The 139639-nt window shown below is 37.4% G+C and overlaps 13 protein-coding genes and 1 pseudogene across 26 annotated transcripts; 5 read left to right on the plus strand and 9 right to left on the minus strand.

Annotated features, from left to right (window-relative positions):
• Positions 1-1490: 1490 nt before the first annotated feature.
• Positions 1491-3851, plus strand: LOC102612741 (1-aminocyclopropane-1-carboxylate synthase 8). Its single transcript, XM_006472280.4, has 4 exons — positions 1491-1717; positions 1900-2031; positions 2142-2302; positions 2416-3851. Exons 1-4 carry the CDS (start codon positions 1577-1579, stop codon positions 3374-3376), a joined length of 1395 nt encoding a protein of 464 aa, XP_006472343.2. The 5' UTR covers positions 1491-1576; the 3' UTR covers positions 3377-3851.
• Positions 3852-5918: 2067 nt separating this feature from the next.
• LOC102613639 (CSC1-like protein RXW8) lies at positions 5919-13315 on the plus strand. Of its 2 annotated transcripts, none has more exons than XM_006472283.4 (13): positions 5919-6065; positions 6141-6246; positions 6436-6719; positions 6813-6959; positions 7322-7385; positions 7499-7708; positions 8254-8430; positions 9666-9964; positions 10349-10625; positions 11014-11292; positions 12230-12463; positions 12546-12723; positions 12809-13315. In XM_006472283.4, the coding sequence occupies exons 3-13, from the start codon at positions 6439-6441 to the stop codon at positions 12889-12891; spliced, it is 2229 nt and encodes a 742-aa protein (XP_006472346.2). In that variant the 5' UTR covers positions 5919-6065; positions 6141-6246; positions 6436-6438; the 3' UTR covers positions 12892-13315. The 2 variants fall into 2 exon arrangements, with proteins under 2 accessions (XP_006472346.2, XP_006472347.2); XM_006472284.4 differs by having other exon boundaries at positions 5972-6023.
• On the minus strand, positions 13200-14558 carry LOC102613051 (uncharacterized). Of its 3 annotated transcripts, XR_008054766.1 has the most exons (4): positions 14391-14558; positions 13882-14256; positions 13507-13792; positions 13200-13388 (listed from the first exon to the last, which is right to left on the minus strand). XR_008054766.1 is itself a non-coding variant. In XM_052441528.1 (3 exons), exons 1-3 carry the CDS (start codon positions 14463-14465, stop codon positions 13565-13567), a joined length of 672 nt encoding a protein of 223 aa, XP_052297488.1. In that variant the 5' UTR covers positions 14466-14558; the 3' UTR covers positions 13390-13564. The 3 variants fall into 3 exon arrangements, 2 of the variants coding, with proteins under 2 accessions (XP_052297488.1, XP_006472345.2); XM_052441528.1 differs by lacking the exon at positions 13200-13388 and having other exon boundaries at positions 13390-13786; XM_006472282.4 differs by lacking the exon at positions 13200-13388 and having other exon boundaries at positions 13390-13792.
• A 5108-nt stretch (positions 14559-19666) lies between these two features.
• LOC102614136 (branched-chain-amino-acid aminotransferase 2, chloroplastic-like) lies at positions 19667-22351 on the minus strand. 2 transcript variants are annotated; one of them, XM_006472286.4, is made up of 10 exons: positions 22182-22351; positions 21820-21890; positions 21499-21670; positions 21139-21315; positions 20893-21024; positions 20711-20809; positions 20437-20553; positions 20247-20342; positions 20035-20147; positions 19667-19937 (listed from the first exon to the last, which is right to left on the minus strand). In XM_006472286.4, exons 1-10 carry the CDS (start codon positions 22260-22262, stop codon positions 19826-19828), a joined length of 1170 nt encoding a protein of 389 aa, XP_006472349.2. In that variant the 5' UTR covers positions 22263-22351; the 3' UTR covers positions 19667-19825. The 2 variants fall into 2 exon arrangements, with proteins under 2 accessions (XP_006472349.2, XP_006472348.2); XM_006472285.4 differs by having other exon boundaries at positions 21499-21673.
• Positions 22352-24526: 2175 nt separating this feature from the next.
• LOC102614611 (branched-chain-amino-acid aminotransferase 2, chloroplastic) lies at positions 24527-27608 on the minus strand. Of its 3 annotated transcripts, none has more exons than XM_052442613.1 (10): positions 27448-27608; positions 27185-27258; positions 26708-26879; positions 26319-26495; positions 26098-26229; positions 25918-26016; positions 25602-25718; positions 25414-25509; positions 25088-25200; positions 24527-24950 (listed from the first exon to the last, which is right to left on the minus strand). In XM_052442613.1, exons 1-10 carry the CDS (start codon positions 27508-27510, stop codon positions 24836-24838), a joined length of 1158 nt encoding a protein of 385 aa, XP_052298573.1. In that variant the 5' UTR covers positions 27511-27608; the 3' UTR covers positions 24527-24835. The 3 variants fall into 3 exon arrangements, with proteins under 3 accessions (XP_052298573.1, XP_006472350.2, XP_006472351.2); XM_006472287.4 differs by having other exon boundaries at positions 27427-27607; XM_006472288.4 differs by lacking the exons at positions 27185-27258; positions 27448-27608 and adding an exon at positions 26981-27165.
• Positions 27609-29899: 2291 nt separating this feature from the next.
• On the minus strand, positions 29900-31680 carry LOC102615117 (homeobox-leucine zipper protein HAT9-like). The gene is made up of 3 exons (XM_006472289.4): positions 30741-31680; positions 30549-30628; positions 29900-30448 (listed from the first exon to the last, which is right to left on the minus strand). The coding sequence occupies exons 1-3, from the start codon at positions 31116-31118 to the stop codon at positions 30124-30126; spliced, it is 783 nt and encodes a 260-aa protein (XP_006472352.2). The 5' UTR covers positions 31119-31680; the 3' UTR covers positions 29900-30123.
• Positions 31681-42655: 10975 nt separating this feature from the next.
• LOC127902440 (MYB-like transcription factor 4) lies at positions 42656-43653 on the minus strand (annotated as a pseudogene).
• Positions 43654-44373: 720 nt separating this feature from the next.
• LOC102615394 (homeotic protein knotted-1) lies at positions 44374-50064 on the minus strand. Its single transcript, XM_006472290.3, has 5 exons — positions 49056-50064; positions 48836-48961; positions 48601-48739; positions 44992-45248; positions 44374-44900 (listed from the first exon to the last, which is right to left on the minus strand). The coding sequence occupies exons 1-5, from the start codon at positions 49464-49466 to the stop codon at positions 44694-44696; spliced, it is 1140 nt and encodes a 379-aa protein (XP_006472353.2). The 5' UTR covers positions 49467-50064; the 3' UTR covers positions 44374-44693.
• Positions 50065-63086: 13022 nt separating this feature from the next.
• LOC102615693 (endo-1,4-beta-xylanase 1-like) lies at positions 63087-68804 on the minus strand. Of its 2 annotated transcripts, none has more exons than XM_006472292.4 (9): positions 68580-68804; positions 67813-67992; positions 67674-67736; positions 66578-66945; positions 66333-66492; positions 65671-66023; positions 65217-65394; positions 64532-65068; positions 63087-64411 (listed from the first exon to the last, which is right to left on the minus strand). In XM_006472292.4, exons 2-9 carry the CDS (start codon positions 67906-67908, stop codon positions 63290-63292), a joined length of 2877 nt encoding a protein of 958 aa, XP_006472355.2. In that variant the 5' UTR covers positions 67909-67992; positions 68580-68804; the 3' UTR covers positions 63087-63289. The 2 variants fall into 2 exon arrangements, with proteins under 2 accessions (XP_006472355.2, XP_006472354.2); XM_006472291.4 differs by having other exon boundaries at positions 68122-68804.
• A 1386-nt stretch (positions 68805-70190) lies between these two features.
• On the plus strand, positions 70191-75763 carry LOC102616182 (putative lipase ROG1). Of its 2 annotated transcripts, XR_008055087.1 has the most exons (12): positions 70191-70561; positions 70683-70750; positions 70935-71005; positions 71095-71367; positions 71507-71667; positions 71755-71810; positions 71995-72047; positions 72121-72250; positions 73473-73570; positions 73735-73972; positions 74749-75345; positions 75455-75763. XR_008055087.1 is itself a non-coding variant. In XM_006472293.4 (10 exons), exons 1-10 carry the CDS (start codon positions 70323-70325, stop codon positions 73804-73806), a joined length of 1221 nt encoding a protein of 406 aa, XP_006472356.2. In that variant the 5' UTR covers positions 70191-70322; the 3' UTR covers positions 73807-74130. The 2 variants fall into 2 exon arrangements, 1 of the variants encoding a protein (XP_006472356.2); XM_006472293.4 differs by lacking the exons at positions 74749-75345; positions 75455-75763 and having other exon boundaries at positions 73735-74130.
• Positions 75764-116412: 40649 nt separating this feature from the next.
• LOC102617168 (uncharacterized) lies at positions 116413-119441 on the plus strand. Of its 4 annotated transcripts, XM_025097067.2 has the most exons (3): positions 116413-116645; positions 116904-117234; positions 118523-119441. In XM_025097067.2, the coding sequence occupies exon 3, from the start codon at positions 118585-118587 to the stop codon at positions 119164-119166; it is 582 nt and encodes a 193-aa protein (XP_024952835.2). In that variant the 5' UTR covers positions 116413-116645; positions 116904-117234; positions 118523-118584; the 3' UTR covers positions 119167-119441. The 4 variants fall into 4 exon arrangements, with proteins under 4 accessions (XP_024952835.2, XP_052298388.1, XP_006472359.2 ...); XM_052442428.1 differs by lacking the exons at positions 116413-116645; positions 116904-117234 and adding an exon at positions 117751-117966 and having other exon boundaries at positions 118455-119441; XM_006472296.4 differs by lacking the exons at positions 116413-116645; positions 116904-117234 and adding an exon at positions 117755-117966.
• A 230-nt stretch (positions 119442-119671) lies between these two features.
• Positions 119672-121969, minus strand: LOC102617461 (ergosterol biosynthetic protein 28). Its single transcript, XM_006472297.4, has 3 exons — positions 121755-121969; positions 120521-120727; positions 119672-119978 (listed from the first exon to the last, which is right to left on the minus strand). Exons 1-3 carry the CDS (start codon positions 121867-121869, stop codon positions 119911-119913), a joined length of 390 nt encoding a protein of 129 aa, XP_006472360.2. The 5' UTR covers positions 121870-121969; the 3' UTR covers positions 119672-119910.
• Positions 121970-123479: 1510 nt separating this feature from the next.
• Positions 123480-124040, plus strand: LOC102617747 (50S ribosomal protein 6, chloroplastic). The gene has a single exon (XM_006472298.4). The coding sequence runs from the start codon at positions 123583-123585 to the stop codon at positions 123916-123918; it is 336 nt and encodes a 111-aa protein (XP_006472361.2). The 5' UTR covers positions 123480-123582; the 3' UTR covers positions 123919-124040.
• Positions 124041-125662: 1622 nt separating this feature from the next.
• On the minus strand, positions 125663-130117 carry LOC102618028 (inositol-tetrakisphosphate 1-kinase 3). Of its 3 annotated transcripts, XM_006472303.4 has the most exons (11): positions 129669-129688; positions 129088-129169; positions 128927-128959; positions 128620-128734; positions 127707-127827; positions 127529-127621; positions 127231-127350; positions 126951-127127; positions 126651-126706; positions 126460-126544; positions 125663-126337 (listed from the first exon to the last, which is right to left on the minus strand). In XM_006472303.4, exons 5-11 carry the CDS (start codon positions 127747-127749, stop codon positions 126249-126251), a joined length of 663 nt encoding a protein of 220 aa, XP_006472366.2. In that variant the 5' UTR covers positions 127750-127827; positions 128620-128734; positions 128927-128959; positions 129088-129169; positions 129669-129688; the 3' UTR covers positions 125663-126248. The 3 variants fall into 3 exon arrangements, 2 of the variants coding, with proteins under 2 accessions (XP_006472366.2, XP_006472362.2); XM_006472299.4 differs by lacking the exon at positions 128620-128734 and having other exon boundaries at positions 129669-130116; XR_008054780.1 differs by lacking the exons at positions 125663-126337; positions 128620-128734 and having other exon boundaries at positions 126454-126544; positions 126651-126850; positions 129669-130117.
• Between the last annotated feature and the right edge of the window lie 9522 nt (positions 130118-139639).

Genomic DNA, 139639 nt, shown 5'->3' on the forward strand with positions numbered 1-139639 from the left:
TTATTAATGAGGAGCGCGTGCGTTTCCATTAGTTAGGAACTGGCTTTCTTAGAACTTGGTTTATAAGTCAATGGGCTCATTAATTGGATTGTCATGCACTCATGCTCTCTGTCTAGAAAAAGCCTGTGACGTTAGCTTGTCGGTGTGCTCTGCTCCCTTCATATTTCCACAGTTCCACTCTCGATATTTGCATATCTATATATATTACATCATTCTTACAGCATTCCAACCCATGAATTATATGACATACAATTACTTTTATTTGACAATTAATTGACTGCCGATTAATCATAAATTGAGTACTTAAACTCAAAAAAAAAAAAAAAACAACATTAGTTAAAATTTATTATTGCTTGATTAAATCCGAGTAATCTTCATTTCACATAGACTATTTGACGTCTATTATTGCTACATGTTTTTGTAAGAATCCGTCCAATTCAGAAAGTAGGTTTCTACTGTGCGCAGATCATTGATTACGTGCGTCATAATATCCATCTAGTTAGCCAGTTAAAGTAAAGGAAACAATAATCATGTAATTAATCTATTGACCTAAATAACAATTTAACAAATGAGTGTTTATTTACAATCCTAAATCAGCAAAAATAAGTGGTGTCAACTAATTTAATTAAAAAGCAAAGTATATGTGTTCCATAAGTTTTATTATAAAAGTTTTGTTTTATTATATATTGATCAAAATTAATATAATTTTCTTTTATTTATATGTTAGGATCTATGGAAAAAAAGGTGCTTGTTAATTAGCTGCTTATAAAAAAATAATTATCTACATACTTTTAAAAGCTGTTATTAAAATCAGCTATTATAAATTTACTAAATATTATTTTTATCAAAACTTATGAAATTAGTCGTTTATAGCGTTTCGACCTTACTATTAGGGAAGTCAAAAATACTCATCCAACCCAAGGGATGAGGTCAAGTCGGACCTAAACTTCACTTATTAAGTCTATGGTCTAACCCCAAACTTGAATTTCATGAAAAATATTATAAAATACATATTATTTTAAATAATTATATTTATTTGACTCTCCTATTACATATATGTAAAATTTTAAATATTAAAATTCATATTTTCAAGCCTAATTTTATTAAAATAAATTTAGTAATCATAAAATTTTAAAATAAATTTAAAAAATATACACATATAATGTTATAAAATATAAAATCTGAATTTTAAGAAAAAAAAAATCCAGCTCAACGTCGGGCTTTTTAAACCTGATCTGGGTGTTCATAAAATATATCCAGACTAGATCCCGACATTATCATACCCAGGTCTGACCTAAACTTTTATATCCCTTCTTAATCTCAAATGAGACGTAAGAGAAAAAGTAATAATTAATTAAGAAAATTGAAAATGGAGTCGCTTTACGGTCAAAAGAATCATCACCGTCAAATTCACCTATCTCACCATGTCGGGTTGGTCTCTGCTCAATCAAATTTTTTTTTTCTATATAAGTGGGCATGCTATAGTCTTTGCACATCTCTCCCTAAAGCAAACTAAAACTTCCCATCTCTCTTTCGACTTTCAATCATCTAACACTGATCGCTTCTTTCAATCAACATGCTGTCCAGGATAGCTAGCTGCGACTCTCATGGGCAAGATTCTTCCTACTTTCTTGGTTGGGAAGCTTACGAAAATAATCCTTATGATCAACTTCATAATCCCTCCGGAATCATTCAAATGGGACTCGCTGAGAATCAGGTCCGTAACTTTATTTATTTATTTACAAACCAAATATAAACATATATTACAAAAATAATAAGAAGAAGAAGTATATATTTCTGTCACATGTGATAGCAATAGCATCAGCATGTAGGTGGCTAGAATAAATTTATCGTGGAATATAATTGGTCTTCCCACTAACGCTGTGATATTTCTTGCAGCTTTCGTTTGACCTCCTTGAGTCGTGGCTTGCAAGCAACCAAGAGGCAGTGGAGCTGAAGAGAAATGGAGAATCTCTATTCAGAGAGCTGGCTCTTTTCCAGGACTATCACGGCTTTCCAGACGCTAAGAAAGTAAATTTCTATCTCAGCCACTAATAATTAATCAATCGTAATTTTACTAGCAACGTCAATATCGCTATAGCCTGTGTTAGTACCCGAACTTTAACATGACTTGTATACAGGAGCTCGTAAAGTTAATGGCGAGAATAAGAGGCAACAAGGTCAAATTTGATCTTAACAAGCTGGTACTCACAGCTGGTTCAACTGCAGCCAACGAGACTCTAATGTTTTGCCTTGCAGACCCCGGCGATGCTTTCCTTCTTCCCACACCCTACTACCCCGGGTATGTATATATACATGTATAACACTTTAATAATCAAGTGCACATTACTTTCATTTCACATAAATTAAGTTGTTGAAATTAATGTTAAACAGTTAATTTTCTTTCTTTGCCAGATTCGATAGAGATCTTAAATGGCGTCCCGGAATTGAAATTGTTCCAATTCATTGCTCAAGTTCAAATGGTTTCAGAATAACCATTTCTGCCCTGGAAAATGCCTATCAACAAGCCCAAACACTTAACCTAAAAGTTAAAGGGGTTTTGATAACTAATCCTTCAAACCCCTTAGGCACAGCCATGACTCACCAAGAACTAAACCACCTCATTAATTTCTCCAAGTCCAAAAGAATTCACATAGTGAGTGATGAAATTTACTCAGGCACCGTCTTTGACTCACCCAGCAGCAGCTTTATAAGCATCATGGAGGCTGTAATGGACCGAAACATTGGCGAGTCCGATGATCTGTGGAGTCGCATTCACATTGTTTACAGTCTCTCAAAGGATTTCAGCATGCCTGGATTCCGTGTTGGCATGATCTATTCCAACAATGAAAGAGTTGTTTCGGCGGCGACTAAAATGTCAAGCTTCGGCCTTGTTTCTTCTCAAACACAGTATCTACTCTCACGCATGCTCTCGGACAAGAAGTTCACATGCAATTACATGAAGGAAAATCGGAAGAGGCTTAGGAAAAGAAAGGAAATGCTTGTTTCCGGACTCAAAGTTGCAGGAATCAGATGCTTAAAGAGTAACGCAGGATTATTTTGCTGGGTAGACATGAGGCACCTTTTGGTATCCAACACATTTGAAGCTGAGAAGGAGCTGTGGAAAAAAATAATTTTTGAAGTAGGGTTGAATATCTCTCCAGGCTCTTCTTGCCATTGCAATGAACCAGGGTGGTTCAGGATTTGCTTTGCCAACATCACTGAAGAAACACTACAGGTTGCATTGCAGCGCATCAAGGTATTTGCACAATCCTGCAACCCCCAGATGCTGCTGCTGCAAAGGAGATCAATTATTGGCAAATGGATCTCCAAGTTATCTTCATCATCATCATATGATCAGGAACCAGGCCGTTAATTAATTAACTAGATAATAAACTAATTATTATTTAATTAGTCTACATGTTTAAATATTTCGTGCCACAACATATGTCTTAGTTCCATGCAAAAATTTCCTTTCCTAGCGTACGAAACGCCCACTTTTGGATCATCTGAGTTCTCTAAGCGCTGGCATCTGATCAACCAGACAGTAACAGCACTTTAAAGTTGTTCCACTAATAAGGCCAGGGACTACTGGTTGGTAACAGTATAAGGCCAGGGACTACTGGTTGGCAACAGTCTATGCGATCATGGAACCCACGTATGTTTATCGGTTCAAGTTGAAAACAATTGTGTATTTGTTGTGTCGGGAAGTTAACGAGGACACTAATATTTACGTAAATGTAGTAAATTATTCGCTTTTTTTTTTTCAGTTTAGTAATTAATTAAGTAGTATTGTTTACTGTTATATTACTTTCTCTCTATATATAAAAGTTGAGATAGGTTCCACTCAAGGATCTTGCGTTTAAGTTAAAGTGCAAACCTTGGAGTCAATTGATTCAAATCAAATGATTCTTAAAATTTATATATAGTAAGCCCTACTATGTGCAGATTTTAAAATTAAAAAAAATTGTAATTTATTGAATTCAATAGCCCAAATTAGAATCCCGTATTGTAATTAAAGTGTGGGATCCCTCAATGAAGTATAACTTTACAATTTTTTTTTTTATAAGCAAATAAGTATATTTCCTTGTGATTAGCGTTTCTATCCAGTAAAATTTAGATGGATGATTGGTGGTTAATAAATAAATTTATAAGATACATTATCACCAAAAGTCATGTGACATAAGACATAAAAATTTATGAAAATTTTATCTAGCAAGGATCCTAATTCAATTTTTTTTTTCAGTGTACATATTTGGTATTGTGGATCTATAGCTTTCAAGGTACATATGCTAATATATGAAATAAAAGTTAATAGTATGTAGTAAATATAATATTTAAATAATATTTTGATAAAATTAATAAAGATATAATAAATTTTTTATCATACGAACGTAAAATTATATCAAACTTAACTTCTAAGTTACAATAACTTGTATTTACTGAATAATTTAGCACTGCTTTAACATTGTAACTTGTAAGTTAAAGTTGCACAACCTTAGACCTAATTAGAATCTTATTTACTTTTATATTGATATCCAATAAATGCAAATTACAGTTTTCTAGTTTACTTGGTTGAAGATCAAATCAGTAGTAGATATTTTACAGGGTTGAAGGTCAAATCAGTAGTGGAATCTAAGTGCGAGCTGCTTACCCTACACTCTAGAGATTCTGATCCGCTAAGATCAAAATGAGTAAATGACACTCCCCATTACGCAGGACGGTATGGACAGAGACAACTCTTCTCTTCCGTAAATCCAGTGGGCTTTCCAATACAAAGTAATGTTACTGTCAACTGATCAGGTTTATTTGTCCATATCCAACTGAGGTGACCAAGGGAGGTCAGGCTAGGCCCACTAGCATTTATTGGATCTCATGGTACGGTAGGCCCAATACAGGATACGTGTCGCCACCCTCTTTGTTCGATGCTCGCACAAAGTCGATCAAATACAGGATACGTGTCGCCACCCTCTTTGCTCGATCCTCGCACAAAGTCGATCAAATACAGGGTACGTGTCGCCACCCTCTTTGCTCGATGCTCGCACAGAGTCGATCAAAGATCGTGATCATCAGTCATCACCAACTCATGACTAATTTCTTACGCTAGGTCGCGAAACACTTAAAACAAAATATAAATATATGGTAACTTCTCCTACATGGCTCTCGTTATTATTTTTCAAAAGGGTGAAAAAAATTAAAAAAGCCACAGGTTTTTTCAAAAGCATCACTTTGGTCAATTTTATTAGATTCTGTCATCCAAAAATATGATTAGCTTAAATATTTTCATTCTTAATTTGTTTATGGGGAATATCATTATATTGGATTATGGACATATAGTTTGGATCTTATGCTGCCAAGCCCTTAGCATTTTTCAAAATTGAGTGCAATATTATATTGTCATAGGTAAACTAAATGAAATAATTCGTGAACTATAGAGAGAACTATATGAATATTTAAATAGTTCTCCCTATTTTATTTTATTTATTTATTTTTTACCACAGCGTGGAACTATCATGTAATTTTAGGTTCAATCAAGTTTGAGAAGTGAAATTGTCGTTTAAAATTTCTTCCTAACGGAAGTAAATATCTTTAACAGATAACTGTCTAATAAAAGGGGAATTGGGTGGCAGGAATCTAAAATTCTAATCAATGGACTAAAGTGATATGTTTTCGAACTTCTTGGTTTTTATACCTTTTTGATAAACAAGAAGGACTTGCATCCAAAAAACCCAAACAAAACAAAGGCATTATTAGAGAAAGAAATAACTGTAATTGAGTGACGAGAGAGTCAGTTAATCAGTAAGCGAGTAAGCGACAGGTCGGCGGTTCCTAATTGTTGAGTCTCGCATTATTGGACTCTTCTGTCCTTGTCTTCCACGTGGCGCTCCCGTAGCTTTCGCACAATTGGTATTTTGAATCAGATAGAGCGCACTAAGGTGACAACGTGGCATTCCTGCATTCTCTCTCCGTGTATCAACAAATTACGTGTTCGATGTAATGGCGAACATAAACCTTTCTTTCAAGTAAAACCCAACTTCTTTTAAATTTTAAACGACAAGAAAAAAGTATGCTTGCAATTTCTGGGGCTTTCGTTTTCGGTTTCTCTGGTTTCTAATTTATGCAAACTGCTTTATGTGAAGTGGACGCAAAGCGTGGCAACGGAGTTTAAGTTTTGGTGCAAACTTCACTATTCAATTTCAGCGCTTTCAAAGTCTCTTTGCTTTCGTGGCTCCGGAACTTGCACAGGTGCTCCTTTTTTACTCCCTTTTTGACATTCTTCTGCGGAAATTGAGTTTGATGTTGTTTAATGCGAATTAGAATCTTGTGTGTCGAACATAAACTCAGGATTTTTGCAGAAAGATTTGCTGTTGAGATAGTCATAGATTTTTGTTAGAAAACCTGATGTTTGGTTAATTTGATTTGATAAATTGGAAGGGGATGGAGCTTTCTGCTTTCTTAACTTCTGTTGGAATCAATTCAGCAATAGCCGTTTTGCTGTTTTTGCTGTATTCGGTATTGAGAAAACAACCGGGCAATTTAAATGTGTATTTTGGACCGAGGCTTGCATTGGCCAGTGAAAGAAAAAATTATCCTCCGAGCTTGCTGCGGTATTTGCCCTCCCCAAGTTGGGTGGTCAAGGCTTGGGAAACAACTGAAGATGATATATTGGCTCTTGGTGGCATGGATGCTCTGGTTTTCGTCAGGATTATTGTTTTCAGGTGATTTAAACCTTGCCCAATACTTTACATATGCCAGAAACTTTTCGTGTTGTTGTAGTTTTACTGATCCTCAGTGCTATTTTTTTTCCACAGCATTCGAATCTTCTGCATCGCTGCTGTCATTTGCATGTTTCTAGTGCTTCCGGTGAATTATTATGGGAAAGAAATGATCCATCATGATATTTCTTCAGAAACACTGGAAATATTCACAATTGCAAATGTCAAGGAAAGTTCAGAATGGTAGGAGCTCTATATAATTTTTTGGTGAACCCACAAGCATATGGACTTTTTTTTCTTTTTCTTTTTTTCCAATCCATACCAACAACTTTACATACACTCGCCTAGGTTATGGAATTTCTTGGAAACCTGTTTCTTCTGATTTCCAGTTTTGCAGTAAAAGAGGTTGAGAGAAAATTGACAAAATCAATTTCAGGAAGTCAAAATTTAAAAACCTTGCTACACTTTTCTTTTCTTTTTTTTTTTTTGGTGGGGGGGGAGAGGGTTCATTCTCAACTGTGATGTCAGTGCAATGTTTTGAACCTGTGGTAAAATACATCATAAAAGAGAAGTGGTTACTTATTGTTTGTTTTTCTTTTTGTCAGGCTTTGGACTCATTGTTTTGCTTTATACGTCATAACCTGCTCGGCTTGTGGTCTCCTTTACTTTGTAAGGATTCAAAACCTGTATATCTCATCTTCCTCTCTGTAGTTACATTATATTATAGTGATTTTTCTTAACAAGTCTACTATTTTGAATATTTCCTCAATCAATTGATTTAGGAGCATAAAAGCATCAGTAGAACAAGATTGGCATATATTACCGGATCTCCTCCAAATCCAAGTCACTTTACAGTTCTTGTCCGTGCTGTTCCTTGGTCTGCTGAACAATCATACAGTGAGTCTGTGAAAGAATTCTTCATGAAATATTATGCACCAAGCTACCTATCACACCATATGGTTCATCGATCTAGCAGAGTTCAGAGACTGATGGTGCGCATTTGCTTTGAGTGATTTCTGATGGTGAAGTATTCATCAGAAATTTATTGTTAAATAGCTTTTTGAGATCAGAATTTTCTTTAGCTATTCTGTTGTGTCTCCAAAATCGGTTTTGAAACTAAATGAATTTCATGCATTTTTATTCTCTTGATTAAATGTTACAGTTTAATTGTGTAAATAATTTAGATTGAATAGATGACGTTGGAAGCATTGGATCTCAATATGTTGACTTCGACTTCCTCAAATCAGCATATGATCAAATCGACAGCCATAGAGTTCGGGGTTGATCTATTATATTGATATGTAATGCAGGATTATGAAGACATTGGAATTAGTTTAAGAGTCATTCTAACATTCTTTCTTTTTAATATGCCAATAAGTATGATCGTAGACCATACATTTTTGAATGGTAGCAGAATAGCTGGAGAAAGAGTAACTCAAAAAGTTGTTGGGTCACAGTATTTAGAAAAGCGAATTAATTTAGGAAATATCTGACATTTTCAATTTGGATATCTGACCATGCTTTTTTCTTTTGGTAGAATGATGCGGAGAAGATCTGCCGGGTATTCAAGGGTGTTTCTGCTGAGCAAAAGTCTAAACCATGTTTACTGCCATGTTTTTGTGGAGCTCCAAATTCTTTTGAAATCCTTTCTAATGAACCAGATAATGTTAGGGGGAACATTGGATTAGATATTTCGAATTTAGCAACTGAGAAGGTAAAAACTCTTGGCACAAGTTCAGCTACAATTTGCGTTCTACCGTCGTCATGGTTGTTTCTCAACCTTAATGGTTTTGCTATCAACATGTTAGCTTCTGTTGGATATTCTTACATGTTGAATAGATTTTGTCCCAACTGATTAAACGTCTAAGAAAAGGCCTGATGATGCTACTTAAGACTAACATGCTTCCTTTTCTGCATGGCCAAAATTAAACCTGTACCTGTAGCAATTCTGTGACCCATAATATTCTGTGTTGTTATTTAGTTAATCTGGAGTTTTCAAACATTTCAACATAAAAACTTTCGGTTAAGCTTTGATACCATGTCAAACAACTATTAATTCGAAAAGCTTGAGCTCATAAGGAAAATGGTCAACAATATTATGTACCTAGATTTTTATGCATTTTGAGAAAGCTATTATTTTCACTTGTCACATGGTACACAAGTCATGTGGATCTGTTATGTTGCTGGATCTTCAGTTCCTATGTTGAATGTGCTTATATTTTCCTATATTCTAAATTCCAATCCCCCTTTAGATAACAACATTTTGTAAACGGCAATTCTTGATATGGCATCGCTGTAATGTGGGCTTTAGTTTGGTTGCATGAATGCATTACATTATTAGTAGGTTATTAATTTGTTTATAAATTTTACAGACTGGGATTTTTCTCGTTCTAGATTTACCTGTTTATGCTTTTAAGTATTTTGTTTGTCTACAACTTATATTTGGTAATGTTCTTAGGATTTCACTACCTATTTAGTTTCAGTTTTGGCATAAATGTGGTACAAGCCTTTACTGATCCCCATGTTGTCTACGCATGTCGGAGGTTAAGAGCTACCACAGTTAATAGATGTGTAAATATCATTTATGTGGTATGAACTATTTGATTTTATTTTGACTATGTTGATATTCATGAACGTCATGAATTTTATGTCTTTCTTGTTCTCTTTTTGTTGCTCTTTATAAGTAGTAATTGTGATGCATATTTCTCATAGAGTTGCTCCTGAAAATTTAGTTTTTCATTTCTGTTTTGCTTCCTCTATAACTATGATCAATTCTATTCAATTTACTCTATATATATATATATATAGATGGAGTAATGTAAGTCTTGTATATGCTGCCGTGGTCTGAAATCTTGGACCATATCTTCAAGTAAATGTGAGCTGGTAAGCTTACAGAATCTGGGAACAGGGCAACATTGTGTTCTAATATATATATTGGTCTTTATGCAGGAGAATGCAGTTGCTTTTGTTTGTTTCAAGACTCGCTATGCTGCCGTTGTTGCTGCAGAAATTCTTCACTCGGAGAATCCCATGTTATGGGTAACAGAAATGGCTCCGGAACCAAATGATGTTCTTTGGTCAAACCTTTCTATACCATATAGACAACTGTGGATTCGCAAAATAGCCGTACTCGTGGCTTCTATTGCATTCATGTTTGTTTTTCTTATTCCTGTAACATTTGTGCAAAGCTTGACTCAACTTGAGCAGCTGTCTCATGCTTTTCCATTCCTGAAAGGAATGTTTAAAAAGTAAGTATTATACCAAGACAGTGATTGTGCAAGGATTATTTGTTTTTTATTTGTCATCTGTTACATGCATTCTGGACATGGCACACCTGTTGGTCTAGAACATGGATAGGATATGTCAAGCTAAACATATTGGACATAGCAAACTTGATGCGAAGTTCCGTGCAAACTAACTTGATAATGAGTAATGTATGATTTTAAGGATGTTGGTGGAAAGACTCTAATCAATAAAAAGGTTACATAGGGTTATATGGATCCTACTTCCTGTCCAACACATCATTCATTTTCAGAGAATAGCCTGATGAAGAAAAAGCATACTTGTTTATTTGACAGTCTCTGAACTATAGATGAACTTGTTTTGAACTTTTCTTGTGCTTATATATGCAGGAAATTCATCAGCCATGTGGTAACAGGTTACCTACCAAGTGTCATTTTGATTTTATTTCTGTATGCTGCTCCACCAACAATGATGGTGTTTTCCACAATTGAGGGATCTGTCTCACATAGTGGGAGGAAAAAAAGTGCATGCATCAAAGTTTTGTACTTCACAATTTGGAATGTTTTCTTTGTTAATGTTTTATCGGGTTCCGTTATTGGGCAGTTGACCAAGTTGTCAAGTGTCAAAGATGTACCCAAACATCTCGCTGAAGCGATACCAAATCAGGTGATCTCTCCATGGTTCTTGAAATGAATCAATTCTTTTCATATATCAACCACATTCTATTAATGTTATTCTGATGCAGGCTTTTATGTGAGCGCACCATTTGTTTCTGTTTTGCCTGATTAAAGACTTCCTAAATGATGACTGAGGCATTTACTTACATGGATTATAATTTGAATCTATAGAAGTGTTGTGTTTAACCAGTTTTAATCAGGAAGATATCTAATAAATGATTACAAGTTTCCTGATATCATTAAGGGTTTATTATCTAGCCCTCTGTAATTTGACTGATCTAATGAAAAGAATTTTGTAGTTCCTGTATTTCCTTCACAGTATCTCAAAAACATAAAATATAATTCTAATTAAAACTTTCACGTGTGAATTGCTGCAGGTTGGCTTCTTCATGACTTATGTTTTAACCTCAGGTTGGGCAAGTTTGTCTGTTGAAATCATGCAGCCTTTTTTTCTTCTCCGGAACATTCTGAAAAAGTTTATATGCAGAATAAAAAATAATCCACCGAATGGCACTCTATCTTTCCCATATCAAACAGAAGTTCCAAGACTCCTCCTGTTTGGATTTCTTGGCTTCATCTGTTCAGTTATGGCACCCTTGATATTGCCTTTCTTGCTGATATACTTTGTACTTGCTTACCTCGTGTACAAAAACCAGGTTTGTATTTCCAATCTTAAAATCTAAGTCTATACGTTCTTCCCTCTTCAATTCTTATATGCTTTTCTTCAGATTGTGTGCAAGGAGAGTGCTAATGGTCTTTATCAATGGTCTCTGATAAAGATATAATCATTTTTTTCTCTGTCATCTGGAGTTTTTATCCATTAACAATTGAGCTTAGTGAAATTTTTTATTTGAATCGTGTGTTTTTTTTCCCCCTTTTAAAAAACTCCATAGAGCGCAGCTATGTGGATCTTTATTCTGGGTTCAGTGGACACCTCAAAATTTGTTTCATAGTGTCAGTTTGAAACTCAATTATGTTGTGTTGAACAATCATTTTCTCAGCTTTCTCGTTTCCAGACCATCGAGAAGATATATTAGTAGCCCCCCCCCCCCCCCCCCCCTCTCTTTCTTTTGAAAAAATCTATTAGTAGCTTTGGTTATTTTTACTTCATTATTTTGACATGTTTTTAGTTGCTGCTATCAGAGAGCTATAGATTATCTTCATCTGTCTAGGTTCAAGTTTGCAGATTACAGACAACAGTGAAATTTACTTGTTGCAGGTTTATTTTTTAGGACTATACTTGGTGGCTAATGTCATCATGTCGTATATGTGTTTATTTTTTATCGGTATTTTTCATCCTATGTAAGAAGTTAACCTAGTAACATGTAGACAGATAACCAAATCATTCAGTTCGTTTCACATGAAACGATTGAAAAGGTTTAACGAAAAAGTGCCTCTCTGTTTATTAATCATCACATGAAAGTTTCTTATTGGAAACTCATCTCTATTCTAGTGCTGCATTTACTTTGTGCATCTGTAAAAAGGGAATGGAAAGTATTGCTCAGAACCATTGATGGATAGCTATTTGTTTTTGCTTTTACTCTCTGTGTGTGTATTTTTTGCTAGTGTTGATCTTGCAATTGCTTTTTCCAGATTATAAATGTGTATGAGAAAAGTTATGAAAATGGGGGACAATACTGGCCTATTGCTCACAAGACAATAATTGCTTCATTGGTATTGACACAAATTATAGCTCTTGGAATCTTTGGGATTAAAAAGTCACCAGTTGCATCCGGTTTCACTATTCCACTTATTGTTGGCACTCTTTTATTCAATGAGTACTGTAGACAACGATTTTTTCCTTCATTTCAGAAGATTGCTGCACAGGTACCATGGAAATTTCTTCCTTTCTATTTTTGTACGCTTATGTGTGTCTGTGTTCCAAGTTTGATGGGTTATTTCTTCACAGGTTCTTACGCAAATGGATCAACAAGATGAGCAGGGTGGGAGGATGGAGGAGATTTATCAACAGCTGAAATCTGCTTATTGCCAGTTCAGGTTAATTTCTTTGGATTTATGCAACGTTAGACAAGCAGACCAGCAAAGGGACCAGGATGGCATCCGAGATTCAGAGGCAGAGACAGCAGGTTTGACTGAAAACAAGTGTTGGAATACTCCCTCTGTCCCAGATCAAAAAATAATTATTCAGTTGTCTCTGTCTTACTTTTTCAGAGATTGGAACAGCCGAACAGCAAGTAGATGATACTGGGACTGCTGATTGCTATATGGATAGACAAGGACCCATTTCAAAGTGAATTAGGTCTACCCATCATGAAACATCAAAATTCAGGTTGTCCTTGCTGGTGAAAGGTGCATTGATGCATTATTTGGTTGAATATATTTGTACAGAAACAAGCAATGTACAGAAGGTAGAACCAGGATGCAGAATTCAGTTATTTGTATGCAGATCAGCCTTTAGCTCTTTCTCTGTTGTTTTTTAAATTTTACACCCAGATTTTTTTTGGTATGCATGGGTGTGGAAAGCTGTCGGTTTTGCACAGTTGTATGATTCATTGAAGAGAGTGAAGTAAGAAAGGCATGTACCTTCTTGAATTCTCGAGGATTGAAAGAAGTGAAAAGAAAAAACAAAGTTGTATATAGACGCCTGGTTTTGAACAAGCTTCAGAATTTTGGTTAGAAACTTTTTGGTACATCCGAAATATAGATGAATTTGAGCCTTTTTTTTTTTTTTTTAATTGGGGCCCCGCCCAACATCATTTGGAGAGATATTAACCTCCTCAAGACAAAGTTGCTGCACATAGAAAATTAAAACACTAAAAATATAAGAATTATGGAACAAAAATGTCACGCATTGTCAAGCAACAAAAGTTAGCGTCAATGGTTCAACGATTGAGAGACATGAAGCATACATTTTGATGTACAGGAGCAGCAAAATTGCACTCAATTCAACCTTCCGCATCCTACGGGCTAAGTGGCATTTTGATTCGACGTAGAATTAGAATTCTCTTCACTGGATTTATCATTTTCAATTACTTGCATAACGGGCCACAATGCTTGCAACAATCCACCATTTCCAACGTGCAAGAGGAATACTCGTTGTTTTACCGCAAAACAAGCAGAGACAAACTTGACAAGAACAAAGAAGCAACTGATGCTTAAAAGTTGACGCTCCTGATCCTGTCCCTGTCCCTGTCCCTGTCGTTGAACAACAACAAAACGAAATCAGAAAAAGATCAAGCATACGCAGAGGAACAGGATGAATAAGAAGCTAATTATAATTATACCTCAGTTACAGGAAAAAGTTGGTTTAATGTCTCTCTGGAAAAGTCAGACAACAAGCAGCCAACAAGGAGACCGAATGGAATCATCAGTTCTTGATTTGTAGAGATGGAAAATACAACATCCGATAAGGAGCTGAAGATGAAGAATGTAACAAGAGACCACTTGAGCGCTTTCTTTCCAAGTAAAAGCAACCTCTCAAACAGTGTATTCTCAGCTTTCTTCCATTGAAATTGCTTCACTGGTTTGGGAACAGCATCCCACAGCCTCTTTTTAACAGTTCCCAATTCCAATTTGGCCTTATTTGGTTCGCCACTCTGCGCTGTTATTGAACATTTCGAAAGGATTTGGTGGCGGAAATGGGCTGACAGTTTCTTAATCTGTACGTATGAAATGAACCAACAAATGCTACCCACTTAGAAATTTGAAAAAAAAAAAAAAAGAAGAAAGAAAGAAGGCGATCGATAATCGATCAAAAATACAAATATATATTAAAATAACAGGAGAAGGGTACCTGAAATTTGGCACTGGGAGTGAAAGACACTGCTACTGGTACAGGCACAGAAGTAGAAGACGCCAGAACCGCCATCACTGTTAGCGGCAACACGTCACCTGAGCTTTCTTCTTTCTTCTTTAGGGTTTATCAGGTTGGTTACGGGTATGTAAAATGGTTGTCGGCCCATTAATAAATTTGGATTAAAAAATTTAAAAAAATTATCAGTCATATAGTTTTAAATGACACCCGTATTAAACGTAGGCTCCGTTTGGTACAGCTTATTAAATAGAGCTTATAACAATAGAGCTTATAGTAATAGAGCTTATACCAATAGAGCTTTTGGACAAAAAGTCATTGGGTGTTTGGTGTTGAGTGTTAGAAAATGCATATTTATAAAGGAGAAAACCGTCATTTTACATTTCAAGTTTTACTAACAACCCTTACTTTTATGTATTTAACCTTCTTGTGATTTAATTACATGTGTTTTATTTTAATTAAGTATTTTATGTATTTTAGGGGCATTATAGTCATTTCACAATAAAAGAGAAATCAGACGGCAAAACGGACATCACTTTTGAACTCAGGACGATCAAAAACCTTAGGAGGAGCATAAAAGGAAAAATGGCACTATTCATATGTACGGTACTATTCACGTGTACGGTACTGTCTACGTTACTGTTCACAACACTGTTCACATAGACGGATGATGACGTGGCATTGACCGATGATGTGGCATTGACTGATGAGGTGTCACGATCCTGTTGGACTAAAATTCTTATGTACTGTTGATAGTGACGTGGCAGCATATCAGTGGACGAAAAATCTCGTGTACGGTGCATGCATCACACAGGATTATTTTCAACCAAACCGCGTTACTGTTCATCCGGGTCAAACCGCGTTACTGTTCAAAGTCGGGTCAAACCGTGTTACTGTTCATCCGCATGGTCAAACCGTGGACTGTTGATTGATGACGTGGCGCAATCCTGAGCGTCCAAACTGTTTTTAATCTGATGGCCATGATTTACTCCATGTATCTATAAAAAGGGGGTCTCTCCCCCCTAATTTGATATCTCTGAATCCATTTTTGGACTCTGTTTTCTGTAATTCCCTCTCCATCTTGTATTTTCTTCGTATTTTAATAAATTCCCATTTTGCCCCTAGTTCAATTATGAGTGGCTAATTTTCTTTCAAGCTTGGGTTGAAGGTGAAGTCTCAACATGTGTCATGGGCTTTATTTGGTAAATTTATTTTCTCTTCCCCTCTAGTTTTTGTGGATGTTTTGACTTCTCGTCGACAAATAATACTAATCTTGTCTAGTACCGCCTTGGTTTCACCGGCCCTCTAATACAAGGTTATTATTATTTGGCACGATAAGCCCTTAGCACCATATTGATTAGAGCGTGGTTCATGAGGTGTGGATTCCCCCCTCATGATTTAATTGGCATTAATAAGGAATATTTAGCCCATGATGCATGTTGATGCGGATCCGAATACCCAAGTACGTCATTTCAATAGAATTATCTTCAATCTATTCTCGCAATTGCAAGTCCAATTTTAGAATTTATTATCGTCATTTCAATTCTAATTTTAGAATAATTTAAATCACTTCCACCACAATTCCAACCACCCATTTACAAAATTAATTCTATATATAATTAAAATCCACCTCCTCGTGGGATCGACACTCGTCACCATTAGTCTATACTACAATAGATTCGTGCGCTTGCGAGTACATTAAAATTTGCACAATATTTGGTTGCAATAAAAAAAGTACTTTTGAACCATTAAACTATGTGATATTTTTTATATTATATATTTTTAGAAAAGTTCTATAACCTCTACTCCCAAAAGCTCAAATTTTGAGCTTTTGCTAGTAGAGGTAAATTAGCTTATTTAAGCTAAAAAAACTCTACTAAAAAAATAACCAAACACTTTAAAAATTTTTAAAAAGTGCTTATACGATTAAATAAGCATTTATTCCTCTTAAATAAGCCATACCAAACATGCACGTACTACAATACTTTTTACATATCTTACTCATTTACCTTAAATTGACAAAATACTTATGCGGTTCATCAATTTGTTAACTGCCGTTTGCAAGCGCTGTCATCATAAGGGTAATCTAGTCTTTTAAGATAGAAGAAACTTTGATTAAAAAAAAGATATGTCATCTCATTTAGCTAGTACAAAATGACATGTCATATGATATATATTGATAAAAATGACATGTCATCCCATTAATCGGATAATTGTTAATAATTGCTAAAAAAAACTACTTTACAACATAATCTACCCCTCTAAAATTTAACCTAAATTTTTGAAGATCTACTCCTCCAAACTCTAAATGTAATTTTTTATGATAAAATATGTATAATTGTAAATAATATGTTGTTAATAATTTTTTATAATATAATATGGATATTTTTTTTTACAAATAATCGTTAATAATATGTACCATCATATTTTTTAATAAAAAATTTATTGTTAATAACAAAATTAAAAAAAATTGTGTATTGAAAATTTATGTTAATTTTTTGGGTAAATCTATCTTTTTACCTCATTTTGAGTTTTAAGGGTGAAATAGTCAATTTACCACAATTATGTTAACTTTCTAAATGCAGTTAACGGATTGGTGGACGGCATAAGTATTTTGTAAACTTAGGGTATACGAGTAATATACGTGAAAAGTGTTATAGCATATTTGATATAAGTGTTATTTAAAGATATATAACTGATAATTTTATAAAAATCTACTCATTACAAGGCCCTTTGAATCTTGTTATATTATTGTTATTATTATTATTTGTAGAGTTGGGTCTGGTTGTTGTTGTTATTATTGTTATTGCCGTTGTTATCATTATATATACTATTAAATGAGAATTGAGTGGTATATTTGGATTTGAATTCGAATTCGGATTAATCTAAAGTAATAGACTGCCTTCATTATGTTGTTGTTAGTAAACACCATTACTTTTTGTTTTAGATCTTCCAAATCATTGTCCGAGGAGATCCTTTTTTAATCCTTTGATATATACACTTTACTATAGAAGAAAATTCACCACCACTCAATTTTATAATTAAGGATTGAGTCCCATCTATGGGGACTCTAATCGCTGCCTTCATTAATGTGAAGTCAACCGCTTGGTCAAAATAAACTACTATTAATTGCTCATTTGAAAAGAAAAACACACAAAGTAGAGATTTTGAATTACATTTATTCATTTAATTTGTATTGTTTAATTGTAAAACTAACGTGTCAAATGAAACAACCAATCGGCTAAATTGATGGTTACCATGATTGTTATTTCCTTGAGTTATTCTAAAAGTTACTTGGAATCCCGCTTATTTTCTTAGAGATTTATATAATTTTATAGATCTACGCCACCTCCATTCTGTAAATCTATCGATATTCTACTAGGCTATTTTATAAAATTAAAAAAAAAGGTTTTATGTTTTACCCGAAACTTTAATCATCGTTTTAGGTAAATAACAAAGAATACAGAATAATAGAACCGTTGCATATACAGAGCAAGTTTCAAATATTTTGCCTAATTAAAAAAATAAACAAATATTTTGATGATGTTGTTGATGCAAATTTTTTGCTTAATGTACAGCGATTGTTTTGTGTTTTGGACTTTTTTCAAAATCCAGTTCTGTGGCTTATTTTTTCCTTGAGGCGAGTGTTTCAAATTACATGTCTCCTTGTCGTTAATTATTCTGCAAAAAGAAACAATTATCAAAGGGTGCCGGGGTTGCCGGCAATAACTCTCTGACGCTCAAGTCAACCTTTTAAATTTGATTGTAAAGAGAGAATTTAGAGAGAGAAGGACAACATTTCCTTACCCTTTTTCTCTTACCTTCAAATGGGGAGTCTTGGTCTTTATATAGGCAATTTGATCCATGAGGTGAAGGTGCCATCATGACACGTGGCATTGTCTTAGTGACAAGTGTCTGCAAAACTCATGCATAAAGACACATGTCATTATGTGTCAAGCTTGTTCATAACAAGTAATCTTTGGACATTTGTCATGTTTTTGGGCTATTAACCTTTAATGAACTTTAACTTAAATTCAGCACTTATATTGGTTCATGACAAAGAGGATTGATTTTGCAACATTTTGCCTGTAAGTGCATTCTGTACTTATATTTGTTAAATCATGCCTTTGATATTTTGCCAAAGCCTTGCCCTTTAGGCGTATTAAGAAATATTTTCTAAGTGTCTAGGTCATTTTTTGCGAGGAATGGATCTAGGTCGTTCTTTATAAAGAATAGACATAGGTCATTCTTTGTTAAATCATGTCTTTGGCACTTTGTCGAAGACTCGCCCTTTGGGCATTTTACTTAGAAATATTTTCTAAGTGCTTATGTCGTTCTTTGCGAAGAATGGACCTAGGTCGTTCTTTGTAAAGAATGGACCTAGGTTGTTCTTTGTTGAATCACGTTTTTAGTTTTTTTATCGTGTCTTGCATTTAGACGCTTTAGTCAGAATTGTTAGTATCTTGACCGTTCTTATGGAGAACATATTTGAGTTATTTTATATAAAATAATTTCATTGAGCTTATATTTTTCGTGGGTTTGCATCTTTCATATTTTGATCTAACATATGTCATTCATGATCTCGACACAAAATGATTAGTAGGGCTTGTGCTAGCTGGCCTGTGGTGCTGGGAGAGAGTATTGTTTTATAAAGATAATTATATTTTAATTCACTGATTAATTAAAACAATTCTATTGAGATAAATGGATATAAAAACATTATGATAAAATAAACCCAAGGGTAGTACCGATAATTATATGCATAATCGTCTCAGTCACATTCTTTCAACTATTTTAAGCGCAGAACTTTTATTAAAAGAGGAACAAAATTACAAAATAAAAAGCAGCTAAACAGATATAGAGAATACTATCCAAATTTTTTTTTTTTTTTAAAAAAAACAGATATAGAGGAGAATAAGTACTTCTACTGTAGGGCTCTCTCTTTGAGAATGAGAACAAGAAGAAGTCAAGTCAGTACTAACTTGACTGATGACTCAGTAATAGAATTTCTCGCTCGTCGTTGACCAATTTAATTTAGTTGGTTCTAATTTTGGTTGACCAAATTGGATTGAAGGGGATTCGGATCCGGAATGAATCTTGGAGAATGTTCGGGTGTGAATAAACACATAGTTCGCTATTTTGTATTTTTTTTTTCAAACTTCCATGTTCTATTTACTAATACGACCAATGTATGAACTTATATATATATATATATATATATGTATATATATAAATTGAATCATCTCAAATCACACGAGTTAATGTTCATATTTCTTTCATTTATTAAGAGCAGCTTTGATGGGATTTAAAAATACATGGAAACTTTTTTTTTTACCTTACATAATATGGGGCCAACAGCATTTTGTAACGACATTCTGTAAGTAAGCATAGCATTATTGGTGTTTAAACTTTGATTTTTAAACCTCCACAGTCCATCCTTTCTTATCCTCAATAACACCCGTTTGAATTCCTACGAGAGTTGAGTACAATTCCTGATACACCGAGCGTGACCCTGTTTTAAATTCAACTCTGCGTAGGTTTAAATCGCGTGAGAAAAAACCAGTTAGATAATGGCAAAATTATATAAATTAAGTTGTAACACGTTGTCCCACTTTACGTTTTGTACCTTTTATTTTGATATGTGATACTGCCCACTGGAGCAACAACTACAGCGGTTCCAGTGCAAAATACTTGGTCGGCATTGATCAGTTCGTCCACAGGAATAACACGTTCCTCAACCTGTCACAAAAGGAATATGTTACGAGTTCTAAAATTTTTAAGAGTTAATATGCTCCTTTTTTGAGATTTATAGGCTGAAAAATGAAGATATATCGTCACCTGATAGCCATAATCCCTGGCAATTTCAATTACACTTCTTCTGGTAATCCCTTCAAGAATAGTTCCATTTGTAGCGGGAGTTGAAATTACATTGCCCTGGAATGATTTTAATAAACGCACATCATTCGATCAAGAAAGCAAAGAGACTGCTTGTGATATCATATGTATGTTTCAATTAACAGGACAGTACCTTTACAACAAAAATGTTACAAGAAGAGACTTCCTCCACATTTTTCCTATTGACCGAGTCAAGGTACAAGACATCCGAAAATCCTCTGCTCTTGGCTCGGATTAATGCTTTCAGAACCTGCAGGCAAAGATAACGCGTGAAAACATACAGGATACGCAAAAACCTTAATCCATGACTGAGCTTTAGCTTTCCTGATTCCTGGTGAAATTCAGGTGTTGATGAAATGACAACGACTACAAGCTTCTCTAACGAGTGTTGGAGAGAATTCACTTACAGGAGCATAATTGCTGATTGCTTTTACCCCTCCAGCGCCGCCGGGGGCAGCACGGACAAATTCCTCTTCAATGTACAAATTCAGTGGTGCCGAACCTTCCTGTATTAAAATATTTAAATAATCAAATAATCCCGTCAGTTGATCTGAAATGCGTTGTGTTTAAAATGGTACATAAAATTCACCTTGAAATAGTTTCCGACAGGGGAGGCATATGCGAGGAAAGTGTATTCAGGTGCTGGACCCAAACCCAACACAGGGCCGCTTCCTATGAGCAATGGCCTGATGTACAGTGTGCCTTTTCCTGGAGGAGGAACCTATGGCATGCAGTTGTGTTTTAAATTAAGACAAGTTATTGCAGTAACAAATATGTTTTCGACGACCATATACTGTACACGGAGGATTTAATTGACATAATCATTAGTCATTACCCAACGCTTGTTAGCAAGAGCTATTTGTTTCACAGCGTCGACAAACTGATCAACGGAGGGTGACGGCATGCACATCCTCTCGGCACCTATCTTCATACGGGAAGCATTTAGATCTGGCCGGAAGAGAAGAATACGCCCATCTTCTGTCCTGTATGCTTTTGTTCCTTCGTACACTCCCTGGAATGTTTTTTCAAACACCACGATATTGGTCAATATATTGACTTAAGAAACAATTGTCAATAGACAGCTAGTCTTTAGTTCAATTAATACAAAATTGTTTGTTCCGGTTTACTCATCAGGATCCACAATACAAGTAATTGTCTGATCTAAATGTTTCTGGAGAACTTATTTGGAGCTTGCCTGTCCATAATTTAAGACTGCTGCTGAAGGGCTTAGCTCAATGTTTGCGTACCGACTAAGCTGTCCTTGTTTGAAATTTTCGTGTTTAGAACATTTCATGGTGTACATATAATCAGCGGGCTTGATACTAAATCCAAGATTATCCCAGTCCAAATCAGCGTACTCATCATCACTGCTGGCATCGTCATCCAATAACATAAGGCCAAATTTAAAAGCATTAAAAAGTAAAGACTAAAGAAGAAAGAACGTTTTACAAGTGTGATATTATTAATTATGTTAGCAAAACTATCGAGCTGCATTGTCGATAGTCATATGTGTTACCTGAAAACAGAGGGTTTGCCCGGTTGTTGCAGAGAGGCAACATGAGATGTACAGAAATAGCAAGCTCCAAGCTGCCCAAAAAAAAAAATAATAATAATTTCCTTAAACTTGGGGGCTACATCACCTAACTGGCAGCTCTATCCCGGACCCTTATTTCTCAAAGCATGATACTAAGAATAGAATAACCTACGACTAAACCTCAAAGGCAACTTGACAATAACTTGCGGTACTGAAACTACCATTCTGATTTGGGAACCTTTTATCAAAATCTCTGCCCTACGATGATTTATCAGGCAATATATTATGAACATATATGAAATCAATAAAAGAAAGAGAAAAAAAAAAAGAAAAAAGAAAAAGACCTTGGACGTCAAAGAAGAAGCAGCAGGTCGAAATAAGTGGATCAAATTGCGGAGGCATGCAGCACCATCCTTTAGAATCATGATTCTTGTGTTGTTATTTGCAACAGTGTTCACGACTTTTGGCAGAGTTAATAACCGAGAAGAGAGAAGGATGGAGAATTTGCAAATGCAGAAGCAAAGCGGCAAATATATATACACACATAAGACAGAAGAATTCTACACGCATTAAAAAGTGACCACGTTAGGTTTGCCTGAAAATTGAAATATGGAGTTTGTAGATTGTGTTTAGAGAATTAACATTTTCTCTTGTTAGTTATTAGTTTATTACTAAATATGAGGGATAAGCAAGACTTGGCGAAACGTAAACATATCCATCCAACTTCAATGTTTCATTTTCTGCTCATAATTCCACATCAGACATGTCGTCGATACTGAATTTTGAGAAGTATTTTATTATTTTGTAGAAAATCTTTTGTACGTATGTTATAGGGATGTAAAACTCTCCAATAGGACCAAGACACATTTATGACAGAATTTTTTAAAAAAAATTGCACACCATATTATTTTATTGATTAGTTATATCTTATACGTTACATCACAAAGTATTTTTCATTATTTTGATAAATTCTTAGGGTCATATGATAATGAGACGATCCATTAAATAAAAAAATTTGCAAGTCGCACCTATTTTTTTATATATTAAATTATTTGATATTTAAAAATTATATTAAATCTCGAGTAATTTAGATTTGAACTGGGTGGAACCATTAGAGCGCTAAAAAATTCATAATAAATATTTAACATAATTATATTCTTAAGTCTCGAATTAAAAATTTTAATTAAATTAAAACAACTCCATATCACTTCGCATCCAATTATTTATTAAGAGTAAAAGCAGCATTAATGGGTCCAATACTATTAATGGCCCACGGAAGTCTCTCTCTGACTGGCTGACTTCTATCTTTGAAAAAAAAAAAAAAAAAAAAAGGAGGCGTTGGTAGCTATGAAGTTTGTCCAATTACCTTCCTACTATTGAATAGATGGAACGTATATAAAGAATACACTTGATGTGAAACGAGGGTTAATAATTTATTTGGACTGCTGCGTAATCTTTTATTGACTTGATTTCTCTTGATTTGTTGCTTGACCCGAGGGAGTAGAATCTGCTCTTACAGAATGTATATCTCATTGATTAATTCTTGCCTTTATATATAAAGAGAGAAAGTGGGTTTTCAATAGAAAATTTCTAATTATATTAAAATTAGAAATAAATTAAAAGATAAATAAAAGTATATATTTCATACAGTATAACTATTAATAGATTGTATTAGAATATGTATTTTTTTTATCTTTTATTTAATTTCTAATTTTAATATAATCAAATATTCTTAATTATACATTTTCTCATACGATTATTCGAACATATTATTTATATAGTTTAATAGAATCCGACTTACTATAAAACCAATAATATTTTTATTGGAAATGGAATACTTTCATGGCTACAGCAGCTGCTGCCGTAGCTTTATATTAATAAGCATCAAGGGTGTTGCTGATGAGGACGATGATTGATAATTGATGAACCAGATCATTATCTTTTCTTCGTCAAGAAAGCCAATCCCAAATCCCAGTCTAATCACTCAGGTCGTTATCTTTGCTTTCTCGAAGAGCCAAACCCAGTCTAAGGCAGACATTAATAAAAAAATTCAACTCCATTTATATTTAGAAATTTCCATAACAGAAGATTTAAATAGTCCACTTATGTCTATCAAAAAAAAGAAAAAAAAGAAATAGTCCACTTATGAGATGGATGTTTAATCCTATTTGATATGTTTGTAAATGAGAAGAGTAATGATGTACGTCTTAAATTTTTTAATCTAAATTCTATCATAAATGACATGTTATTCATTAATTGGTAGGTAATTTTTTATAAGATTTAAGAAAATTAATTATGTTTTCTTTATTAACCAATTGATGAATAACAAATCATTCATGATAGTATTTTGGGATAAAAAATTTAAGATATGTAGCACTAATTAAATAATAATGTTTATGTGTTAGATATAAATTTACTTCATTTCTCATTTTTAGAAATTTTTGTTTTGTGACTTTCAAATGCTTATCCGATGACCTTTTTGGATAATACACCTTTGAATTTAAATCGGATGTGAATAATGCTCATCACTTTGCTCAAATTTCCATTGACCTCATTTACACCGCACTTCCCAATTTGTGGATTTTCAGGACTTTTTAATTATCACATATTAACAGAGAAGGAAATCATTTCCGATTCTACTTCTTTACTGGTCCATGTAGGACATGGGCCGACCCGACCCAGGTGGAAGTGACGAAAAACACAAATGTAACTCCATTAAAAATCGAATTTCGATTCTATATGACGTGCGAGCAAGTATACATTTGGGATTGCATTAAATTCTCAAACAATCAGCTATATTACAGATTTTCAGATAGTTTTAGCTTTCAAGATAACAGACTGGATATTATCAGACAAGATCTACACTTGGCTACTCGCAAGTCGCCTGAGCTCTGATATGAACGTCCCGTTTACAACTAGAAGATCCGATGATGCTTCAAGCTGAAGTTAGGCGCATGCTTCTGTTCTGTTCACTGCATACCCGATGAATGTGTACTGCCTAATTAATCTCAAATGTCCAGCCCTTGTTATCTTTAATGAGACCTGTTTGAATTCCGACGAGGGTCGAGTATAGTTCCCGACACACAGATTGAGCTCCCGTTTTGAATTCAATTCTGCAGAAACGTAAGCAGTATGTGATCACACAAGTATTATCCACGCTTTTGCTTGATGTTTGTTCTTTAAATGTCATTAGTTAGTTCTTGTAGTGGCAAGAGAAATTGCAGTCACTGTATGTAATGTAATTGGTTACCTTTTTCCACGATATGTTATGCTGCCTACTGGAGCAACGACTACTGCAGTTCCTGTGCAAAATACTTCATCAGCCTCCAGCAATTCGTCGACTGGAATTGTACGTTCCTCGACCTGACCCAATTTGAATGTTTTTAGAAGGCATGCACCAAGGATACATAAGATACAAGGTGAATCGATAAAATATGACTGTTGATGAGTAAAAGAAAAGAGATTACCAAATCCTGCTATCAAAACTAGAAATCACCAATTGTGTAAAATTTTAGAGGAAATAGATGTACAACACGTCAGTTAACGTATGGTTCCAAATAATAAAGGATATCGTACCTGGAAACCATAATCAGAAGCAATTTCAATTATGCTTTTCCTAGTAATCCCTGCAAGAATGGTTCCACTTGTAGCAGGAGTGGAAATAATATTGCCCTGAAAAGATTTTAGGATAAACAATGGGAAAAGAGTGCAACATAAAGCAAAGATATAAGAAATAAGGTCCAGAATTTTGAATTTAACAGTACCTTTAAAATGAAAATGTTACACGAAGATACTTCCTCAAGATTTTTCTTATTCACTGAGTCTAGGTACAAGACATCAGAAAATCCTCTGTTTTTGGCTCTGCTTATTGCTTTCAGAACCTACATATATAAAAGCTTAGTTAAGCTACAACGTAATTTTTTTTTAAAAAAAGTTCACAATTGGCGGCAAACAAGACATCACAGTTTATAAAAAGAAAAACTAGTTCCATAGAAGTTAAATTAAACTAATGGCTGGTAAGGTAGTGTTGTGATCATTCAACTTCTTTGCAAAGAGCATGAGAGAGAAGTATTCGCTTACTGGAGCATAGTTAGATATGGCTTTAACGCCTCCAGCTCCACCAGGAGTTGCACGGTGAAATTCATCCTCTACGTACAAGTTCAAGGGGGCCAAACCCTCCTAAATCACACAACAGATTAATATTAACTCTCCTGTTTAAAATTCAAAGCCGGAGTAAGTTTCATGAGAAAAAGCAGCCACCTTGAAATAGTTACCAACAGGAGAAGCAAATACAAGGAATGTGTACTCAGGTGCCGGAGCCAAACCTAATATAGGACCACTTCCGACAAGTAGAGGCCTTATGTACAAAGACCCTTTCCCAGGAGGAGGAACCTGTTAATTTCAATTTATTAACTAATCACAAGAAGAAGTGAAACGGGAACCGAAAATCGTTGCAAAGAAAATGTTTTAAAGTTAATTACCCAACGCTTATTGGCAAGAGCAGTTTGTTTAACAGCGTCAATGAATTGATCAATTGAGGGAGAAGGCATGCACATTCTCTCGGCACCAGTTTGCAAGCGGGTGGCATTTTGATCAGGACGGAAGAGAATGAGTTGCCCATCTTCCTTTCTGTATGCTTTCATACCTTCAAAGAGTCCCTGTGTAGATATTGTATGGTTAGCTATGTTCTTCTTTTTAAAGAAAATTACTAGTTCTAGTTTAAACTTGGCTGAAGTTGTGAATCTAATTTGCCAGAAACCAATTTGTGAAAAACTAATCATGTAAAGTTTCCAATTTGAAAACGGCTGCAAACTAATCAATTGGGTCATTAAAGCAGGAAATAATGGATCAAGAAAGATATGGAGCTCGCCTGCCCATAATTTAAGACTCCTGAAGAAGGGCTCAACTCAATCTTTCCATAGCGACTCAGCCGTCCTTTCTCAAAATAGTCGTTAGAACATTTCATGGTGTACATGTAGTCCGCTGGTGTAAGACCAAAGCCAAGGTTATCCCAGTCCATATGATCAGCACTCTCATCGTCGCTAAAGAACAAAAGCAAAAATCATAAGGACATTACAGGGAGGGCAAGAGAACAGATACGTACACAATTTACAAATAATTCCTTCGCTCCTTGATATCTTACCATTGTTACAAACAGTTCAAGCTATAGGAGTTGTTCAAACCAAGGCACAGAATTCATAAATGGAGAGCATTACAGATTGAACTCATTCATTTGCATGGTTCGGACATCGAGTGTACATTATTGCTGTTATTTTATAACCAAAGCATTGAAATAATGCTGTAGAGATGGTTTACATTTATTTGCACTTTTGTAACACACAGTTACCTGTAAGCAGATGGTTCACAAACTTGTTGCAGAGAAGCAGCAGCCTGGGACGTGTATCTACAGAAATCTCCAGACTACAAAAGTTCAAGAAGGTAAATGTGTTAAGTAACTTCAACTTTAAAAGAAATAAAACGTTGATTGGTTAAATGATTCAAACTTGACGCAATTTTGAATTATTGACTATTAAGAAGAAACTCCAAGTCCAAGATATCTTGACTAAAGTGAAAAGCCTAACAGCAAACCTTGAGAAAAGCAGAACCAACCCGCAAAGATTGACTAAAATTTCGTAAGCATGCGCTTCGAATCATTGTTGCTGGCCTCATCATTCTTCTGAGAAAAGGTAGCTAGGTAATTGAGCAATATGAAGTACGGACGGAACAGATTCCCCAATTCCAAAAGAGCTGCTAGCTTGCGTATATGGAAAGTGCACGAAATGAAATCAATTTATAGTGGGCTAGACGTATAGGAAATGACACGTAACTACCCAGGAGCCAGGATTGACTTAAGTAATTAAATGAGAGATGTGCTGTTCATCTTTATAAGGGGCTTTTATGAATGTACGTGGACTTGGTCTTGCCTGGAGATTCAACGTCAGAAATAATCCAAGAAAAATCCTTTCAAAATGTGGCAAGAAAAGTGAAGTCCACACGCAGCTGTCCCCTCGAGCTTATTTTGATTTCTCGCCAACTTGATCGTGGTAGTGAATTATCAAGTGGTGGAAACCCGAACGCAGCCAACTATTTTTAGTCAGCATCGACCACAAGTTCAGGGGAAGAAAAAGAAAATACGAAATGAATTTTATGGCCACGCAGAAGATTTATTTTGAGAAATTTACCAAGATCCCTTGCTAAAAGCTTAAGGGGGGAAAAAATTAAAGAGAAAGGCTACCCGTCCCACAAGTTTATTGGCCATAAGCTGGCAATCAATTACCAATAAAGAGAGAGTAATGCAAGGAAGCCTAAATAGATATAGATTGCACCATGATATTGATCATGATAAGATATCACGTCGACAAGGCAAGTTAGGATACCATCTACATCAATAATTCGTCTTCATGTGCACTGTTGGATCAGTACGAAAAATGATGTGATAATTCTACAGTGACGGTCACCGGCTTTCAATTTTGAGTTTTTTTTTTCCCTTAATTTTATGAACCGTTGTAAATTTTCTAATATAGATCCCATGCAATCATACCTGTTTGTCGACGTTGGTCTGAACTCTGAAGGCCTAAGCACAAATTGGGCCCAGAGATAGGCCCAGTGAGAAAGAGAGTCGTTTTCCTTGGGTCTTCAAGATATTTGCATGTAGCCTAAATGACAATTAATTTGTTGCAAGCATGCATTTGACTCAATAATAGAGAGAGGCTCAATGATAACTTTTTTCTCTCTCTTTCTTTTTTCTTTTGGTTTATATGACTACTAATTTAATAGGTAGGATGTCAATTAATTTGTTCTTCGTGCCAAAGTGCATTGGTCGTCGGTTATTAAATGCCCTGTTCAATAATCAAACTTTACGAAGTATATGCTAATTGATTTGATTGGTAAAATTTTGATTTTGTGAAATTATTTATCAATTAAGAGCACAGATTATAGATATAATGTTTAGAGCAGAATTTTATTTAATCTGAAGTATTTACAAATAAAGAGATAAGTCCTCCTCTTATAGTAACATAACCATACAAATGAAGTAAATGATTAGTAAATGGATACATCATCAGTGATAAGTTCTTATGAGATAGTGGAGAAGAGATGAAGAATTATTCGGTCAAGAGACAAAAGATTATTTTGATGAACATCCATAAAATTATAATTATTTCATAACAAATTTGAAAATCCTCATCCAAAGAATATAATTTTCAGTTATGCTACTTAAAAAAAAAAAAGCAAGGTCATTAATTAAGAAAATTGTTCTAATTTCTTAATTGCGAGCGTGCAATCAAATGGTAGTAGAACTTATCGGAATGAAGATCCGGACATGAATAGTTAGGGACGCTGGGTGTTTGCCAATCCTCCTATCGTTATTGACTTCTTCAGCAATATAGGATTGGATTCTCTTTGGACTTAATTTTGAATTCACATATTTGTAAGTATATAATTAGGGTTTGAATTCATAACTGAGCTAACTTTTTTCTTTTTCTTTTTTAAAAATCATATATTACTATACATGCATGTGTGGCAGAATATTAGAAGAGTTAAGAATACTCAACACTAGATCCATATTAAATATAATTAAAGATTTATGCAATACACCAACAAAGTGTTGGCTCCACTGGCAATGGAGTCCCCTTAAGTGGCTTGATTGGGTTTGCTCCCCAGTTTGAGTCGCAGGGAAGTCGCCTTTGTTGGGAGAACCTGTGCCTCTCGGTTCGAGCGGTGACTTCTAGTCTGGGTTGTGGTACGAGCTTAAAGGTGATTCCCACAGTTGGGGCCCTCCCCAGGATACCTCGTGGTCAAAACCAAAAAAAAAAAAAAAGATTTATGCAATACTCTTTATTCATTCACCGTTAGGCATATGTGTATAACTATTATTAGACATATTTGTATCACTATTATCCTAGTTGATTGAAACATATGTGTGACGAGAAAATCATGTAAATACGAGATTGCTAGATTTTCCGAAATCCAATGTTTTTTTGTTCATCAAATCATAGATTCTTTAATTAGTACAGAAAATAATAACACAATATAGAGGGTAGCTGCTTCCCAGAACCAACAACAATATTAAACTGAATCAACATCAATAACCTTTGAATTTCTTAAAGAAAAAGGATCAAATAATCCATTCACAAACATCTTTTTAAAATTTAGCGGATTACATTTGGACATGAGATAGAGAGTCTATGCGCGAATCAACTAAACTAGTTCAAAACAAATATATGTACATACAAGAGAGAAGCCACGAACAAAAATAACAGTGTTTTGGCCCGTGAATGTATAAAGCTAGCAAAATGCAGATGGGTGGGTGAAAGAATTGTAAAGATGCTTTGATCCAAAAGTGAAAGAACTTCTACTAGTACTGGAGCCATCACCGTCACCATAACCATCACCATAAACATCACGGCCATCGCCACCGTCAAGCTTCTCATCACAAGATGGGCATACGGTAAGAGTGGGAGCAGGAAGCTTCATATAAAGAGGTGCCCCTGATAATTTCATTGATTTAAGCTCTTGCACCTCCCTCTGCAACCTCTTATTTTCGTCCTTAAGTTTCTCACAACATCTCTTCAGTAACTCACATTCTACTTCTGTCTGCTTCAACTTACTCCTACACAATAAGGAGAACAAATTAAGGACATGAGAATATATACGAACCACTTCAAAAGAGCACGCATGTATAATATGATTTGCAAACCAATTTAAGGAACCTGGCTCTTCTGTTCTGGAACCAAACTTCTACTTGCCGCGGCCTTAGATTTAACTTTTCTGCTAGACCTTGCTTTTGCTTCTAAAATACACATGATAAGAAAAATCGGTATATATAAATATAAAATTAATAAAACTTTTAATAATATTAACTAATTAATTAATCAAGAGAAAAGGAAAGATGGTATACTTACGGGGCTGAGAGTGCTGTGCTCTTTGAAGGTATCTTCTAAAGTTGCGAACTGTTGTTTGGTAAGTCTGAGTTTCTTCCTCGGACTGCCGCCTTCGTCTTCATGATGATCCCTAATTCCCTTTGAATTAGAAATTGATGATAATGCACTCATACTCATACTCATACAAGAAGCCTGTTGGAGCACATCGGTGGATTCCTTCTCTTTTGTAGCTGATTTCAACGTATTTTCCGATCGGCGCCCTAACGTAAGAGATGGTAACAATTGATCGTCTTTCAAGATTAGTTTCTTACCATTCTTTTTTTGATGATCATGATCATCAGATTGTGGCAGTGCCCCTTGGATCCCGAGACCAAGACATGTACTATCATCAAACTCCATTAATTGTGCTCAAGAATTAATATTATTGATGACTTGCGATCGATGGTACTGTTGATACGGGGCGAAGAAGAGTGTGAAGAGGCCTTCTTGGGGAAGATAATATGATTAGTCGAAGGAATTAATAAGGATGAGTAGAGTTGGGAAAATTCCCACTTATTTCCCCCTCTTAGGGTTGACTATTTGAAACAGATTCTTTTTTAAGTGTACAAAATACAATGTATAAAAACAGAAATGGTGGCATACTTGGAATTAATTGGAAAATGGATGTCTAGGGCAACATATATAGGAAGAATAATTCGTTCATTTTTACCTTCATTCTACAGGCGCCTTTTTTTTCTTTAAAGTTTGAATGGAGATGAAAGGTTTCACCCATCAAACACCAACTCTCATTCCATATTATCACTCCAGCTATTACGAAACACATTTACATTCAATCGAGCTACCAGCTACGCACAGGTGGAATTTTACATTCATTGTTCCTTCAACAAAGATTGTATTCGCTTTATCTGTGTGTGTTTGTGTTGGCAATAGCAGCATACAGACGACATACACAAACACATATCCAACTTTGTGGGTTTGTTGATCAGATGACATACTTATAGAGTTGATAAGGACGGTGCTGATTAATGATGAATTTAGTCATTTAGAGGGAGGAGACAACATTTCATAAGTGTCAATGAAGACTCATCTATTAGATGCTTGCACATGTACGTTAGTGTAACGCCAAGTCGGAAACCACTCAAACGTCCCCCACTACTAGTTAAATGCATGTGTTGCTTTCAATTAATCTCGAAATATGGACTTTAGTTATATGTTAATAATGCTACTTTGGGGTGTGTGTGTGCACACTCTTGAATTGAAGATTGTGTGTTGTGTCCTTCAATTGATAAAAAATTTTAGAGAATACTGATCTTTTAACTTACAATAACAAGTATTTATAAATATGTTAAAGTTATAACCAACTCTTAAATTACATGCACGACCTTAAAGATCCACATGATTGCATGCATCATGCCCTATATATATACTTCGCAATCAGATTAATGACAAATTTTTAACTACAATAAATTAAGAATCTCAACTTTTATCTAAGTATTTAAATTTTAATAGATGGGATCGCTTACATGTAATTGCCGTAATTGCCATATCTTCTTAGTCATTAATATTTATTAATTTTTCATAAATTATAACTTTTTATATATGAATCATATATAATAATTTCCCTTAAGTTGTTCAGTTATGCTACCAAGCACATATTTTACCTACTCTTAACTATTTAATTGCATCAACTATCTATCTTGGAAGTTTCATTTTTGGATTTTCTTGTGAAAAACATTAGTGATGGGATATGAAAACCAATGTGGTATTATCAATCCACCGACGAATCTATAAATTCATCAATGCTTACCTTATGTGGGTCATGGTCGACAATTTTATAGGGATAAGACATCTAACCGTAATACAAAAAGTTTTTATATATTTAATTTGGTTGATTTTTCATTAACAAACGCATAGAGTTCATTTTAGAGAAAAAAAAAGAAAAGAAAAAAAAAACAGATAGAGATTTAATATGTGAAAATTATTTATCAGATGATTAGGTCATGAAATCTCCAGCATTAAGATAGCATTATCCGAGCCTTCATCGTCAAAGCGGAGAATAGATATTATAAAATACTAAATGATATACGTGATCCAAGGGATGATTAGGAATAATTATGCATGGCAATTCAAAATAATAAACTAATTTTCCTTAACCTAATTAATTAATACTAACTAATACGACAAAGCAAAGATTTTTATTTTTATTTTTTTAAAGAGTTTATAAAAAAGATTCCTAAAATAATGGCATACATGGCGCGTGATTCCAAAACTTAAATTAATTGATCTTTCTTTTAGAACTCTCGTGAAGGAAAGACGAGACAAAGAGTAACATGTATATAGATACTAGGGGTGTTCAGAATCCAATCTGATCGGCTCAATCCATTCGATCCGCTCAATTCGATCCGTATAAATCCGATCCGTGAATTAATTAATTGGATATGGATTGAAAATTTAAAAATCCGCACTCGATGGATTTGATATACATTTACTTCTGTAAATCTATAGAAATCCGTGAATCCGCCAATATATATATATATATATATAAAATTAAAAAAAATATTATAAATTTAATTAAAAAAAATTATAAATGTGACATTACACATTTACATAAGCACTATAATATATCTTAGTCATTACTTAATAATAATATAAAATGAAAAATAATTAAATAATCAAATATACAAATATAACTTGTAAAAATTGTAAAACAAAATAAAAGTAAAGTCACACGCACTAGCAAAAGTAAAGTAACATAATGCCAAGTCACCAACAATTTGCAAAGTCACCCAAAAGCAAAGTAACATGACGCCAAGTCACCAATAATTTGCAAACAAAAAACCCTAAGCTTTCCCGCCGTCACACACAGTAGCAACACGCAATACTGGTTGGATACACTCTCAACACGGATTTGAAGGACGTCGGCCGCGCGATTTCAGCGAGAGCAAGCCATCTTTTTTCCCAAGTCCATCGAGCCACTTCACATTCATTGGTTCCAGTTGAACAATTTCACTATCACAACCTTCAAGATCGCCACCCGTACGGCTTCTCCTGGTTCCCATCGTGGACGGCTCCGTAATCACCACTTTTCGACAGGCTCAACAGCCCTGATGAAGGATCAGACTGTGTTTGGTTTCCGAAACTTCGTCATTTCAATTAATTGTGGCTTTATTTGAACAATTAATTTCGGTGTTATATTAACATATTATTGTAACTTTATTTGAACAATTAAGCTTGGTCTGTTATATTTTGAAACCTTGAACGTATTATTATAGCTTTATTTGAATAATTAGTCTCGATGTGTTATATTTTGAAACTTTAAATGTATTATTTTAGCTTTATTTAAATAATTAATTAATTTAAATTTTATTCAATTTTAAATTTAATTGGTAGCAAATTTATTTTTATATTAGTTTTTTTTATTTCATTAGTTGGAGAGAACTAAAAATTTTTAATTCAAAAACTAATGCGCAAAATGGTGGATTGGATATAGATTGAGTCAAATCCGCATCTGATCCGCAGACGTATGGATTTGATATGGATTGAGTCAAATCCGCATCTGATCCGCAGGATGTATGGATTGGATTTGGATTGAATTTTATCAATCCGTTGATTGAATTGGATTGAAAAATTATAATCCGCAAAATCATGGATCAGATATGAATTGATGTCCAATCCGTAAAATCCGATCCGCGAACACCCCTAATAGATACCGTAAAGTCTCTAATAATTAATACTTATTATCCTCTCTTGTATATTAAATTAATAATTTTGGTAAATTAATAAGATACTACTTTTTTTAAAAGATAAGGTTTAAATGTTAAGTTTTTATCAAGAACTGAACCAATACTTGTTAGATAAGATAAATAAAATAATAAAAATTTAAAATATTTCTATCCATTGATTTAGGGCTCAACAAAAACTTAGCTCAGCACTAGATTCTTTTTTTTTTTTGAAACATTTATACAACTCTATGGTTTCATTCATATTATAAATTAATAATTTGTCAAATTTACAAATATTACTGCTATGATATTTTGTTAAATAAAATATAACTCTATTTTTATTTATTTTTTCTTAAAATTTAAATATAATTGGATCTCAATTCTAATTATTCTTATTGAATCTAAAAGTTATAGGATCGAATTCTGAAATTACAATAATTTTGAATTTATTTTTGGGTTAATTTGATGTTTATTTAGTGGATTAATTCGTGTTTAATTGATTAGATTGGTAAAGTATAATAAATATTTAGTTGATTAAATATATATTCATTGAATTGTATATACAATCTATAAATTAATAAACTATCAATTAATTACTATCTTTTTAAATTAATTGATTTTATATGGTCCCTACACTATTAATTTATAGAAAATCAAAAGCATTTAATTCCTTTAACACTTCCACCATGTGTTTTTTTTGTTTTAAGTTTTTTTTTTCCAATGCTATAGCAAGATATTTTGAACTCACTCGTGGGTTATTCGTTTAGCTCTGATATCATGTAAAAACCTATAAACTTTTATCATACACAAAAGTTCACTAAAAAATTAAGAGTTCCCTTGTGTTTATGAGAAAGTGTAGTACCAGATTAATTCCCTTAGCAGACGTACATTTTATCGAAGCTTAATTCTCAATTCGCAGTCAGGTGGGATAACTGGTAATTCTCTTGACAACGTGGAACCCACAAATGATTTGACATGATGGAGCATTCGATTCTAAAGGGATTATGATTTGGATCAGAGAATTGTAGCAACAAAACAGTGGTAATAATGTTGGGGATAAGGTTTCAGCTGTCTTGCGGCCTTTTTAGGGCTTGGGCGACCAGTGAGAAGGTGAGAAGGTGCCTTTTTGTTTGTTTTTTCCTTTACATATATACCAACCGCCCATATCTACGAAGCCACCACTTTTGTCTGCAGCATCATCATTAATCAAAATCTATATCTTCCGCTAATCAAGAGAGAGAGAGAGAGAGAGAGAGAGAGATTTGTCCATGACGTATATGTGATTTTTTATTCTAATGATCCTCATAATTAAACCTCTGTTAGCAAGAATAATGTACTCTGTAATTTATCACAGAGAAAGAAAGGTAGAAAAATTTACATGTAGCAACAAAATGTCAAACCATGAATATTGAAAAGGGTGTATCTTTTCTCTATTTTCATTAGGCATAGAGTACGCTCGGACAGACAAGTGAAGGTAGAAAAGCTCAATCATGCACCCACTTGGGCTTGTCTCATTGTCTCTCTTGGAGTAAATGTTTAATAAATATATCATATATGTAGGTCCAAATATTGAGATTAATGAAGAATCATGCTTAATAGATCTTATAATGGACGTGGATTAAAAGCTGGTCGATAGTAGTTAGTTAAGAGAAACCGAAGCATGCCAGCCCCCACCTGATCAATCTACATCAACATTACAGCGGGTTTCCTTGTGGATATACGTTACACTGGATCCCAAACTCGTTAGAGACTATAGGATGGAATAGAAAATGTTACCAAATGGATTCTTCCCACATTCCAATGAGTGGGCTTGCCACAAACCTAAACATTGAACATTGAGAGTTTCTGCAACATACGTTAACCAATACAATCTATTGAATTACTATTGATATATTGTCCACTAAAATTTTCTTGAGTGTTGGAATTGTCTTCTTTTTACTTGACAACCGACGAACTAACAAAGTTACACATTATACTATTAAATATATATAATCGTTTTCTAATAAGGACAACGTCATCTTAATAAAGTGATGATGTCAGTATAAAAATAAAAGAAAAAAACAGATTTCAATATATTAAGAGACAAATAAAACATAATTTTTAATGTATTGAAATATGTATTTTTTTAAATTTCAGTGACAGTCTTATTTTAACAAAATGAGGATGTTCTCACTAGAGAAAAACTCTATATATGTATGTATGAAATGGGGGTATTCAGAATCCAATATGCTCAATTCATAAAAATTAGATCTAACTTTATTCAAACTAGTGGGTTGGTAAATTGGATGAGATTGAAGACATTTTGAAATCTGTAGGATAATGTGAATCATAAAATCTCATCGGATCTCCTCCTAGTGCTCAATATGAATCAACACCCTCTTAAATCTTAATATTAAGTTGTTAGGTGATAGATATGTACCTTTCTCAACCTGAAAAACAAGTTTAAGGGATGAGGTTTTTCCTCATACTTGTAAATCGACCACTCTTTCTCATTGGAACATGAGATAAACCCGACAATCTTTTTCTCACATATCACGCCTTAGGTCAAAAGAGCATACAACTCTTTTTTTAATTAAAGTATTAGACTTAGAAATAATTACAAAAAATAAAAAAAATTGTACACGTGATACTGTATAAAATTCTATAATCAGTAAAATAGTTTTTTTTTTTCCTTTTTTTTCACTCGAAAGGTGGGATAGTAGTGGATGATTATTTCAGTCTTGTAAGATAATAATATTCATGGTCAAGTTTTTCTCATAAACTAATTGCTCAAAATAGTATGTGCGCCAAATCAAAGAAATCAGATAGAGATTAATCCTTTTCGGAAAAAAATTGACTAAAACATTTTACGCCGCTTAAAGAAAATCGCAAACTAGAACGAGATGCCACTTTACTTGGCTCTTCCGGTCTCCTTTTACAAAAAGGGGAAAAAAATAAAAGTAAATAATTTAAAACAAAAATTGAAAATATGTAAGCTGTTTCTGTTGGCAAATCGAGTTTAGGGCTAAAATCATCATCAACGGAAGGGCCGAGACTGGGTACATGTAGCTCGTTCTGAGTTGGCCTTATTAGAGTTGCGGGTCCAAATAGTAGCCCAATTTTATAACGTGTACGTATACACACACCTATAGAGAGAAAATATAAATAAGAGCAAATATTTTAACTGATGTATCATTTATGTATTGGATAGTGATTAAATAATTTTACAAACTAAAAAAATTCTATCTTTCAATAAATAATTAACACATAATATTAAAACTAAAGTTGGGAGTTGAATGTTGTAATCCTTAACGATATTACCCAACCAAAGGAGGAAATGGCATGGGGACAAGGACAAGGCAACGAAGTTGTCTCACCTCAAATTCAAAACCTTCTTATAGAAAATACCAAAAAGCTAACGATTTTCTCGTGTTATTACAAAATGATACTTAAAAGTAAATGATTCTATACCAGAAATTTTTCAAGCTCAAATAGACTACTCTCACACACAACTTCAGACCACTCTTATAGGGCAAGGGACAACATTTCATGTGAAAATCATCGTAGATTATACATCTTGTACTCATGGCCCAAACCCACAAAAGCTGCTGCTTCCCATTAACAAAAGACGGCCGGTCAATGTTTGGATTGTGCCAAATCTAGAAAATGAAATTTTGAGGAGTTGAGCTTTCGACACCCCTCAAATTTAACCGCATTCCTAAGGATGCACCCCTCATAAAATTTTTTTAATAAGTTACAAGAAATCTAATTCACACCCTTATAATTCCAAAACCTAATTCACACCTTTATAATTCCAAAATTGCTCTCCACATATATTATTGATGCCAAAATATGGTTGAACTTTGTTGCAACTAGATAATTATCTCAACACCTGAATTTGTTTGATTGGAGACAGATTCTATTCACACTTCCTCACTTTGACACTTGAACCTTTTTCGACAATGTGCACCTTTTAGAAAATCTGCCTGCGTTCACAACAAACTGTTAGGTGGGGTGCCGGATGTTTTTCCAGCGTGATCTCTCTGACGCTCAAGTTAATGTCAGGGCCTTTGCAAAAAACTTTCACTACCACCTTTGCGGCTAGGGGTGGGCATATCGAATTTTGGTTTGGGTTACAACCTGTTCAAGTTAGAGAATTCAACCTAACCGGGTTTGAAATTCAAACTCAAACCGAACCAAACAGAATTTAATTTGGTTTGGTTCGGGTTACAAATTCGGGTTGGCAAGGATTTCTTTTTTTATTTGTCCCGGCACTTTCCCATCAACCAAACAAAATTTTCCCATTAACCAAACAAAGAATCCAAAGAAACCATAAAGCTGAAAAAAAATAAAGATAGTAACAAATCAGGGGGAAAAAAGTGTGAAGATTAAGTACAAAAAATTATCATGGAAGCTTTATGCCTGGATCTAGGATTAAAAGTTGAGCTTCCACGAACAAGGGGACAACGGCGATCGTTGGCATGCAACGGCGAGCTACGTACTGTAGATGACGACAGCTGTAGTGCATGTGTTTGTGAGAAGCCGAAGAAAATTTTCACCAAAGAGCAAGTTTTGCGCTAGCCATTAACCCCTTCTCACCGACGATCACATTTTTCACCGGACTTAACCACCTATTGCCAGCAATCAAAGATAATTTTCATTTCTTTTAAATTTTTTGCTTCTACTTATTTTTGGTAATTATTAATTTTGTTGTTGTTGTGAATAGCCAAATGTAGCATTTTAACACATAATGTCGATATAATTGTAAATTTTATTATTGAAGCAAGCAAATTTAGTTGAAACCCCATGAATTTGACATACTATTTTATGCTTCTGCAATTCCAAAAAGGCAAAAGTGGCAATCATTAAGTTTGCATGCCTTCAATTACAATACCGTTACTACATCATCTATTACAGCACTAGGCAGAATCTCTCATGCATCCTCAGCTGTCACATGTTGGATATCTTATATTTAATACAACCTAACAATGACCAATTGTTATGCCAACTTTAAATATAGCATTAAACGATATAGGTTCTATTTACCCTACAAGGTGAATCCCTATATCTAGTTCATCACTAATTTTATATCAAGTATGACCTTATTCATATTGAGATTAACTCAACTTGGGAAACTAAATTTAAAACCAAGTGTTGCCTTAATTAGATCCACTAAGTCAGACATTGTTTAGGCTCTTTCTTAGCTAATATCCCTAAATGAGTGGTTAGCTGAAATAGATAATTAAAATAAATATAATTAAGACAAAATGTTATAACAAACACAGAGAAACACGCGTATGTTAGTCAAACATCCATTAAGATTGTTTATCACTCAACTACAATCAAATTCAGTTTGTGATTTGCGATAGAAAAATAAATAAAAGAGTTTCAACCATCAAATACATCCCAATGAATAAATAGAATATAAAAAAAAATAAGAACTTATTTCGAATTGATCTCTGCGATTTCTCCTCTAGTACAGTCTTCAACCTATCTCTTAATTTTTATTTTTCTTGTTGTTTATTTACAGTATATCCTTTGGGTGATGACTCTCCCTTTTCTTTTCCAAGCATGCTACTTTTATAACTCAAAATTAGGGCAACTGAGAGTGTGTGGTGCATATAATTTATTTTTGAAAACTTTAGATCGTAATTTTTTAATTATCTCGTGCGAAATTTTCTCTGTCATTGCTCCATGATTGCTACAGTAACGACTTCAGCATCTTCACCGTTTCTTACTTATTTCAATTTTTTGTAGTCAAGTTTTTTCATTGTCTTTGTAGGTCTGTTGCAACAACATTCATTCCTTAAATTTTGAGTTTTCGGTCACCTACAATTAAACATATAATCTAAGTACAAATTATTCTAAAAACAACTCAATTTATTAGAATTAAACTAAAGTGGACGTTCATACAAAATATAAATAAAATGCAATAAAAAACACATAATTTACTCTTTAAGTATTACCAATTCAAGTTGAAAAGTGTCATGATAACTCTCATTTCATAGGGTTATCAAGGCAGGCTCTCATCTCAGCCATATAATCATCATCATCATTATCATCATAATATTCATGTGGGCTAGATTTTTCTAGTGACATCAATAGTAGTGTTAATTCATTTTTTAAGATTTTTTTATTTTTATTTTAACATTGAGACTTTAAATGACACATAGATGGATTTGTGAGAATTAAAATTGAGAGGCAGAAGAGATTGAGAATTATTGAATTAGATTTAGAAATTCAATCCAAATGGGTTCTAGGGTCAACCCAAAACGAACTGAAAACTGAAATAAATTTTTAGTTCGGTTCGGGTTGACTCAAACAATACGCCCACCCTTACTTGTGGCTTAATTTTCGTCCAAAAAGAAAATAAGAACAGAGCAAAAAAAAAAGAGAGAAAAAACTTACTTACTTGGTTGAGACTTTTATAGGCAGCCAAGATCACTGCTTCAATATTGATGCATGATCGTGAGTGAGTGCACTACACGATCATGCATGGACGCACTACAAGATCGTTGATGAACTGGCTTCGTGCCCAGATATCTTGAAAAAAATCACGGGTTGGCCTTGACCTAACCCCATAGTTGACTTTTCATAATTCCTCTTCACATTAACCAACCGACCACACATGCTCAATTCCCACGAGCTAATCTCCTACACCTTAACTAAGGAGAGCATGATTCGCACTAGGCAACATTTGGTTGTGCTCACATTTCACACCTCAAACATATATTACTTCAGTTTTTTTTTAAAATAAACCTTAGAACCTAACCTTTTCTCTCTCTCTCTCTCTCTCAAGCCACATTCTAGAGTATTCTCCAAATCTCTTTGTTTTCTTTGCCAATTTGGCAATCTTTCTCTTTTTATTTTTTCTTTCATTTTGCTTTGCTTGTTTCTTTAGCCTTAATGGCGTTTTGTCCTTTCATTTTTAAATGTATTATCTCCACCCATAGAGTTTTTGTAATTTTACTCTTCCTCGATTTTAATTTGTGGAGGCTTTGGTGGATGTTGTGGGTATTTAGTTTTTTGGCTACAAATTTTTTCAATTTTGAAGCTTTTTCATTTCAAATTTAGAAATTTCTAGCACATAGAAAGTTAATTAATACATATAAAGAAGATATGGGGTGTTAAAAGGTTTTAATAATGTGACTTTCATTAAAGTTAAAACTGTGAACTTCATAAAGAATGTCGATGCTTTTGGGGGATGTGAGAAACTTTACTCAATTTTAAGATCGATGGTTGTAGTCAAGTCGAAATGCTATTGGGCTTATACAAAATATTTATTTGGCCATTTGAGCTTTACTTAATTGAGCCTAATTATGGTCTTTTTTATTAATACGTCCAAAGAAGATATGGGGTGTTAAAAGTTAACAATGTAACTTTCATTAAAGGTAAAATTATGAATTTCATAAAGTAGGTTAGTGCTTTTGAGGGATGTAAGAAGCTTCACTCGATTTTAAGGTTGATGATTAATTACCACAAAGATTGATGGTTGTAGTCAAGTTGAAATGATATTGGGCTCTTATAAAATATGTATTTGGCCATTTACTCTTTACTTACTTGAGTCTAATTATGGTCATGTTTAAGATTAAGGTGTTGTAACTTAAAAACTACTGTTGATGTAGAAAAAAATTATAATTATGAAACAAAAATTAATAATTTGTAGTAAATATAAATTTTAAATAATAATTTTGACAAAATTATTAAAGATATAATAAATTTTCTGTGATATAAGTGAAAAACCATATCAATATAACTTCAAAGTTATAGCAATTAGTGTTTAACAAATACTTTAATACTGTAACTTTTAAGTTACAGCTGCCTAAACTCAATCTCAAATGCACCCTATAAATAACTAGTAAAGAGTAGTGATATTTAACTTTCACAACTTATTTCTTTAAACCTCTTTTTTTTTTTTTCACTTGAAATGTCTAAAATACCCATTAAAACAACTTAGATTTTCAAATTTATCATTTCTTTTATCTCTCCTCTCATTTTCCATATATTTTTTTTACTTTTGCAAACACTCGTCGCAACTATTCACAAGTTCGCAGAAGTAGATGTTTTAGATTGCAACACAGATGTTTGCCCCGGGTCAAACCCCGAAATGACCATAAAACAATGTTGTTTCATCTACTGTTTCGTTTTTGTTTTCCTCCTCTGTAAAACGACACCGTTTAAGGTAAAAGCAACGACAGAACCCAGCCACTTTCTCTTATTCTTCGTTTCACCACACTAGAATTTTTTTGTACAATTCTTACACAATTCCCTTCTCCGAAAACCCAGTTGTCAATACAAACAAACTGCTTGTTTGCTACTGCGGCTGTTGTCGTTGTTGCAAAGGTTTTGAGTCCGCAGAATCAGAAGAAACAAGTCCAATGGATAGCTCTAAGTTGAGATTTCCTTGATAATGGGTGGTGATATGCATTATTTCTTCATTATTATTAATAGCGTATTTGTTGAAATTATTATGGTTATGAATTTGGTTGAGGGGCAGTGAGTTTGAGGGTCAAGGCCACGGTTAAGTAGCTTCTGGTTGATATGGGTATTCCAATAATTCTTTATTTCATTATCTGTTCTTCCTAGTAATCTTCCAGCTATCAACAATCACTTGCACACTACACAAATTCAAAACAACACCCCCCCCCCCCCCCCCCCCCCCCCCAAAAGGAGTTTTTTAAGATCTAATAATTAAAATTAACCCACCCCTAAACAAATAAAACAAATAAAAATTTTAAAAAGAAAAAACAGAGAAAAAAAGAGAAGAAGCTTAATTAATTACTTGTTTCCAAGCAAACTATGAAGCTTGATAATGAGTTCATCTTCTTCATCGGTAAAATTCCCACGCTTAAGATCAGGGCATAGATAATTTATTCATCTCAATCTACAACTCTAGCCACATCCTTAGCAATCCTGAGTAATTTGTTGTGAATGGTTGTAGCTGTCGCGGAGAATGAAAACACAAACATATAGTTTATTCATCTCGTTGCTTTTGGGTTCTACAATTGGGCTCTGTGTTCGGTTTGTGTGGTAAAACGAAGAGAAAGAGAAGGCAGCTGGGTTCTTGTTGCTTTTGTCTTTTTCTAAGCCAAATGGTGCTATTTTGGGGTTTGACTCGGGACAAATATCATTTTCATTTAAATTGAATGGTATAAGTTATTTTATCCATTGCCAACAAGAACACTGACGCTAACAATCGATGACTCAACAATCCTCTCCAAGGTTTTTAACATTTTATTTAGGGTTTCATTTTTTTTTTCACATTTTTTGCAGTTTGTATTGATTTCATTTATTTATTTCAATGAGTCAAGACTTTTAAATTAAAATTAATATTGTATGGACATGAATAATTCCAGCCAAAGAAAACGGCTTTAGCATCCAAGTGATTTATAGTTACAAATGTGTTTAAGGATACAAAAATCTTTAGAAAAATTAACGGGCATAATTGCATAAGAAGATGAGATATGACACACGAATAGTTGAATTTAAAAAAAATGAGTAAGGATGTTTGTGAAAATAAACAAAGATAATTAAGAAGTCGGACACTAGAATAAATTTAAGAGTTCAAATATCATTATTTGCAGGTAAAATGTCAGTAATATAAAGGATAAATGACGGGGTTGCTTCTGTTTCAACCTAGCTAATTATCTTAGAAGTCTTCCATTGTTAGTTTTATAACTATAAGTTCATCCTTTAATCTATCAAAATTACAAAAAGGACAAAATATAAGTCATCCTGTAACTTATCCATAATCTCGAATTGATAAATCACACAACACATGAACACGGTACTTGCATTTTGGGGAAAAGGGAGGGGGGGAGGAGCAAGAACTAGATACTAGGCACATCAACTTCGTACAACTAATCTGATTATGTACACTTGATGCAAGTAGTAGCAGTAGATCTTACGGACAAGTTATACAAGCTTATATAATTACCTTCTTTAATCACAAACTAAAACTTCAGTTTATTCTAACACAAAACATAAATGAGAAACATCCCCAAGCCTTAGTAATAAACATTGCTACGAGAACACCTGCTGAATTTGCATAACCAGAGTGATCACCATAGCAGACAAGCTACACAACCATAATGGAAAGGCATTGATTTCTGAATAATAAGGTCAGTTGTAGGATAATACCAAATTCTCACAGCACTTAAAATAGTACATACGTAGCATTAAGACTAACACTTTGATACTTAACCACTAGCAAACAGCAGCACTATACCGTCCTATTTCTCTCACATAAAATTTGTATGTGAGCTGGCCATGATCATGGTCCCAAACGGTATGGACCATCAGCCATGTAGTGTCCATCCATATAAAGAGAAGCAGCATTCTGAGGATGAAGGCCATCCATCACCATGAATTGCATATCTTCAGAAGGTTTCCAGTGCCGCTTCCTTTGGTTGATAAACCAGTTGTTTATCTGTTTCTGATCCAAGCCAGTTGATTCAGCCAATGCCACCTTCTCTGTCTCCTGTTAATTATTAATCATCACAACAAATTTGAGTTACAATGCCCAACTAAAAAGGACAAGTATTCAATTTCAGGAAGATAGATATACATACCGAAGGATAAGGCCATTTATAGTGTAATTCCCACCAGTTAAGTAGCTTTTGCCTGGCTTCTTTGGGTAGTTTCCCTTTCTTCTTTTTCTTGGACAGTTCTTGTTTGAGGCTACTTAAGTAGCCACTGTATTTCCTCAATAGGTGGTTCTTCAGTTCTCGATCTTCAGCCCGGGGATCAATTTCAGGTAACTCTGTCTCTCCACCACTATTTTCTTGATCTTCTTCGGAGGAGCCAACGCCTTCACATTTCTGATCATCTGTCCATTTGTCAAAATTAAACAATATATATGCCCTTGACAGGTGTCAAAATTAAAATGCATCAAACAGCATATTATTGCAAGAACCGTTGAGCTCCTATGCATACGTTAACAAGATGAGCTCTAAGGAAATACCAAAATGTCAAAAGAAGGAACAGTATTGTGACTTCGTCTGTTGACTTTGTCACATAGGAAGCAAACATAACCACCAATCGCAGGATTAGCATTTAGGAACTCTCACTAAACTTAACACGGTCTCATCCAGATAACAAAACTTTATTATTAAGTGCATGATCAATTCAAGCAACTTTTTTTTCCTCACTGTCAGTGCTCAGTGGAATTTAATTTTTCTCTAATGGACCTCAAAATGCTAATTTCAGTCACATTTATTCCTAGAACGTGTCTCATCTGAAACTATTTTCAGAGTCATCTCATAAATCTTACATCATCAATCTAATCAATACAGGAAAGCAACATTTAAAAGCTATATGCCGCCCTTCAAGACAAGACATATTTCACTTGAGAACAAATGCTCAGTATGAGAATATGAGCATATTAATCTCCAAAAAGTTACCAATTGTTTTAAACAAAAAAATAAAAAATAAAAAATGATACATTACAGTCAATTCAAACCTAGTGGTGGATTGTTGTTCTCAATGAAAAGGATAATTTTTCCTCTTTGTGCAAACCCTGTATAAGATCCCCTCACAAAAGTGGAAGAAGAAGATATATTTCTATAGATATTAGCAACGGGTAGATCACTTCTAGTTAGCGTAGATTTTCAAACTATGCTTAATAAATATAAGTATATAAATCTGGTTGACTTTATAATATAATGTCACAGCAGTACATATAGGATATAAGATTGTAAACAAATAACCTAAAAGCACAACCCATACTCAAAAATAATAATAATAATAAGAGGCGGAACCAAATATAAAATTATCAAGACTTAAACAAGAATTAGCCCTTGGCATCCAATTCTCTTTTTAAAAGATGGTGCTCACTTCACACAGAAGACATCACAAAGAAACAAAGTGGAAACACATGTAAATCAACAGTTACTCAACTCATGCTCAATCAAGGTCACCAAAATAGCAGTTGACAAATTCTAGGAGGATGAAGCATGAGGAAACCCATGAGAATAAAGTAAACCAGCAATGCACCACTGATAAACTCAATGTTTCTTTCTTTATTAGTCTAAGAATAGCAAACTTTCACATGAAGCTGAACTAATTGATCTCCTAACTAATAAAACATCATTACACTCTTCTTGCCATTCTTGAATTTCTTACGACAATACAAGCCCTAAAATTTTGCTCTAATTGGCATTAATGTCTTCAGCATGACATTTACACATTACCAGTTGGGATAAATATGGGAGTTCATTGGAGCAAAAACCATCCTATGCTTAGATGCTGTATTACTGCAGCAAATCTACAATCATATATATCTGTGTTTCAAGCAGGCACGAAGAGAAATTCTCAATTCAATTTAAGTTGGCTACTCATTTTAAAATTAATCTCAAAATTCCTATCACAGATGAGGAGATATGTGATATGATCTTTTTTTTAATTTTCACAATTTTTAAGGTAATTAGTTAAACATTGCAATGTGATTATATGCATAAGCTCCTATACCACCTAATTTTAAAAGTACCTTTTAAATAAGCCATGAGAAAGAGATTGATGGATGCTAATTGTAAGTGGAGCGTCAATCAGATTCAGACCATCCAGCACAATAACCATCAATCTAAATTAAAATAAAATGCATGATACATATTATGTTGGATTGAGTTTCCAGAAATCAAAGATAATCCTGCCCAATTAAATCAGAATTAGCTCTCATGGCAACCAGATGGTGAGGCATATACATATATGGTGAATAATATAAACATGGTTAATTAAAAATTAATTTACTATAGACTGACTTGACTGAAGCCTGAACATATCAATCTAAGTCAACGACGCTAATAGAGCCACTTTCTTAACTACTTTCAAGCTTTTTTGATGACAGTAATTTCAAGCCTGCTTGATGACAGTAAACGAACTCCTTTACTCTTATTATATGGTTAATCTAATCATTAAACTAAACCATATATTAATGTATACAACCAAGCTCCAATCAACAAGCAGTGCATAGATTAGAGTATATACTATAGTTAAACCTTCGATTTTTTGGAACCATAACATGTACATTTCCTGGGCGGGCGAATTGCCAAAACTCCGTGAAGTACATAAAAAAAATAGAAGAAATTAATTACACATTTAACAGGTAGAGAGAAGAGTTAACACCATCACCAGATCTACTTTCAAGTCTTCTGTACCATGGATCAAGATTCAGAAACCATGATTCCGTAAACAAGTTATTGCTGCTAAAGGAGCACTCTCTCTACTAGTGCATGAATTTGTGAAATGAGTTACTTTCAGTCATTTCTGAGTAATCTGGCTAATTAAACAAAATATACTATTCCCACTCCAAGGCCAAGAAAGAAAGTATACAGGAACAACTCTTAGAATAAGCATGATTTGTTGATTAATTTTGCAACCAAATTGAGAAATAAAATAAAAGCGGCCCAACGGTGAACGGACAATAATTTGTACAAATACGAAGAATTTAGAATTTTTAATTTGAAAATATAAAAATTTCTGACCAAAGCCGTACAGGCTACATGGGGCAGCACTGATTTGAACAGCACCCTATGCTCTCAAAATTTCATTACTTTATTGAAGAAAAAACAAATGGATATATTTTTTTGCTATTTCGAAGCAAAGAATAAACTACGGGAACGACGACCAGATGATGCCCTACCATATCGAGGCAATTATATGCATTTTCTTATAAACCTATAGAATCAGATCTAGTAGAATTAGAACAAAGATACAGTCGAGATCTTTGGGAACAGAAGCCCTAATAATTAAAAATGGCATTAAGTTGTTAGCAGAATCATTTTTCTATGAAGCTACATCCAGTATAAACTACTGGGTTTGTTTATATCTAAGCTGCTCCTTTTCAAGAGTATTTGTACGATATATAAAGTAACAGAATCTACTGTAGAATCGTGATTAGGGTTTTAATAGGTTTGGGTTTATGGTCTTGTATACTTATTTCTCCTACATTATTGGAACGTGCAATATGGGTCAAAGCTTCCTCCTCCGGGAACGGGAGTTAATTGGCTATTCAATGCTTCAGGTACGACATTTCCGATGCACTATTCATTCCAGAGACCGAGACTATCAGTCTGTGTATTATGCTATGCACAACAGCCAAAAAGAAACCCATACCTGCAGCATCATCAAAACTTGATATGCATACACGTGTGTGTACAATACAGGAAGAAGAAATTAATTACCAGTGGAGTTGAAGATCCGAACGGGGCCATTGCTAAGCATATTAAGCTGAGTTTCGATCCGCCGGATGAAATCCATGGCTTCTTGTATTGGCCTTGTTAGCTCTTCCCGATATTTCACTAGCATGTCGTAATAAGCCTCCTGTGTGTTGTTGATTGGAATAATAATATGTGAACCTTTAATTAACGAGACTCAGTAGTCAAAGAAGTTGAATTTTTTTTTAAAAAAAAGAATCACCATAAATTGATCGAGTTCTGGGTCTTTATTAGTAGAGTCTCTCGAATTCAACGACGATCGCTGCCTTGACTCGAACTCCTGTCTAGCAGCTGCAAGCCGAGCCACAACTTCAGGCGGAGCTCCGACCTAAACAAAAGCAACAGCCAAGATTGAGGAAGAGAGTTAACTAATTAATAGGCAAGCTCTTAATAAGCGTCGTGTTAGTTAATTAAGTAATAACCTTTTGGCAATCCACGTAGGCTTCCAAAAGGCTGGAATACTGAGGATGGGAGATGATCTTGGCTTTAATAGCTTCTGTTTCAGAGCTCTCATTTCCTTCTTGCTGTGATTGATGATGATGATGATGCCCTTCTCTCATCATATTAAGAGAGTAGATAAGCTGCGAAGTGCTGGCTTCAGTTTTCACAATCGTCGGATGATGTGTGTGTGTTTCAGGCGGCGGTGCCCGCTCAGATTGGAAACAAGTACTGCCACCTGATTGTAGGTGAAAGCTGTTGCTGCTGTTGCTTCTTATAGGCATCTGACCATCACTTGCTCGACCATATGCTGATGATCCAACAACTTGAGAAGACGAATACAAGAAATTTCCTCTAGGAGTCGTGTTCTCGTTTAGACTGTTGTAACCCTCCATTTATCAACAAACCCAAAAGAAACAAAGAAACAAAATAGAAGCCCTAAAGCAAGCCCAAGCAGTAGGACTTGTTAGTGGAAACAAACAGAAACCCTAGAGAGTATAGACTTGTCATTTATACCAAAAGGAAAAAAGGAGATTTTTCATTGCCATTTTGAATCTACTGATTTGGGCAATTTTGGCAATGAAACGGCAGTCTGTCTATCCAGGAGGTCTTGAAGTGAAATTGCACCAGGACTTGTGCATGTTATAGATCGAAAAAAATATAAAGATTAAATCAATATATAAAGAGTGAGAATTGTTCTCGCATGACGCTGGGAACTGAGGAAGAAGGTGCTGCTTAGCCGGAACCGGCAACGGCTGCTTGTCTTGAGTGGTTGACAAGACCTTTTTTTTTTTCCCTTAATTAGAAAAGTGAAATATTTTAAAACTAATAAAGGCGAAGAGAGAGTGTCATGACCATGAGATATATGGCAGCTAATGGATTGTAGATTTTTCTTTCTCTCTCTTTTTCATATTTTATTACACTTTCTTTCTTTCTTTCACGGACGATCCAATAATTTCCCCTTATTTTAGTTTTTTTATCTTTTTTTTTTTTTTATAGGAACCTTATTTTAGTTGCTCTTGGGCTTTCTCATTTGACATTCTACTCCTCCACCTTTGCTTTTATAGTCCCTAGCTAGAGAGAGAGAGAGAGGGGAAAGAAGGATTAGAAAGAGCCGCTACCTCATTCATTATTAGTTTATAGAGGTTTAAATTATTGCACATTTGTCATTTGTCTTGGAGCTATTAGTTTATAACATCTCTTTTAATAGTGTTAACCTCATCTAATATTCTAAATTTTATTAAAATTTAGAAAAGTTATTGAATTATACAGTTTAATTATTAAATCTTATAATTTAATAAATTTTACAGTTATTATATTATTAAACTACACAGTTCAATAATTATTTTGAGTTTTAACAAATTTAAAATCATAAATTAGAATATTTCTATCCCTTTTAATAATCCATATTTACATCCATGGAGAAGTTTAAAATTTGAACAACACATGTATCATAAAAATTTAATATTATTTTAGAATTTTTTTATCTAAACTATTTTCTTTTTTTCATTAGTATGAAATAACTTCACTGAATTTTTTATTAACAACTCAAAAACCTATAATCATTATGTCGAATCAACTATCTTCTTACTGATTTAATCAGCTTATAAAAAATGAGCAAACATATTTCATATATACATAAAGACATTTGGTGCGCATTATCACGGCATTCAATGATGGAACATTTATATTTAAAAAAAAGAAAAGAAAAAGAAAAGATGGTACATTTAATAAAAAAAAGCTATATATATTTTAAGCTCCCAATGATTAAATTTCAAACTTTTTTATAGGCATTTGCATATAAATCAGATTACTTGGCTAGAATCAAAACTTTTAGCGATTTTTATTGTAGACATAATTGTTAATTGTAGGGATGACTTATATTTGGAAGAGGGAATAAAATACTTAAAGGGAACTTATATTTATAAAATACTAACCACCCAAAGAATGATAGTGTCGGATAGTAATTATATGATAGTGTCGGATAGTAATTACTTCTTAATCAATACTCTTTTTAGAGGATTATTCTTAATTAATACTTAATAATTTCAAAGAACCGAAACTAATTAATAAATATAAGTAGTTTAAAGGGAACTATAACTATGAGATGCAGTGGTAGAACGTAATCTTTAGTCCAGGTGCCATTTTGTTTTAAAAGATGGTTTATAAGGGTCAACATTGACAAAAAAATAAAAGTTAAATTTGTAAAGCAAATATGCCAATTAGTAGAGCTGGCAAAACGGGTCATCGGGTCGTGTTCGTGTCGTGTCAACTTCGTGTCGTGTCAAATTTAGGTCGACCCAAATCCGATCCATTTAATAATCGTGTCAAAATATTGAGACACAAACCCGACACGGAAAAATAATCGGGTTACCCAATAACCCGTTTAATATCTATATATTGAATAAAAATTACATCAAATATTTACATACTATCATACATACGTATGTACATACATACATACATAATTTATCGATATTATAAAATATACATATCTACCAATATATTACACATTTACACTATTGAGGTTTTAATTATATATATATATAATATTATATATCAATATTATAAAATATACATGTCTATCAATTTTTACACATTTACACTATTGAAGCTCTAAATTTATTTAAAATTTTATAAATAAAACACAGTGTTTATATTCACCTTTTTAAAGAATAAAAAAAAAGAAAATCATCTCTAATATTTGAGTTTTAATGATAAGAATATGTAAATTATTTTAAAATAGAAAATATAATCGGGTCATTGATCGGGTAAATGGGTCAAGAATTTTAACCCAAACCCGACACGGAAAAAAATCGTGTTGACCCGGACCCGATCCATTTAATAATCGTGTTAAATTTGGCGACCCATACCCATTTATTTATGTTGTGTTCGTGTCAGGTAATCGGGTCGTGTCAAATTTTGCCAGCTCTACCAATTAGGGGTCATATTGTAGTAAAATGGAACTACTGGGGGCCACGTAATAATAAGTCTAATATTTTGGTCAAATTCACCAAACATTACAACTCTTAATATTTTGGTCATATTGCAGTTTGCACCCCGCATGCTGCATCAGTATGCGTTACGATGCACCATAATACGTTTTGCCTAATAGGCAGTTTGACTCATTAGTTTTTTCGCCGTTTTTTTAATATCATAATAAATAAAAATAAATTTGTAATTTAATATTATTTTATCTAATAATATATCTAACATTAATTTTTTTCTTTTTACATTATAATAAATAAAAATAAAAATAATAAATTTATTACTCATATTCAATAATATTTTATTTTATGTTCATTATATTAAAAATATAATTAAATATTACATTATTTGATTATGGTACAATAATGAACATGTAAAAATTAATTATTTTAAATAATTTAATATAACTAATATAAATACTTAAATACTAATAGATTTAAATATTACTAATTTAAAATTAATGGTAATATAAATAATTATATAAAATATTATTTCATATAATATAGTTTATGTTGCACCAAACATAATATTGTATTATAACTTAATACATGTAAATGCAATACTCTATTATGTAATATATCTAATACAATACAATATAATATCTCAAACGCACCTTGATTTCATTTCTTCTTGAGTTTCTGCCCATATCCGTCATTAACCATGTGGTAAATCACTTTACTTTCTACGTTAGCGAGTAAATGTTTTTTCTTTCTATGTATTAATGGGAGTTACGTGCTTTTTGCCTTAAATATTTATAGGTCGTTACAACTGAGGACATAATTGTGTTAAAAAATTAGAAAAAGATAAAGGTTTTGATGAAATTCACCTTATCTCTATGCACATTTTATATTTGGCTCTTTTTTTTTTCCACATGCTATATATGGTCTTATTAAATTTATCATTTCCCCATTATAGCTTTCCTCATTGAACCAAAATCTTAGTGCAGCCTCTATATCTAACCATTCTATGCCTACATGTCACCTATTATCCTAAAATTTTCGAATGAAAGTGGTTTAAAAACTAGAAATGATAAGATCTATACTATATAGTGTGTTTTTAATGAGAATTTCCGCATTTTAATGAAATGCGAGACGAACTTTTATACATTATGAAATAGTTTACAATGCTATAAAAGACTCAACGACGGCGTGAAATTCTATCCCACACTTTAATAAAGTGTGAGAATTCTGATCGAAAAATTTATATACATAACACTATACTGAGCTAAGTCTAGAAAAATTGCTCTTTCACGTCTAAAGTATCAACTATCAACCGATTAACCTTCTAGAATACGCCAGGCTCGTTCCCCTTTATGTCTCTTTTCTTCTTTTTATCCATATATAAATAGCTAGCAAGTTGCTTCGTGGATGGATAATTATTCTTGCTCTTCTGGTTGTTACAATTAGCTTGGTGCTTGAACTCTATTATTTTTTTATTATAAGAACAGAAATTTTTATTCAAAAAGAAAAAAGAAGAAGAATCGAAATTATTTCCAATGCATTTTGGAAAACTTGTTCCACACCCACGTCTTCGATATATAGTAATTCGAGAACAAAACATTACTTGTTCATACAGAATCAGCACGTAAGCATTTATCTCAAAATTTTGGAATTACACTCTATTGTTTAGATTCCATTGCCATTATAAAATCAAAGAATCTTAAGATCCTGATCTGAAAATTATAATATACATACATATATACATATTCGTTCTTTTTTTTTTTTTTTAATATTATCCCTGTCTGTTTTTTATTTTCCTTTTTTTCTTTTTTGCCAATATGTAATCAATAGACATTAGGATGCAAGGATTACTAATATAATTTCTGTTCACCTTGTCATTTCCTCAGTTCCAGGACTAAATAAATCGTTTGTTACCGCATGATAGTGCAGCTTAAATATGCAAAGTAATTATGTACACAAAAGGTAAGTCCATTGCCCCATAAAACTGTGAATGACTATTATTATTTAATTTGCTGCTAATGAATTAATTAACTGAACCAAACAGTGTAACTTCTTATTTTTAACTAAATTTAATTTGAGGAGTCGAATCTTATATCTTATCAAAACAAATCCCAGGTTTTATCGCTCAAAAAACCCAAAGCAGATAAGCAATGAAGAGACTGTGGCTAGTCATTAGAAGTACGCTCAAAGCTCTTTTCCAAATTTATACATGTTTGCCTCTTAGGAAAATAAAACTGTACTCCGTAAGATAACCATGTGGGAAAATGACGTAGGATAATAACACCAATTCTATATTTAAAGGTTTTAAATTAAGAGAAAATTTTGTGTAAATGAAAGTATCAATCCTTATTGAAGTGACATGCTTACCCAATCAATTTCTTCTAATGGTAGAGTAATCAAAACTTTTATAGAACAGGCCTTGTAAAGCTATTAAACCAATCAAAGTAACCATAAAAAACAATATTATGACTTTAGCTCACAAAAAAAATAAAAAATAAAAAAATCAATTATACTTGACAATGATCAAATGGTTAAACAACCCACATCACCAACTTCCTCAAATTTCTCTCTTGAGAATAATGAACACGGGCGATCAAACCTACGCAGGTCATCTTGGGCAATAATATCTTAAAAAATAATACTGAGAAGAAGGTCATCTTGGCCAGCTAGCTAGCTACTCTAGACCTAGGGCAACCTCTTCTGACACGCACCAGCTAGCCGCCTTGCAACCACAAAGATGCTATATCTGATCACGATTCATGAATTAATTGACGCATGTAGATTATGACTATGTATTACAATGATATGCAGCTAGGTATACTAATAACGCACAAGCCAAGAGAAGATACATAACTGAGTAGACATCAAGTTAAAAATTAAATGACAGGAACGACAACCACCAATAGATTTAAAAGCTCATAAAGTCATGTGACCTCGCGCAATGTTGTTGGATGTACTGGCGTGCAAAGTGATGTGCCAAATAAAAGATCCGTATGTGTATATATAGTACAATATTCAACGGTTAACAGTGGAAAAAGGGCCCTGATCTCATTTCAACTCAGCTGCGAGTCTGAAACCGAGCAGATTGTACTGTTTATGATGACCATTTGCAGGTAAAAACAACGTGTGTCTGCAATATTTGCCGAGAAATCAGATGATTGTTTTTATTAATTAATAATCATGGGCCTCGTTGGCTCAGCAACGCAACGAGGTATTGTATTTGTATTAGCTGGCGGCGACGACCCCCACTCCCCCACCATTTTATCACGTAACATAATAATGCTGAAGACACAAAAAGAGAGACCTTTGATTGACGACTGAATGAGATTAACACCCCCCGAAAGATGCGCGCTACAAACTGTGGGGGCCAAAGCTCCTCTTTTAGCCTTTTGCTTTCATCAATTTCATTTCAAAAATCAATTAACACTTCTTCTTTTTTTCTTTCTGAAATTTCCAACTCACAGTCAGAAAACACCAGGGTGGATGGTTACTATTCATCTTCATTTGTCATTCAAGGCAATTACTCAGCCACTACTTTTTTTTTCTTAAAAGAAAAAAAAAATCTACTGCACTTTGCCTCTTCCCTATGCAATTTACTATTTACATTGTACATTACTATTATTATTACCATACATTCTCCTGTTTTAAATAAATAAATATTGTTAGGTTTTTTTTACTTTGCATATTGCTACCAAGGATCATTCCCCGTTTCCCCTGATGATTCACCCAACCCTACCTTTCATCTAGGTAATTAAAAGTGTTCATTAGTAAATAATAATTAATGTAATAATAGTTAAATGTCAATCATGCAGCAGGCAATACAAAATCTTTGCAAACTCATTAAAGTTCAGAAAATCATAATTCTTAAAAAAAGAAAGAAAGAAAAAACCAACTACATTAATTATCTGGAATATTATGACTTCAGAAGCATCAATGGAAGGTAATAATTAGCTACATTTGTCAGCCGCTACCCATAAAAGGTCATCTAAAGTAAATGGATGCTTTACTAATGTCATTAACATTTGTTAATGGGAGTCAATGTAGCTTACTGAATTGGACTAATCAATATTCTTGTCCAATAATACAATTTCGTGGCAAGTTTTCATCCGAACAATTACATTATGGTGATGGGTTCCTCAAACTACAGTTATCTTGTCCATTATTGGTTTGGTGCTTACCTTTTGCCAGTCAAATCATCACCTTCAATCATCATCTGAATGAGCTGTTCCTGTCATGTCACCCAAACACAGGCCAGGTCTACGGATTGTGGTTGCCGTGGTAACATTAATTCTAAAATAATGTTGTTTTTCTTTTAATTTTTTTGAGAAGAAATAATGTTGTTATTCTACGTAATAATTACAAATCAAAGCTATTAGGAATAGCCTTTCCCGATCAGCTAACACAAGCGCCCTTCCATCTAATCGTAATAATCTTTCCCTATTTTGTCCCAATGAGGGAAAATTTATCACTCGTCAATGAAAGCATTTTGATAATAAATTTGGAAAACACACAAAAATTGAAATTAACAAAAAAAATTAACTGATTTTGAAACATTAAGAAACAAATTGATTTTGAAAAACAACATCATTTTCTCTGTAAAAACCGAAAGACCTGTTATTAAAACAACATAAAATGGCACGTGTTTAACATCTTTTTTATTTTTATTTTTGACAATACGTGTTTAACATCTTTTGACTATATAAGGTGCATGTCATTTGAGTGTAAGCTTCGACGATTACTTTCAATAAGATACTGCTATATATATATAAATCCCTGCAAGAAGATTACAAAATTTATTAGGCTCGGCCCCCTTTTGGCTGATTCTTTTGCAGTGCCTTTTTAGGAAAATAAAATAAAATCATAAACATCCATATTACAACTTTGACTAGTGGGACTCTTTAATGGTTTGTTTAATACTTGTTTAACCAACCACTCAAACTTAATAATTAACAAGAGCCCGAGAGGATAATGTTTGACTTGTAAATCACAAAATAAAAAAGTTGCAATGACGCATTTTTATTATCAGCCACACAAATAACTAGGTTGGCGAGATTAATGGGATAATTAAGCTTATTAATAACCTACCATCCAGCTGCTTACCATTTAAACTCTAAAAAGGCCAAGGTAAAAAACAACTGTCATTTGCTTTGCTTTATTAGGTAACACGTTACTTTTCTTGTATCTACTAGTACTAATGAAGAGGTTTAGGGCCATAAGCAACTGTGTAACTAAAGTGTCCTTTCCAAGAATGATAAATAGATGGCCTAATCACTTAAAGATGGAAAAACAGTACCTAGCACTAAGTATTGACTAAAGATTGAAAGAGGATTGTGTAGCTCTAATCTAATTGGAGCTTTTTAGATGTTGATTTGACTGAAAGAGATAAAAGGTCATGTGTGCTAGCAGATACGACGAGAAGAACAAGTTAAAACAATAAAGGGTGTGCAATGAATACTGGTAATTGTTGAAGTGAAAAATATATCTTCTCAACGTGTCAGAGATCAATGAGATCATTTGGAGCTAGTGTTGATCAACTAGAAATTTATTAGTTTTTAAATAATTAAAATTTTGGGAGGCCACCAGAAATTGAATGTTAAAGGCGGTAGAGATTAAAAATCTAATTTAAATTTTATCTATTTTCCACCTTTTCTTTTTTATATGACAAATAACCAAAAATTCCATTTTTGTCATTACAAAATGTACACCACATTTGTAAACAAATAGTAAATTAGTTTACCAAACACAAATAATAAATTATTAAATAAGTTATTTTTATATAATTTCAATGTACTGAACATTTCATTGAAATATTTTATTTGCATGAATGAGAGGACTCGCCGGTCTCCTCAACTACAGGTTTACGTGATTACCGTTTAATATTCTTTCTCTTGTGATAAAATTTCAGCATCATTCAGGAGGAAAAAAAAAATTAAATTATTATGTAGAATCTGAACACTGGCACTTTGATGCCTTACGTAGGAATGTTAATTTTACTGAAGATCTAGAGAGAAACAGTGTTCCATCATATGATATATATTATGACACAGTGATAAAATTTTGTGACTTCTTATAACCTAATGTTAAAAACATAAATTAACTAAAAAGCATCAAGTCCCACTTTTGGTCACCAATAAATGAGCACCGACGTTGATTTTTGTTATGCACTCATTGTTAATTTTTGTTAGGAGCGTAAGTCCACCTCATAATTAAAAAAATACTACAAAAATTTGAATCCATTCAATTTTACACCTAATATATGTAGTTTTTATCAATCGTCTATCAATAAATCATAGTTATTCTTACATAATGATAAAATAAAGACAAACACAAATTATAGTGGTAGTTATTTTATAAGAGTAATTTTATATTTTTGATGGATAATTGATACACCTTTTAGGATAAAACTGTGGTGCAACTGTGGTACCGTGGTACAGTTGCATCCAATCGTTGAATTTTTACTTATTTAAGTGGACCCCACTTATTTGAGTGGATTCAACGACTGGTGCAACTGTGGCACGGTATTACAATTATACTATAGCCTGACCCCACATTTTAAGCAATAAAACTTCAATAAATTTAAATTTTTGCAGTATTCTTTTATAATCGAATAATTTTTGGATGGATAACTAAAATGGTCCTTTTTTTGTTATTCATAGACTTTGTTAGCAGGAAGAATAAAAAAGACGTCCACTACTCAATCAACTAGATGTCATTTCAGGACGTCTTATTGCATTTTATTTTTGTTCTCATTTTTCGGTGTATAATTAATGTTCACACGGAACCTGAGATGCTGCAAAACTATAGCTAGTTTTAAACTTTTAACTTCTATTAAATTATCGCTGGGGTGTGTAATAATATTCTGGTGGCATCAAGCAGTCAAAAAAATAAGCTTAAAGGTACCACCTCTCTCATACGTCATACATTCACCAATTTTGTGGATTTCACCAATAAGCTTAAAGATAATTACTTTTCGTCAAAGGAGAAAGAGAAAGAAAGCAAACGAAGATAAGGTTTTTTTTTTTTTTTTTTGAATTTGATTAAGCATCATGTTACTGTATTACACATATATTTATAAATAATAACATATTATTACACTGATATTTATAATCAGATATATACTTAAGACTTATATTATTACATTTTTATTTTATAAAGTACATATTCAGCCAAATATCTCTCGTGAGAGAGGGATGTCTCTACTCCACTCGCATTTCGCAAGGGAGAAAGACGTTATAAATAATCTCCACATAATTATAATTAATTGAGGGAGTTTGAGTATGTGGGGACTCGAACCATTGCCCTCATCATCATTCTTGACTTTAAGAGCAATAGTTCACCATAGGACTATAAGCCCAAGTGGCGAAGATAAGATTAAATGCGCTTCAAACTACTTAATTATTACTTTAATGTTATCTTAATTTACATTTGCAAGTAATACTGGCGACAAATGCATTGTCACGCATCAAATTAACTCGCCTGTTTGGTCCTTTTTGTTGGCTTTATGCATAGATTTTTAATAACAGAGATCTTTTCTAATTGAAAGCTAGCTTTACGTAAAGTTCATTCAATAATCTCGTAAAAATAAATTAAACCTTTGCATGTACCTGAGAAGTTATATAATAATATTTTGTAAGCTCTCACATGCACAAACAAAGGTACATTATACAAATTATAGTGGGTTACCAAAGTTAATTTTCAGACAGATGATAGGATTCTTTTGAACTTTGAAACGTCAATCGTCATCATTGAGGCTACTATCTGATGTCAACAGTCACAAACAAAGAATCTTAATCAAATCTTCTTTTGCACCTAATTTATTTATTACGCCAAGTTTAGCATACCACCTTTTATTCTCGTGGTTCACACACATATCATAATCTTTTTGGGGTTAATATCGCATCAGATTCACCCAGGTGGCAGCCTAAAATGGTCGACCATACGTTGTGGGCCCTCTTCATAATTTACATTTTTTTTTTTTGGGAAATGACGCTCCCTAGTTTGGATTAGTTAAACCTCAGTATCGATATGGCTCATTCGTGGAAAATCTTTGTTCCATTTTTTTTTTCTATTAACTTTGTCCCTTCTGATCTTATATGATACTATGAAATGATTTGAATAACCTTCTAAAGATGAAAATAGTATAATTTTTTTTTAATGAAAGGAAAGCAGTTTCAAATTGAACGTTGTTAACATAATTTGACTTGTATATGAGTATGCAGGACCACTAAATATAGGACAAATTATTTAATTTTGGAGCTAATAAAAAGAAATTCCATTCCATCAATTGGTACAATAATAACTTGTTCAACAAAAACTCAAACAATCCACATAAAGATCACATTATGAGCGCATTTGGCAGCTTGCATTACACTACTGCAATGTATGAAAAGACTATTTTTGTGCTAACCCATATTTGATTGCAATTTCTAATTGTATTGCACTGTATTAAAAATATGACTAATACAACAAAAGAGGTATAAAATAAATTGATAGGGTAAAGTTTAAGTTGTATTTGCATTAAAACATTATTTACATTTTAATTATAATTATTTAACTTTTATTATTTAATATATTATAATAAATTTGAATTTATATTTATATTTAAATAAAAAATTAATTTAAAAAACAATACAAGAGATTATTAACCTAAATATTTAATAAATAACCTTAAATAGTTTCAATTTAATTTTAATATTAATAAAAAAAATTATATTATATAATACAATCTATAGTTAAACCAAACATAGTATTGCATTAAAACTTATTGCAATGCACCCTTAATATAATGTATCATAATATAATATGGTTAATATAATTTAATACAAAAACAGTGTGCCAAATGTATCATATATATATATATATCAAACAAAATATTAAATTCTAATAGTTTCATGGACTTAAATGAATGATTTTTAAGTAAATTTATTTAATTAATTATCCAATCAAATTCTTATCACAAAAAAAAAATTGTGTTACAAAAAATTAATTTAAATTTTACCCAGCTTATCTACTAACAATTTAAACATAAGAAAATTAGCGCATAAGAATTATGTACTCTCTTAAACATATTGTAGCTCCATTTTGGCATATGTGATCTTCATCTCATTTGACTCATCCTCTGCTTCCAGGAAGTAGGCTTGATTGACTGATCAAATTACCCACAAAAAAAAAAAAATTCTAATCATAAATAATGTTAGGGTAGTGAGTTTTGAGTTTGCCTAATATTCTAAACATGATTAACTTTCGTACCCTTGTCTTCAAAGAAGTAGACATGAGAGCAAACCCACATTCAGAAAAGCGAAATTATTAAAAAAAAATTATGATTGATTTGGGGTTCGTATTATTATAATTACTACTATTAATAATAATATTTAATTATAATAAAAAATACCGTTTATTTGGAAGTGTTATGGCCGAGGGTTAGTACCTAGTAGCAGGCCAGTGGGACCTAAGTAATAATGGAGTCCATTCATTGATTAAAATAGAGAGATGGGAAGTAGAAACACACAGTTCACAGACAAGACAGAAATACCACTAGTAGTGAACTGAAGTTACCACACGAACGAAAAAAAAATACCAGACGGTGCATGTGAGCGCGAGACGATCTAAAAGTTTTTTATGACGGATACTGAAGGGAATGCTGAATCACTGATGTGATGAATTTACATTTATAATGCAGTGCTGTGTTGGTGGGGTCTTGATGATCAGTTTTGAGTTTTAAGGGACCCATACGGAGTGTCGTTTCGGTGGGAGGCGCGCGAGAACAGCGCGGGAGCTGTTTCCCGATGCACAAGAGACCGCCAGTCCCCGCACCCACTCCCCACTCCCACTCACTGCAGCTTTTCTTCTTTCTTAACTTCTTTTCTTTTCGCTCCCGATTTTCCATAGCTTGATATTATAGTTAATAATAAAAATAATAATATCGCATATAGGCAACTTTCTGATTCTGGTTGATGGGGGACCCATCCGTTTACCATCACATCAAAACGTATGCGATGATGATCATCATATCTGTGATTGATTGACAACAGAGTGATAGCAAGCGCTTCCATCTCTTTGGTGAATACTGTTAACCCATGTGAGTTGGGCCCCACTTAAACCAACTGTTTGAGACAGGGATGTGACTGTTTTTGGGTCCTATCATCAACACCAACAGCAGGACCATTGAATTGAATTGATGTTAAGTTTTTTTTTTTTTTTCACTCTTCTCTTTAGCAGATGGGATGTGTCTTTCAATCCGATGTGATGCCTGCCTCCTTCTGGCCCTCCCCTACCACTACCATCGCCATTTTTAAGCCTTATTATACATCCTCCATCCACCTGTCTGCTTACGCAACTGTACTACTGCTGATACATGTTTACTAGTTGTGTTTCATGTTCCAAAGCCTTTATAAAATTATTGAGAATTTTATGTCATTTTATGCTTTTATAATATGGAAAGTGGAAACAATATGTATGTGTCATGTGCGGTTGAATCTCTCAACACTCCCCAGGAGTCTCCTTTTCATTAACTCACATTTGCGTTATGTGGTTGAATATTATGTTTCCTTATTATTATTATGATGGTATTGTGGGATTGCCGTTGCTATTGATGTTGATCTCAGAAATCATTCTAGATGTTTATAGAATATGATTCAAGTGGCTGCTGCTAATGGAGCGCATAAGAATTGACAGAAATAGAAATGCTGATGTTTGACTGGAGGAGAAAAGCTTCTGGAGATTTTAACCGATACGATTGCAGAATCCTAGTGTATCATTATGGACCCCTTAAGCCAATAGACTTCCTTATCACCCACCTAACTTTACTCTTTTTTTCAACGTAATTGGGTGCTGGTCTTATTCAATCAAATTTGTTTTTCTAGATTCTTTGTAATTCTTTCACTGAGTTCTTGTTTCCCTTCCTGTGCTTTCCTTTGGGTTCATCATGATCTGTCTGCCTGTCTCTGTCAGCTTAGCCTATGGCTCAGTATGGAAGCGTGTTTCTCAATTTTGGGCCTAAAATAAAGGCCCACTCTATCTGGGCCGAAATTGAGCTTCATATGGCTTTCACAATTATAATGCGGAGGATAGAGGAAATAACTAGCGTCACATGGTAATGGTATAGCATAACCATCAACGCAACTAACATTTTTATTCTTTTGACGTGGGTGTTACACGATGTAAATAAGAAATCAAGCTTGTAAATGACAAACATAGCACTTTAAACATTGGTAATCCACAATCCAAGAATAGAAAGTGACCTTTTTCTGGAAGAAGCGTCACTGGCAGCATCAGGAACTTAAATCAATAGTCACCACGAGTGGCGACTCACCCTTGTCAACAACAAATGTCTTCACAATCTTCTTGTGGAGGGTGGGAATTACTATAGTGTATGTCCCATGAAAACCTCTAAACGCGAATTCTCCTTGCTCATCAACATGTCCTTGAGCATGAGACAGCCACTCCTGTTTAAGATTTAGGAACTTTTTACCAGCTTCATTGATGTCACCTTCTGCATTAACCAAATGTGCACTGTCACGGCTCATAAACAACTCCCAAAATCCCCACAGCATTATTCCTTCCACAGCAGGGTGAGCAAAAGCTTCTCGGAGCATGACTTCGAGATCCTCCCCTCTGACATATTCATTAATGGAAGACACATCAAGCTCTGTAAACCAGATTGGAAGGCCTAGGATCCCCAGTTTATCCAAAGCAGAACAAACAATTGGTCCCACTGGACTATCGATATGTCCTTGAATTCCAATTCCTCCTACAGGGGCACCTTGCTCTTGCAAATCAAGTATGTGTTCAATATACTTTTCCGGAGATGATCTGGGGTCACCCCCATCTTCAACATGATAATCATTCACAAACAAAGTGGCAGATGGATCTAGCTGGAGTGCCGTCTTAAACATATACGCTCGGATATCTTTCCCCAATCTATCTTGATAGAATGATCCATGCAGCATTTCATTGTTCACATCATAGTGCCTGAACTTCCCCTTGTATCGTGTGAGAAGCCCTGTTAGGCGATTTTGAACAGCTTTCATCAAGTCATTTTTGTTTAGTGATTGGATCCAGGGCTGGACAGTGGCCTGTACTTCCCAGAAGATACAATGACCTCGAGTTTCGATGTTGTGCCTCAGGCACAGGTCCAACATATCATCAGCATCCTTATAGTTGAAATTTCCTTGTTGTGACTCTGTCCAATACCACTTCAACTCATTTCCGAACACAGCCCAGTTGAAGTATTTTGTAAAAAAATTCACAAAATCTTCATTGTCTATCTGTGATCTATTAATGCATGAACCAATTGGAAAACTGTTTTGTGTTTGTTTCACTTTCACAAAGGTGCCAAGAATGCTGCTGCAATCCAGTCCTGATAATTTTAGGACGACATCACGCTTACGAATCTGCATTACATGAGGTGAGATTTAACTTAAAAAAAAAAAAGAAGCATGGCAACGGAATTTCAATGCTGGAAAGGAATCGCTTTACTTGGTAAAGATGAAAATGAGAAGTAAAAGAATTACCTTATCAGTCTGCCTCCTCAACTGTCTAAACCTTGCCTCACGATCAACAGGAAATATCTGAAGACCGGCAACCATTACGTCAATACCTGAAGCAGGACCTTGCACATAAACCATTACCTTTGATGGTTGTTTCTCAATCCTAAAGGACCCGCCAATTTCATGCCACCTATCATCATTTATCTCAACTTGTCCTCCATTGACCCACTGGTTGTCCACACCTAGTGCAACATTCACATTTTGAGGACCAGTTGTGCCGGAACCAATATGCACCCAGGCAGATACTTGATATGTCAAAAAGAGCTTCAGTTTCTCTGTGATCATTTGAGCTGGACCCATCCAAGTCTGTGTACGATTGGTTACAAGAATATAGCGGCCACTTAAAGGCTCATGAGGTCCCAGGGAATCTCTTGCCATTGGAGGGAGTATATGTGGTGAGCCAGTTCCAACGCTTAAAGTGCAATTACCAAGGGGAAACCACCCATTGGTGCCATCACTTAGTTCACTGTTCGTGATTATGTTAACTCCAAAGGCTGGGTTCTGCAAACAAAAGTCAAAACCAAACATTTTCAATGCCTAAAACACCCGGATTGAACTTTAAAATGTTGATGACAAAAATTTCAACCAAAATATAGTAGAAAAAAATTTGAATATATTTTTCACAATTTTATCTGCTTATTCAACCAACCTCAATGACTGGTGGAGGTGAAGGAGGGATTTTCTCTGCATGCTTTACCACCAAACTATTTACAAGAATATCTGCGCCAGGAGGTGGACCTTCCATATATATAACTACTCTTGCAGGGGAACCATTAAGGAGGAACTTCCCGTGCAGCTGTGCCCAATCTTTGTCAGTTGCCTGTACACTGGCAAAGAAACCAGTTTGCTTTCAGCAGTGAAAGAAATTGTAAAGTTGAACTATCTACAACTGATATACCAAGCACATATTCAATTAACAAAATAGAAATGCATTATTTCTGGTATGAAGGAAAAGATAATTTCTTTAAAAGCACGCGAGAGAGAGAGCTTATGTGTGATGTCTTGAGAGAATCAGGATTGTTTAAGATTGGTGTTGCAGAAACTGCAAATAGAAAACTATAAAAGTTTATGATATGGAGATAACAAATAAAGTAGAAACTTACTTGGCAATGACTATGTACTGATCGCGTTGATTTGGTGTTTGGACCCATAAAGTTGCCTGTACAGTTGCAGTAGTAACATTGTTACCAAAAATGCGAACTACAGCAGTAACATCATAAGCAAGCTTTCGCTGCACTCTTCCGGTGATCTCCTGCTGAATTCCGTTCCAGCTTTGTGTGCGTTCTGTTGCAGATGCAAAGACCTTCCCTGACAGTGGGACTATTTTCCCATCAGCCATGGAATCATGTAAAACAATTTTGCAGCCTCTTCCGGACCAATTATTGAGGCCATCCTCAAATTTGGGGTTGAGGATAATGTTCTCATCTCCAGCAATATTGCACCCTATGCTCTTATTCTTTCATAATATAGAAAAAATGAAATCAGAATAATCAATATTAGATGACAAGAAAAACATTTTTGCAGACTGCTTCAGGTCAAAACTTATGAATTTTGATAGACCTGACTCTTACACAAGAATACTTAAGTTTTAGAAGCAAATCTAAATAAGATACAGATGGCCATCTTCACAAGTGTACTATATTTTATTTCTTAAATCAAAATCAAATAGAGATGTCTTCCTTTTAGAACTGCCCTAAGTTTATGACTTTCCAAATCCTACCAGCATTCTTGAAGTTGAGGTAAACTTAGGGAGAAATAAAAGTACCTCACACTCACTAGGACTGGAACAGGTAATCACCACCGATCTTATAAGAAGGTCCACTCCAGGTGCAGGTCCTTCCAAATAAAAAACAATCCGATCAGGCACAGCTGACAATGAGAATGTGCCTTCCAAATTTTCCCAGTTATCTTTTGATACAGAGGTCCTGCATCCGTAATACCATTACCACATCTGTTGTTTCTCAATATAACGAGGAAAAAATGACATAATGAACTAACAGAATCTATTACTTTCCAATAAACAAATAGCTCGTTTCTGAATCTCGTTGTTCTAGTTTCAAAGTTGCCAGCACATCAGCTGATCCTTGATGAGGCCCAGATACTCCAACAGAAGCTGAAACCAAATAGGTAAAACCAGGAGAAACTTTGTCTGTGATATCTTGTTCCAATCCCTGCCAGCACTCTTTACGATTTGTAACAACAGCGTGTTTACCAACCGAGTTTGCTGATGTTCCTTCTGGATAATGCGACTCAGCTGAAGCGATGAAAGCATGACAGCAATTGGGGTGCCACGAGTGCAGCCCCATAGAGAAATCATTATTTACAATGAGATTAGCAGCAGTACTAGTGCTTAAATTGATCTTGTTATGTTCTGCAATCTGTCAGCAAAAGTAGAAGTCATGAAACTTAAGCAGCACAATGAACTTCCTTAATGCACAAGCTCAGAATACCCAGGTATCACAAAATATACTGAGAAAATGTGCAATATAATGAGAGCTTCAATTAGAAAGTGAAAAGCTTTTGTAGTAACTGATACAGCAGGCACACAGAAATTGAGTGGCCAAGCTCGACATATCATTTGCCATCAAATATGAGGAATGAAGAAGAAATCGCGAAATCAGATGAATTGCTTCATATGGCTCGGGCATTTGATGTCAAATACCGTCGGTTATTAATCAATGCAATCTTCAATAGCTTCCCACAACCTCATATTTAATTGTGGTAATCAGACCAAAGCTGCATTACCAAAATTTAATACTGACATTGTCTCACCATAATTCAAATTAAATTCTGTATTCGGCTTCCTTTGATGCAATTTTCAGTTCATTACTAAGTAAGACATTGATTTACAAGTTACAACGCTAAAAATCAAATCATAAAATGCCAGCCCACTAAAATCCCCAAGTACTAAATTAAACTTGGTAGTGCCATAAATTAGCGAAAATAAAACAATGGTGATTTCCCTCAACGTTGTAAGTTGAACAAGTGTGCAGGAATATTTGAAGACACGAAACACCCCATCCAGCCATAAGAAAACAAGCAAGAAAAAGGAAAGCCAAATGAGAATCAACAAATGAACCTAATAACCCAAACAAAATAAACATACCAGTGCTGCAGAATTGTCATTGCCATTATTCGCGTGTTGGCTTTCCATGGTTTCTCCCGATCTCTAGCAATCAGAAAAGCAGTTTCTATTACCCAATTTGGTCTAAAATTATAAAGAGGGTGCGTAAATTGATCAGTACCTGATGCTGATGAGGCGTATGAGTTTGATTTTGGTTAGAACGGGTATTGGAATTGGAAACTCGAGTTGTGAAGCAGCAAGCGAAGACCCTCCTCATATTTATACGCACCGTTAAAAAAAATTTCAAGGAAGTCTAACAAAAGCGCGGGACCAACGGACCAAACAGCCAATCAAACATTTTCTGAAAAAAAAAAAAAAAAAACAAAGAGTTGGCTTTTTGTCTGGGTTTGTCGAAACACAATAAAAAAAGCAAAATTTTGTGTAATAATTAATTAATTGATCCACTTAACTGAAAACTATCCCCACTTACCAACAGAGCATTTTCATATTATAGAATAATAAAAATTATATCTTCCCCATCTCTGCAAGGCTAAGGCTGCCGAGGCTTCTCTGTGATGTGTTGCTTTGTCTTGCAGCTTGGGGTATTCTCAAGTGGGCTTCAATGCTTGAATTAGAATTGAAGATTTAAGGTTTGTGCAAAGCATAACTGTCCATTAATAGTATATTACTATTTGTGATGTGGTTCCTTGCTTGATAGACTTTGATTACAAGAAAAAGTTCCCTCTGTCAATTTCCCCATTTCCTACTGGGTGACAGGTTGAACCATTGGTCATTGGTGGCTGGGAAAAATTAGGTGAAATGGGTTTTCAATTAGTATGATGGATTTTTGCCCAGTTACATGGAGTTTCTGCTCATTATAATTACATTACACGATTCTCAATCCGAGGTGTAGAACATAAAAGCACACGAAAGCAATCGGAATGAGACCTGCTGCTGACCCTTCATCATGAAATTTGATGGCCTGAAAATCTCAAAGAAGTTGGCGTGGAAGCAGAGTAAGAACAACGAGAAAGTAAAGCGAAAATTTAGTGCATATATTTGATGGACAAAATACGGCATCGCAGTACATTTCAATGCATCACCTAGAAATGGCATTTTACGATTCTATGCTTCCAAGAGAAGCAAGAAATGTTTTTTTTTTGTTTTTTTTTTTCAGTTGACAGTTAAAACTGATGGAAAAGAAAAGAAAATCAGAAGGAAATCAATTTACATTTATCAGCTCACTCCCGCTGGCCTCTGGATTCATTTCGGGCTTAAAGGGCTTTGGGTTTTAGAGCCCATTGTATGTTTAAACGAACTAAACAAGATGGGCCTTAAGAGCCCATTCTCTGGGACAAACTCAAAGCCTAGATTATCTGACTGTTTTTCCTCGTTGATGCCCAAGGTTGGGGATTAATTTCCTTTAGAAGAGGACCAAAAGAAGGGGATTAAACAAAAAAAAAAGTTCAACGAAATCACACTAATTAATGTCAAAGTTGGTTGTCAAACAACTGGAATCAAATCTAAAACTATTATTATTAAACGAGCCACCAATCCGGGCTTGCCAAATGAAGACCAGAAGAGTCAGAGAAAATGAACAAACCATTCCTATCTATGTTGACTGTGCGGTGCACCACCAGTGCATGCAATTAAAGAAACACGACATTGATTATTGAATTGGAATTTGGTAGAATAGGAGAAGATTCTTCTACTACTTGCTCGAAGATTTCATTTATTTATTACATCACATCTACAGCAATTGGGCTTCTAGAAAGTATAAACTTTGAAATTTAATATCCTCAGTGGATCATTTCTTGCGTGTTTCATGAGCTCATTAATTACATAAAGTCAGAAGTCTTCACAACATGATTAATCTTCTTAATTCTTTATTTCATAGTTACATGTATGCATGCATGTATGTATATGGGCGTATGTCTTCAAATTTCCATTAATCTGTTGAATTATCATTAGATGCCGTCACGTTACGACAATCACATGCACTTTAATTGGCTTTCTTTTTCCGGAATAGCCTCCCTGTAATCGTTACTTGTAAAATCATTATTCCCTTAAGCACACGATACAAGGCTTCCTCAAGGCTCATATTATAATAGGACTACATTTAGCAGGTGATAATTCTTTAATAATAATAATAACAATAATAATAAAAAGAGCAGTTGTACGTATTCCCAGAAGAACATGTGAATTTTGTTTGAATGAAGAGGCAAAGGCCGCCCAAATAAAACAAGTCCAACGAATTGCGTGTCAAGTTTGTCTGTTTGCGACTCAACGGTGTAATGAAAACTGTATTAAAGTAATCACGGAAAAATAAATTTTAGCGAAATTCCATAGTTACCCTCGATCGGCCGCATTATTAACACAGCAAGCCCGACGATCAAACGACATAATTGAGTGAAACACCAGGGGTGTTACGTAATATCATTGAAACAAATTAAGAAAGCGTATGTGAATGTGACGCATTGAAGCGTCCGAGGCGTCAGGTGGGGACGAGCTTCGGTTTCGTTGGTTTCTGAAAACGGAACCAATAATGAAAGCCCATAACTAACTAAACTAAAACTAAAACCCACCCTTCGAAGAAATTTCGCCGGGATGGATGATTCCGCGACATGTGAGTCAACACGTGCATACATGAACGTATTTAAAGCAAAAGCGACATAACAAGTCCCGCGTTTTATGAGTTCAATGGAGGTCCAGGGAAGTGGTCCTGGAGGATCGATGAAGAACAGAGAAAGTAAAACGAGGAAGAAGAAGAAGAATGCAAAGTCTCGGTACTTGCCGAAGCTCTCGTGTTTGCGAACCGAGCAGGATGGAAAAGGAAATTTTGACATGCAGGTCCAAACTATTGGAGACGGAAACGGAGATGGTCCGACTCCAACTCACCTCGTTGTTATGGTGAACGGCATTATTGGCAGGTTAGTTAGCTTAATTAGCTTAACCTTAATCACATTGCTAATTAATACTCTATCTCGTCACGATCATGATTATGATTCAAGACTTGATTTGATTAGATTTGACTTTATTTATTAATTACAGTGCTCAAAATTGGAGCTATGCTGCCAAGCAGTTTTGCTGCAAGTGTCCTGAGGATCTTATAGTTCACTGTGAGTGATTATTGTTAATTCTTGAACCTCTAATATAAAATTATAATCCAGTTGCATGTTATTTTGGGCTTATGTAAAAGTGTAAAGAGGCAGTGGAATCTAGGAAGTATACTCGATATTCGCTACTAGTTTTGGTTTCTTTTATTAAGATAATAAATTGCATAGGATCAATTTGTGAATTCAGGCAGTGAGCGTAATTATTCTACGCTGACATTTGATGGCGTCGATGTCATGGGAGAAAGGCTAGCAGAAGAGGTGTGTTTTTGTTCGTTTTCCTGATTGTTAATCCTTTTACCTCAAATGTTATTTCTTTGTTTAAAATACAATGGTATTGTTTCTTTCAGGTGATATCAGTCATAAAACGGCACCCAGGTGTTCAGAAGATCTCATTTATTGGTCACTCTTTAGGTGGCCTTGTGGCAAGGTATGCTATTGCCAGGCTTTATGAACGAGATGTCACAGAGGCATCTCACCACGCAAGTGGAGAATGTAGGGTTGATGAATCTGAAGAAGATTCATGCCAGAAAGATAATTTGAAAGGCAAAATCGCTGGCCTAGAGCCCGTGAATTTTATAACCTGTGCCACGCCTCACCTTGGCTCAAGGGGTCATAAGCAGGTGACCTTTTGTACTTTGAATGTTCATATATAATTAATCCTCCCTTTCATAACTAGTTTTCTCCAATAAATTTGTGATTAAGTAATTATATGGACTTCAACATATATGGTTTTCTTATGTTCTAGCTTGTTCTTCTCAGGTCCCAGTGTTTTGTGGATTTTACACTCTAGAAAAAGTAGCAGCCCGTGGATCCTGGTTACTCGGAAGAACCGGAAAACATTTATTTTTGACCGACCGTAATGAAGGGAAACCTCCTCTTCTTCTGCGAATGGTCAGTGATTGTGAAGACCTTAAATTCTTGTGAGTCTTTGTAAACTTATCCAGTTGATAGCTAAGTGAACCCAATTGATTCCTCAACTTTTAATCATTTTTTCATTGTGTCTACAGATCTGCTTTGCAGTCCTTCAGGCGCCGTGTGGTCTACGCAAATGCACGTTTTGATCGTATCCTCTTACTTTTAAGTGTATTCTTTGAATTATATTCCCCCACAGACCTCCAATTGTTTGAGAAAGAAGCTGCGTAACATTACTTTAAGTGATCAGGTGGATTTTTGGCTTCTTTGGTACTCTGATGCAATCTCTTCCTAACTTACCATTTACTTATAGAAGAACTTAACTCTCTTCTTAGACATTGTGGGATGGAGTACATCATCTCTACGGCATCCAAAGGAGCTTCCAAAGGTAATTATGAACCTTATATTAGAAACTCCGATATTATTATTTGTCATTCTCAGAGAGATTTCTTTTTTATCAGAGACGACATCTTAAAAGAGTTGATAAATACAAACATATTGTAAATGTGGAGACAACAAAAGCAGCTAGTTCACAAAGAGAAGTCCGTTCAGAGAACATGGCAAATAAAAGTGAGACTACTGACATGGAAGGTTAGTTAATTATTTGTTACTTGAAATTGATCAAAAAAATATTGCTCTGTCAATAACTCCTATGGTTTTCTTGATGTTCAAATTATTATCTCATGTAACACTTATAAGCTAAAATCTTTAGAGGGTCTAGTTATGCCCTCGTAGGATCCTCGAGGAAGTAAAACTGAAAAAAACTACATTGGAAAAGTACCATTCATAATTTTACAGTTTATTCATTAGGAAATCTGAAAATTCATGCTTAAAAGAATGAGCATACTTATTTGCTTGCCATTGGATATGTGTTCACACAGAAAATTGCAGTTGCCTGCATCCATTTTCTTATATGTGAGGAAAAAATCAGTTACTATAATTAGCTATAAATGGATCATTATTATTATTTTTATTTTCCTGATAAGTATTCTTCAAACATTCATGGTTTTGAAAATGAGATATTGTAGTTGTGTTAAATAACTCTCTGTTTGGATGAATCTTGGTTAATCAAATTGATCACTGGTCCTTAGGTTTCTATGTGTTGATGATGTGCTAAGGTGAGTCTTATTAAGATGTATGATGAAGAGTTTGGGCAGCCCATTCAAAAGTTTCTGAAATGTTTTGAAAATATTGAAGTGTGTCATCTGAAATGTGAATCTGACAATGCATCAGCAGTAGGAATTAGGAAATCAGGGAGCAGAACGAGATGCAGAGAAGATAGGTGTTGGTTTTACTTCTATTGTTGCAGACCTTTAATCTTTTAATGAGTTTCATTAAGCAATCTATCATCCTTCTCTTAACTTCAGATCTCTGGATATTGTTAGAGGTTTTCCGGAATCACTCATTCTCATTTGACAATTGGCTTGAATGATATTTTCCCCTTGGCATCTCAGTTATTGCAAGTTCTACTTGAAAATGATGGTCGTTAACATAATTGTTGCCCTTTAGATGTAATGCTCAATCCTCATTTTTTAAAGCTTAATTCCACTGTTAGGATCTCACCTACAAGATTAAGCTTTTGGGTCAAGTGGTAACTTAACATGGTATTAAAGCCAGGATTTATCATGTGGTCTCCCCATGTGATTGCATTTTGTCTATGGTTCTATCTGCTATCCCTGTTTGGGCAGAGTCTAATAGTATTTGTCTATGTTTTTACCTTCTATCTTATTATTGCTTTTGGTCAACACGGTTTAATACCAGCTTGAGCTTTTAGATCAAGCAGTAACTTAACACTTATGTCACACAATTGTAGAGGAAATGCTCAGATGTTTAACGACTTTGAGCTGGGAACGGGTTGACGTTAACTTCAGTAGAAGCAGGCAAAGATTTCTAGCACACAGTACCATTCAGGCAAGATTTGCAATTCTCTTACAATTTCACCTAGGAAATGGAGTTTTTCTGTACACTTTTTAATTGCAGACGAGCATTTGGTATCTTACCCTGTATGATTCTGCTTCCGCACTGAATAAGAAGTGCATTCTAGAGTGTAACATTATCTTTTCCTCTGTGTTCAGGTGAAAACCTACTGTATCAATTCCGATGGAGCCGAGGTGATCCAACATATGATTGACAATTTTCTCCTGTAAAGGATGCCTACTCTATAGATTCTATGTCAATGCCTCTCTTGTCCTAATTGGCATCAAGAAGGAATTTTTTGGGTGACTCTGTGAAGCTTGGTTTAATTTGCTGGACGGAAGCTCACTGTAACGACAGTATAAGAATATTCCCCCCCCCCCCCCTCTTCAGAAGAAGGTATATATCGGAACATATTGATATATAATTTATAGTACATTTCTTCATGTTAATGCAACAATAGACAGAGATGTTAGTTCAAGTTACATGAAACAATATGTCCAAACTAAGTACGTACAATTTTGCTTATTGATGAATTAATATTATTATACATGATATTTCTTCTATTGTCACCCATAACCAAAAGAAAAAAAAATTATAAATCGCGTTGTGTGTGTAACTTTCTCTGTGTGTGTGCGTGGGTGAGAGATCTTTTACAATGTGACAAAGTTTATCTTTTAAATGGGAAATTCTGGAGTCCTGTAACAGTTTTTGACGTCATAAATAGAGGTAGGAATCGAAGGATTGGCAGTAAAATTTTGTAAATTCCAAAGTGTTGATGAATTTGCTGGAACAATGACACCGGCCACGGTCAGATATCATCGCATCTGATTCCCACAAAGGGATATGATTCTGATGCAAATCCATGGATGCATTGGTGACATTCCTTGTTTTAGCATCCTTTGGAAATATATATTTAATAAAACTCTTCCCAAGGCCGAGAAAAAGGGATGTTAGCGTGTCGAAGTAAATTATGCTCAGAGCCCAAAACACGAACGTGGAGGGACAAATTGAAAGATTAAATAAAAAGTGAAAGCGAAAGCGATAGCCCAAGAACCACATATCATATTTCCCTCCTCGCCTGTGAATCCCTTATTTTAGAGAGCTCTCCATCATTTGATACGCTGTGTCATCTCTTATTGTTGCTGATTTGTGTTATTATTGCATCCTTTCAGCTTTCACTACCTCTTTGGTTTTGGCTCTTAATGTTTTGCTGTACTGTCCATTCCTTCTCTCCTTGCTCTGCCTCAGCTGCTAAAGCAGTCTCTCGGTTTGGTTTTTCTGGTGGCTCATGAAACGAGGTCAATGTCATTCCCTTTTCGTTTGAGGTCCTCCACCTCTGTAGCCCTCTCAGTTTAGCCTCATTCTAATAACACTTTTTGCCTTGCATGTTCCGTCTAACCAAAGCGAGCTACATGTACAAGGTTACCAAGTGAAAGTGAGTGGACTTGCAGAGGTGAGGTGGCGTTTAAGCTCTGAACCTTTCTTTTCTTGGGACACTTCTCAGGAAATCGAATACATCAACCTCTCTCTCTCTCTCTCTCTCAACAGTCAATACTTATCCCCTCCCTCACAACTGCTGGGCCTTAATTTGTACACACTCTCAACTCAATTCTCAGAGAAAGAAAATGGGCAGCTCTCAATATTGTGTTTGTTGCCACAGAAACAGACACCTCATTGTTTCCTTGCTCTTCCTTTTGATTTCGAGCTTGACACAAGTGAGATTCGTGGCTGAAGGCAGAGCAATATCCAAGCTAGTTGAGGCTGCACCGGTACGTATTATATATATATATATATTCACATCATGCTTTACCTTATTTCTTCCTGACAAAGCAATATTTTCAAAATAGTGGAACTCAAAATTTCAAATTTTATGCGCAGAAAGGAATGGAAGAAGAGAAGATGGTGGTGATGACAAGTATGATAGGATCAAGGCCACCAAAATGTGAGAGAATGTGCAGCTCTTGCAGGAATTGTGAACCAGTTCAGGTCCCAGTGACAACAAGAGCAGTTGGTCACAGAGCGAGTCATTTCTCTGCAATTGCGTACTCAAAAGGTGATGATAATTCCAATTACAAGCCCATCAGCTGGAAATGCAAGTGCGGCAACTTGATTTTCAATCCATGATTGGTTGAACAAAACATATGTTGCATTAACCCAGCAGTGTATCTACTACTACCTCCTTCTGAAGCTGTAGCGTTAGCATAAAGTTTTTAATGTAGAGTTTTTTTTTTTTTTTTTCGGGTCTTTTTGATTCTGTACTAATTTTCTTTCGTTTCTTGCTTTCTCTAATGACATCATTCCGTGGATATAATGAATTTATGACCGAATCTAATTGCAGTTATTATGATAATTTCGAAAATGAAAGAGACAAATAATAGAATTTGGCAGGGTGGCATTAATTACTTGGGCATTTATATTAAATTAAATTAAAAATTTTGAGGGTCTTTGGGGGATGCAATGGGTTTGTTAATTTTGATGGCAATTGGCAAGTGAAGTGACGACATGACGTGGGGGATGGGTGTATTAATTAATTAATAAATAGAAAAAAAGAAAGAGATAAAGAAGGCCAGGCGGATGAGAATTTCGAGTGTGTCGGACAGTTCTGCTTTGCGTATCTTACAAGATTTGTGCCTCAGATTTCTGATTCAGAAACAAAGCCTGTGCAAATTACACAGCCCACCTCGAAGGGATCAACCCTAATACCACCACCCTCTCATCGTCTCATCTAAATAACTATTTTTTAATTTTAAATGCATATATAACCGTCAGTTTATAATTTTATTTTTTTTCTGTTAAGTATTCCATTTGAAGAATTAAATCTTAGTCTTGTTCATACTAATCCGAATCTCACAGAAAAAAAATGTGACACAATGGTACTAGGGAGAATATTGATATTTGAACACCATCAAAATAAAAAATGAAATATTATTTATACTACTATATTATTATAACACACAAAAAGAAATGAGCTCTGTCTATACTATAGTATTAGTATTTTTATCATAATAATATTTTATTAGTAGTCAAATATTATTTTTCTACTGAAAATAATTATTATTTTATATAGATAGCGTGGCTTAATTCAGAAAAATAAATAATCTTAAACCAATTTATTATTGTTTGGATTTTTTTTCCCCTTTATTAACATCCGAGGACCGAGAAGAGGCAATTGATAGATAGAAGACAATAAATGAGATATTAATTGTAGGGCAGATAATAAGCAGTGAGTGAACTGAAAGGCTCTCGATTGCTCATCATCGTCATTCATGAGCTCTGCTGCCTGCGGGGCTGCTGTTAATTTCCTCTATCCTAGCTCTCGCTCTTGGTAGAAAGGCAATTAAATATTGGCTTGCATGCTCACGCTGACGTTATGCGAGGTAAAACTCAAACATTTTCTGAATAAACAACATATTAAAACAATAATGCATTAACTAATGCTTAATCTATCTAACAAGCAATAAACTTAACATAAAAGGAGCCAAAGACACCTAAATCTTACACAAAGTAATCCAAACTCCAAGTCCTTTTCTTTTCCCCCACATGGACACACTGATGATGATGATGATGATGATGATGATGATAATAATAATAATAATAATAATAATAATAACGGATGGGTAAAAGCCAAAAGGGAGGGTAATTTCCTGAAGTCTTCTAGTCGATAACTTGATAATAGATATATCATCTTTAGTCTTCACTTTATTTTTGCACAAAGAACAGTACTTCGAGATTATAGACATAAGATGTTGGGCATTCATTTCAATCCTAAATAAACAATTTTTCAATCTAATACTGTACTTTCTTCCAAGTATATTTTTCACCTGCTCAGCTCATACTCTAAGTTGGTGTTTGGTTTTAAGAAAGGGAGGAGAGGAAAAGAGTGGAATGGAGGGGAAAGGAGAAGAGAGAAGTGGAAGAGAATAGTGAAATTAAATTTTATTGTTTGGTTTGACATAAAATTTGATAGAGAAAGGAATTACAATTTTTTTTCTTTGGATAAATTTATCATTTGCCTTAAATATTAGATTATCTATATTAGTAATAAAATATAATTTAATATTAATGCCAAACTTTTTTAATTTCAAAAAGTTCTAAAACAATTCATGATTTATATTTAATATACAATATAAAATAATTTAATATACTAAACTATTTAATATAATTTAATATTAAATATAATTTAATATTAAATATAATTTAATATTAAATATAATTTAATATAAATAAAAGCCGGTCAACATAAGTCAACGCCGGTCAACGAAAGTTAACGCTTTTCCGGTAAAATTTCGACGGCTTCCGATGACGGTCCGGCGGAAGTCCAGCGATAGTAAATTTATATTTATATATTTTCATATTAAATAAATAAATAAGTTTATTTATTTTATTAAATTTTTTAAATCATTCATTAAATTTAATTAATATAAAATTATTTATAATATAAAATTAATAAAATAAAATTATAAATAATAATCATTAATAACATTAAATAAGTTAAAATGTTAAAGGACAATTTTGGAAGTTTGAGTTTTCAACATAAGAGGATTTTAAATTCTTCACTCTTTGGCGTGGAATTCAAATTCTACATTATAAGGGATATTAAATTCTAATGAAAATTAAATTATTATATATTTTATGCAACCAAACAATGGAAATAAAAGTAGAATTTGAATTACTTTCCTCTCCCCCATTCTCTCTTCCCAACCAAACATCACCTAAGGGTGCATTTGGGGAGCAGCTACCCATACGCACACTGAGTATAATATAAGCTAGCGTGAATACAAATTGAATGCTCGCATGATCTGGAGCGACCTTTTAGTTTATGCATAATTGCTCCGGAAACTCCCAATTTTCTAATTAATTAGCCGCACGCCCTGATTCCATTTGTACATATGGTATGTTCGTTGTTTTGAACATGGATGGTAATGAGGCAAATATGGGTTGGATCTACTCTGCTCCATATCCAAATCCATAATAAAAATCAAAATCGGTATCTGCTCCAGATCCATCATGAATCCATATTTTTCGCTCCATATCCAGATCCAAAAAAGAAATAAATATCTATATCTGCTCCAAATCCGAAAAAAATTAAAATCCAAATCTGCTCTAGATCCGTCATGAATTCTAAAATTCAGTAATAAAAAATTAATAATTTTTTAGATTGAAAATTGAAGGCTAAAATGTATTGATAACAAATAAATTATATAATTTTTCTCAAAAATATAATAATTATTGTAGCTTATACTTTTACACCAAAACAACAAATAAGAAAGATAATAAAATATCATTCGGAAGTAATTGCAGGAGTGAGATCAATCTAATATTCTTTTGTCTCCTTCATCATTCTAATATCCACGATACACCTACCCTCATTCCTACAACATTAGATAATGACATATAAATTAAATATGATTTATATTCAGTCCTTTATTATTTTTATTATGACCATATTTGACTAAATATATGAATAACTATATTTCTTTAAAATTATTTAGCCAATATAATAAAATAAATTGCCAGGTTATATTACTTGGCTTGAAATTTGAATATTGCATGTACATGCTTTGGGGCTGGCGGACCTTTAAATTTACAAAACTAACCTTTAAGTTTTAAGAGTTTAAATGCATGGTAAATACTACTAATGTGCTATGAATAAAATTTATTATCATTATAATTCCACAATTGTTAAGAAACTTTTAAAATAAAATAAAATTAAAAGATGAGTGGATATGGATATGGATATGGATTTAGATATTAAGATAGATCCAGATCTGCTCCATATCCGTCTTAGATCTGCACATCGATATCCAAATATGATCCAAATCCATTTTAAACCGATCCAAATCCGATCCGATTGGATTTGGATCACATAGATCTTGGACCAGATCCAATCCATTGCCATCCCTAGTTTTGAATGAGATAACTCGCTGATTTATGCAATTAAATGGAGTTTAAAGAAGATATTGGATGGAGGATAAATAAAACTACTGACTACCCATTGCCAGTTTCTTAAATAATTCTATTTATTTCTAAAATTATCTTTCTTCATCATATATATATATATATATATATATGCCCTTATTCAAGTTCCTTAGAGTCATTTTCAAACCCAAAATTTCATGCCACTGTTCTATATTTCTTATATTTGAAATTCTTTCAGATTATCTTCAATTTGAGATTAGCCACCAAGAAATCATTTTTTTTCAAACCACATATATGATATCACTCATATATATGTTGAATAAAGACGGTTAAAATTTTTTTTAAAAAAAATGTTACTTGATCCCTCTAATTGTAAAATTACCTTAATTTATCTTGAAAATTAGGTTTAAAAGAGGGCATGCGTGAATAGAAAAACGTTGATAAATAAAGCTATATACGGTAAAATTTGATTTTAGAAACCTTTATATATACGCACATGTTTCCACGTTATAAAGGATGTTACGATTTCCTTTTGTAATGCAGAACGTAAAGGGTATGATCAGGGTTCCGCTTTAGGATAGTAAGAGGAATCTTTGTAAATAGAATTTTGTTTCTGAAAAAATTAGGAAAATTTTAGTGTTTGATACACCTAGCAATCCTAGCTTAGGCGTTGGTGGAGATATGGATGATCGCGATCCACTTCCCCTTCACATAATCGACCACATACTGAGCCGACTTCATGTGAAACAGCTCCTCCGTTTAAGGTGCGTGTCCAAAACATGGCGGAATCTAATCGACGGTCCGGATTTCATCAAACTCCAACTCAGCAGAAACCAAGCAAGGGACAGTTCTATTATTACTGTGGGGTTAGGGTCTACAGATACTCTTTACGAGGTAAAATATGAGAATGGTTGTATAGCCACAAAAGTGGTGGGTTGCTGCAATGGCTTGCTCTGTATTGCTACGAACAGATTGCCGCAGACTCTTGCTATTTGGACCCATCTACGAGAAAGCACCGCCTTTTACCGACGACAACGACTACCCTGGAGTCCAAAACGGCTAGTTGCTTTCTTTATGGGTTTGGGTATGATTTGACTCATGATGATTATAAACTAGTTAGAATTGCAAAGCGTTCTGGAGATGCTTGCTTTAGTGAGGCTGCTGAGGTAAAAGTTTATAGCCTAGCAAGAAATTATTGGAAAAGAATTCAAGATATCTCGGGATAGTCCCGGGGTTTATGCTAGTGGTTCTTTACACTGGATAGCCATGGCCGAGTATGGTAGGCATGATTTTATTCTGGCCTTAGATTTATCTGATGAGGCTTATAAAGAGCTGCCACTGCCTCCGCCTGTGCTTTTGGAAACCGGTTGTCGCGTTCGTGCCAGTTATCTCGGTGTGTTGGATAATGGCTGTTTGTGCCTGGTTTCTAATTATAGCGGAGGGTACAGAACGCCTCTCTCTCGTGTGTGGGTGATGACAGAATATGGTGTGAAGGATTCTTGGACTAAATTGTTTTCGATTTCGGAGGAACAAGTTATCTCGCCGTCTCCCGAATTTTATTATTATTCTCTGCCTTTCGAATCTTTGGAACCCCTAGCCTTTTACGAGGGTGGCACCCAACTTCTTTTGGCGCACAATAAGATCAACTTTTTAGTGTATGATCTCAACACGAACCAAGCCACGGTTCGTTGGCCGGAACCAGATGTAGCACCTATGCCAGGTGTATTCTATATGTGCTTGCAATCCCTAGTTAATTTAATTAATTAACTTGTCTGAGGAGTATATCTGTTAGTTTAATTAATTTTATACATGTGGACATTTTAATGCTCGTTATCTTATTCATGAATAAAATCTCCGTTCCCTTCTCATTTTTCCTTTTTAGTTTTTATTTTATTTTCTAAAATATTTAGTAAATACATTTAAAATTTAAATCGTAACGGTGTGATATAAATAAAATAATATCATAATATTTATTAAAATAATCAAAATAACAATTAATATAAAGTAATGATATAGTCACAAATTCTTGTATAAATTTATTTTGTACAAACTGATGTGGCGTTAATTCATTAGTTGAATTAAATATCTCTTGGCCCCACATAATTTATTTTTATTATTTTATATTTTCATTCAATCAATGAATTAATGTCACATCAGTTTGTACAAGAGTTTGTGGCTGTATCATTACTCATTAATATAAAGAGTGATGATACAGCCATAAATTTTTGTACAAATTTATCCTATACAAACTGATGTGACATTAATTCATTAGTTGAATGAAAATATAAAATAATAAAAATAAATCATGTGAGCCAAGAGATATTTAATTCAACCAATGAATTAACGTCACATCAATTTGTACAAAATAAATTTATACAAGAATTTGTAGTTATATCATTACTCTAATATAAATACTTTATTTCACCCTTTTTTTTATTAGATTAATAATAATAGTATTCAACCCTCACATTTTAGGCAAAGCTTACATTACATTGATTGGCTGTACGTTACAGCTAAAAAATTTTCCTTAGAAAAGTTAATAATTATAAAAAGTCAATAAATTTTAAAGTTTTATTTCAAACCCCCGGCTGCCTGTAAAAATCTTCTAAATTTCCCAGGAGGGATATTAGCTACCCTTTAGTCAACATAAATAGCAAAACTCATGCCCCCTCAAGTCTTTATTATTTTGGACAGTGCCCGAAATTCTATCGACATTTGCGTCATACGTTTGTGCCTCTTCTTCTTTTATCATGTTCTTGATTGTTTTTTCATCTGGCGTAGAAGGTTTGATTTTGATCCCATTTGGTCTCATTAGACCAACTTATGGCTATTAGAGATATTAAACAGATTTTTACAAACCTCAGGAGAAAGGCAAAGGCAAAGAGAGCATATCTTGAACAAAATAAAGCATCTTGTAAATTATAAAAGGCAAGAAATTACATCACCATCACGTTCTAATGATTGTGCTATTTCCTTTGGAAACTGTTTGGGAGAAATACGTCGACGAGACCAGGCATGGTGAGCAGATATCTGATGACAGAGTTCTGCGACCCGGTGTGTTCCGTAAAAGCCTGGTGCGCGGGGGAACAGGAGCAGAAATATCCTGCTCGTCCACGAGCACGTCATCTGCGAGGCAAATTTCCTGTAAGAGGCATAAGGCCATTCCGGCTAGAGGTCGAGAGGCGAGGAGACCCGGTCAACGGCAATTGGCAAGACCTGCTCTCCAGCCCGAGAATCTAGGCACGACAGCCACGCTTTCCCCAGAACCGTGGCGTAACACGCAAGATCCCACGTTTGCCCATAACGCAGCATAACGCAGCAGTCGGAGTCCGATATCGTCCCCCAAAAAAGCGGAAACAAGATCTCACGAAACCACGATGGCCACGCTTTCCCCAGAACCGTGGCATAACACGCAAGATCCCACGTTTGCCCATAACGCGGCAGTCAGAGTCCCATACCGTCTCGAAAAAAGAGGAAAACTGGGATTCAGAGGAAGCCTATAAAAAGGTAGCCAACGAAGGTAAATGGGTTAGCATTTTTGAGATTAGAAAAGAAATTCTAAAGAAGAGAAAACCACGAAAAAGCCATAAGATCTGTGGCAAGCGTTCCCCGAACCTTCATATCTGACTTGAGCGTCGGAGGGTTTGCGCCGGGAGAACAACCGGCGTACTCTGACTTGTCTGTGTACGCAGGAACCTCTGGAGAAGAAGCCTTGCGAGGAGACCCCCTGGTCGTGATGACGTTGATCGAGCAGAGATCCTGGTTGTAGAACGAGGAGAACCGGAATCCCGCATCAACATTTTGGCGCCGTCTGTGGGGACCGGTACGAGAAGCCAATTTTTCGTCTCTATCAATTTTCATTAAGTCGAAGCAAATCAGAAAGTTACAGTGCATAAATGGATGAGCTTGCTTAAACAAGGAAGCAAAAACCTTAAATGAGAGCACATCGAAGGCACACGTTTGTAGAAATCAGAACAGGTCAGAAGTTAAATTTTTATTTACAAGCAATTTCTTTCATGAAAATTTAATTATTTCTCTAAATCCTACTATGTGAAATGAGAATACCTTATATTCATTAAATTGATTGTGCTCATATGAGGGCTGACAGTATAACTTAGTGAACTTGATTTCTTGAAAGTTACTCAATATGAGAATGATTTAAGAAATGAGAGCTAGACTAACGTTGAGAAGCCAATCAAAGTTCACTTCTAAGGCATGCAAAGGCTCACTAAGTCTCAAAGCCTGTTTTATGGTGAGACAGAAACCAAGCATGCCAGGATCTGCTCGGCCACGAGAAGGCTAGCAGAATCCCAAGCTTTGAAGAAATCATCTAAGGCATGCAAAGGCTCATCAAGTCTCAAAGCCTGTTTTATGGCGAGACAGAAGCCAAGCATACCAGGATTTGCTCGGCCACGAGAAGGCTAGCAGAATCCCAAGCTTTGAAGAAATCATCTAAGGCATGCAAAGGCTCGACAAGTCTCAAAGCCTGTTTTATGGCGAGACAGAAGCCAAGCATGCCAGGATCTGCACGGCCACGAGAAGGCTAGCAGAATCCCAAGCTTCGAAGAAACACCCAAGGCATGCAAAGGCTCATCAAAGTATCAAAGCCTGTCTTATGGCGAGACAGAAGCCAAGCATGCCAGGATCTGCTCAGCCACGAGAAGGCGAGCAGCATCCCAATCCTTGAATAATCAAAGGCATGCAAAGGCTCACAAAGTCTCAAAGCCTGTCTTATGGCGAGACAGAAGCCAAGCATGCCAGGATCTGCTCGGCCACGAGAAGGCGAGCAGACTCCAAAGCATTCGAAGAAATTCCTGAGGCATGCAAAGGATCATCAAGTCTCAAAGCCTGTTTTATGGCGAGACAGAAGCCAAGCATGCCAGGATCTGCTCGGCCACGAGAAGGCTAGCAGAATCCCAAGCTTTGAAGAAATCATCTAAGGCATGCAAAGGCTCATCAAAGTCTCAAAGCCTGTCTTATGGCGAGACAGAAGCCAAGCATGCAAGGATCTGCTCAGCCACGAGAAGGCGAGCAGCATCCCAATCCTTGAAGAATCAAAGGCATGCAAAGGCTCATCAAGTCTCAAAGCCTGTCTTATGGCGAGACAGAAGCCAAGCATGCCAGGATCTGCTCAGCCACGAGAAGGCGAACAGCATCCCAATCCTTGAAGAATCAAAGGCATGCAAAGGCTCATCAAAGTCTCAAAGCCTGTTTTATGGCGAGACAGAAGCCAAGCATGCCAGGACCTGCTCGGCCACGAGAAGGCGAGCAGAATCCCAATCCTCGAAGAATCCAAGGCATGCAAAGGCTCAACAAAGTCTCAACGTATGTCTTATGGCGAAACAGAAGCCAAGCATGCCAGGATCTGCTCGACCACGAGAAGGCGAGCAGACTTCAAAGCATTCGAAGAAATTCCCAAGGCATGCAAAGGCTCATCAAGTCTCAAAGCCTGTTTTATGGCGAGACAGAAGCCAAGCATGCCAGGATCTGCTCGGCCACGAGAAGGCTAGCAGAATCCCAAGCTTTGAAGAAATCATCTAAGGCATGCAAAGGCTCATCAAAGTCTCAAAGCCTGTCTTATGGCGAGACAGAAACCAAGCATGCCAGTATCTGCTCATCCACGAGAAGGCGAGCAGCATCCTAATCCTTGAAGAATCAAAGGCATGCAAAGGCTCATCAAGTCTCAAAGCCTGTCTTATGGCGAGACAGAAGCCAAGCATGCCAGGATCTGCTCGGCCACGAGAAGGCTAGCAGAATCCCAAGCTTTGAAGAAATCACCCAAGGCATGCAAAGGCTCATCAAAGTCTCAAAGCCTGTCTTATGGCGAGACAGAAGCCAAGCATGCCAGGATCTGCTCGGCCACGAGAAGGCTAGCAGAATCCCAAGCTTTGAAGAAATCATCTAAGGCATGCAAAGGCTCATCAAAGTCTCAAAGCCTGTCTTATGGCGAGACAGAAGCCAAGCATGCAAGGATCTGCTCAGCCACGAGAAGGCGAGCAGCATCCCAATCCTTGAAGAATCAAAGGCATGCAAAGGCTCATCAAGTCTCAAAGCCTGTCTTATGGCGAGACAGAAGCCAAGCATGCCAGGATCTGCTCGGCCACGAGAAGGCTAGCAGAATCCCAAGCTTTGAAGAAATCACCCAAGGCATGCAAAGGCGCATCAAAGTCTCAAAGCCTGTCTTATGGCGAGACAGAAGCCAAGCATGCCAGGATCTGCTCGGCCACGAGAAGGCTAGCAGAATCCCAAGCTTTGAAGAAATCATCTAAGGCATGCAAAGGCTCATCAAAGTCTCAAAGCCTGTCTTATGGCGAGACAGAAGCCAAGCATGCCAGGATCTGCTCAGCCACGAGAAGGCGAACAGCATCCCAATCCTTGAAGAATGAAAGGCATGCAAAGGCTCATCAAAGTCTCAAAGCCTGTTTTATGGCGAGACAGAAGCCAAGCATGCCAGGACCTGCTCGGCCACGAGAAGGCGAGCAGAATCCCAATCCTCGAAGAATCCAAGGCATGCAAAGGCTCAACAAAGTCTCAACGTATGTCTTATGGCGAAACAGAAGCCAAGCATGCCAGGATCTGCTCGACCACGAGAAGGCGAGCAGACTTCAAAGCATTCGAAGAAATTCCCAAGGCATGCAAAGGCTCATCAAGTCTCAAAGCCTGTTTTATGGCGAGACAGAAGCCAAGCATGCCAGGATCTGCTCGGCCACGAGAAGGCTAGCAGAATCCCAAGCTTTGAAGAAATCATCTAAGGCATGCAAAGGCTCATCAAAGTCTCAAAGCCTGTCTTATGGCGAGACAGAAACCAAGCATGCCAGTATCTGCTCATCCACGAGAAGGCGAGCAGCATCCCAATACTTGAAGAATCAAAGGCATGCAAAGGCTCATCAAGTCTCAAAGCCTGTCTTATGGCGAGACAGAAGCCAAGCATGCCAGGATCTGCTCGGCCACGAGAAGGCTAGCAGAATCCCAAGCTTTGAAGAAATCACCCAAGGCATGCAAAGGCTCATCAAAGTCTCAAAGCCTGTCTTATGGCGAGACAGAAGCCAAGCATGCCAGGATCTGCTCGGCCACGAGAAGGCTAGCAGAATCCCAAGCTTTGAAGAAATCATCTAAGGCATGCAAAGGCTCATCAAAGTCTCAAAGCCTGTCTTATGGCGAGACAGAAGCCAAGCATGCAAGGATCTGCTCAGCCACGAGAAGGCGAGCAGCATCCCAATCCTTGAAGAATCAAAGGCATGCAAAGGCTCATCAAGTCTCAAAGCCTGTCTTATGGCGAGACAGAAGCCAAGCATGCCAGGATCTGCTCGGCCACGAGAAGGCTAGCAGAATCCCAAGCTTTGAAGAAATCACCCAAGGCATGCAAAGGCTCATCAAAGTCTCAAAGCCTGTCTTATGGCGAGACAGAAGCCAAGCATGCCAGGATCTGCTCGGCCACGAGAAGGCTAGCAGAATCCCAAGCTTTGAAGAAATCATCTAAGGCATGCAAAGGCTCATCAAAGTCTCAAAGCCTGTCTTATGGCGAGACAGAAGCCAAGCATGCCAGGATCTGCTCAGCCACGAGAAGGCGAGCAGACTCCAAAGCATTCGAAGAAATTCCTGAGGCATGCAAAGGCTCATCAAGTCTCAAAGCCTGTTTTATGGCGAGACAGAAGCCAAGCATGCCAGGATTTGCTCGGCCACGAGAAGGCTAGCAGAATCCCAAGCTTTGAAGAAATCATATAAGGCATGCAAAGGCTCATCAAAGTCTAAAAGCCTGTTTTATGGCGAGACAGAAGCCAAGTGCGCCAGGATCTGCTCGGCCACGAGAAGGCTAGCAGAATCCCAAGCTTTGAAGAAATCTTCTAAGGCATGCAAAGGCTCATCAAGTCTCAAATCTTGTTTTATGGCGAGACAGAAGCCAAGCATGCCAGGATCTGCTCGTCCACGAGAAGGCTAGCAGAATCCCAAGCTTTGAAGAAATCATCTAAGGCATGCAAAGGCTCATCAAGTCTCAAAGCCTGTTTTATGGCTAGACAGAAGGCAAGCATGCCAGGATCTGCTCGGCCACGAGAAGGATAGCAGAATCCCAAGCTTTGAAGAAATCATCTAAGGCATTCAAAGGCTCATCAAAGTCTCAAAGCATGTCTTATGGCGAGACAGAAGCCAAGCATGCCAGGATCTGCTCAGCCACGAGAAGGCGAGCAGCATCCCAATCCTTGAAGAATCAACGGCATGCAAAGGCTCATCAAGTCTCAAAGCCTGTTTTATGGCGAGACAGAAGCCAAGCATGCCAGGATCTGCTCGACTACGAGAAGGCGAGCAGACTCCAAAGCATTCGAAGAAATTCCTGAGGCATGCAAAGGCTCATCAAGTCTCAAAGCCTGTTTTATGGCGAGACAGAAGCCAAGCATGCCAGGATCTGCTCGGCCACGAGAAGGCTAGCAGAATCCCAAGCTTTGAAGAAATCATCTAAGGCATGCAAAGGCTCATCAAAGTCTAAAAGCCTGTCTTATGGCGAGAAAGAAGCCAAGCATGCCAGGATCTGCTCAGCCACGAGAAGGCGAGCAGCATCCCAATCCTTGAAGAATCAAAGGCATGCAAAGGCTCATCAAGTCTCAAAGCCTGTCTTATGGCGAGACAGAAGCCAAGCATGCCAGGATCTGCTCAGCCACGAGAAGGCGAGCAGACTCCAAAGCATTCGAAGAAATTCCTGAGGCATGCAAAGGCTCATCACGTCTCAAAGCCTGTTTTATGGCGAGACAGAAGCCAAGCATGCCAGGATTTGCTCGGCCACAAGAAGGCTAGCAGAATCCCAAGCTTTGAAGAAATCATCTAAGGCATGCAAAGGCTCATCAAAGTCTCAAAGCATGTTTTATGGCGAGACAGAAGCCAAGCATGCCAAGATCTGCTCGGCCACGAGAAGGCTAGCAGAATCCCAAGCTTTGAAGAAATCATCTAAGGCATGCAAAGGCTCAGCAAGTCTCAAAGCCTGTTTTATGGCGAGACAGAAGCCAAGCATGCCAGGATCTGCTCGGCCACGAGAAGGCTAGCAGAATCCCAAGCTTTGAAGAAATCATCTAAGGCATGCAAAGGCTCATCAAGTCTCAAAGCCTATTTTATGGCTAGACAGAAGCCAAGCATGCCAGGATCTGCTCGGCCACGAGAAGGCTAGCAGAATCCCAAGCTTTGAAGAAATCACCCAAGGCATGCAAAGGCTCATCAAAGTCTCAAAGCCTGTCTTATGGCGAGACAGAAGCCAAGCATGCCAGGATCTGCTCGGCCACGAGAAGGCTAGCAGAATCCCAAGCTTTGAAGAAATCATCTAAGGCATGCAAAGGCTCATCAAGTCTCAAAGCCTGTTTTATGGTGAGACAGAAGCCAAGCATGCCAGGATCTGCTCGGCCACGAGAAGGCTAGCAGAATCCCAAGCTTTGAAGAAATCATCTAAGGCATGCAAAGGCTCATCAAGTCTCAAAGCCTGTTTTATGGCTAGACAGAAGCCAAGCATGCCAGGATCTGCTCGGCCACGAGAAGGCTAGTAGAATCCCAAGCTTTGAAGAAATCACCCAAGGCATGCAAAGGCTCATCAAAGTCTCAAAGCCTGTCTTATGGCGAGACAGAAGCCAAGCATGCCAGGATCTGCTCGGCCACGAGAAGGCTAGCAGAATCCCAAGCTTTGAAGAAATCATCTAAGGCATGCAAAGGCTCATCAAAGTCTCAAAGCATGTCTTATGGCGAGACAGAAGCCAAGCATGCCAGGATCTGCTCAGCACGAGAAGGCGAGCAGCATCCCAATCCTTGAAGAATCAACGGCATGCAAAGGCTCATCAAGTCTCAAAGCCTGTCTTATGGCGAGACAGAAGCCAAGCATGCCAGGATCTGCTCGACTACGAGAAGGCGAGCAGACTCCAAAGCATTCGAAGAAATTCCTGAGGCATGCAAAGGCTCATCAAGTCTCAAAGCCTGTTTTATGGCGAGACAGAAGCCAAGCATGCCAGGATCTGCTCGGCCACGAGAAGGCTAGCAGAATCCCAAGTTTTGAAGAAATCATCTAAGGCATGCAAAGTCTCATCAAAGTCTCAAAGCCTGTCTTATGGCGAGACAGAAGCCAAGCATGCCAGGATCTGCTCAGCCACGAGAAGGCGAGCAGCATCCCAATCCTTGAAGAATCAAAGGCATGCAAAGGCTCATCAAGTCTCAAAGCCTGTCTTATGGCGAGACAGAAGCCAAGCATGCCAGGATCTGCTCAGCCACGAGAAGGCAAGCAGACTCCAAAGCATTCGAAGAAATTCCTGAGGCATGCAAAGGCTCATCACGTCTCAAAGCCTGTTTTATGGCGAGACAGAAGCCAAGCATGCCAGGATTTGCTCGGCCACAAGAAGGCTAGCAGAATCCCAAGCTTTGAAGAAATCATCTAAGGCATGCAAAGGCTCGATAAAGTCTCAAAGCCTGTTTTATGGCGAGACAGAAGCCAAGCATGCCAGGATCTGCTCGGCCACGAGAAGGCTAGCAGAATCCCAAGCTTTGAAGAAATCATCTAAGGCATGCAAAGGCTCATCAAGTCTCAAAGCCTGTTTTATGGCTAGACAGAAGCCAAGCGTGCCAGGATCTGCTCGGCCACGAGAAGGCTAGCAGAATCCCAAGCTTTGAAGAAATCATCTAAGGCATGCAAAGGCTCATCAAGTCTCAAAGCCTGTTTTATGGCGAGACAGAAGCCAAGCATGCCAGGATTTGCTCGGCCACGAGAAGGCTAGCAGAATCCCAAGCTTTGAAGAAATCATCTAAGGCATGCAAAGGCTCGATAAAGTCTCAAAGCCTGTCTTATGGCGAGACAGAAGCCAAGCATGCAAGGATCTGCTCGGCCACGAGAAGGCTAGCAGAATCCCAAGCTTTGAAGAAATCATCTAAGGCATGCAAAGGCTCATCAAGTCTCAAAGCCTGTTTTATGGCGAGACAGAAGCCAAGCATGCCAGGATCTGCTCGGCCACGAGAAGGCTAGCAGAATCCCAAGCTTTGAAGAAATCATCTAAGGCATGCAAAGGCTCATCAAGTCTCAAAGCCTGTTTTATGGCTAGACAGAAGCCAAGCGTGCCAGGATCTGCTCGGCCACGAGAAGGCTAGCAGAATCCCAAGCTTTGAAGAAATCATCTAAGGCATGCAAAGGCTCATCAAGTCTCAAAGCCTGTTTTATGGCTAGACAGAAGCCAAGCATGCCAGGATCTGCTCGGCCACGAGAAGGCTAGCAGAATCCCAAGCTTTGAAGAAATCACCCAAGGCATGCAAAGGCTCATCAAAGTCTCAAAGCCTGTCTTATGGCGAGACAGAAGCCAAGCATGCCAGGATCTGCTCGGCCACGAGAAGGCTAGCAGAATCCCAAGCTTTGAAGAAATCATCTAAGGCATGCAAAGGCTCATCAAGTCTCAAAGCCTGTTTTATGGCGAGACAGAAGCCAAGCATGCCAGGATCTGCTCGGCCACGAGAAGGCTAGCAGAATCCCAAGCTTTGAAGAAATCATCTAAGGCATGCAAAGGCTCATCAAGTCTCAAAGCCTGTTTTATGGCTAGACAGAAGCCAAGCGTGCCAGGATCTGCTCGGCCACGAGAAGGCTAGCAGAATCCCAAGCTTTGAAGAAATCATCTAAGGCATGCAAAGGCTGATCAAGTCTCAAAGCCTGTTTTATGGCTAGACAGAAGCCAAGCATGCCAGGTTCTGCTCGGCCACGAGAAGGCTAGCAGAATCCCAAGCTTTGAAGAAATCACCCAAGGCATGCAAAGGCTCATCAAAGTCTCAAAGCCTGTCTTATGGCGAGACAGAAGCCAAGCATGCCAGGATCTGCTCGGCCACGAGAAGGCTAGCAGAATCCCAAGCTTTGAAGAAATCATCTAAGGCATGCAAAGGCTCATCAAAGTCTCAAAGCATGTCTTATGGCGAGACAGAAGCCAAGCATGCCAGGATCTGCTCAGCCACGAGAAGGCGAGCAGCATCCCAATCCTTGAAGAATCAACGGCATGCAAAGGCTCATCAAGTCTCAAAGCCTGTCTTATGGCGAGACAGAAGCCAAGCATGCCAGGATCTGCTCGACTACGAGAAGGCGAGCAGACTCCAAAGCATTCGAAGAAATTCCTGAGGCATGCAAAGGCTCATCAAGTCTCAAAGCCTGTTTTATGGCGAGACAGAAGCCAAGCATGCCAGGATCTGCTCGGCCACGAGAAGGCTAGCAGAATCCCAAGTTTTGAAGAAATCATCTAAGGCATGCAAAGTCTCATCAAAGTCTCAAAGCCTGTCTTATGGCGAGACAGAAGCCAAGCATGCCAGGATCTGCTCAGCCACGAGAAGGCGAGCAGCATCCCAATCCTTGAAGAATCAAAGGCATGCAAAGGCTCATCAAGTCTCAAAGCCTGTCTTATGGCGAGACAGAAGCCAAGCATGCCAGGATCTGCTCAGCCACGAGAAGGCGAGCAGACTCCAAAGCATTCGAAGAAATTCCTGAGGCATGCAAAGGCTCATCACGTCTCAAAGCCTGTTTTATGGCGAGACAGAAGCCAAGCATGCCAGGATTTGCTCGGCCACAAGAAGGCTAGCAGAATCCCAAGCTTTGAAGAAATCATCTAAGGCATGCAAAGGCTCATCAAAGTCTCAAAGCATGTTTTATGGCGAGACAGAAGCCAAGCATGCCAAGATCTGCTCGGCCACGAGAAGGCTAGCAGAATCCCAAGCTTTGAAGAAATCATCTAAGGCATGCAAAGGCTCAGCAAGTCTCAAAGCCTGTTTTATGGCGAGACAGAAGCCAAGCATGCCAGGATCTGCTCGGCCACGAGAAGGCTAGCAGAATCCCAAGCTTTGAAGAAATCATCTAAGGCATGCAAAGGCTCATCAAGTCTCAAAGCCTATTTTATGGCTAGACAGAAGCCAAGCATGCCAGGATCTGCTCGGCCACGAGAAGGCTAGCAGAATCCCAAGCTTTGAAGAAATCACCCAAGGCATGCAAAGGCTCATCAAAGTCTCAAAGCCTGTCTTATGGCGAGACAGAAGCCAAGCATGCCAGGATCTGCTCGGCCACGAGAAGGCTAGCAGAATCCCAAGCTTTGAAGAAATCATCTAAGGCATGCAAAGGCTCATCAAAGTCTCAAAGCATGTCTTATGGCGAGACAGAAGCCAAGCATGCCAGGATCTGCTCAGCCACGAGAAGGCGAGCAGCATCCCAATCCTTGAAGAATCAACGGCATGCAAAGGCTCATCAAGTCTCAAAGCCTGTCTTATGGCGAGACAGAAGCCAAGCATGCCAGGATCTGCTCGACTACGAGAAGGCGAGCAGACTCCAAAGCATTCGAAGAAATTCATGAGGCATGCAAAGGCTCATCAAGTCTCAAAGCCTGTTTTATGGCGAGACAGAAGCCAAGCATGCCAGGATCTGCTCGGCCACGAGAAGGCTAGCAGAATCCCAAGCTTTGAAGAAATCATCTAAGGCATGCAAAGGCTCGATAAAGTCTCAAAGCCTGTCTTATGGCGAGACAGAAACCAAGCATGCCAGGATCTGCTCAGCCACGAGAAGGCGAGCAGACTCCAAAGCATTCGAAGAAATTCCTGAGGCATGCAAAGGCTCATCACGTCTCAAAGCCTGTTTTATGGCGAGACAGAAGCCAAGCATGCCAGGATTTGCTCGGCCACAAGAAGGCTAGCAGAATCCCAAGCTTTGAAGAAATCATCTAAGGCATGCAAAGGCCCATCAAAGTCTCAAACCTGTTTTATGGCGAGACAGAAGCCAAGCATGCCAAGATCTGCTCGGCCACGAGAAGGCTAGCAGAATCCCAAGCTTTGAAGAAATCATCTAAGGCATGCAAAGGCTCAGCAAGTCTCAAAGCCTGTTTTATGGCGAGACAGAAGCCAAGCATGCCAGGATCTGCTCGGCCACGAGAAGGCTAGCAGAATCCCAAGCTTTGACGAAATCATCTAAGGCATGCAAAGGCTCATCAAGTCTCAAAGCCTATTTTATGGCTAGACAGAAGCCAAGCATGCCAGGATCTGCTCGGCCACGAGAAGGCTAGCAGAATCCCAAGCTTTGAAGAAATCACCCAAGGCATACAAAGGCTCATCAAAGTCTCAAAGCCTGTCTTATGGCGAGACAGAAGCCAAGCATGCCAGGATCTGCTCGGCCACGAGAAGGCTAGCAGAATCCCAAGCTTTGAAGAAATCACCCAAGGCATGCAAAGGCTCATCAAGTCTCAAAGCCTGTTTTATGGCGAGACAGAAGCCAAGCATGCCAGGATCTGCTCGGCCACGAGAAGGCTAGCAGAATCCCAAGCTTTGAAGAAATCATCTAAGCCATGCAAAGGCTCATCAAAGTCTCGAAGCCTGTCTTATGGCGAGACAGAAACCAAGCATGCCAGGATCTGCTCAGCCACGAGAAGGCGAGCAGCATCCCAATCCTTGAAGAATCAAAGGCATGCAAAGGCTCATCAAGTCTCAAAGCCTGTCTTATGGCGAGACAGAAGCCAAGCATGCCAGGATCTGCTCAGCCACGAGAAGGCGAACAACATCCCAATCCTTGAAGAATCAAAGGCATGCAAAGGCTCATCAAAGTCTCAAAGCCTGTCTTATGGCGAGACAGAAGCCAAGCATGCCAGGATCTGCTCAGCCACGAGAAGGCGAGCAGCATCCCAATCCTTGAAGAATCAAAGGCATGCAAAGGCTCATCAAGTCTCAAAGCCTGTCTTATGGCGAGACAGAAGCCAAGCATGCCAGGATCTGCTCAGCCACGAGAAGGCGAGCAGACTCCAAAGCATTCGAAGAAATTCCTGAGGCATGCAAAGGCTCATCAAGTCTCAAAGCCTGTTTTATGGCGAGACAGAAGCCAAGCATGCCAGGATTTGCTCGGCCACGAGAAGGCTAGCAGAATCCCAAGCTTTGAAGAAATCATCTAAGGCATGCAAAGGCTCGATAAAGTCTCAAAGCCTGTCTTATGGCGAGACAGAAGCCAAGCATGCAAGGATCTGCTCGGCCACGAGAAGGCTAGCAGAATCCCAAGCTTTGAAGAAATCATCTAAGGCATGCAAAGGCTCATCAAGTCTCAAAGCCTGTTTTATGGCGAGACAGAAGCCAAGCATGCCAGGATCTGCTCGGCCACGAGAAGGCTAGCAGAATCCCAAGCTTTGAAGAAATCATCTAAGGCATGCAAAGGCTCATCAAGTCTCAAAGCCTGTTTTATGGCTAGACAGAAGCCAAGCGTGCCAGGATCTGCTCGGCCACGAGAAGGCTAGCAGAATCCCAAGCTTTGAAGAAATCATCTAAGGCATGCAAAGGCTCATCAAGTCTCAAAGCCTGTTTTATGGCTAGACAGAAGCCAAGCATGCCAGGATCTGCTCGGCCACGAGAAGGCTAGCAGAATCCCAAGCTTTGAAGAAATCACCCAAGGCATGCAAAGGCTCATCAAAGTCTCAAAGCCTGTCTTATGGCGAGACAGAAGCCAAGCATGCCAGGATCTGCTCGGCCACGAGAAGGCTAGCAGACTCCAAAGCATTCGAAGAAATTCCTGAGGCATGCAAAGGCTCATCACGTCTCAAAGCCTGTCTTATGGCGAGACAGAAGCCAAGCATGCCAGGATCTGCTCGGCCACGAGAAGGCTAGCAGAATCCAAAGCTTTGAAGAAATCATCTAAGGCATGCAAAGGCTCATCAAGTCTCAAAGCCTGTTTTATGGCTAGACAGAAGCCAAGCGTGCCAGGATCTGCTCGGCCACGAGAAGGCTAGCAGAATCCCAAGCTTTGAAGAAATCATCTAAGGCATGCAAAGGCTCATCAAGTCTCAAAGCCTGTTTTATGGCTAGACAGAAGCCAAGCATGCCAGGATCTGCTCGGCCACGAGAAGGCTAGCAGAATCCCAAGCTTTGAAGAAATCACCCAAGGCATGCAAAGGCTCATGAAAGTCTCAAAGCCTGTCTTATGGCGAGACAGAAGCCAAGCATGCCAGGATCTGCTCAGCCACGAGAAGGCGAGCAGACTCCAAAGCATTCGAAGAAATTCCTGAGGCATGCAAAGGCTCATCAAGTCTCAAAGCCTGTTTTATGGCGAGACAGAAGCCAAGCATGCCAGGATTTGCTCGGCCACGAGAAGGCTAGCAGAATCCCAAGCTTTGAAGAAATCATCTAAGGCATGCAAAGGCTCGATAAAGTCTCAAAGCCTGTCTTATGGCGAGACAGAAGCCAAGCATGCAAGGATCTGCTCGGCCACGAGAAGGCTAGCAGAATCCCAAGCTTTGAAGAAATCATCTAAGGCATGCAAAGGCTCATCAAGTCTCAAAGCCTGTTTTATGGCGAGACAGAAGCCAAGCATGCCAGGATCTGCTCGGCCACGAGAAGGCTAGCAGAATCCCAAGCTTTGAAGAAATCATCTAAGGCATGCAAAGGCTCATCAAGTCTCAAAGCCTGTTTTATGGCTAGACAGAAGCCAAGCGCTCCAGGATCTGCTCGGCCACGAGAAGGCTAGCAGAATCCCAAGCTTTGAAGAAATCATCTAAGGCATGCAAAGGCTCATCAAGTCTCAAAGCCTGTTTTATGGCTAGACAGAAGCCAAGCATGCCAGGATCTGCTCGGCCACGAGAAGGCTAGCAGAATCCCAAGCTTTGAAGAAATCACCCAAGGCATGCAAAGGCTCATCAAAGTCTCAAAGCCTGTCTTATGGCGAGACAGAAGCCAAGCATGCCAGGATCTGCTCGGCCACGAGAAGGCTAGCAGAATCCCAAGCTTTGAAGAAATCATCTAAGGCATGCAAAGGCTCATCAAAGTCTCAAAGCATGTCTTATGGCGAGACAGAAGCCAAGCATGCCAGGATCTGCTCAGCCACGAGAAGGCGAGCAGCATCCCAATCCTTGAAGAATCAACGGCATGCAAAGGCTCATCAAGTCTCAAAGCCTGTCTTATGGCGAGACAGAAGCCAAGCATGCCAGGATCTGCTCGACTACGAGAAGGCGAGCAGACTCCAAAGCATTCGAAGAAATTCCTGAGGCATGCAAAGGCTCATCAAGTCTCAAAGCCTGTTTTATGGCGAGACAGAAGCCAAGCATGCCAGGATCTGCTCGGCCACGAGAAGGCTAGCAGAATCCCAAGTTTTGAAGAAATCATCTAAGGCATGCAAAGTCTCATCAAAGTCTCAAAGCCTGTCTTATGGCGAGACAGAAGCCAAGCATGCCAGGATCTGCTCAGCCACGAGAAGGCGAGCAGCATCCCAATCCTTGAAGAATCAAAGGCATGCAAAGGCTCATCAAGTCTCAAAGCCTGTCTTATGGCGAGACAGAAGCCAAGCATGCCAGGATCTGCTCAGCCACGAGAAGGCGAGCAGACTCCAAAGCTTTCGAAGAAATTCCTGAGGCATGCAAAGGCTCATCACGTCTCAAAGCCTGTTTTATGGCGAGACAGAAGCCAAGCATGCCAGGATTTGCTCGGCCACAAGAAGGCTAGCAGAATCCCAAGCTTTGAAGAAATCATCTAAGGCATGCAAAGGCTCATCAAAGTCTCAAAGCATGTTTTATGGCGAGACAGAAGCCAAGCATGCCAAGATCTGCTCGGCCACGAGAAGGCTAGCAGAATCCCAAGCTTTGAAGAAATCATCTAAGGCATGCAAAGGCTCAGCAAGTCTCAAAGCCTGTTTTATGGCGAGACAGAAGCCAAGCATGCCAGGATCTGCTCGGCCACGAGAAGGCTAGCAGAATCCCAAGCTTTGAAGAAATCATCTAAGGCATGCAAAGGCTCATCAAGTCTCAAAGCCTATTTTATGGCTAGACAGAAGCCAAGCATGCCAGGATCTGCTCGGCCACGAGAAGGCTAGCAGAATCCCAAGCTTTGAAGAAATCACCCAAGGCATGCAAAGGCTCATCAAGTCTCAAAGCCTGTCTTATGGCGAGACAGAAGCCAAGCATGCCAGGATCTGCTCGGCCACGAGAAGGCTAGCAGAATCCCAAGCTTTGAAGAAATCATCTAAGGCATGCAAAGGCTCATCAAAGTCTCAAAGCATGTCTTATGGCGAGACAGAAGCCAAGCATGCCAGGATCAGCTCAGCCACGAGAAGGCGAGCAGCATCCCAATCCTTGAAGAATCAACGGCATGCAAATGCTCATCAAGTCTCAAAGCCTGTCTTATGGCGAGAAAGAAGCCAAGCATGCCAGGATCTGCTCGACTACGAGAAGGCGAGCAGACTCCAAAGCATTCGAAGAAATTCATGAGGCATGCAAAGGCTCATCAAGTCTCAAAGCCTGTTTTATGGCGAGACAGAAGCCAAGCATGCCAGGATCTGCTCGGCCACGAGAAGGCTAGCAGAATCCCAAGCTTTGAAGAAATCATCTAAGCCATGCAAAGGCTCATCAAAGTCTCAAAGCCTGTCTTATGGCGAGACAGAAACCAAGCATGCCAGGATCTGCTCAGCCACGAGAAGGCGAGCAGCATCCCAATCCTTGAAGAATCAAAGGCATGCAAAGTCTCATCAAAGTCTCAAAGCCTGTCTTATGGCGAGACAGAAGCCAAGCATGCCAGGATCTGCTCAGCCACGAGAAGGCGAGCAGCATCCCAATCCTTGAAGAATCAAAGGCATGCAAAGGCTCATCAAGTCTCAAAGCCTGTCTTATGGCGAGACAGAAGCCAAGCATGCCAGGATCTGCTCAGCCACGAGAAGGCGAGCAGACTCCAAAGCATTCGAAGAAATTCCTGAGGCATGCAAAGGCTCATCACGTCTCAAAGCCTGTTTTATGGCGAGACAGAAGCCAAGCATGCCAGGATTTGCTCGGCCACAAGAAGGCTAGCAGAATCCCAAGCTTTGAAGAAATCATCTAAGGCATGCAAAGGCCCATCAAAGTCTCAAACCTGTTTTATGGCGAGACAGAAGCCAAGCATGCCAAGATCTGCTCGGCCACGAGAAGGCTAGCAGAATCCCAAGCTTTGAAGAAATCATCTAAGGCATGCAAAGGCTCAGCAAGTCTCAAAGCCTGTTTTATGGCGAGACAGAAGCCAAGCATGCCAGGATCTGCTCGGCCACGAGAAGGCTAGCAGAATCCCAAGCTTTGACGAAATCATCTAAGGCATGCAAAGGCTCATCAAGTCTCAAAGCCTATTTTATGGCTAGACAGAAGCCAAGCATGCCAGGATCTGCTCGGCCACGAGAAGGCTAGCAGAATCCCAAGCTTTGAAGAAATCACCCAAGGCATGCAAAGGCTCATCAAAGTCTCAAAGCCTGTCTTATGGCGAGACAGAAGCCAAGCATGCCAGGATCTGCTCGGCCACGAGAAGGCTAGCAGAATCCCAAGCTTTGAAGAAATCACCCAAGGCATGCAAAGGCTCATCAAGTCTCAAAGCCTGTTTTATGGCGAGACAGAAGCCAAGCATGCCAGGATCTGCTCGGCCACGAGAAGGCTAGCAGAATCCCAAGCTTTGAAGAAATCATCTAAGCCATGCAAAGGCTCATCAAAGTCTCGAAGCTTGTCTTATGGCGAGACAGAAACCAAGCATGCCAGGATCTGCTCAGCCACGAGAAGGCGAGCAGCATCCCAATCCTTGAAGAATCAAAGGCATGCAAAGGCTCATCAAGTCTCAAAGCCTGTCTTATGGCGAGACAGAAGCCAAGCATGCCAGGATCTGCTCAGCCACGAGAAGGCGAACAACATCCTAATCCTTGAAGAATCAACGGCATGCAAAGGCTCATCAAGTCTCAAAGCCTGTCTTATGGCGAGACAGAAGCCAAGCATGCCAGGATCTGCTCAGCCACGAGAAGGCGAGCAGCATCCCAATCCTTGAAGAATCAAAGGCATGCAAAGGCTCATCAAGTCTCAAAGCCTGTCTTATGGCGAGACAGAAGCCAAGCATGCCAGGATCTGCTCAGCCACGAGAAGGCGAGCAGACTCCAAAGCATTCGAAGAAATTCCTGAGGCATGCAAAGGCTCATCAAGTCTCAAAGCCTGTTTTATGGCGAGACAGAAGCCAAGCATGCCAGGATTTGCTCGGCCACGAGAAGGCTAGCAGAATCCCAAGCTTTGAAGAAATCATCTAAGGCATGCAAAGGCTCGATAAAGTCTCAAAGCCTGTCTTATGGCGAGACAGAAGCCAAGCATGCAAGGATCTGCTCGGCCACGAGAAGGCTAGCAGAATCCCAAGCTTTGAAGAAATCATCTAAGGCATGCAAAGGCTCATCAAGTCTCAAAGCCTGTTTTATGGCGAGACAGAAGCCAAGCATGCCAGGATCTGCTCGGCCACGAGAAGGCTAGCAGAATCCCAAGCTTTGAAGAAATCATCTAAGGCATGCAAAGGCTCATCAAGTCTCAAAGCCTGTTTTATGGCTAGACAGAAGCCAAGCGTGCCAGGATCTGCTCGGCCACGAGAAGGCTAGCAGAATCCCAAGCTTTGAAGAAATCATCTAAGGCATGCAAAGGCTCATCAAGTCTCAAAGCCTGTTTTATGGCTAGACAGAAGCCAAGCATGCCAGGATCTGCTCGGCCACGAGAAGGCTAGCAGAATCCCAAGCTTTGAAGAAATCACCCAAGGCATGCAAAGGCTCATCAAAGTCTCAAAGCCTGTCTTATGGCGAGACAGAAGCCAAGCATGCCAGGATCTGCTCGGCCACGAGAAGGCTAGCAGAATCCCAAGCTTTGAAGAAATCATCTAAGGCATGCAAAGGCTCATCAAAGTCTCAAAGCATGTCTTATGGCGAGACAGAAGCCAAGCATGCCAGGATCTGCTCAGCCACGAGAAGGCGAGCAGCATCCAAAGCCTTGAAGAATCAACGGCATGCAAAGGCTCATCAAAGTCTCAAAGCCTGTCTTATGGCGAGACAGAAGCCAAGCATGCCAGGATCTGCTCGACTACGAGAAGGCGAGCAGACTCCAAAGCATTCGAAGAAATTCATGAGGCATGCAAAGGCTCATCAAGTCTCAAAGCCTGTTTTATGGCGAGACAGAAGCCAAGCATGCCAGGATCTGCTCGGCCACGAGAAGGCTAGCAGAATCCCAAGCTTTGAAGAAATCATCTAAGGCATGCAAAGGCTCGATAAAGTCTCAAAGCCTGTCTTATGGCGAGACAGAAACCAAGCATGCCAGGATCTGCTCAGCCACGAGAAGGCGAGCAGACTCCAAAGCATTCGAAGAAATTCCTGAGGCATGCAAAGGCTCATCACGTCTCAAAGCCTGTTTTATGGCGAGACAGAAGCCAAGCATGCCAGGATTTGCTCGGCCACAAGAAGGCTAGCAGAATCCCAAGCTTTGAAGAAATCATCTAAGGCATGCAAAGGCCCATCAAAGTCTCAAACCTGTTTTATGGCGAGACAGAAGCCAAGCATGCCAAGATCTGCTCGGCCACGAGAAGGCTAGCAGAATCCCAAGCTTTGAAGAAATCATCTAAGGCATGCAAAGGCTCAGCAAGTCTCAAAGCCTGTTTTATGGCGAGACAGAAGCCAAGCATGCCAGGATCTGCTCGGCCACGAGAAGGCTAGCAGAATCCCAAGCTTTGAAGAAATCATCTAAGGCATGCAAAGGCTCATCAAGTCTCAAAGCCTGTTTTATGGCGAGACAGAAGCCAAGCATGCCAGGATCTGCTCGTCCACGAGAAGGCTAGCAGAATCCAAAGCTTTGAAGAAACCCTCTACGGCATGCAAAGGCTCATCAAGTCTCAAAGCCTGTTTTATGGCTAGACAGAAGCCAAGCGTGCCAGGATCTGCTCGGCCACGAGAAGGCTAGCAGAATCCCAAGCTTTGAAGAAATCATCTAAGGCATGCAAAGGCTCATCAAGTCTCAAAGCCTGTTTTATGGCTAGACAGAAGCCAAGCATGCCAGGATCTGCTCGGCCACGAGAAGGCTAGCAGAATCCCAAGCTTTGAAGAAATCACCCAAGGCATGCAAAGGCTCATGAAAGTCTCAAAGCCTGTCTTATGGCGAGACAGAAGCCAAGCATGCCAGGATCTGCTCGGCCACGAGAAGGCTAGCAGAATCCCAAGCTTTGAAGAAATCATCTAAGGCATGCAAAGGCTCATCAAAGTCTCAAAGCATGTCTTATGGCGAGACAGAAGCCAAGCATGCCAGGATCTGCTCAGCCACGAGAAGGCGAGCAGCATCCCAATCCTTGAAGAATCAACGGCATGCAAAGGCTCATCAAGTCTTAAAGCCTGTCTTATGGCGAGACAGAAGCCAAGCATGCCAGGATCTGCTCGACTACGAGAAGGCGAGCAGACTCCAAAGCATTCGAAGAAATTCCTGAGGCATGCAAAGGCTCATCAAGTCTCAAAGCCTGTTTTATGGCGAGACAGAAGCCAAGCATGCCAGGATCTGCTCGGCCACGAGAAGGCTAGCAGAATCCCAAGTTTTGAAGAAATCATCTAAGGCATGCAAAGTCTCATCAAAGTCTCAAAGCCTGTCTTATGGCGAGACAGAAGCCAAGCATGCCAGGATCTGCTCAGCCACGAGAAGGCGAGCAGCATCCCAATCCTTGAAGAATCAAAGGCATGCAAAGGCTCATCAAGTCTCAAAGCCTGTCTTATGGCGAGACAGAAGCCAAGCATGCCAGGATCTGCTCAGCCACGAGAAGGCGAGCAGACTCCAAAGCATTCGAAGAAATTCCTGAGGCATGCAAAGGCTCATCACGTCTCAAAGCCTGTTTTATGGCGAGACAGAAGCCAAGCATGCCAGGATTTGCTCGGCCACAAGAAGGCTAGCAGAATCCCAAGCTTTGAAGAAATCATCTAAGGCATGCAAAGGCTCATCAAAGTCTCAAAGCATGTTTTATGGCGAGACAGAAGCCAAGCATGCCAAGATCTGCTCGGCCACGAGAAGGCTAGCAGAATCCCAAGCTTTGAAGAAATCATCTAAGGCATGCAAAGGCTCAGCAAGTCTCAAAGCCTGTTTTATGGCGAGACAGAAGCCAAGCATGCCAGGATCTGCTCGGCCACGAGAAGGCTAGCAGAATCCCAAGCTTGGAAGAAATCATCTAAGGCATGCAAAGGCTCATCAAGTCTCAAAGCCTATTTTATGGCTAGACAGAAGCCAAGCATGCCAGGATCTGCTCGGCCACGAGAAGGCTAGCAGAATCCCAAGCTTTGAAGAAATCACCCAAGGCATGCAAAGGCTCATCAAGTCTCAAAGCCTGTTTTATGGCTAGACAGAAGCCAAGCATGCCAGGATCTGCTCGGCCACGAGAAGGCTAGCAGAATCCCAAGCTTTGAAGAAATCACCCAAGGCATGCAAAGGCTCATCAAAGTCTCAAAGCCTGTTTTATGGCGAGACAGAAGCCAAGCATGCCAGGATCTGCTCGGCCACGAGAAGGCTAGCAGAATCCCAAGCTTTGAAGAAATCACCCAAGGCATGCAAAGGCTCATCAAAGTCTCAAAGCCTGTCTTATGGCGAGACAGAAGCCAAGCATGCCAGGATTTGCTCGGCCACGAGAAGGCTAGCAGAATCCCAAGCTTTGAAGAAATCATCTAAGGCATGCAAAGGCTCGATAAAGTCTCAAAGCCTGTCTTATGGCGAGACAGAAGCCAAGCATGCAAGGATCTGCTCGGCCACGAGAAGGCTAGCAGAATCCCAAGCTTTGAAGAAATCATCTAAGGCATGCAAAGGCTCATCAAGTCTCAAAGCCTGTTTTATGGCGAGACAGAAGCCAAGCATGCCAGGATCTGCTCGGCCACGAGAAGGCTAGCAGAATCCAAAGCTTTGAAGAAATCATCTAAGGCATGCAAAGGCTCATCAAGTCTCAAAGCCTGTTTTATGGCTAGACAGAAGCCAAGCGTGCCAGGATCTGCTCGGCCACGAGAAGGCTAGCAGCATCCCAAGCTTTGAAGAAATCATCTAAGGCATGCAAAGGCTCATCAAGTCTCAAAGCCTGTTTTATGGCTAGACAGAAGCCAAGCATGCCAGGATCTGCTCGGCCACGAGAAGGCTAGCAGAATCCCAAGCTTTGAAGAAATCACCCAAGGCATGCAAAGGCTCATCAAAGTCTCAAAGCCTGTCTTATGGCGAGACAGAAGCCAAGCATGCCAGGATCTGCTCGGCCACGAGAAGGCTAGCAGACTCCAAAGCATTCGAAGAAATTCCTGAGGCATGCAAAGGCTCATCACGTCTCAAAGCCTGTCTTATGGCGAGACAGAAGCCAAGCATGCCAGGATCTGCTCGGCCACGAGAAGGCGAGCAGCATCCCAAGCTTTGAAGAAATCATCTAAGGCATGCAAAGGCCCATCAAAGTCTCAAACCTGTTTTATGGCGAGACAGAAGCCAAGCATGCCAAGATCTGCTCGGCCACGAGAAGGCTAGCAGAATCCCAAGCTTTGAAGAAATCATCTAAGGCATGCAAAGGCTCAGCAAGTCTCAAAGCCTGTTTTATGGCGAGACAGAAGCCAAGCATGCCAGGATCTGCTCGGCCACGAGAAGGCTAGCAGAATCCCAAGCTTTGACGAAATCATCTAAGGCATGCAAAGGCTCATCAAGTCTCAAAGCCTATTTTATGGCTAGACAGAAGCCAAGCATGCCAGGATCTGCTCGGCCACGAGAAGGCTAGCAGAATCCCAAGCTTTGAAGAAATCACCCAAGGCATGCAAAGGCTCATCAAAGTCTCAAAGCCTGTCTTATGGCGAGACAGAAGCCAAGCATGCAAGGATCTGCTCGGCCACGAGAAGGCTAGCAGAATCCCAAGCTTTGAAGAAATCATCTAAGGCATGCAAAGGCTCATCAAGTCTCAAAGCCTGTTTTATGGCGAGACAGAAGCCAAGCATGCCAGGATCTGCTCGGCCACGAGAAGGCTAGCAGAATCCCAAGCTTTGAAGAAATCATCTAAGGCATGCAAAGGCTCATCAAGTCTCAAAGCCTGTTTTATGGCTAGACAGAAGCCAAGCGTGCCAGGATCTGCTCGGCCACGAGAAGGCTAGCAGAATCCCAAGCTTTGAAGAAATCACCCAAGGCATGCAAAGGCTCATCAAAGTCTCAAAGCCTGTCTTATGGCGAGACAGAAGCCAAGCATGCCAGGATCTGCTCGGCCACGAGAAGGCTAGCAGAATCCCAAGCTTTGAAGAAATCATCTAAGGCATGCAAAGGCTCATCAAAGTCTCAAAGCATGTCTGATGGCGAGACAGAAGCCAAGCATGCCAGGATCTGCTCAGCCACGAGAAGGCGAGCAGTATCCCAATCCTTGAAGAATCAACGGCATGCAAAGGCTCATCAAGTCTCAAAGCCTGTCTTATGGCGAGACAGAAGCCAAGCATGCCAGGATCTGCTCGACTACGAGAAGGCGAGCAGACTCCAAAGCATTCGAAGAAATTCCTGAGGCATGCAAAGGCTCATCAAGTCTCAAAGCCTGTTTTATGGCGAGACAGAAGCCAAGCATGCCAGGATTTGCTCGGCCACGAGAAGGCTAGCAGAATCCCAAGCTTTGAAGAAATCATCTAAGGCATGCAAAGGCTCGATAAAGTCTCAAAGCCTGTCTTATGGCGAGACAGAAGCCAAGCATGCAAGGATCTGCTCGGCCACGAGAAGGCTAGCAGAATCCCAAGCTTTGAAGAAATCGTCTAAGGCATGCAAAGGCTCATCAAGTCTCAAAGCCTGTTTTATGGCGAGACAGAAGCCAAGCATGCCAGGATCTGCTCGGCCACGAGAAGGCTAGCAGAATCCCAAGCTTTGAAGAAATCATCTAAGGCATGCAAAGGCTCATCAAGTCTCAAAGCCTGTTTTATGGCTAGACAGATGCCAAGCGTGCCAGGATCTGCTCGGCCACGAGAAGGCTAGCAGAATCCCAAGCTTTGAAGAAATCATCTAAGGCATGCAAAGGCTCATCAAGTCTCAAAGCCTGTTTTATGGCTAGACAGAAGCCAAGCATGCCAGGATCTGCTCGGCCACGAGAAGGCTAGCAGAATCCCAAGCTTTGAAGAAATCACCCAAGGCATGCAAAGGCTCATCAAAGTCTCAAAGCCTGTCTTATGGCGAGACAGAAGCCAAGCATGCCAGGATCTGCTCGGCCACGAGAAGGCTAGCAGAATCCCAAGCTTTGAAGAAATCATCTAAGGCATGCAAAGGCTCATCAAAGTCTCAAAGCATGTCTTATGGCGAGACAGAAGCCAAGCATGTCAGGATCTGCTCAGCCACGAGAAGGCGAGCAGCATCCCAATCCTTGAAGAATCAACGGCATGCAAAGGCTCATCAAGTCTCAAAGCCTGTCTTATGGCGAGACAGAAGCCAAGCATGCCAGGATCTGCTCGACTACGAGAAGGCGAGCAGACTCCAAAGCATTCGAAGAAATTCCTGAGGCATGCAAAGGCTCATCAAGTCTCAAAGCCTGTTTTATGGCGAGACAGAAGCCAAGCATGCCAGGATCTGCTCGGCCACGAGAAGGCTAGCAGAATCCCAAGTTTTGAAGAAATCATCTAAGGCATGCAAAGTCTCATCAAAGTCTCAAAGCCTGTCTTATGGCGAGACAGAAGCCAAGCATGCCAGGATCTGCTCAGCCACGAGAAGGCGAGCAGCATCCCAATCCTTGAAGAATCAAAGGCATGCAAAGGCTCATCAAGTCTCAAAGCCTGTCTTATGGCGAGACAGAAGCCAAGCATGCCAGGATCTGCTCAGCCACGAGAAGGCGAGCAGACTCCAAAGCATTCGAAGAAATTCCTGAGGCATGCAAAGGCTCATCACGTCTCAAAGCCTGTTTTATGGCGAGACAGAAGCCAAGCATGCCAGGATTTGCTCGGCCACAAGAAGGCTAGCAGAATCCCAAGCTTTGAAGAAATCATCTAAGGCATGCAAAGGCCCATCAAAGTCTCAAACCTGTTTTATGGCGAGACAGAAGCCAAGCATGCCAAGATCTGCTCGGCCACGAGAAGGCTAGCAGAATCCCAAGCTTTGAAGAAATCATCTAAGGCATGCAAAGGCTCAGCAAGGCTCAAAGCCTGTTTTATGGCGAGACAGAAGCCAAGCATGCCAGGATCTGCTCGGCCACGAGAAGGCTAGCAGAATCCCAAGCTTTGACGAAATCATCTAAGGCATGGAAAGGCTCATCAAGTCTCAAAGCCTATTTTATGGCTAGACAGAAGCCAAGCATGCCAGGATCTGCTCGGCCACGAGAAGGCTAGCAGAATCCCAAGCTTTGAAGAAATCACCCAAGGCATGCAAAGTCTCATCAAAGTCTCAAAGCCTGTCTTATGGCGAGACAGAAGCCAAGCATGCCAGGATCTGCTCAGCCACGAGAAGGCGAGCAGCATCCCAATCCTTGAAGAATCAAAGGCATGCAAAGGCTCATCAAGTCTCAAAGCCTGTCTTATGGCGAGACAGAAGCCAAGCATGCCAGGATCTGCTCGACTACGAGAAGGCGAGCAGACTCCAAAGCATTCGAAGAAATTCATGAGGCATGCAAAGGCTCATCAAGTCTCAAAGCCTGTTTTATGGCGAGACAGAAGCCAAGCATGCCAGGATCTGCTCGGCCACGAGAAGGCTAGCAGAATCCCAAGCTTTGAAGAAATCATCTAAGGCATGCAAAGGCTCATCAAGGCTCAAAGCCTGTTTTATGGCTAGACAGAAGCCAAGCATGCCAGGATCTGCTCGGCCACGAGAAGGCTAGCAGAATCCCAAGCTTTGAAGAAATCACCCAAGGCATGCAAAGGCTCATCAAAGTCTCAAAGCCTGTCTTATGGCGAGACAGAAGCCAAGCATGCCAGGATCTGCTCGGCCACGAGAAGGCTAGCAGAATCCCAAGCTTTGAAGAAATCATCTAAGGCATGCAAAGGCTCATCAAAGTCTCAAAGCATGTCTTATGGCGAGACAGAAGCCAAGCATGCCAGGATCTGCTCAGCCACGAGAAGGCGAGCAGCATCCCAATCCTTGAAGAATCAACGGCATGCAAAGGCTCATCAAGTCTCAAAGCCTGTCTTATGGCGAGACAGAAGCCAAGCATGCCAGGATCTGCTCGGCCACGAGAAGGCTAGCAGAATCCCAAGCTTTGAAGAAATCATCTAAGGCATGCAAAGGCTCATCAAAGTCTCAAAGCATGTCTTATGGCGAGACAGAAGCCAAGCATGCCAGGATCTGCTCAGCCACGAGAAGGCGAGCAGCATCCCAATCCTTGAAGAATCAACGGCATGCAAAGGCTCATCAAGTCTCAAAGCCTGTCTTATGGCGAGACAGAAGCCAAGCATGCCAGGATCTGCTCGACTACGAGAAGGCGAGCAGACTCCAAAGCATTCGAAGAAATTCATGAGGCATGCAAAGGCTCATCAAGTCTCAAAGCCTGTTTTATGGCGAGACAGAAGCCAAGCATGCCAGGATCTGCTCGGCCACGAGAAGGCTAGCAGAATCCCAAGCTTTGAAGAAATCATCTAAGGCATGCAAAGGCTCATCAAGTCTCAAAGCCTGTTTTATGGCTAGACAGAAGCCAAGCATGCCAGGATCTGCTCGGCCACGAGAAGGCTAGCAGAATCCCAAGCTTTGAAGAAATCACCCAAGGCATGCAAAGGCTCATCAAAGTCTCAAAGCCTGTTTTATGGCGAGACAGAAGCCAAGCATGCCAGGATCTGCTCGGCCACGAGAAGGCTAGCAGAATCCCAAGCTTTGACGAAATCATCTAAGGCATGCAAAGGCTCATCAAGTCTCAAAGCCTATTTTATGGCTAGACAGAAGCCAAGCATGCCAGGATCTGCTCGGCCACGAGAAGGCTAGCAGAATCCCAAGCTTTGAAGAAATCACCCAAGGCATGCAAAGGCTCATCAAAGTCTCAAAGCCTGTCTTATGGCGAGACAGAAGCCAAGCATGCCAGGATCTGCTCGGCCACGAGAAGGCTAGCAGAATCCCAAGCTTTGAAGAAATCATCTAAGGCATGCAAAGGCTCATCAAAGTCTCAAAGCATGTCTTATGGCGAGACAGAAGCCAAGCATGCCAGGATCTGCTCAGCCACGAGAAGGCGAGCAGCATCCCAATCCTTGAAGAATCAACGGCATGCAAAGGCTCATCAAGTCTCAAAGCCTGTCTTATGGCGAGACAGAAGCCAAGCATGCCAGGATCTGCTCGACTACGAGAAGGCGAGCAGACTCCAAAGCATTCGAAGAAATTCATGAGGCATGCAAAGGCTCATCAAGTCTCAAAGCCTGTTTTATGGCGAGACAGAAGCCAAGCATGCCAGGATCTGCTCGGCCACAAGAAGGCTAGCAGAATCCCAAGCTTTGAAGAAATCATCTAAGCCATGCAAAGGCTCATCAAAGTCTCAAAGCCTGTCTTATGGCGAGACAGAAACCAAGCATGCCAGGATCTGCTCAGCCACGAGAAGGCGAGCAGCATCCCAATCCTTGAAGAATCAAAGGCATGCAAAGGCTCATCAAGTCTCAAAGCCTGTCTTATGGCGAGACAGAAGCCAAGCATGCCAGGATCTGCTCAGCCACGAGAAGGCGAACAACATCCCAATCCTTGAAGAATCAAAGGCAAGTAAAGGCTCATCAAAGTCTCAAAGCCTGTCTTATGGCGAGACAGAAGCCAAGCATGCCAGGATCTGCTCGGCCACGAGAAGGCTAGCAGAATCCCAAGATTTGAAGAAATCACGCAAGGCATGCAAAGGCTCATCAAAGTCTCAAAGCCTGTCTTATGGCGAGACAGAAGCCAAGCATGCCAGGATCTGCTCGGCCACAAGAAGGCGAGCAGAATCCCAATCCTCGAAGAACCCAAGGCATGCAAAGGCTCGGCAAAGTCTCAAAGCCTGTCTTATGGCGAGACAGAAGCCAAGCATGCCAGGTTCTGCTCGGCCACGAGAAGGCGAACAGAATCCCAAGCATTGAAGAAATCACCCAAGGCATGCAAAGGCTCATCAAAGTCTCAAAGCCTGTCTTATGGCGAGACAGAAGCCAAGTATGCCAGGATCTGCTCGGCCACGAGAAGGCGAGCGGAATCCCAATCCTCGAAGAACCCAAGGCATGCAAAAGCTCGACAAAGTCTCAAAGCCTATCTTATGGCGAGACAGAAGCCAAGCATGCCAGGATCTGCTCGGCCACGAGAAGGCTAGCAGAATCCCAAGCTTTGAAGAAATCATCTAAGGCATGCAAAGGCTCATCAAAGTCTCAAAGCATGTCTTATGGCGAGACTGAAGCCAAGCATGCCAGGATCTGCTCAGCCACGAGAAGGCGAGCAGCATCCCAATCCTTGAAGAATCAACGGCATGCAAAGGCTCATCAAGTCTCAAAGCCTGTCTTATGGCGAGACAGAAGCCAAGCATGCCAGGATCTGCTCGACTACGAGAAGGCGAGCAGACTCCAAAGCATTCGAAGAAATTCCTGAGGCATGCAAAGGCTCATCAAGTCTCAAAGCCTGTTTTATGGCGAGACAGAAGCCAAGCATGCCAGGATCTGCTCGGCCACGAGAAGGCTAGCAGAATCCCAAGCTTTGAAGAAATCATCTAAGCCATGCAAAGGCTCATCAAAGTCTCAAAGCCTGTCTTATGGCGAGACAGAAACCAAGCATGCCAGGATCTGCTCAGCCACGAGAAGGCGAGCAGCATCCCAATCCTTGAAGAATCAAAGGCATGCAAAGGCTCATCAAAGTCTCAAAGCCTGTCTTATGGCGAGACAGAAGCCAAGCATGCCAGGATCTGCTCGACTACGAGAAGGCGAGCAGACTCCAAAGCATTCGAAGAAATTCCTGAGGCATGCAAAGGCTCATCAAGTCTCAAAGCCTGTTTTATGGCGAGACAGAAGCCAAGCATGCCAGGATCTGCTCGGTCACGAGAAGGCGAGCAGACTCCCAAGCTTTGAAGAAATCATCTAAGCCATGCAAAGGCTCATCAAAGTCTCAAAGCCTGTCTTATGGCGAGACAGAAGCCAAGCATGCCAGGATCTGCTCAGCCACGAGAAGGCGAGCAGCATCCTAATCCTTGAAGAATCAAAGGCATGCAAAGGCTCACAAAGTCTCAAAGCCTGTCTTATGGCGAGACAGAAGCCAAGCATGCCAGGATCTGCTCGGCCACAAGAAGGCGAGCAGAATCCCAATCCTCGAAGAACCCAAGGCATGCAAAGGCTCGGCAAAGTCTCAAAGCCTGTCTTATGGCGAGACAGAAGCCAAGCATGCCAGGATCTGCTCGGTCACGAGAAGGCGAGCAGACTCCAAAGCATTCGAAGAAATTCCTGAGGCATGCAAAGGTTCATCAAGTCTCAAAGCCTGTTTTATGGCGAGACAGAAGCCAAGCATGCCAGGATCTGCTCGGCCACGAGAAGGCTAGCAGAATCCCAAGATTTGAAGAAATCATCTAAGGCATGCAAAGGCTCATCAAAGTCTCAAAGCCTGTCTTATGGCGAGACAGAAGCCAAGCATGCAAGGATCTGCTCAGCTACGAGAAGGCGAGCAGCATCCCAATCCTTGAAGAATCAAAGGCATGCAAAGGCTCATCAAGTCTCAAAGCCTGTCTTATGGCGAGACAGAAGCCAAGCATGCCAGGATCTGCTCGACCACGAGAAGGCGAGCAGACTCCAAAGCATTCGAAGAAATTCCTGAGGCATGCAAAGGCTCACCAAGTCTCAAAGCCTGTCTTATGGCGAGACAGAAGCCAAGCATGCCAGGATCTGCTCGGCCACGAGAAGGCGAGCAGAATCCCAATCCTCGAAGAATCAAAGGCATGCAAAGGCTCAACAAAGTCTCAAAGCCTGTCTTATGGCGAGACAGAAGCCAAGCATGCCAAGATCTGCTCGGCCACGAGAAGGCGAGCAGAATCCCAATCCTCGAAGAACCCAAGGCATGCAAAGGCTCGACAAAGTCTCAAAGCCTGTCTTATGGCGAGACAGAAGCCAAGCATGCCAGGATCTGCTCGGCCACGAGAAGGCGAGCAGACTCCAAAGCATTCGAAGAAATTCCCAAGGCATGCAAAGGCTCATCAAAGTCTCAAAGCCTGTCTTATGGCGAGACAGAAGCCAAGCATGCCAGGATCTGCTCGGCCACGAGAAGGCGAGCAGAATCCTAATCCTTGAAGAATCAAAGGCATGCAAAGGCTCGACAAAGTCTCAAAGCCTGTCTTATGGCGAGACAGAAGCCAAGCATGCTAGGATCTGCTCGACCACGAAAAGGCGAGCAGACTCCAAAGCATTCGAAGAAATTCCTGAGGCATGCAATGGCTCACCAAGTCTCAAAGCCTGTCTTATGGCGAGACAGAAGCCAAGCATGCCAGGATCTGCTCGACCACGAGAAGGCGAGCAGACTCCAAAGCATTCGAAGAAATTCCTGAGGCATGCAAAGGCTCACCCAGTCTCACAGCCTGTTTTATGGCGAGACAGATGCCAAGCGTGCCAGGATCTGCTCGACCGCGCGAAGGCGAGCCGAATCCCAGGCATTGAAGAATCTTCAAAGGCGTGTGGCAAAACGATGAGCAAAGCCGGAACCTGCTCGTCTAGACAAAGACAAGCAGATTCTCAAACGAAAATTAATTCATAATTACAACACAAGAAAGTAATCAAAAAACATTTTTATTAATTTGTTAATAATTAACAGAGAGGATTTGGTTTTCCTAATGAGGACGGACTCTGGGGTGGCCAGCATTTAACAGCGCCGAATCCCGAGGGTCTCATAACCGTCGGTTTGAAATTCAAATGGAGGGGGGGATTTCTGCCACATCACCTCGTCCGCAATTAAATGCGACGTGATTCTTGGCAGCCTTTTCCAATCCCACGCGAGCGAGTACTAGCGAGTTTCTACTGCTGGTCCACTACATTACCCAACACCAGAAACTGGGGGACCGGTGTTTGGGAGAAATACGTCGACGAGACCAGGCATGGTGAGCAGATATCTGATGGTAGAGTTCTGCGAACCGGTGTGTTCCGTAAAAGCCTGGTGCGCGGGGGAACAGGAGCAGAAATATCCTGCTCGTCCACGAGCACGTCATCCGCAAGGCAAATTTCCTGTAAGAGGCATAAGGCCATTCCGGCTAGAGGTCGAGAGGCGAGGAGACCCGGTCGACGGCAGTTGGCAAGACCTGCTCTCCAGCCCGAGAATCTAGGCACGACAGCCACGCTTTCCCCAGAACCGTGGCGTAACACGCAAGATCCCACGTTTGCCCATAACGCAGCATAACGCAGCAGTCGGAGTCCGATACCGTCCCCCAAAAAAGCGGAAACAAGATCTCACGAAACCACGGCGGCCACGCTTTCCCCAGAACCGTGGCGTAACACGCAAGATCCCACGTTTGCCCATAACGCGGCAGTCAGAGTCCCATACCGTCTCGAAAAAAGAGGAAAACTGGGATTCAGAGGAAGCCTATAAAAAGGTAGCCAACGAAGGTAAATGGGTTAGCATTTTTTAGATTAGAAAAGAAATTCTAAAGAAGAGAAAACCACGAAAAAGCCATAAGATCTGTGGCAAGCGTTCCCCGAACCTTCATATCTGACTTGAGCGTCGGAGGGTTTGCGCCGAGAGAACAACCGGCGTACTCTGACTTGTCTGTGTGCGCAGGAACCTCTGGAGAAGAAGCCTTGCGAGGAGACCCCCTGGTCGTGATGACGTTGATCGAGCAGAGATCCTGGTCGTAGAACGAGGAGAACCGGAATCCCGCATCAACAGAAACTTTTACAGATGATGAAACTTGCCGACCTGCCGAATTTTTCCTATATGCAATCATATCTTTCATTTTAAATTGCATCCATGGCTGGTTGGAGATCAATCTAACTTGCCCTCTTTGTTGTAATTGTATTTTAGAACTTCAATTTTTTTAAAGTTTTCTATTTATATTATAGCAAATTTAGTTCTAAGTTGCTGAACAATTTTTTTCTATTTTATCTAATTGAATCTCTAACTTGTTTAATCTTACGTCTATTGAGCTTTTATTCGTTGTATTAATGCTCTCTTACTTCAATATTTCCTGATCTTCAATGTTGAAGAATTTTGTTAATTATTTAACTTTATAAAATTCTTTGCTCATTTGATCTCCTAACTTTTTAATTTGTTTTATATTTTCTTCATTAAAACTATTAATCTCTATTATTTCGTTTGCACTTTCTATATTATTTTATAGATAAATTTGGGTTTCCTAATTTATTTAATAGATAAAGTGAAATTCAATTTAATTAATTATTTCTTCACATGTTTGAATTATTGATCCGATCAAAAAGTTGAAATCTTCCATACGAAAATCCTCTTTTTTTGTAGCTAGAATGTGGCTACTTATTGGTTTTTATGATTTGTGAAATTATTATAGATTCAGGTAATTTATTCATTGTACCATTTTTCTAATAACTCATTAGATTCATAGGATTTTATGATATATAATATCTCTTATAATTCAAGATACTAGATTTAGATATCTATGTGAAAGCATTGATGGTATGAGTGTGTGTGTGTAGTGAAAAAATCTAGTTCATGTCTTAAGAGAGACAAGAAATTATAAATAAAGGTACAAATATATATTCAGAATATGTAGATCTTTATGAACATGATAATCATTTAGGTTTATGAACATGATAATTATTTAGGTTCTTATAAAAATATAGTAAAAACTTTAAAAAAATTTAAAATAATTGTAGAAGAGATAAACGACAAAACTATTTAGTTATACAAAATTTATAAGGATTTATTTGAAAAAATAAGTAAAATGTGATTAAAAATGAAAGTTTTAAATTGATATTGCACCCGTTAATCCGTACCTAGTTTTACATTAAAATTACTTTCACCCAATGAATTTAAGAAATATAAAAATCAATGATCCATATCTATTGACTATTTGTTACAATATTTGGAACATCAGCTTTGCCCACATTTCATAAATCATAAGACCCCATATTTTACCGTACTCCATTTATTTCTAAAAATACCCTTGTATCGTGGGTCAATTTGATTATATTAATTTGTTTATACACACACTCATAAGCGGCATATATAGATTAATTTTACATTAAATGAACTTTTGTTGTGGAATGTGGACACAGACATCAAAGGCAAACGACAACACTATCAATTGCAAATCAAGGTCTTAAATCCTTTCAGTCTTTGAAGTTTTGAAATTTAATCATACGGGTCCAATTGAGTTTTATGTTTTTAGAAAATAAGCCATCGCACGTGAATTGCGCGTGAGTCACTTATTCTGACCAAGTCAAAGAGGTCATTACTTTGTCTGTCAAAGAGTGAGAACTACTGCAGGGCTCGATTTATGGGTTAACACTAACAAAGTCAAACTTCTAAACGAGCACTCTTCACGGATTGCTTCGTGCCTTTAGAGAGGGAATTTTATGCTTACAGTTATTCTTTGCAAATGTTTTGTAGAGTCTTATAGTCCCGAACAATGAAATAAATAAACAAATTGATTTGTTTTCTGGGATGGATGGAATTTGGCCAATTTGGAGGATGAACCATTAAAAATCTACAATAGAACATAGTACTAATTGTTTATTCTATTTCTTCTTTTGGCAATAGTTCATTAATACAAAAAGCATATATCTTGCTTCCAAATCTTTAATGCCAATAAGCACAAGCAATATCCCACAAACAACTCTATAGTATCTTAAAATTAAAAAAAAAAAAAAACCAACTACTAATACTTGAAGGTTTGCAAAAGCCACCAAAGAATAGGCATCTTCAACCCCCACCCCCCCACCAAAAAAAAAAAAAAAGAGACTAATGTAACGTTCTCTAAACTTATATTCTAGAGAAAATATAGATCTTAAACTTGTAAAATGACTACACAAAATACAATTTTTCATGTAGAAATAGTAGTAAACTTATCCTTCCATTCATATTCCCCATAGCCCAACGATAGTTTCGGTAGTACTGTCCAAGCCTCTGCATTCCAACGTCTCAAAGATAAATTTTACTTCAAAGCCTCCATAAGGCCTGTCTATGTCAAACTTTTCTCGAAATTTAATGGCAATATCATACCACACGAAGCAATTTTTACCCGTCTGTATCAGTAGTTTTCTTAAATTGTTGGAGAAACCCAAGCATTTGAAGCACTGCGATTGCAATAAAGCAGTTCTCGGAATTTCGCAGACATGTTCCTACCTTTTAGCTTTTGACAGACTCCAAATTACTATAGCATCTCCCTTATCTTTAAAAGTACAAACATCACCATTCAAAACTTGTAGCAGTGGTGTAGGAAAAGCAAAGCCTCCAGACGGAATATGATATGACGATGCCTTGAAAGGAAGTCTTATCACCTCGAACTCTCTCTTACAGATGTTAAATCTGACTACATATTCCATTAGGTTACCAGCACCTACCCAATATATGCAACCTCTTGAATACTCTCCTATCATATGTTGTGAATCGAATAGGAAAGGCAATTCTAATAATTCCCAACGAGCATTATCATTAACGTGACAAAGATGGACCTTTGTAGTTTTATCTCCTTTCAAAATCGGGTCCACTACCACAATTATTTTTACACCTTCTTCGTTCATACCAAGATCGTACCAGTATTTCACGCCTCGTGTCAAGCAGTGCACTAGCATAAGCACTCTTCTGTGACGATTCAAGAATGGATTCCAGACTGCGTAATCGTTCCTGCTCTTGAGGAAAACAATCCCCTCACAAATTGTTAACACATCAGTGTTGCAGGTGTAGTGGCGTAGGGGTATTCTAATAGAGGAGCGGTCATCAAGACTAGGGAAAGTAGACACGCCCACAGATAAAAGAGAGACGAGACTTATCATCAGGTGTTGGAAATATATATTTATATATAGGGTCTATCACTTTGAGGCCACGGAAAGAAGTATGACCAAGAGCAAGTGATCATTTTAAATTAGAACTCTATAATATCTTACAATATTATATTGAAAAATATTAAGTGATCATTAAGACGATGATCACTCCAACAATTGTTTAAGCTTATTTAGTGGTCATTGAGAAGATGATCACTACTCTTGGAATGATATTAAGTGATCATTAAGAATATGATCATTCCAACAATTGTTTAAGTTTATTTAGTGATTATTGAGAAGATGATCACTACTTTTAGAATGCTATAAATAGAGTGCAAATCTATAGAGAAGAGAAGTTAAGCCAAAAAAAAAAAAAACCAAAAGTGCAATTTGGAGAAAATTTAAGTCAAGAGAAGCTTAAAGGGGAAAATTCAAGTCAAGAGAAGCTTAAAGGGTTCTTGCAATGTGAATTGAGAGGATTTCCTGACTTTGTGCAATGTGAATTGAGAGGATTTTCTGACTTTGTGATCATCTTCCAACCATAAATCAGTCGCATAACTTTGGTTTATCAGTTTTCCGCATATAATCCGGGTATGTGTTTAAATTTGGATTTACAAGTTTTTATGTTGATTCTTGCTCGACAATCAACCTTAGGCACGAAAAGTAGATGACGTCTATGACTCTGAAACTGGTCTTTAAAATCAGCATTATTGATAATATGATCGAACATTTGTGTTCTTAAACAATCAAACAAGAGATCGATTGGGAGCATTTCAAGAATTAAAGAATCTGGAATCTTTGAAAATAACTGATGATCTAGTTCCTTAACTGCTTCTTCATCTTCATCAGATACTTGTCGAACTTCCCTATTTTGGTCCCCCGCTTCAGACTGTTCTTTTGATTCTTCTTGTTCAAGATTCATCCTTTTGGAGTAAAAGAAGAGATGGAAAGAGCAATTTTGGCAGAGAAAGATGAATAGAGTAAAAGGCGATGAAGGCTTTTGCAAAAAGCTGAAGAAGTGTCTTGCGGATTGCGGTGAAGAAAGGCGAGTGAGGGGTTTGAAGAGGTTTTGTTTTCAAGAATTCATTTTTGCTCTGTTAAATTCTGATATGAGGAACCTTCTGAGCTTTGATTAGCCGCCCAATATTTTTGTAATGAGGAGCTTTTGAGCCTTAATTAGGTGCTTTATGTCACTTTGATGCATTATACTACAGCCGTCTGATTCTCATCTGATGGTCTCATCAAATGTAGTAGTTATATTATTGCTATAGCTCATTTATTTATTTATTTGTAAAGGAATAAATTTAGTTATTTACTGATATCGAGAAACAACTAAATAAAAAAAATCACTTTTAATCTACTAATTACCAATTTTTTTCTCTTGAATTGTTGCATCTCTACGTTAATATAAGGAAATTAACTCGCGCCCTGAAATTAGTTGATTTAAAAAAAATAATAAAGAGAAATGTCACAAAGTGTTTTGGATCATTATTTAGTTGGCTAATGGCCCTACTTCACATGGGCATCGAGCGAAGCCATCTAGACTAACAGAGTGAAAGTGGAACCAAACCAACTCATGTCACTCGTCTGATATCACACCCCGTAATTTCTGAGTGGCAAAGGAGTTGGGTAAGGAAGAAACGATGTCGTTAACGATAAAATTCATACAATTATTGCAGCCATATGTGGTAAGCCAGGCAAACAACCACTAGCCACCGAAGTTGATGGGTTCTTAATTAAATAAATGCATACATTCTAGTGTCTTAACTCACTCTTTGTCTGTGTTTTCTAAGCAAGACACATGTTTCACACCCTTTAACCACTCATTTTCACTCTCTTCTTCTCTCCGATAGTCACCACTTCTTTGGTCAATTCATTGAAAACTTTTAACTCCAAAAAACAAAACTTAAAGGTAATGCTTAATTATTTTGTTATTTTATTGCTAGTATTATCTTGTTCTTAGGGGAAGAAAAAAATTAGTGTGAATTGTTGCACTGTTGTAATTGTTCTTGGTAAGTTTCAGATCAAAATTTGAAGTTTCAACGGATTTGTTGGCTTCTTTAAGTCGGAATACTTGAATATTGAAATGGGTGTTGTGATTTTTGTAGTTGTGACTTAAATTTCCAAATTTTAAAGGTTTATTGTTCTCGTTTATGTGATTTGATGGCCGTTTCAGTGCTTACATGGTTACACCTGTAATGAAACCTTACTTCATTTCTAGGAATAGTGGAGATTTGTTGTCTTTTTTACTACAATTTAAAATTGAATTCGTAAGGCTAATTTCCGAAATCGTCCATATACCTTGCCAGGCACGCAGCTTTCCTGCAAATTCTTTATAGTTAAGAATTTGCATGTACATTACCTGTTGTTGTTTATTTCGCCTCTTTGCAATGATGCTAGGTTTGGACTTGCAGTTGTGTGTGGCTTAAGCTGATTACTATTTTACTCTCCCGGTCAAACTTATGCAGATTGGTGATTGTTTCAGCGCTTTCCATTGAGAATTTTGACTGAGAATTATAAGTTTCAGAAAATGACCATTTTGAAGCAATCTTCAAGTAAAAACCTAAGGTCTAAAGGCTTTAAGGTGAAACACTTTCTTCAAATATGCTTGTTGCTTGCAATTTGCTTCTGGTTGCTTCACCAAGTCAGAAAGTCATATGACAGGAAGAAGGCATACGAGGAGGGCACCGCAACACAATCAGAAGTGAAAAGTGAGCATGAAGGCATTAAACTTGGCAGAAAAGACGTCCGTCTTCCAGTACAGCAAGTCACTTTGGAAGGAGAGAGACAAGAGGTTGATGAGACGGAGGTTGATGAGACGAAGAAGGCTAAACCTGAAGAAAGCAAAGATGAAGGAGGAGGGGGCGGAGATGATGAGATTGATGGTAATGAGCAAGACAAGTCAGAAGAGGAAGAGCCTGAAGAAGTAGAGGATCTCATTGATGAAGAAGATAGAGAGAGGGAAGAGGAAACTGCAGAGCAAGAGAGTGAAGAGGCAGAAAATCAACTTGAGGATGAAAGCTTGTTATTAAATCCGGTGCATTATGGAGATGGAAGTAGTTCGGAAGCAAGAGAGGAGCTCTACAAGGGTGAAAATGCAGCTGGAAGATAGAATCGATCAACCTGTTTCCACTGGAACACCAATGTCGGAACAAGTAACAGTGAAGATGCAGATGCTTGCTGATGAGTAATGTAGTTGCAGGGTAAAAAGAGTTAAGATGGTGGATGATGCCCTGAAGGATTTTCCATAGGCAATTGTACAAATGTTTTTGTTCTATGTGCCTTAATGTTTAATGCCTAGATGAAATAATCATATGGACTATTGAGCTATGTAGAATTACTCTGGAATAAGATGATGATGCATAGTCAATGCTGGTTGAAGTAGTAGTTCGATTTCAAATTTTTATATTTTGTTTAATTTCAGGTTTCCTTCAGTTTTAGATGAAAAGATTTATCTTTCCCCTCCTTTACTTGGTTAATTCATTATAAGCGAAAAGTGTTCGCTGGCATATCGAACAACATAACCTAATCGCAGTCGTATATCTTGAAAGGTTGTGTAAAACACAACAGAAATCAACTAATTGACCGGAGTTGCCGAAAATCATAACGCAAAGCCGTGAGCTAATAACATACTTTCAATTGAGATGGTTCACATTAAACACTAAATGCAGGAAGGGGGAACGGAGTTCAGATCTTCATCTATTTTTAATCAATACTAACCGGAAAAAGCAATCAGAAATTCTTTGTAAGCATCCTCAGCAAAACTTGCTACCAAATTGTACACGTAGATTATGACAATCTCTTGTGAAAATTAATCTATTTCACAAACAAAAAGGAGTCTTTGTATGATCCAATTTCATGAATCCTTGGGGTGAACTTGCTGGCGTGCATTCCACTGCAACAGCATCCAAATTATTGATGTACCTGATTCAGATCAACATTTAATTAAAATGGCAGCAAGGGAGTAAATTTAGTCATTTGAAAAGTCAGCAGCAAAAACATTAACCAGATCCAGATTATAGAAAAGACAAGATTTAGAAGTTGAAAAATTCTGACAGCACATGTGGATTTTAGCTTGAAATTCTTTTAAACTTACAGCCAACAAGTCACTCATGAAATGAATGACTATATCAGGCTAGAAACAGACTAGCAGCTTCACCCTGAATGGTCGTGGTCCATTGTAATCCAAAATGCTTAGGGTTTAGGACTCACGAGTAGATAGTGCTTTTCATGTATGGCAGATGAAAGTCCACAAACTGAACCACTAATATCAGGACCAGAAGTGTCATTACCATCTATTGGATATTAAATTGACGAGATTTTTTCGGTCTCAACAATAATGGCAAAATTTTGTGAAATAAAAAATGATGACAAGGAAAATAAAACAGACAACTTAGTCCAAGCACAAAGGAGGTTTAATGAGGACATTATAAAATGGCTAGATTTTTAGTTCGGGAACTTCCTACCAGCAAAGATGCCAACAGTTGTCAGATTTCCAATGGCCATTGTTTGATAGATTAGGTATTCAGTCAAGAAATGACCAAAAGCATAGATGAATGACAAAAATGTCGCCCAATACAGCGGTCTGTTTTCAAGATTAAATGCACAAAGAAAGCAAAGAGTGCAAGTCAAAAGCGTCCAAATCCCAAATGTCCTTCCATGAACTTCAGTCACTACATAGAATTCATAGAGAAAAGATCATCAGTATCTCATATAATATAGTTCACCACAAATAGAACGTAGAAAATGAAACAGATGCTGCTTCATGAATGTGTTTTAGGAAGAAAAAATAAATATATACTTTCAAAAAGAAAAAAGAAAAAAATCAAGCATTACTAATTAGAACATGGAAAGTTAAGAAATCCTGGACATTGTCATCAGCAAATTGAGCATATCCCTGTGGATATCCAAAAGAGCTGAGTAATTCAGCGAGCTGGATTACTGTCCAATCAAAACTCGAGAATAAGTTCCTTTTCAGAAGCAAGAATTTAATTCATCTTCATGTGAGATTAATTGGAAGCTACGGAAGAAAACATTGTCAGCAAAGAGAAGAACTAATCTTTTTAAAACATTAGTGGCTTTCTAATAACAGATATACAAACAAGTACATAGTGCACTTTTAATTTGAATTAACAGATTGTCGAATTCCCCATTCAACTTTGAATATGCAAAACCTTCAGGAAAGAAAGGACAGAGCGGAGCAGAAAGAAGTCTAAAAATGAGGACACAGATGGCAAATATGAATCCCAAAATCATGTAGAGGGCACATTACGGGCTAACTAGTTAGCATCCAATGACAATGCTAAAACTTTATTAACGGACCACATCCTGGTCCCTTTGCTCCTTAATGAAATCCAGCATATGTTTCTTAATTAGCCAGCAAACTCAAATGTCAAATCCACCATCAGTGAATCAATATCTATTCTTTTGCTTATGCACTCTAAATACCACAGCTCTAACATCTGAAATTATTGTGCTCCTATGATGACTTTATTAACACTATTACAGAAACCCAATTGTAAGTATCTTAAAATCTCGAAACTCTGGGTTCTCTGCTCAACTTGCAAGCCTAGAAATACAGGGCATTGTCTCCGCATTGGGTGTTCATTAAGAAATTAAAAATAAATAAGTAAATAAACAAAATAGAAGAATTGAGAAGAGAAAATAACAAGGCAAATATATTTAAAAACAATAACATACTGGTAGTGTTGGAGAAGACAGCAAGTCTGAGAGCCCAAATATCGAAGAAGCCAAACCAAACGGAGGCTAATCGAAGGGAACCCACCAGCATCAGCCACCATCCCAATGCCTTCATTTTTCCTTCCCTTTGTTGTGCTGACTGTTGACGCACTCCCCACTCTTCTTCTCCCAATCTGTTTCCCAATCTGTTTTGTGTTTAAAGCACTCCACTGTTAACACTTCACACTTTTCAGGGTCAATAAGTGAAACAAGTAATAAACGTCACCGTTTCAAAAATTTGATATGATTAAACAAAACCCCAAAAAAAAAAAACAAAAAAAAAATTCCTTTCCTATTAAGATGTTTGTTTAAGCAAAACAATTATGATTGCTTCTCGATTCCAGCTCACCTTCACATGCAGAAATGCTTAAAATGGTCCTCTAAATATGGATAAATTGTATAATATCCTTCTATATAAGCAACCACTTTATAAACACGTGCTTAAACTCCTATATATATTTCTTTTTTAATGCAGACATGTTTATTTTTTTATACAAACATATTATTAGACTACACAACAGTATGTCCGTCCTCCACCTAACAATGATTCTATATCAATTATTCTCTAGTGCGAACGACCTCTTTTTTTTGTGTAAAAATACTTTTAAATCATGCGATTTAATAAAATGAGAGTTAATATTATTAAATTACATAATTTTATAGTGCATTAAAAAAATAATTCTATTAAGTTGTATATCTTAACAATGTGTCTGCATTAAAAAAAAAAGGACATCTGCACCTTAGCACAATATATATATATATATATATATATATTAAAAAATTGTAAGTCTTAACAATGTATCTGCATTAAAAAAAAAGAGGGCATCTGCACCTCAGCACGACTATATATATATATATTAAAACGAAGATGATGATAAGTTGATAACTTGATTCCGTGATTTTGTTTATCTGTTAATAAAGTTGCTTGCTAGACTACAAAGTGTCCTACTTTCCTAGTCATCCGAATCTTGCCATACATTGAAATGTGATTAGAACAGTTGGATTTTCATCTTCAATTGTTTTTCTTTGTAATTTAGAAATTCAGTTAGAGTTGTTTCTCATTTTATTTTACTTCTAAACACAAATACTAGCAAATTGGTCAAAATTTCAAATTATCCCGTCAAATAATTGATTTAAAAGGCTTCAGTATATTATTCTGTAAATAAACTACATCTACCGCAAAAAAATTGCCCAAACAGTTATTAGTTTATTCATTCAATCTTCTTGCTCTCTCTCTCTATATATGGGCTTTTCCAACCTAAAAAAAATTAATGTAAAAAAACAAAAACATAATAAATGAGAGCAATTATCTATTGTTGCCATCCAAAAATACGCGGCCATTATTTGAGTGTCTTCGTTCGCTCAAACATTTTTTTTGTCGATGGATTATTATTGTAATAAGAATGTTAAACAATTTATACGGAGAAGTAACAAAATCATCAGAAGCAAAATTAATCAATACATGGTATATCAACAATATAAGCTCCATGATGTGAAGAACCAATCCAATAGCAGCTGCATAAGTCATACCATGCTAACAGTAATAATAATAATAATAATAATAATTGTACATTGAATTAAAAGACCAACACAAAGCCCATGTCCGAAAAATTGAGCCCAATAAATGAAGCTGAAGGGTAGTTTGGGAATGGAAATTACTACGAAGCAAAGACAGATAATGCTGTACTGCTAAATCCTAATCTCAATCGAAAGGTGGAGGTGGACAAGAAATCCGTCACTCTGCAAGAGCAAACGCAGCGCAGACCAAAGCGAAGGAAACAGAAGAGGAATGTCGATCTCATCATTTTTCGGTTCGCAAATTGTAGTGGTTCCCAATTTATCAAGCAAGAAGTTGGGAGTGGAAGGGAAGTGCAATGTTGGGTTGGTGATAGAGAACTCATCGAGGCCGCAGAAGAAGGCGACGGCGCATCACATGAAAACGAGGCCACGCAAGACTCAGCCTTGGGACGTCAATCGAAAACCAACCGTTTACCCTCCTCTGCCTCCTCTTCCTCCTGATTGGTCACTTGTTTCTGATGATACCGACACTGATGCATCTGCTGCTGCGCCTGGGGCCGACGCCACTGAGCCTGCCGCTTTAGAAGCACCACTTGCGAGTGGTTAGCTTCTTGGCTAGTGACTTCTGTCCATTTTGTTTTGGCACTCTTTGGTTCTTGTTCTCCCTTTATGGTATCATTTTCTTGTTTTAATGATTAATGGAAATTAGCTTCTTGTGAGTTTTAAGTATTCCCATTGCGTTTGATGGTTGGTCTATCGAAACTACTCAACGGCTGTTCTGGTCTGTGTTTATTTAGTATTGCAGAATTCGATAGGAGTATGATGAACTGAACTGTCTGATCGAGAATATATCACCGTTCGAGAAAATCATTAAGAACCAGAGCATTTTATAATGGTCAAGGCTTTTGGCTGTTGAAACTTACTTACTCTCATATTTCGGTTTTGCAGTTCTAAATTCGTTTGAAAGAAAGAAAATGGACATCAATCATTTCATTGTGATGGCAATTTAGGGGCCATGTCCCCGATAATATTCATGGGAAACGTACATAGAAATGTCCACAATGTTCTCTCCTTTCAGTTCTCGGGAGAACGTTCTAGAAGGTTATCGTCGCTCGATCTCTTATCCTGCCACTACTAGTCTATAAATCGAAAACAATACTGCTATTTCTATCCAAACGCACGTGCTTGGTTCTTATCATCAACGAATTCACTAATCCATTCTCAATCTTCCCCATATGCTCCGTCGAAAGATTAGATAGCTGCACAACTTTTCAGACGTATCATAAACATGGAACAATTAGCGATGGCAATTGTACCCGCAAACCCACCCGTTAAAACCCGTCTGTTGCGGGTAATTTTATCCGTTGCGGGCGGATTTAGTATTATAAATTAAAACCCGCACATGAATGCGGGTGGATTTGGTATTAATCTTATATCCGGTGGATACCCGCATGGATATCCATCAAACCCGCAATATTTTTTTTAAATATTTTTAATTTAATTTTAATCTAAAAATGTATAAAGAAAATAATGTCATTAATTAAATTAACAAATAGCCAAAGGCTCAAAGTTGTGTATGTGTGTATGTGGCCTATATCCTACTCTAAAGTCATAATCTAAAGAAAACTAAAAGCATTTTCCTTCGAATTAGTATTTGAAAATATTAATCTTAATTATTATTATAGGCATTGTGTTAGATGGGTGCTTATAGTGGTGAATGAAATGAATATCTTCTCTTGGAGCTTGTTTTAAATGATAATATGAAATGTAATTATTATTTTTAGATACTAGTTTGTATTTTTTAAATGGATTTGTATAATTTATACTTAAATTTGAGAATTTGTGTTGAATTGATGTGGAAATTTTAATTTTTCATTTACATTATTTAAATATAAAATTGAGTATGTTATATGAAATTTGAAGTTGTTATTATAAATTATATATTAAACATTTGTGATTTTAAATACGAAAAACCGTAAAAAATCCACCGGATACCATTGCGGGTTTGGTAATTGTTAAAACCCGCTGCAGGTGAATTTTTATAAAAAAATTAAAATCCGCTGCGGGTTGCGGGTGGGTTTAGTAATTTAAATTTTGTGCGGGTTTGAATTTAGTAATGACAAACCCGCTGCGGGCGGTGCCCATTGCCATCCCTAAGAACAATGAATTTTTCTTTTTTAATTTTTTGTCTCTGGTTCTACCATCAGCACGGGCATACACCACACGTCATTTCATATTTGCACCCAAAGAAGCAAGATACCCAACGACAACAAGCCTTACCTGTAGCTTTGTCAAATACATAGGAAATCTATGTTGTAAAAATTTACAATAAAAGATTCTCCAACCAAAAATGTCATAAACATAAACTTTATTCTCCGTGGTTAAGAAGCTGACCAATCAGAAAAACAAAAGTGAGCTGCGCTGAGCATCAAGCAATCAATTCTAAAACGGCAAACACCGAGTCTGAAACCAAAGTTAAGGAGTCACAAATATGTTAACAGTTTTTCTCTACTTTACCATGTACATTTCAGATGGATACCAGCACTCTCAAAAAGAAAATGTCAACATAACACGAGGTGCGTGAACTCACCAACCGCTAATATCATCTTTGCGGTGTAAGAAAGTAGTGGCATGACAATAGAAGAATAGAGCAACAATGAAGTCCAGCAGAATTCTTAACAAGCTGTGTACACAATGGATTCTTCTGTAGGGGACCAGGTGGCCAGTGATCACAGGAGCTGGAATTTTTGGACTTCTCTGCATTTTTGCACGGAAAATTCTGCATAGTCACTCATCAAGCTGCTACCAAGATGGCACTGTACATGGTACCAAAACAAGCACAACAGCTTGTCGTGCTATTACTAAACTGAGACCATATTATCATTCTCCGAGATGGTGCCCCACTGCTTAACCACAACAAAGTCCTTCAACAGTCACTCAGCAGGATTTTTTCTTGTACCGGCTCTGTGTCAGGCTTAATAGAAAGTCTGTAAATATGTGCTCGTACTCCGGCATTTTCCCATACCCTGCAAAATATTCAATGCCAGTTCCAGTGCTACTAAGTACTCTTTAAAGTTGTTGTAAGCAGCAAATAATTATAGCTCTAATGAAGAAGAACTATGAAAAATAAAATCAGGTTCTCACTCACCAGGGAAGTAGTTAATGTCAATGACATAAAATTGATCTCTGGTCCCATGTTCTCTGATAATATCCAGATTGAACAGCCGTAGACCCTACATATTACATAACAAACAGTGATGAATATATCCAAATAATCAGAGGCAACAATGACTTGTAAACTGCTGTAAAAAACCAAAATGGAGAAATGAGAATAGCTACCAGTTGACGACGAAGTTCCTTTGCAAGTCTCTCTAATAAAGGTCGCGGAGGAAGCTCTGCAGAGATGAAAAAGGAAACATATATTAAATTGGCCTTCTCAAGATTTATTGAATCAGTCCACATGTTTTAGTCACTTTTGCCGTCATGAGCTACTTCTCATTACAGAAACCCAATGAGGCACCATCGCACAAGAACATTTTCTGCAAACTCCAATCACCATTATATCATAAAACTTCAGTTGCAAAATCAACAGAGGATGTAAAACCCAACCCCCCCTAAATTAAACAGAGATTTACTCACCAGCAACACAAGGGTCCAAATCAGCATCATCTGCAGAAGCTGCAGCACAAGACACCCGTGGAAAACGGAATACACCAGCACTTGTAGAGAGATCTTGTTTAGTGACATCAGGTAAAGAGAATCTCCTGACCACTTTTATTGCTTCCCCAACAATATAAACCTTAAAAAGAACACCTCCTATGACCAATAAAGAAAGGCCAATTGGAGTTATGTCACGCTCAGAGCAAAATAAAGATAATATAGTGTATATTGGCAAGATAACCAAATGCCATTTGCATACCATGATTAACAAATTCCTGCAGAACCAGTGGAGGTTCAAGTTTCTTCAGGGAATACTGATCATAAGCGAGTGAAAGTTCATGTGATTTTGCACTCCCATCAGCAACCAACGGCTTTGCAACTGAAACGATAAAAGTATGAAGCCTTGTTTAGGAAAAAGAACCAAAAAAAAGGAAGGGGATCGCTTAAAATATACATACAGGTGATTTTAAAATTAGCAAACATTACCGCAAGGTGCCTAAACTTAATTTTTGCTACTAAGTTGATGCACAACCTAGATCATGCAAAAAGATACATACCTAGGGGTAGAGTCAGTCCAGCTTTCAAAACCACATCAGGGATCGATGATGCATCTCTTTCAATAACTAATTGTCTGGGAACATCAACTTTACCTGCATTATAAACCGCCAGATTACATTAAGGACGAAAAGTAAGCATTTTTTAGCATCTAATGTCTAAATATAGTAAGAAAATTACCATAGGAGTTAGACAGATTCATATCAGCTACACACTGAAGCATGGATTGACGGTTGTGCAAGTGTTGAATAGCATATGGAGGATCAAGAACTGTGACTTCTGGATGTGTTTGCCTGTATTCCTAAAATTACAAAGTGAAGAAGGGTAACAAAGCATGCTTGGTTATGCTGCATAAACATTTACAACATACATGCAAGAAAACCTGACCAAGAACTATTCCTTAGTTGATTTATTGATTATTAAAATGGAAACTTATGACCTGATAAGAAATCTTGATGCTTCGCACAACAAAGTAGACTCCAAAAACATTAACATAAGTGTCAGAAGTATAATTTAAATGCAAAATTGTAGAAAGACAATCCAACTAGTTTTGCTAGTATCATTCATGCACAATAATTTGTAGAAGCTGGTGTGTAATTAAAACAGATATCAACTCCAAAATCTAAATCGAGCAAAAATGTGTAGAAATGTTAGGTTAGAAATTCTTAAATCTTTATGATCGTCACAGTATACAATAAAAGCAAATGGTAAGTTGACAAATTATTTCAAAGCAGAAGTGGTCACAGGTTAGAACATAAGATGCTTAAACTAACCAAGATCATAGAGTTTGAAGTTGTGATCCTAGAAGATATAAAATGCCTGATCTGCAAACTAGAACCGTAAAAGTTTGACCAGTCACTAGGTCCAGCCACACAAAATAGAATACACCCACAGTGACTTACAAAGTGTAGACCTAAAACATGAATGTGCAGCTAAAAGAGAAAAAAGGTAATCCAGATCTTAAAACTAACTAAAATTTGGTGATCCATCTCACATTCAGCTGATGAAAAAATGGGTAATGATATACCCAGGAAACAAAAGAATCTATTTTAAAAGAATAAAAAATATCTTTTGCAAGTAATGCTCAGGTAACCTGAAACAATCAGCAAGATGGCCAGGAAGTAGAAACATGCCCACTTGCTGGAAGCTTCAAGCCCCGTACAACTACTATCAATTCAAGATTCATGACCAACGAAAGAGCAAGCACTCTGCATTTGTTTCAGACAGTAATAAGTTTTCTTAAAAAAGAAAAGCATTTGCCATCATTAATTGTTTTAGTTAGTTCATATCATGTAACATCGCACACTTATAAACGCATGCTCTACATCAAGGGAGCGAGACATGATACTAAATCAATCCCCATATATTTGCAAACATTTGATGTTTCAAACGGAACCAACCTCGAGAATCTGGCGCCACTCTTTCCCGGTTAACTGCATTAAAAATGAAAAAGAAACCACAAATATCCGTAAGAAAGTTACCATCAAAACTCACCAGGTAAACAACCCTTCCCAATAAGATTAATGCAACCCAAATATATGAAATAAAATCGTCTGCTAACCTTATGCAGCACAATGTCAAAAGGGCCCTGATCTGAAAGTGGTCGGTTCTGGTCAATCGCAACAAATAATATTCCCTTATTCCTGCACAAGCACAACACAGATCACCCCGTTAGATTATGGAGTAAGCAGGCAGTAAATAATACATATCAGGATTCGTCACATGTTACAGGATCGGTTAAACATTTAATTAAGATATTTGCCGAACACATTCCAAACAAATAAGGAACGCATAAGTCATAATCGCACTCGTTTTCAATGATTTTCATAAAATAGCTGTGGCCTGAAAAAAATATCTTTTCTTCAAAGAAATTGGAGTTAGAATGTGTTAGCGGTGAGATTCCGAAATTATTCCTTTTTTAAGTTCTTGACAACCAAACAGAAAACGACAGACCAAAAGAAAATCAATAGCGAAAACGTGTAAAGCATTTTGAAAGCAAATCTGAGGCCAGAAACACCGCAACCACATCATCTAAAAAGTTGCAAGAAGTAATTAATCATATAAAATCTGGGGGAAAAAAACCAATAAAAATCTGAAATTAAATTATGATTATGATAATGGAAGATTCGATTAACGAAGTACCTAGCCAAGCCTTCAAGCTTAGGCTGCAAGAAGCTCTTAGTCTTCTTGGAGGTAAGAGCGTAACCAACAACAACTAATTTGGATTGCTGCTGAGTTTGAGGAAACGAGAGTAATTCCTCCTCTCTAGTTTGCTCTTCAATTTCCTCCTTCATCATCCTCATTTCTCTTCCCTTTTATTTTTTAAATTTAATTTTGGTTTTATAAAACTAGACCAAACCCAAAAAAAAAAAAAATGAGAGAGACCGGACGGATAGAATGCGAAGAATTCTCTAGAAACAGTCTTGGTTCGGTTTTGAAGATCCGATAAGCGAGACGATGATACGATACAATACGAGACGAGAGACGGAGAGAGAGGCAGAGCGAGAGAAAGAAACAAAGTAAAAGACACTAAATAAACAACAGACTCCCAATGCGTTTTATGTAACGCCGACGGGTTGACACTGAGAGGGGGGGGGGGGGGGGGGGTCGTTTATATAGAGCCTGATTATGAGGGACTGTTTCAGTGCTTCGCTTAGTCGATGTTTTCTTTTTCTTTTAAATTTTACTATTCGAAAAAAATTAATTATTACCAGACAATGGAAATGCAATTATGCGGACGCGTTATGGTCAAGATCAATGTCGACTTTCTGGAATAAATGTGTACTCTATTTATTTCTTTTTCTTTTTCTTTTTTTCTTTTCATGACCCAACCTTTTTACGCGTAAAAATAAGTATTACAAGCACATGAGTTTATGACGTGGCGATTCCTCAACACGGGATAGATTATTTTTATTAATTTTTTAATATTTCTTTTGTTAGGTTCTTTCCATCTCTGAGCTTTTATAAGATTGAGCTAGTGGATTGAGACATTGAGTGAGTATTTCAAGGCTCCTAGATAATTGCGGGAGTTAATTTTCTTTACCTTTAAGTGATGGGCTTTCTTTAATTATAAGATTGAAGATTTGAATCTCTTCATTAATTATATGAGTTGCTTTTTTTATGAAAAACTTCGTAGATTTATCTAATTAAACTTTAATTTATTTATGAATTTCTATAAATTTATAAATAAATTAATTTGTATGTAATATTAAAATTTTTAAATACATATTAGATATTTACAGACTACCGTTTAATTAGATTGATCGACATCCTTCTCTCAAGGTGTTGAGTATTCGAATCTTCCAAACTTTTGTCAATATCCATAGCTATTCGTTTGTCAATCAATGCTAGTAAATAAAAGTTAGTTTTTTTTTTTTTTTTTTAAGTCTGTTATACAGAGATATTACTGACATTACATCAGACATTACAATTAATATTTACAATCATACTATATAACCAGGACCACCGTCATACATTGACACACTGAAGTATATGTCCAGATATTTTAAACCCTCTCTAATATTCGAGGGGTATCTGCTCCACTCACATTTCGTAAGGGAGAGATTGTCTCCACTCAATTAATTGATAATTGAGGAAGAATTGAAACTAACCTCCATAATGCTCTTATGGAGGCTCGAACCCTTGCACTCAACATTGTAAGTGCAAGGCTTCTCCCATTGGACCAAAAGCCCATTGGTAAATAAAAGTTAGTTAAATGGTAAAAGACATGCAAAATACTCTTATTTCTTCTTATTAAATATTTTGGCAAAAAATAATAATAATAAATGGCCATATAGGAAGCGTCCATTAAATGTTAAAAAGATAAGGATTACGTAGATAGCATCGCGGAGGAGAAACTCTTGGGCACGTGGCAGAAAAGGAAACGGCCATGTAATTTACAAAGAGACTATTGTTCATGTCTCTTTGTAAATTAGCGTACCAGATGTTAGATTGATTTATTTGTATTGTAAATTTGTAATTTTCAATGGTATGGCCAAAGCATGTGCCAAATGGATAAGCTTTCCATTGCATTGTAAATTCCTTTTTACGTTTTTTAACATTAATTTGAAAGTGGAGATAGTTATTCAGGGTATGAACTTATAAATATTATGATCTATAAAACTTGATCATAATGAAATAAAGAGCATAAAAAAATATAAATTGTAATACAATGTATTTTATGTTGTGACGTATTAAATTTTATGTTTTTTAATTTTTTAATTAATATCTAATTTTATTATAATCTGAAATCTTTCAATTAGAAGTTTACACGTGTAACCGTTTAGATTTCGTGATAATTTTTTATATGTCCACCCACATACATGCTCCTGATGTGGGAACCTTATCTTGGACAGTTGGCCCTCCTCCAGGGACTAGCAACTGGGACTTTTAAATACAAGCTATATTTCTAATCTTTATGTTTTGCATCACGGTCATTCACGTGCGACAATTTTTTTACGATGTTAACGGGTATGTATGTATGTATGTATATGTATATGTCATGTGTGTGTATAAAATAAAAAAATGTGTAATTATTTAAAATCAAACCCATTAATATGTCTATTACTTTATCTTTATGGTCAATGTCTACTCTTTTCTTTAATTTGTTGATTGTTAATTATATATATTTTTAAGATATTGGGGGTTGATATTATAAGTGTCATTACACATATTATAATGAGTGACGGAACGCATGTTATTATTTTATTGATAGGATTGTAAGACTCATAATATAACCCTATTAATAAAATATTGATACGCATCTCGTAATATATTATAACGAACGCAGCGACGTACATCTAATTAAAATCATATAGTAATTATTTCTTTTTATCACTGCGCATTTTTACCTAAATATATTTTGGTGAAGACGGTGGTGAATTAGCAATTATACAAATGGCATGTTCGATCACGGACGAATATCTATGCTAAGTTGATATATCCCTCCCATTTCATCAGTATCGTTTGTGAGTTTTCGTTTTTTCTTTTATTTATTTGAAGCTCCATGCAAGAAGTCTTTCTTAATCTTTTTCCAAGTCATAAATTTTTTATTGCTGCCATCAGATTTGTTAAAAGGGGACCGCTTGCTCGTGACCTTGTGCGTACTACACTACTAATAGACAGTAGGCACTAATCATAAAAAAAAAGCAGAGCTCCTTTTTTTTATGTTTTTTTTCGTCGTTATCTAAATCACCTTTATGTGTGTGTCTCTCTCTCTATATTTATCTTATTCACTAACGGATTTGGATGGACTTTTGTAGCTTTTTGAATACTGATATTATAATTATAATTTATACATATATTTATAATTTCGATCTGTTGAGAGTCTCGAGACTAATATAGATTAGTTTTTATGCCACAACCCCAAATTATATTATAAGATAGGTAATTGTTATTTTACATATAACGTAAGATATACCCTCACATATGTAGTGTAAAATATACCTTCACACATGAATAGTATATGTATAGGGTCCATATACTATTTATAAGTGAGAATGTATCTTACATTAAATGTAAGATAGAAAATCTTTATAAGATATATCTATCTCTAATAATATTTTTATTTTTTCTACGGGAGGAGAATAAGAGTATTAAGTTAGGATTTGAACATGCATTTGCATGCCATAAGCCATCGATAAATTTTGTGGCTATTAATAATTTTTTGTCACGCATCAATCACCCATGAAGAATACTCAAAACGTAAGTAAAATGATATTGTCTAAACTATGTAAATGTAGCATTATTCTTAAATTAGATAGTTGTTAAGTTTAATATCTGTAATTTATAATTGACTTAAAATTAATCTCTCATAACCCTCAAGTTATTTAACAACTAATAATTAAATTATTAAAAAATGATAATTTAAATTAATGTAGGTTATCGATCACGTAACTCAGCAAGATTCCTTAAAAGAAAATAGCATAAAGTTAGGTTGTGAATATACGAGTGGATTAGGGTGTTGGAAATGGCGTGGATGGATGAACAAATAATTATCATTCTTCTTTCTTGGCTCTTTTCTATCAAATCATCGATGAGACCTAGTTGAGCAATTTTATAAGCTCCAAAATTCCAGAGCAATAGCACCACTTTTTTTGTTTATATGCATGCGGTGGCATTAAATAAATCCGAGTTTAGTTATTAGTTAACTAAACAAATGTTGTGTACAGTTGGAGTTCCAGGGGATTTATAGGATACGGTCTCACGGTGAGAGAATCTCATTTAGATATTATTCCATCTGAGTAATCAGACAGATTTCTTATGATGGTTCTTATTCTTTTTTTTCTTTTTTTTGAGATTTTCTCCGATTCAACAGCTGAGCGATGTGTGGGTAAATTTGCTTAACTTAATAAATAGTAAAATTTTTATTTTTAGTGTCCATTAAGTATGATTCATCTAATAATTATAAGTGTTTATTTAATTTTAAAAATATATTTCAAAATTTTGATTGTCATTTTATTTTATTTTGAATGGAGTTACTGGGATTAAATAACCTATTTTAGTTATATCAACAAAAAAGAGAAAATATTAGAATTTTTTTAAAAGAATTAAATTATTTAAAATACTCATAATTTATTTTACATTCTTATTTCATATATTTTAAAACATAATTTTAAAAACTTACCTTAAATAATTTTTAATAAAAGTTGTTATTAACAACCAAATCATTAAAATATTTTTTTTAATATAAACTCTACTTAAAAATTTTATATTAATAAAAAACTCTATTTAAATAACATCTATTTAAAAATTTAAATCAGATGGACCCTTGATCCAATATCACTGTCTCCACTCCAGCTTATAATTGAGCATTGTACTGTGTTTGTTTACTTTAACACCGAAGCTAAGCCAACAATGGCATACAGTTGGAATGGGGCCGATTGATGGGGTGGAGACATAATTCCAACTTCTGAGGGTGAGGGCTGACTCAATCAAAAGATAGAATAATGGTCATGGGACCAATTTTTTTTTTTTTTTTCTCTCAGTGCACATCACTGCTCTCGGGTCAGAATTCTTTGCCCCGTCGAGCAAAAGAAATGTCCATGGCACTCAATTGTATTTATCCATAATCTGCATGCTTGAGGCTTCTTTTTTGGCTTAAAAGTTCCACAAATTAGGTATAAAACTTTTGTTCCAGAGCAACCTGTTTGTGAAAGGTTCTTCTTGGATTTGACAAATGCATTTAGTTCGGTAAATGTAATTTACAGGGACAAAATTACCTCTGCACATTACATTATTCTAAATTGACCAGGAGAAGGCTCTCAAGTCAATTCACAATTTAACTAGTGGTCGATCAAATGATTGCTACTTCTCCCTCTGCATTGTCCTGTTCTTTCTGGAATTATTTAAGAACCATCCAAATAGAAATAAGTGGATGGCATCGCTGGTATTCCACTAAAATGAGCTCAATCATGATAAATAATTATCCCCCCCGCGTCATTCTCCATCACATAACTAACATGCACAGTGAAGTTGAAATCTTGTGCTCTTCCCCACTGAGCAATTTCGATCTTTCACTTATGGGAGCCCCTTGTTGTTTTCTGAAAAACGATGGTGAGAAAGCAATATCAAAATTTAAAGCGATTCACTCATAGGTCCACGCTAGGGTGGGGAGGTTACTGAGAGTGAGAGTGAGAAAAAGACCTGCTTTGCTTTCATAAAACAGCGGTCCCAAAACCACTTTTCCTTTGGCCCATCCAGGTATCCAACGCAAGCAATGGTCTTACAGGTTTCACGACTCTCCATATTCTTCTCAAATGCACAAACACTCGAGAGAGCAACCGCGGATATTTATTTGTAAATATGTTACATGTGCACCTAATTCTGCATTTTTGTTTAATATTTTCAGCCGCCGGACAAAAGAATATGGACTCCACGGGGCAGCAATTCCATTCCCATTGTATGCATAAGAAATAAATATCTCTACGGAATAATCTGCCCCTCGATGTTGACCCGTGCTATATGATACAATAATCGAGTTGTGCTCATATCCACGGCTCAGGAATTTCCGCGATGCGATTCTCTGATTCAAGTGAGTCGTACTGGTATCACGCAATCATTACCAATGTCTTTATTTACCAGTTAGCTGCAGTTTTACTTATAGATCAGGTTCTCAAACTCCCCTAGTCTTTGGTTTTACATACAGTTATTATAGCTGATGTCGAGGTAAAATCCAGGTATATATCCTAATCAGAAGTGCAGCAAGCCAAAAGTTGAAATCAAGCAACAAGCTGACTAATCCCATCAGTCCATCAGCCACACAAAGTATTACAGGGCAAGCCTGTCAAGAAGAAAACATATAATTGGGACACAAGAAGTTTGACACTGCAAATTAGAAGAACTAACCATGAAACCTGCTTTCAAAGGAATCCAAATCCAGCTGATAATCTGGCAACTGTAAACGTTAATGATGCATTTACTAATTAGAAATGAGAATGAGAATAAAGGAATGAAACTTATTAACTTGTTTACTTCCAAATTATGAAGGGGAAATGAGGATAGAATTTGAATAGACCCCACAAATTTAGGAATGTGACCTAAAAAATTCCTTTAAGAATGATAAGTGAATTAATATTTGCACCCTTCATAAAAATTAAAAATTCTTTTTTATCCCATATTATTATTATCATTATTATTATAAATAATTATTTAATAACTTGCAATAATGCATTCCGATTCAATTAAATAAAAATTCACAAATGGGATCCGGCATACAAATTCGATTAAATAAAAATCCACGACAAAGTTTTAAATGATACAAAAGCTTGAAAAGTCTTTTGCTATGGACAGACTCCTTTACAAAGCTTGGTTATCTAAAAAGTAATCACAACTCCTTAAACTGCACCTTGGGCCAGCCCTTTATTCGGTATTCACTAGGAACATGGGCGGATCTAGCATGTGACTACTGGGGGCTTGAGCCCCCACTGGCCAAAAAACAATTGTAAAAATAAAAAAGAAAAATATTTTTATTTTCTAATTATCCCTCATTAAATTTATTAAAATAGTCACTATAAATTATAAACCCCATAAAATTTAAACTTTAACTTTTAAGAATTATAAAAATTTATATTTTAATTAAAAATAATGATAGCCCTCCACCCAAAATATTTTTTATTCTCAAAAATAAGATTAATTCTTACATTTTCTATAATAATAGTAAAGAGAACGTTTTCAGTAATGAAACTCATTAATAATCATCTTTGGAATTGGATGAAATAAATGATAGTTTGGTTGTTTATATAAGAAATAATAAATTTAATAATATTGATGACAAGTCTATTGCATAATATTTTTAAAATATGAAATTTCGTAGAGAATAATTATAAATGTATTAATAAATATTTTATATATTCAAAATTTTAATTTTTTATATTTTACTATTATCTAATTTAGCCCCCGGTAAATTATTCTTCTAGATCCGCCACTGACTAGGAATCTCAATAATTTCTAGCAACTATATTAGCAACTTATCAACTATGAAGCTTTTCAATTGTTGCTTGAACCCAACATCTCAATGCCATACTTGCAAAGAAATGTCCATGTTTAAAACACAACATAAAAGGCAATTTCTAATCAAGTATTGATTAATATTGTTCAAGTTTTTAGGGAACATAGATATTTAGAAGTGAATTTCTGCTGAACAACACAAAAACAAGGACACTTTCGATGAGGGACTATTTTACTAAAATTACATAGTATAGAAATATATATACACACACACACACACATACATATATATAATTGGAGAAAAATCTAACAAAAAATATAACTTTTCATTTAATCATAAAAACATAGCTACTACATAAGATGGTGAGTGAAGGGGGGGAAAAAAAACTACAACATAGTGTGTATCATTTCGCGTAATTGAGCCTTTTTTTCCTATTGCATTGCTTGCTGTAACCAACATTACAGTTGATTCTAGTTAATTGTATGGACCAAGAAAAATGCTAATACACTTTATGTCTCCAAAAGAAACAAAATGCTGAAAAAAAAACCTCATTCTGAGGCACGGATCTCTTGGATAGTAGATAGCAACATTTCATCTCCAACAACTGCTCACAACTGTTTAAAGAAGTCATCTCTTGCATCTCTCGCCAACTTTCCAACCTGTGTTTGGTTATAATTACATGGAAAAAGCTATTTACCCCGAATGCTAACCCCGAATTTGTGCCTCGAATGGTAAAACGCACCGTTTGGTTTAATTTGTTTTCGAGAAGCACATGTTTCATTTGCTTTAACACTTTCCCTTTCCACTGTCCCTTTACACTTTCCCTTTCCTTAGCCCATAAAATGTAGAGGTTCAACACTTTCACAAACCAGTTCCGATTTTACAGTTTCCAAATGAAATTTTACACTTAGAGTTTTTCACTCTTTTCAGCGCTGCAATGAAGTCTTTACTCCGCTTAAACGAAAGGAATATGGAAGGAAAAAGCAAATGAAATAAGTGCTACACAGCTGGAAAGCAATAAATGAAAAAAACAAACCAAACATGTTGACTGATAATCAAATACACAAAACAAATGAAACATGTGCTTCTCAAAAGCAAATTAAAAGCAAATGAAACCAAATGGTGCGTTTTACTATTCGGGGCGCAAATTTGGGACTAGCATTTGGGGTAAATAGCAGCACTTTAATTACACACCCCAAAACAGAATGTCATCTTCAATTTTAAATTCCCTGTTCTCAGCTCTAACTTGCACCGAACAGTAAGCATAAGAAACAAAAGCAAAAAAATGTTGCTAAAAAACTTAACAAAGCAACCACCTCATCACTCACCTTGTAAGTATGGAACAAATTCATCACTTGCTGAAGTTTGGCAGGGGTGAGGGAACTCTTCATCTTCGAGAACTACTTCTCCAGAGGATACTTTGTAGGTTTACCTTGTGCTGGAACAGATGGCTTGTAGCTCACAACACACTGGGGAAGAATGAGCCTGTTCGTGTTACTTGGCCACACTATATATCACTTAGGGATTCTTTGGATCATCTGAACCTGAATCAAAATCAACACTTGACGGATAACATTGTTGAGAACCAGCCTCCACTTTCTCTACATTCCCCAAAAAAACCTGACACATTATCATGTGCTTCTCACTGTTCTCATCCGCCTCCACTATTTTTGCACTAAACGACACACACATCAAGAATAATTAAACACAAAAAATAATCGAGAAATGATGGACAGTAAGTTTAATATTAATTGAAAGAACTAGACAAGTACCTTGAACAAAGGAATCCAACAGGAGACAAGTAAATGCTAACTCCTTGAGTTGAGATCTTGCTGGGCATGCCAAAGCCATGAGCCAATATGCTGTCGATGTCATATGGTGCTGACTTTTGTCACGAAATGTTACAAACTTACAATTTTCCATTCTGTTTGTTACTTCCAAATAAAAGAACGTCTTGCTTAGTTTGTTACTTCCCAGGTTTACGTAAACCTTAACTAGTTTATTCTGGGCATTTCTAACTATTTTTTTTTTTTTCATGGTTATCTCTTTAATATGGATATAATTTTTCCCTCTTTATTCCTTGGTTCCTTTTAAGTCTCGATACAGGACAGAATTGAATTGTGAAATGTACTTCTAATTGTATATGTGGCTGATAATTTATGGTTTTAATTTTTCTGGTTAACATGATACTTGAATTCTTTCAATTCCCTGTGGAACTTTGTTTATCAATCTAATTTTTGCACAGGATGTCTACGTAAGTGTATATATCTATAAGTTTAGTAGACCTCAAATCATAACATGGTTTGTAATAATAAAATAAATTTATAGTCTTGTATCAATTTGGTCATTGAAAGAGATGACAAAAAAACACGGTCCGGCCTAAATTCTCAAAGATCTGGAAGATCTATATCTAGAAAATTTGGTTTCGCACATTAAAAATTGTGCGATGTTAAAATTGAAGATCTATGCAGATCCAGATCCTGATTCGGATGCAAGTGCATCCAAAAATTAGATATTCAGATTCCAGATCCACATTATTTTTTAATTAATATATTTATTAAATTAAAATTAAATTAAAAAATATATAAATTAAATGAAAAAAAATCAAACTTATGTGGATTTGTGGTGGTGTTAGAGTTGGATTTATATTATTTTTTTACGCTTT

This window comes from Citrus sinensis, chromosome 5, assembly GCF_022201045.2.
Source record: "Citrus sinensis cultivar Valencia sweet orange chromosome 5, DVS_A1.0, whole genome shotgun sequence".
NCBI lineage: Eukaryota > Viridiplantae > Streptophyta > Magnoliopsida > Sapindales > Rutaceae > Citrus > Citrus sinensis.

Excerpts from the sequence above, each read along its gene's own strand:
- LOC102615394 (XM_006472290.3), bottom strand. The coding sequence starts at position 49,466 with ATGGAGGGTTACAACAGTCTAAACGAGAACACGACTCCTAGAGGAAAT. Across the intron at positions 48,740-48,835 it reads CAGAACTCGATCAATTTATG|GAGGCTTATTACGACATGCT; the intron begins GTGATTCTTTTT and ends AACAACACACAG. Across the intron at positions 44,901-44,991 it reads ATAAATGGCCTTATCCTTCG|GAGACAGAGAAGGTGGCATT; the intron begins GTATGTATATCT and ends AATAATTAACAG.
- LOC102617168 (XM_025097067.2), top strand. The coding sequence starts at position 118,585 with ATGACCATTTTGAAGCAATCTTCAAGTAAAAACCTAAGGTCTAAAGGC.
- LOC102616182 (XM_006472293.4), top strand. The coding sequence starts at position 70,323 with ATGAGTTCAATGGAGGTCCAGGGAAGTGGTCCTGGAGGATCGATGAAG. Across the intron at positions 70,751-70,934 it reads TGAGGATCTTATAGTTCACT|GCAGTGAGCGTAATTATTCT; the intron begins GTGAGTGATTAT and ends TTGTGAATTCAG. Across the intron at positions 71,006-71,094 it reads GAGAAAGGCTAGCAGAAGAG|GTGATATCAGTCATAAAACG; the intron begins GTGTGTTTTTGT and ends TGTTTCTTTCAG.
- LOC102617747 (XM_006472298.4), top strand. The coding sequence starts at position 123,583 with ATGTCGATCTCATCATTTTTCGGTTCGCAAATTGTAGTGGTTCCCAAT.
- LOC102617461 (XM_006472297.4), bottom strand. The coding sequence starts at position 121,869 with ATGAAGGCATTGGGATGGTGGCTGATGCTGGTGGGTTCCCTTCGATTA. Across the intron at positions 120,728-121,754 it reads TGTCTTCTCCAACACTACCA|TGACTGAAGTTCATGGAAGG; the intron begins GTATGTTATTGT and ends AATTCTATGTAG. Across the intron at positions 119,979-120,520 it reads AACTGTTGGCATCTTTGCTG|GTACATCAATAATTTGGATG; the intron begins GTAGGAAGTTCC and ends GATCTGAATCAG.
- LOC102615117 (XM_006472289.4), bottom strand. The coding sequence starts at position 31,118 with ATGGAGTTTGATGATAGTACATGTCTTGGTCTCGGGATCCAAGGGGCA. Across the intron at positions 30,629-30,740 it reads AGCACAGCACTCTCAGCCCC|AAGCAAAAGCAAGGTCTAGC; the intron begins GTAAGTATACCA and ends TGTGTATTTTAG. Across the intron at positions 30,449-30,548 it reads TTCCAGAACAGAAGAGCCAG|GAGTAAGTTGAAGCAGACAG; the intron begins GTTCCTTAAATT and ends CTTATTGTGTAG.
- LOC102613639 (XM_006472284.4), top strand. The coding sequence starts at position 5,998 with ATGGCGAACATAAACCTTTCTTTCAA. Across the intron at positions 6,024-6,140 it reads AACATAAACCTTTCTTTCAA|TGGACGCAAAGCGTGGCAAC; the intron begins GTAAAACCCAAC and ends CTTTATGTGAAG. Across the intron at positions 8,431-9,665 it reads CGAATTTAGCAACTGAGAAG|GAGAATGCAGTTGCTTTTGT; the intron begins GTAAAAACTCTT and ends GTCTTTATGCAG.
- LOC102615693 (XM_006472292.4), bottom strand. The coding sequence starts at position 67,908 with ATGAGGAGGGTCTTCGCTTGCTGCTTCACAACTCGAGTTTCCAATTCC. Across the intron at positions 66,024-66,332 it reads CCAGTCCTAGTGAGTGTGAG|AATAAGAGCATAGGGTGCAA; the intron begins GTACTTTTATTT and ends ATATTATGAAAG. Across the intron at positions 65,069-65,216 it reads CACCTCCACCAGTCATTGAG|AACCCAGCCTTTGGAGTTAA; the intron begins GTTGGTTGAATA and ends TTTTGTTTGCAG.
- LOC102612741 (XM_006472280.4), top strand. The coding sequence starts at position 1,577 with ATGCTGTCCAGGATAGCTAGCTGCGACTCTCATGGGCAAGATTCTTCC. Across the intron at positions 1,718-1,899 it reads TGGGACTCGCTGAGAATCAG|CTTTCGTTTGACCTCCTTGA; the intron begins GTCCGTAACTTT and ends TATTTCTTGCAG. Across the intron at positions 2,032-2,141 it reads GCTTTCCAGACGCTAAGAAA|GAGCTCGTAAAGTTAATGGC; the intron begins GTAAATTTCTAT and ends ACTTGTATACAG.
- LOC102618028 (XM_006472299.4), bottom strand. The coding sequence starts at position 129,829 with ATGAGGATGATGAAGGAGGAAATTGAAGAGCAAACTAGAGAGGAGGAA. Across the intron at positions 127,351-127,528 it reads TGGACTGACTCTACCCCTAG|TTGCAAAGCCGTTGGTTGCT; the intron begins GTATGTATCTTT and ends TTATCGTTTCAG. Across the intron at positions 127,128-127,230 it reads GCAGGAATTTGTTAATCATG|GAGGTGTTCTTTTTAAGGTT; the intron begins GTATGCAAATGG and ends TATTGGTCATAG.
- LOC102614136 (XM_006472285.4), bottom strand. The coding sequence starts at position 22,262 with ATGATTCTAAAGGATGGTGCTGCATGCCTCCGCAATTTGATCCACTTA. Across the intron at positions 20,148-20,246 it reads CCAGGGATTATGGCTATCAG|GTTGAGGAACGTGTTATTCC; the intron begins GTGACGATATAT and ends CTTTTGTGACAG. Across the intron at positions 19,938-20,034 it reads ATCACATATCAAAATAAAAG|AGTTGAATTTAAAACAGGGT; the intron begins GTACAAAACGTA and ends AAACCTACGCAG.
- LOC102614611 (XM_006472287.4), bottom strand. The coding sequence starts at position 27,510 with ATGATGAGGCCAGCAACAATGATTCGAAGCGCATGCTTACGAAATTTT. Across the intron at positions 26,880-27,184 it reads TGTGAACCATCTGCTTACAG|CGACGATGAGAGTGCTGATC; the intron begins GTAACTGTGTGT and ends TTTGTTCTTTAG. Across the intron at positions 25,719-25,917 it reads CCATATCTAACTATGCTCCA|GTTCTGAAAGCAATAAGCAG; the intron begins GTAAGCGAATAC and ends TTATATATGTAG.
- LOC102613051 (XM_006472282.4), bottom strand. The coding sequence starts at position 14,465 with ATGGCGGTTCTGGCGTCTTCTACTTCTGTGCCTGTACCAGTAGCAGTG. Across the intron at positions 14,257-14,390 it reads CTCCCAGTGCCAAATTTCAG|ATTAAGAAACTGTCAGCCCA; the intron begins GTACCCTTCTCC and ends TCATACGTACAG. Across the intron at positions 13,793-13,881 it reads AACTTTTTCCTGTAACTGAG|GGACAGGGACAGGGACAGGA; the intron begins GTATAATTATAA and ends GTTCAACGACAG.